General features: G+C 44.9%; 2 protein-coding genes across 2 annotated transcripts; both read right to left on the bottom strand.

Annotated features, from left to right (window-relative positions):
• Positions 1-52,425: 52,425 nt before the first annotated feature.
• Positions 52,426-52,605, bottom strand: TUNAR (transmembrane neural differentiation associated intracellular calcium regulator; the record flags this gene model as incomplete). Its single annotated transcript, XM_079699429.1, has 1 exon — positions 52,426-52,605. Exon 1 carries the CDS (start codon positions 52,570-52,572, stop codon positions 52,426-52,428), a length of 147 nt encoding a protein of 48 aa, XP_079555555.1. The 5' UTR covers positions 52,573-52,605.
• Positions 52,606-91,863: 39,258 nt separating this feature from the next.
• Positions 91,864-132,349, bottom strand: LOC307049693 (germ cell-less protein-like 1; the record flags this gene model as incomplete). The annotated part of the gene is given in 7 exon segments (XM_079699210.1): positions 91,864-92,046; positions 92,159-92,657; positions 127,869-127,885; positions 127,889-129,124; positions 129,128-129,214; positions 130,599-130,651; positions 132,292-132,349. Coding segments are annotated over 7 exon segments (2,133 nt in total).
• Between the last annotated feature and the right edge of the window lie 11,830 nt (positions 132,350-144,179).

Here is a 144,179-nt window from a genome sequence, read left to right as displayed (position 1 = left end):
TCTGTGGCCAGTGAAGGCCTGCTTTCTGGCTCATAGATAGGCTGCCTTATTACAGTGGAAAAGAGAGCAAGCTCTTTCTGGTGTCTCTTCTTATAAGGCTACTAATCCCATCATGAAGGCCTCACCCTTATGACCTAACTAACCCTAATTACTTTCCAAAGGATCCACCTCCAAATACCATTACATTGGGGTTTAGGACTTCAACATATGGATTTGGGGAGACACAACTTAATCCAAAGCAACTACATTATTTTGATGTTCACCTTGTCTCAGATTTGGTCATTAGGAGCCCCTCCCCTTCAGGTTAGTTCAAGTTGGTTTCTGTGTCCTTTTTACATGTTCTCATTTTTTTCTTTTTAGCACTTACTTACTTTTAAGATACAATTTGATACTATGGACCCATCTCATACTTTTTTGGGCCAGCTTGGGGACCAGACATTTTTCAAAGAAGCCTTGGTTTCCTTCATTGGGACTGATGTTTAAATCAAGACCTAGCAATTGTTGGGCTTTTGAACCTAAAGTGGGACAACACTGGAGACTCTGATGAACTTCTCTGGAGCTCAGAGATCTTGGGGAAACACTTGGTCTCTCGTATGTAAAATGCAGACAATTTCCAGTTGTTTTAACCATTTTATTTCTAGCATGGTACGTTGCTCAAAAAAAAAAAAAAAAACCCAATGGGTAAAACATTTGTAACAGGGTGACTGTTTGGGAAATCTTGGTGTCTGGCTTCTTTGGTTGCTGAGGACACTTTAGGAAGAGTGAAAAGGGATTTGTCTCCTCCCCTGTCCTGATATTCTTCCTTTATTGCTCATGCTTTTGGCGTCATATCTAAGAAACTATAGTCTAATCCAAGACCACAAAGATTTAGACCTGTGTCAATGTCATCTAGGTTATCTAATTTGTTAGCATACAATTGTTCATAGTATTCCCTCATAATTCTTTTTATTTCTCAGAGGTCAGCAGTAATGTTCCCTCTCTTTCCATTTCTGATTTTAATAATTCAAGTCTTCTTTTTTCTTGATAAGTTTAGCTAAAAGTTTGTCAACTTTGTGAATCTCATCAAAAAAAACCCTTTTGATTTCATTAATTTTCTCTATTGTTTTTCTATTCTTTATTTTATTAACTTCCACTCTAATTTTTATTCCTTTTTTTTTTTTTTTTTTTTTTGCTTTGGGTTTAGTTTGCTTTGCATCTAGGCATTTAGAGCTATAAATTTCCCTCTAGCACCATTTAGCTGCATCCTGCAAATCTTGGTATATTATGTTTCCATTTTCATTCATCTCAAAATAATTCTTAATTTCCCTTGTGATTTATTCTTTACTCCACTAATTATTTAGGAGCATGTTGTTTAACTTCCACATATATGAATTTCCCAAATTTCCATCTTTTATTGACTTTTAATTTCATTCCATTTTAGTCAGAGAAAATACTTTGTATGATTTCGATTCTTTTAAATTTGTCAAGATTTATTTTATGGCCTAAACTTATGATTTATTCTGAAAAATGTTACATGGAACATTTGTCTTTCTCAGGGACAGACCCAGTAGAGCTTATAGTATTATTCAAGTCTTCTATTTCCTTGTTGGTCTTCTGTATAGTTGTTCTATCTATTATTGAATGTTAGATATTGAAGTCTTCAGCTATTATTGCTGAATTATTTATTTCTGTCTTCAATTCTGTCATTTCTTGGTTTATGTATTTTGGGATTCTGTTCTTAGGTGCATATATGCTTATAATTTTTATGTCTCTTTAATGGATTGACCCTCTTACGTAATGTCCTTCTTTGTCTCAAGTTACAATTTCTTGTCTTAAAGTCTATTTTGTCTAGTATAGCCACTTCAGCTCTCTTTTGGTTACTCTTTGCATATTATATCATTTTCCGTCCTTTTATTTTTATCCTGTTTGTGTCTTTGAATCTAAAGTGTATTGTTTGTGGGTAGAATGTACTTGGACCATGTTTTTTATTCATTTTCCAATGTCTGCCTTTTGTTTGGAGTGTTTAATCCATTTACAATATAATTACTGATAGGGTAGAATTATGTCTGTCATTTTGGTATTGGTTTTCTATATGTCTTAGGTCTTTTTTATTCCTCCATTATTTTGTATCAAATAGATATTTTCTGTCCTGGAAATTATAACTAAAATCTTAATTTATAATAATCTAGTTCACATTAATATCAATTTAATTTTAATAGTGCACAAAATCTTTGCTCCTATTTGGCTTTGTTCATCCCCCACTTTTGTGCTATTATTATACAAATTACATCTTTACACATTTTATTACCATAAACACAGATTTATAATTTTGGTTCTTCTGCAGTTTCTTTAATCAGATAGAAGGGGAAAAAAGAGTTATTATAAAAAAATAAATTTATACCATCTTTTTAGTTACTATGCAGTTACCTATACCAGAGCTCTTTACTTCTTCATGTGGACTTGAATTACTGTCTAATGTCCTTTCCTTTCAGCTGGTGGGATTCCTTTTAGTATTCTCATAAGGAAGTGCTGCTAGTGACTGATTGTCCAAGTCTTTGTTTATCTGATAATATCTTAACTTTCATATCCATAGTTTTGGATTTTATAGCAAAATTATATCCATAGCTTTGCTGGACACAGAATCCTTGGTTGACAGTTTTTTGCTTTCATCACTTTGAGTATATCATCCCATTGCCTTTAGGGATCCATGATTTCTGATGAGGAATCAGCTGCTAATATTATTGAGAATTACCTGCACGTGATGTGTCACTTCTTTTTGCTGCTTTCAAGATTCTCTCTTTGTCTTTGGATGTTGAAAGTTGGATTGTAATGTGTCTAGGTGTGGAAAGTTTTGAGTTTATCCTATGTGGAGTTTGTTAAGTTTCTTGGATGGGCATATTAATGTTTTTCATCAAATTTTAGCAGCAAGTGTTAGTCCATTATGTCTTCAAATACACTTTCTGTCCTTTTCTTTCTTTTCTCTTCTTCTAATACCCCAGGATGTGCGTATTGGCACACACAGTCGATGACGTTTCAGAAGTCTCTGAAACTCTGTTCATTTACCTTAGTCTTTTTTAAAACTCTTTTTTCTTTCTGTTCCTCAGAATGGATAATGCCTATGAAACTATCTTGAAGTTTACTGCTTCTTCTGCCAGTTACTTGATACTTGACACTTGGTGGCAGGATCAACGACACAATTTGAAGGGTCCGGTGAAAAATAAAAATGTGGAGCACCCTGGTCAAAAACTATCAAAAATTGGGCTTCCCTGGTGGTGCAGTGGTTGAGAGTCCGCCTGCCGATGCAGGGGACACGGGTTCGTGCCCCGGTCTGGGAGGATCCCACATGCCGTGGAGCGGCTGGGCCCGTGGGCTGTGGGCGCTGAGCCTGCGCTTCCAGAGCCTGTGCTCTGCAACGGGAGAGGCCACAGCAGTGAGAGGCCCCCGTACCGCAAAACAGACAAACAAACAAACAAAAAACTATCAAAAATTTTAAGATGGCAACAGCAAAGTGTTAAACAAAGTGCAGGACACTCGGAGCATGGGCTCCCTGTGACTATACAGGTCACATGCCCATAAAGTCATCCCTGCCTCTGGTGGGGATTGGAGGGGCATTCGCTCTTGTTCTGACTAAGCCTCCGTTTTAGGCAAGACTCCGTCCCTTGGTATTGGAGATATGGCCTTCTCAGTCATCCCACCCACCTCCAACTGTAGGTCTGGTCAATGGACAGTCACCATGCACCTTCCCCAAAAGTAGAGGGCATTTTTTGGTCCCCTTCCCTTAGCGATGATGGGTTTTCACCAGTGCCCTGAGGGTGTCAGGGTTTATTGCCCTGTGGCAATAAATGGTCACCGTCTGACCTCAATCCTCTGAGGGCTCAAGAAAAGTTATGAATTTACAGATTGTCTTACGTTTTTTTGTTCTTGTTAAGGTGGAAGCAGCGCTCTTTCCCTTCTCCTACATCCTAAGTGGAGCCTGAGAGTTTATGAGTCTATAAGAAATGTTTAGCATGATAAATTGCAGTACAGTGAACCTCATCACCCAACTACAACAATTATCAACTCAAGACCCCTCTTGTTTCATCTCGTTTCCTTCCACTCCAGTGGATTATTTTGCAGCAAATCCTATAAATCATCAAATTTCAAATATAATATGTCAGTACAAGATACACTTTAAATCAATAAAAATACCACATCAGTGAAATAACAATTCAGTGTGAACTCATTTGTGTTCAGATAAATATCTCTATATTTTCAGATGCATGGACAGGATTCTGGAAAGGGACACAACAAACTGATATAAGCATTTATCCTTGAGAGAGGAGTGGGATTGGGTGGGAGTCAAGGGTGACATATGTTTTATCTTGAACATCTTTGTTAACAGTGAGAATGTCTTTTTGTATTATTTGTGTCATCTAGAAAGTGTAAAAAGGAGAAAGGAAAGAAAGGAAAGGAAAGAAAGGAAGGAAGGAAGGAAAGGAAAGGAAAGGAAAGGAAAGGAAGGAAGGAAAGGAAAGGAATAAAAACAGACTTTGGAATCCAACATGGGTTTGAAGCTCAACTCCCCTGCAGACCATATGTGTGACTTTAGACAAGTCACATCAGCCCTGAGGCTGAAGGGTGTGTAGGGATGTGGAGGGAATTGGGGGTTGAAGGCACAGATAAGAGTCCCTTACAGGATTAGTTGCCCTAGATGATTAACTGTAAGCTTTCTGGCACATAGTAGGCACGCAATAATGTGAGGGACCTAACTTCCTTCCATGTCTTTACCCGATGTAGAAGCATGAACAGCAGCAAACTGATTGAGGATTAAATCCTAATTCTAATGAGCTTCTTCTGCCCCTGTGTGGTGTCTTTAAGTTACTGCTAGGATTTTCCTAACTCGGAGGGAAATCAAAGTGAACATTATTTTCCCCTTAAATTGGAATTCTTCTCTTTTACCTCTTGATCTCCAAGACCCATTCTGAAGATCTTATTTAGGCTTCTATTATTATTAAGTGCTACAATATCTCTTTCCCCCACTAGCTTGTAAACCCCTTGAGGGCAGGAACTTCTTTAATTCTCTCTCTCTTTCTTTCTCTCTTTCTCTCTTCCCTGTCCCCATCCCTGCACTCTCTTTCTGTCTCTCAACTTCTTTATTTCCAAACAAAAAAAAATGGGATAACACAGTATCAAGCCTGCATGTCTGTTTTAATGATTAAATCACTTCAACTCTGTGAAAACGTTTTGTAAATACTAACTGCTTTCCAAATGTCTTCATGTGCCCATTCACAAACTTGTGTTAACAATGTCTGCACAACTTGGAGGGCACAGCTCATTCCTTTGAAGAATCTGTAGGCTTATAGATGGTGGGAAAGAACAGCTGTCAAAAACTGCAGAAAGACTGTGGTCAGCGTCGTACAATGTACCGCAGAAACCTAGAGAAGGAAGAGGAACTTTGTTGGGGACAGAGGGCGAGAGAACAGTTTACACAGAAAGAGGATCTGAGCTGCAGTCTGAGGTCTCAGTAGTTCACTGTGTAGAGAAAGAGGATATGAGAGGGAACCTCATCCACAATATGGAGGGTGGGAGACAGGGAGACACGTCTGGGACCATATCAGGGTCCTATGTGGCTGCACTTTATGGGGCATGGTGGGTGTGGCTGGAGAAAAGTCTAAAATGGTAGGCTCTGCGGGAGCATGGAAGGTCCTTGGTTGCTGTATAGAGGAATGTGGGCATAAAGCACCCAAACTTAGCCAGGTGCCTTCCAGATGGCAGAGACTCAGCAGTCACTTGTGAAATTGAATTAAATTGCTGTGACAACAGGAAGTGTCATTGTTTCTATCTGGAATTGTCTATTGTTCTTTCTCAGAGAGAGGTGATTTTCAAAGTTTTAACTTCACCAAGCCTATTTTAACAAGAGCGCTTCTCAAAACGCTTTTACTATACCAACATGTGAAATTTATATTCGTTATAAAGAAAAGTCTCATATCTTGACAATGTGATGATATTTTTTGCTCAGAAGGTAAGCCTTTAAAAAGAAAACCAAAACTTTTTTTTTTAAGAGGCTAGTACACACATACAATTTTGGGGGCTACAAAAATTTGATAATCAAATCTAGATTTTGGAATATCTGAAAGGAGCTAAGTGCCTTTTTGCTAGAAGGTAAATTTCTCTCAAAAGAACTTGATTATCATTTTAGCAGTTGACAGCCAGGATTCATCAAAGTTGTTGCCTTTGGGCTTTTAACAAAAAGGAAGAGAATAGGATCAAAAAGAAATACAGCTGGTTGGAATGGAGGGTAAGAATAAATGTGGATGTAAATTTTTTCTGTTCTTAAGAATACACTTAAAGCTTTACAACAAATGATGACGGAAGACGACATGCCTTCTTCCACTCATAGTTTGCTCTCACGTTACCTCTGTTGATTGGTTGTTCCACTTTATAGGGAAGCCAAATTTAGTAGAAAAAGAGCAAGGCATTTGACTCGGCATGTCACATCAGATGGGGAACATCAGTAAATATAGGAACAAAAAGGTGATGTAAATTAAAACACTCTTCAATTTCTTACCCATGAAACTGACAATGATTTAAAAATATCCATTGTTAATGTTGCCAAGGGTAGGATGAAATGGGCAAGTCAAATATTGGTGTATTGGATGCTGTAGTGTGCCACCCAGATTCCCAAGGCAGGATAGAGGCACTCATTTCCCCAGCTGCTAGGAGGGCTGCTGATGGATGGCTCACAGCTCTGTCCCACCTGGGAACCGACTCCCTAGGGCATCTCACATCCAATGACTGGTCCATATGGGAGCACAGAAGCCTGAGCCCTTTGCCTTGATTCAGGACAGCTGGAGGCTCTCTCCTAGCTCTAGAATTCCCTGTGTGGTCATCTCTGTTGCAGTTACACTGCAGTTCAACTTTTCTTTCTACCAGTCTTGCTTGTCTCACTCCTTCCCTGACAGGCGAGAGCCCTTCGCAATAAACCAAATCTCGGTCCTATGTCTGTTTCAATCCAAGACAACAGCCATGAGAAAATGAGCATAGTTCTCCTTGTCAAATCTATTAATATTTTCCTTTGTGAGATCTTATTTTGGTTCTGTATTTATAAAGCATTTTCCACCATGTATCAAATAATGTGCATATTTTCTCCTAGTTCTTTAGTAGACCATATTTTTATATGTCACTCTTTTCTTTCTATTTTATTTTTTATTTTTATTTATTTTTTTTACAACTTTATTGGAGTATAATTGCTTCACAGTGGTGTGTTAGTTTCTGCTTTATAACAAAGTGAATCAGTTATACATGGACATCTGTTCCCATATCCCTTCCCTCTTGCGTCTCCCTCCCTCCCACCTATATGTCACTCTTTAATTCATCTGGAATTCATGCCAGTGTAATGTGGAATCTAATTAAATCCTCTCCACCACTCCCCTCCATACTGTTCACCCTCAGCACTCATTATGGAATAAACCAGCTTCTGCTCCATGGATTTTGAATGGCGTGTGGTTTGATTTCACAAGTTAAAAGTCTGAACATCTTAAACTGGGAGCTTTCTAACTTAGAATGTTCAAGGACCAGCAAGATTCATATGTAGCCAGCAGGGAGCTCTAGTGCATAAGAAATGGGCCTCTGCTAACCAGCTAGATTTCCCCAATAAAGAGTTTGCTTTCGGTGAACAAAATGAACTCTGATGAAGAAGGAGCTAGACTCTTCCAGCTTCTGGCTGGGGCCCAGGGAAAGAGGCCTCTTTCTGCTGTCCGGGGTATAAAGACCAGGGCCTAAAGAGTCTGGTGGAGAAGGAGATGGAACTGCACTCCCAAGCATCCCTATACAGAAGAGTCTGTGTTAAATAGTGAGTTTCCTGTTACTGGAAGGGCTCAGACAGAGGTTCCAGAAATGTTTCCATTAGCGTTTCAGAGACCCGAAGTCCCACCATCAGTGTCACTCCAGGGTGCCTTTATATAAGCTACTGTACTTGAGTTTATAAAATGCAAAGCACTTAATGACATTCTTTGATGAAATTTTCTCAGCAGTGACCCAGTAATTCGACGCTTGGCAGAAGGACCTTATTGTAGCACCTGCCTTGACATCACCATGGATTTATTCTACTGGCTCCCAAGGGTGCTTTATTCAGTTAAAATGCTCTGCAGGAAGAACAGCAGGGGTTCCACCAGCTGACCAGTCCTGGGCCTTGAAGGTCAGCTTAGAGCTTAGAGCCAGAGATGACTTTTCTGCCATCACACTTTTGTAGATAAATGGCCGTGGCCATGGCAGTGTGGGCAGGGAAAGAGTGTGGATTCTAACCCCAGTTTTTCCCCTGGCAGACACAAGCTGCAACTGCAGGCAAGTGAAAGCGGGAAGCTGAAATGGGAAGGGGACACTGACCATCTTGGCCTTTATCTCACATTCAACTGAGACCATCTTTGGCAATTTGGATGGTGCAAATTTCAGGAAGTTCGTTCTCTTGCCCTTTGTCGCTCATGCCTTGGTTGTCCCAGATTTTTGATGGCACACAGTGCCTGGTACACAGTAGGCAGTGGGGTAATGGCTGAGTGAGTAGGGAAATTAGAATACTGTGGAGCCTCTTTAACAGGGAGGGGACAAAGCAGCAGGTGCAAAGCGAAACTGGAAATAGAAATGGCATAAGCTTTGGAATCCGACAAACCTGGGTTCAAATCCCAGCTCTGCTATTTGCTATGGATCTCAGGCCAGTCACTTAACCTCTTTGAGCTTCAGATTTCTCCTCCATAATCAGAGTTGGGGACCTCAACCATTGCTGGAATGATTGGAATATGTTTATGAAGTGCCTGGCACAGAGTAGGTGCTCAGTAAACTGTAGCCTTTAGTATGTGAAGAGCCTCCTTTGTCTGTGTGGATGTAAGGGAGATGGCCATAGCTCAGTATACATCCAAGCTCTGTTTTCATACTGGTTTTAGTAAGAGCCTTTTGGGGGAAAGATATTCTCATTGAAACGTGCCGAAGTGCAGGGTGGTGACATCCCACCTCGCAGCCATTGCTCCATCCCTGATAGCTTCCCTCTGATTAAGGTTCCCATATGGATGCCTTCACCCTTGAATATTGGAGCTTGCATAAGACCAAGCCCCTGCTCTTGAATTCCTGAGCTGAGACCACAAGAAATTCCAAAGATTTCATTGAATGTCGAGGGACAATGACAGGGAACAGCTCGAGTATAAATCTAGTTTGCCCACCATATTCAGATGTCTAAGCTTGGCAGAATTAGTGTCTTCCAGGGCCTGTCCTATTCCATGAGGATTTCCAAAGAGAGAGCTCATTCAGGAAATCCTTCCTTTTTAGTTCTTAGGTTTCTTTTCCCAGCCTTCTTTCTAGGCTCCCTTGTGAATGTTGAACCAGGCTTTCATACCCGGGATAAATCCCACTTGGTTGTGGAGTATTATTCTTGTTATATTGTAATAGATTCAACTTGTTAATATTTTGTTGAGGATTTTTGCATCCACATTCATGAGAGACATTAGTCTGTAGTTTTCTTACAATGTCTCTGTCTGGTTTGGGTAATAGGGTAATGCTGGTCTCATAGAATGAGTTAGGAAATATTTCCTCTGTTTCCATCCTCTGAAAGAGATTGTAGAACATGGGTACAATTTCTTCCTTGAATGTTTGGTAGAATTCACCAGTGAACCCATCTGGATCTGATGCTGTCTGTTTTGGAAGATTATTAATTATTGATTGAATTCCTATAATATATATATGGCTATTCAGATAGTCTATTTCTTCTTGTATGAATTCTGTCAGATTGTATATTTGAAGGAATTGGTCCATTTCATCTTGGTTATCAGAGTTCTTGGCATTGAGTTATTCATAGTATTCGTTTATTATCCTTTTAATATGTGTGGGATCTGTAGTGATGTCCCCTCTTCCATTTCAGGTATTAGTAACTTGTGTCTTCTCTCTGTCTCTGTTTTTTAGTTAGGCTGGCTAGAGGCTTATCAATTTTATTGATCTTTTCAAAGAACCAGCTCTCGGTTTCATTGATTTTCTCTGTTGATTTCCTGTTTTCAAATTCATTGATTTCTGCTCTAATTCTTATAATTTCTTTTCTTCCACTTACTTTGGACTTAATTTGCTCTTCTTTTTTTAGTTTCCTAAAGTGGAAACATAAATTATTGATTTTAGATCTTTCTTCTTTTTTTTTTTTTGCGGTATGCAGGCCTCTCACTGTTGTGGCCTCTCCTGTTGTGGAGCACAGGCTCCGGACGCGCAGGCTCAGCGGCCATGGCTCACGGGCCCAGCCGCTCCATGGCATGTGGGATCTTCCCGGACCGGGACATGAACCCACGTCCCCTGCATCGGCAGGCGGACTCTCAACCACTGTGCCACCAGGGAAGCCCTCTTTCTTCTTTTTTAACATTTGTATGCAATCTATAAATTTCTCTCTCAGTGCTGATTTTCCTGCATCCCATAAATTTGATAAGTTTAATTCAAAATATTTAAAAATAATGTTTTAATATTAATTTTAATATTAATATTTAATCCAAAATATTGAAAAATTTCTTTTGAGATTCATTTTTGACCTATGTTAGAAGTGTGCGGTTTAGGCTTCCTTACTTTTAAGGACAAGACTCCCTGAGAGCAAGGAATTGCAGCAGGGTGTGGTTGGTTGCCCAGACCTGAGGACCAGTGTAGCCCCAGCTGCCCACTTTGCATGGTCTCTCAACATACCAGGCATCTTCAAGTAAAAAGGGCTCTTCTTCCTAAATCCAAAGTCACACAAGCCAAGGCTCGTGAATAACTCAAAATGATATATATTCTGGTTCAGGGGATACAGAAACGATGAAACACAGATCTTGGGCTCAGAGAGCTCACAGCTGAGAAGGCAAGGCAGTACTTATGAGAAGCTGATGGACAGAAGTCTCCATTGGCTCAGGGTAGAGGTCGTCTATTCTACCTGGAAGCAAAGAGAAAGCCCCATTTGAAAAAATGGACTCGTGTGCATCAGGTGAGTTTGGGGGATGGAGAGGCAGGGAAGCAAGCACATGTCAAGAAAGGCATTCCAGATAGAGGAAATAGTGCAGCAAAAGTTTAGAAATGAGACAACCTGGTTTCACAGGAAACCTCAAACCTGACTGTAACCCAGTGTGGGAGTAGAGAGTGCAAAGAAAACTAGGTTGGGTTTGTCTTTGAAAATAGTACTATTTATAAATACATTTATAAATGTATTTATATGTAAACAAATATTGTTTATAATAAATAAAAAATATAAAACAAAGTAGACCTAAAAAATAAGGCTTACTTTATCCTAGAGCCCAGTCTGAGCCTCAGTTTCTCCATTAGTAAGTTGAAGGTCATTTAAATGAGATCAGTAATTTAATTGCTGAGCAGCTAAACTATATTTTCACCCCCGCCTCTAGAGAAACTTATGTGGTCCTCCATAATATAAAAGAGATCAAAATGAATCAGTTGTTTGAAATAATTAGAAGATGAGACTCCCAGCATACTTAGTACCTCATTACGGCTTTGAGGTCACTGAAACTCCTTCAGACACTCCCCTGTTTCATGGATAGTTGATCCCTAAGAGCATCTCTACTGCTGAAACACTATGATTCCAAGTTTAATGGATTGAAGTTGTGTACTTAATAATAAAGAAGGTCTAAACTGGCATCATTAAGAAAGTCTTTGGAGGACCTTATATATATTTAACAAAAAGCCTAAAATAGGAGGGTTTTTTTTCCTCTCTAGGTAAAACCTTTTAATCCCTAAGGAGCCCATGATAGGGCTTTAGGGAACCTTTGAACATCCCGAAACTAAAGGCAGGTTTACACGCAGGTTAAGAACTACTGGATAAGTTAGATGATTCTGTACTTTCAAAAGCCAAAGTTTATTCAGGGAGGAATGAGAAAGTCTTGTTTAAACCACATGCCAGTTGATGGCTGGCTTCAGGGGGAAACTGTCTTTCACAGAAATGGATAAGGATTCTCAATCCAGGTATGGCAGGTATCTGCAGAGCCTGGATCCTGACCTGGGCACTTTCTGGAGCTGAGCCTGGATCATTCCCCTGTACTTTCCACACTCCTAAATATCAGAGTTGGGAAGAAGAAATACCTTCAGGCTTTCATGTTTAAGGCTCTAAATCCTGAGATTCTTAATTTTAGGTAAAGAGATCCTTAGAATGGGGAACAGATGCTCCTCAAAGAGCTCTATGTCCCAGAAAGGTTCAGAGTCTCTTGGTCTAAATGCACTGGAACAAAGCTATAACAGTGTGGAGAGAAATGCCCTAAGAAGGCTGGCTCTGGGTGGGGCTGGGGACCCAAGGAGTGGGCTCTTTCCTAGACTGACTGTCTTCAGAAAGGGTAATGATCATTGTCTGGGAACCTGTCACTCTTTTCTGGTGAGACAAACAGTGGGAGAGGGGCCTTCACAGGGGAGTCTGGGCCACACAGTTTGTGGAAGGGCTGGAGTCAGAAAGAGGAGGGAGGGTATCAGTGAGTCCTCCAGCCCCCTCACTCCTCAGAAATAACAACAGAGAAAATGCATCCAACCAAACCTGTGGACTGGTTCAGAAGAGGTTCCAGAAGTCTAGGGACCAGCAGCATCAGATTTTGGAAATTTCTTAACTACTTAAATGCATTACCTTTTTATCTACTGTTACTGCTCAGTGACTTGAGGAAAATAGCACATTGTAGGAATATTAGTCAGGACAGCCTAGGCTCTGCTGCAGAAACAAATAAACCTAGGAATCTCTATGACTTAATACAATAAAGGTTTATTTATTTCTTGTGTGAAGTTCAATGTGCTTAGGGGGCCCTCTTGCACCTTGTAGCTATGTCATTTGGTGCATACTCCCCTGCAAGAAAGACACACATTACTTCTTTCACCAACCATTGGCCAGAACTAGTCACATGGCCCCAGTCTAACTGCAAAGAAAGCTGGGGAGTGTAGGAAAGCACACAGAACACTTGGTGAGCACTGTCTCTACTGAGTATGCTCTCTGGGCTCCAAATACCCCTTTGATCTCTTCCCCTCCTACACACAACCCACTTAACCCCTCCTCCAAAATCTCTTCCAGTTGCTACATCCAGTTTTAAGCCCAGGATTTCCTGAAAATGTTCAGCCATTTTCCCATCAGGTCTACATATTTCCTCCTGGTCCAGGGATCTCTGAACTGAAAAAACTAGTCACTTGCCAATCCCACACCCAGGATATCATGTTGGAACTGGGAAAATAGGACCTCAATAAGCACTTCCATCAGAAGACAAGGAGGATGGGAGGTACCCAGCAGTCTCTGTCCATCATGGCTCTGAAATCCCACTGGGAAGACCCATCAAAGCCCCTATTTTAATGACTCTGCTCTTTGGGAGATGCTCCCTTGTTCATTGTTCTCTATTAGTCCTAGAAGAACCTTCTAGGAGGCTCTTCTTTTCTTATGAGCCTTCTTGGTAACATGTGAAGTGGTCATTGAGAAATAAGCCCTCTCTGGGGACTGCTTGGCTCCTTGGCCCACTTGGTGTTTTGGAAGTTTTGGCATAAGGATTGTTTTAAGACTTGAACAGTGAAAGGCTTCCTCAGCCTGGCTGTGTGAGTTCTTTGGTAATATGATCCTCAAAGACAGTACATTACTGATATATTTGCTTCCAGTTGGGTCCATGAATCAGTAATTGCACCTAGAGCTTGTTTTGAAACTAGTTCCCAATCTGCATTATTCCTTTGCTCCCTTGCCCCATGCTACACCCAACTTAATAGAGGCCCCAGTGAGGTTATCTGGAGCAGCAGGTTGGCAGCCCACACCCTTACTCTGACCTTTGCTGTGGATTGACCTCTCCTGGGACGTTTGGCTGGACTTTGTACCTTAAAGTCTCTTTTGATCCCATCTCTTCCTGTTTTGGATCTAGAAAGAGTTGGCTTTTTCATCCCTGAAAGGCCCCAATTTTCTGGACTCTCTATTGCCCTCTTTTTGGCTGAGCTCATCTCTTCTTATAATATCTTGTCAAATCCAGTCAGTAGCAACCAACATGTATCACTAATGTTATTTTTCCAATCCTTGCCCTGAAGTTGCCATTTCAGTAAGCCCATGGTCTGCCTCCCAGGTAACTGCAAGCAACAGTTTGACCCTATGTTGTGCTGTTTTATAATACAATGAATTGATATATTTCCATCCTAAGCCTTAATTTTCCGCAATGCCCGTCACCCTACCACTAAGGAAGAGTCACACATTTTAGGTTTGTTGCTCCAGCAGAAGTCTACTTCCTGTCCCAGTTTCTGTTGTAGTTAGGATAATTAGTGCCCGTTGCCACAACAAACCAACCCTGAGGTTGCTCCACTTACATGACCATTATAAAGTCTTGGGCAGCAAAGACGAATGTCTTAGGTTGAGTTCCCTGGAAACAGGCTCTGAGAAGGAGTTGTATGTGAGGTTCCATGGGAGGATGTTTTGGGGAGATACTCCTGTAAGGAAGTGAGGAAGGAAGGGTCAGGTGGAGGGAGAAGTTAACTTGTAATGTGGTTACCTGGAGGCCTCAGCCTGTCCTATGGGGAGCTCTGGAGCTGGGATGGCCCTTCATTGTCCCAAACTGGAGCAAGAGAGTAGGGCCTATGTATCTAGGCACTGACCATCCGTTGGAGAGGACAAAAACTTGGGTATGGCTTTACCCAACTTGGAGGGAAGTTCCCAGTGAAGGACACAGCTGTAAGCCATCCGAATCCAGGGGATGTGTTTATCATCCTCGAAGAGGGGACATACGGGGGACACCATATTGTCCATCTGAGATGATATGAAGGTTCTGGCGTTACAGGGAAGGCACCATCCCTGACTCTAGCTGCTTGCAGCACTGGAGCAGGCTGACTCCAGTGGACACCTGAAGTGAAGAGCATTTGGTACTGATGATCCCAACTGTATCAAATAATAATGGATTCTTCTCTTTTCCCTTTCATTCTCAAGAGGGCCTCTGTTTTGCAGAAACTAAATAGGAATCATCTTGGAAGAGGATTTTGGGAGTATTGGTTGTGTGCATTTCCCCTGAGATGCAGTGGAGAAACCAGAAGAAGGTGTTGCCAAGCTGAAATAGACCACCTGATGGTGCAGAGGTGCTCCATAAATGGTCCAAGAAATAAATGACCCAAAAATTGGGAAAACCTCCACGCCCAAAGATATTAATCCTAGAATCATTTACAAAAGGGGAAATCTGAATGAACCCAAGCATCCAATATCAGGGAATATTTGAGTAAGTGTGGGCATGAAATTGTAAAATCAGGCTGCACTCTCCCGGGAAGCTGAGATGGACCTAGCATGGCGCCCACTTCTGACACTCTGAGTGTGGATACACGGTTCAATCAGCCCTCATGCCAGGGTATTTGTTGGTATTAGAAATAACACGCACCAAATAAACACAAGTGCTGATGTTAAATGGACATGATATCAGTGGAAAAGCAGAATTCAAACTCTTAAGCTCATGATAATTCAATAATTAAAGTATATATGCAGGTGAAACCATGCAGAAAGGGAAAAAATTTTTAAAGCCATTATAAAGGTGTGGGGGCTGTATTTGGAAGCTGAGGGGCTGGTGGAAGCAGAGAAAGAATTGGGGGAGGTGACATCTCAGAGGGAAGGAGTCTGAGGGGAAGTCAGGGGAGGCAGGGAGGTGACACCAGACACAAGCTTGTGAGGTGTAGGAACAGGGCAGGCTTCTCAACCCACATCAGCTCAAGGTCAGTCAAGTCGGCTTAGCTCAGGAAAGACGTTCACTGGGTGTAGGTGACTGTTTGCCTTCTTCGTGTAGCTGGTCATAAAGCCTTCTCTGTCTGCTTCTTCTCTGAGCCAAAATTTTCTTCAAAGACTTCCTGGGGAGTCGCAGCCAGTCAGGGGCAGAATTTGACTATCCCTTGGCTCTTTGGGTAAATATTGTCTAAATATCTTGCAAGAATGAGGCTCAGGTAGGTTAAACTACTCGCTATAATGTGATAGAACTGGGATGAGAACTCAGACGTGATCACATCAAGTTTGTATCCTTTCACGGCCCATCTTTGTCTCTGTCCAAACTGTGTATTATTAGAGCAGCATCCATGGGTACGTACACACTTCATCATCCCATCATTATCCCATCAATATCATGTCATCATCATCATCATTATCATCATCATCCTACCGCCACCAACATCATCATCCCATCACCACCATCATGCCATCATCTTCATTTCATCATCCCATCAATATCATCATCATATCTCATCATTATCATCATCATCATCCCAGCACCACCATCATGCCATCATCTTCATTTCATCATTCCATCAATATCATCATCATCATCATCATCATCCCACCAGCACCATCATGCCATCATCTTCATAATACCATTCGATCATTTGAGGGCCTTAAGAGTAAAACCAAAGTTTCCTGGAGAAGAAGAAATTCTGCTTTCAGACTGCAGCATCAACTCCTGCCTGAGTTTCTAGCTTGCGGGCCTGCCCTACAGATTTCAACTTCCACAACCATCTGAGTCAATTTCTTAAAATAAATCTCCTTATATATCAATATTGACACATATATATATAAAAGGTACATATAAAGATATAGATATATGGATATATGTATAGATAAAGATATATATATATACACATATGTAGATAGATATATAAAGATATATGTAAGAATATATATAAGGAGATATATATATATATATATAATTATACCTACCATATTGGGGTTACTGAATAAAAATCAAAATCTGTCTCTAAAATCTTTACCCTTAGAGTAAAAAGAATTTTTCTACAATAAGGTTATTATATTCATAATTCCCATACATTTTTTGAATTGTATTTTATTATTTTTTATACAGAAGGTTCTTATTAGTTATCCATTTTATACATATTAGTGTATACATGTCAATCCCAATCTCCCAATTCATGACACACACACACACGCCCTCCACTTTCCTCCCTTGGTGTCCATGCATTGGTTCTCTGCATCTGTGTCTCAATTTCTGCCCTGCAAATCAGTTCAACTGTACCATTTTTCCAGGTTCCACATATATGCATTAATATACGATATTTGTTTTTCTCTTTCTGACTTACTTCACTCTGTATGACAGTCTCTAGATCCATCCATGTCTCTACAAATGACCCAATTTCGTTCCTTTTTATGGCTGAGTAATATTCCACTGTATATATGTACCACATCTTCTTTATGCATTCATCTGTCGATGGGCATTTAGGTGGTATCCATGTCCTGGTTATTGTAAATAGTGCTGCAATGAACATTGGGGTGCATGTGTCTTTTTGAATTATGGTTTTCTCTTGGTATATGCCCAGGAGTGGGAGTGCTGGGTCATATGGTAATTCTATTTTTAGCTTTTTAAGGAAACTTCATACTGTTCTCCATAGTGGCTGTATCAATTTACGTTCCCACCAACAGTGCAAGAGGGTTCCCTTTTCTCCATACCCTCTCCAGCATTTGTTGTTTGTAGATTTTCTGATGATGCCCATTCTAACTGCTGTGAGGTGATACCTCATTGTAGTTTTGATTTGCATTTCTTTAATAATTAGTGATGTTGAGCAGCTTTTCATGTGCTTCTTGGCCATCTGTATGTCTTCTTTGGAGAGATGTCTACTCAGGTCTTCTGCCCATTATTTGATTGGGTTTTTTTTTTTTAATATTGAGCTGCATGAGCTGTTTATATACTTTGGAGATTAATCCATCGTCCATTGATTCGTTTGCAAATATATTCTCTCATTCTGAGGGTTGTCTTTTCATCTTGTTTGTAGTTTCCTTTGCTGTGCAAAGACTTCTAAATTTCATTAGGTCCCATTTGTTTATTTTTGTTTTTATTTCCATTACTCTAGGAGGTGGATCAAAAAAGATCTTGCTGTGATTTATATCAGAGAGTGTTCTTCCTATGTTTCCTCTAAGAGTTTTATAGTATCTGGTCTTACATTTAGGTCTCTAATCCATTTTTAGTTTATTTTTGTATATGGTGTTAGGGAGTGTTCTGATTTCATTCTTTTACATGTAGCTTTCCAGTTCTTCCAGCACCAGTTATTGAAGACACTGTCTTTTCTCCATTGTATATCCTTGCCTCCTTTGCCATAGATTAGTTGACCATAGGTGTGTGGGTTTACCTCTGGGCTTTCTGTCCTGTTCCATTGATCTATATTTCAGTTTTTGTGCAAGTACCATATTGTCTTGATTACTGTGGCTTTGTAATATAGTCTGAAGTCCGGGAGCCTGATTCCTCCAGCTATGTTTTTTTCCCTCAAGACTGCTTTGGCTATTCGGGGTCTTTTGTGTCTCCATACAAGTTTTAAGATTTTTTGTTCTAGTTCTGTAAAAAATGCCATTGGTAATTTGATAGGGATTACATTGAATCTGTAGATTGCTTTGTGTAGTATAGTCATTTTCACAATATTGATTCTTCCAATCCAAGAACATGGTATATCTCTCCATCTGTTTTTATCAGTTTTAATTTCTTTCATCAGTCTCTTATAATTTTCTGCATACAGGTCTTTTGTCTCCCTAGGTAGGTTTATTCCTATGTATTTTATTCTTTTTGTTGCAGTGGTAAATGGGAGTGTTTCCTTAATTTCTCTTGCAGATTTTCCTTCATTATTGTATAGGAATGCAAGAGATTTCTGTGCATTAATTTTGTATCCTGCAAGTTTACCAAATTCATTGATCAGCACTAGTAGTTTTCTGGTGGCATCGTTAAGATTCTCTATGTGTAGTATCATGTCATCTGCAAACAGTAATAGTTTTACTTTTTGTTTTCCAATTTGTATTCCTTTTATTCCTTTTTCTTCTCTGATTGCCATGGCTAGGACTTCCAAAACTATGTTGAATAATAGTGGTGAGAATGGACATCCTTGTTTTGTTCCTGATCTTAGAGGAAATGCTTTCAATTTTTCACCATTGAGAATGATGTTTGGTATGGGTTTGTCGTATATAGCCTTTATTATGTTGAGGTAGGTTCCCTCTATGCCCACTTTCTGGAGAGTTTTTATCATTAAATGAGTGTTGAATTTTGTCAAAAGCTTTTTCTGCATCTATTGAAATGATCATATGGTTTTTCTTCTTCAATTTGTTAATATGGTGTATCACATTGATTGATTTGCATATTGAAGAATCCTTGCATTGCTGGGATAAATCCCACTTGATCATGGTGTATGATCCTTTTAATGTGTTGTTGGATTCTGTTTGCTAGTATTTTGTTGAGGATTTTTGCATCTATATTCATCAGTGATATTGGTCTGTAATTTTCTTGTTTTGTAGTATCTTTGTCTGGTTTTGGTACCAGCGTGATGGTGGCCTCATAGAATGACTTTGGGATGTTCCTTCCTCTGCAATTTTTTTGGAAGAGTTTGAGAAGGATGGGTGTTAGCTCTTCTCTAAATGTTTGATATAATTCACCTGTGAAGCCATCTGGTCCTGGACTTCTGTTTCTTGGAAGATTTTAAATCACAGTTTCAATTTCATTACTTGTGATTTGTCTGTTCATATTTTCTATTTCTTCCTGGTTCAGTCTTGGAAGGTCATACCTTTCTAAGAATTTGTCCATTTCTTCCAGGTTGTCCATTTTATTGGCATAGAGTTGCTTGTGGTAGTCTCTTAGGATGCTTTGTATTTCTGCGGTGTCTGTTGTAATTTTTCCTTTTTCATTTCTAATTTTAATGATTTGAGTCCTCTCTCTCTTTCTCTTGATGAGTCTGGCTGATGGTTTATCAATTTTGTTTATCTTCTCAAAGAACCAGCTTTCAGGTTTTTTGATCTATTGTTTATTGATTTACTGATCTATTATTGATATATTGTTTTCTTTGTTTCTATTTCATTTATTTCTGCTCTGATCTTTATGATTTCTTTCCTTCTACTAACTTTGGGTTTTGTTTGTTCTTCTTTCTCTAGTTCTTTTAGGTGTAAAGTTATATTTTTTAATTGAGATATTTGTTGTTTCTTAAGGTAGGATTTTATTGCTATAAACTTCCCTCTTAGAACTGCTGTTGCTGCATCCCATAGGTTTTGGATCATCATGTTTTCATTGTCATTTGCCTCTAGGTATCTTTTGATTTCCTCTTTGATTTCTTCAGTGATCTCTTGGTTATTTAGTAATGTATTGTTTAGCCTCCATGTGTTTGTGTATTTTACATTTTTTTCCCCTGTAAGTGATTTCTAATCTCATAGCGTTGTGGTCAGAAAAGATGCTTGATATGATTTCAGTTTTCTTAAATTTACTGTGGTTTGATTTGTGACCCAAGATGTGATCAATCCTGGAGAATGTTCCATGTGCACTTGAGAAGAAAGTGTCATCTGCTGTTTTTGGATGGAATGTCCTATAAATATCAATTAAATCTATCTGGCCTATTATATCATTTAAAGTTTGCATTTCCTTATTAATTGTCTGTTTGGATGATCTGTCTATTGGTGTAAGTGAGGTGTTAAATTCCCCCACTATTATTGTGTTACTGTTCCTCTTTTATAGCTGTTAGCAGTTGCCTTATGTATGTTGGGTGCACATATATTTATAATTGTTATATCTTCTGCTTGGATTGATCCCTTGATCATTATGTAGTGTCCTTACTTGTCTCCTGTAACATTCTTTATTTTAAAGTCTATTTTATCTGATATGAGTATTGCAACTCCAGTTTTCTTTTCATTTCCATTTGTATGGAATATCTTTTTCCATTCCCTCACTTTTAGTTTGTAGGTCTGAAGTGGGTCTCTTGTAGGCAGCGTATATATGGGACTTGTTTTTGAATCCATTCAGCGAGCCTTTGTCCTTTGGTTGGAGCATTTAATGCATTCATGTTTAAGGTAATTATCGATATGTATGTTCCTATTACCATTTTCTTAATTGTTTTGGGTTTGTTTTTGTAGGTCCTTTTCCTCTCTTGTGTTTCTCACTTAGAGAAGTTCCTTTAGCATTTGTTGTAGAGCTGGTTTGGTGGTGCTGAATTCTCTTAGCTTTTGCTTGTCTGTAAAGCTTTTGATTTCTCCATCAAATCTGAATGAGATCTTTGCTGGGTAGAGTTATCTTGGTTGTAGGTTCTTCCCTTTCATCACTTTAAATATGTAATGCCACTCCCTTCTGGCTTGTAGAGTTTCTGCTGAGAAATCAGCTGTTAACCTTATGGGAGTTCCCTTGTATGTTATTTGTCATTTTTCCCTTGCTGCTTTCAATAATTTTTCTTTGCCTTTAATTTTTACCAATTTGATTACTATGTGTCTCAGTGTGTTTCTCCTTGGGTTTATCCTGTATGAGACTCTCCGCGCTTCTTGGACTTGGGTGGCTATTTCCTTTTCCATGTTAGGGAAGTTTTCGACTATAATCTCTTCAAATATTTTCTTGGGTCCTTTCTCTCTCTTTTCTCCTTCTGGGACCCCTATAATGCGAATGTTGTTGCTTTTAATGTTGTCCCAGAGGTCTCTTAGGCTGTCTTCATTTCTTTTCATTCTTTTTTCTTTATTCTGTTCCACAGCAGTGATTTCCACTTTTCTGTCTTCCAGGTCACTTATCCATTCTTCTGCCTCAGTTTTTCTGCTATTGATTCCTTCTAGTGTATTTTTCATTTCAGTTACTGTATTGTTCATCTCTGTTTGTTCTTTAATTCTTCTAGGTCTTTGTTAAACATTTCTTGCATCTTCTCCATCTTTGCCTCCATTCTTTTTCTGAGGTCTTGGATCATCTTCACTATCATTATTCTGAATTCCTTTTCTGGAAGGTTGCCTATCTCCACTTCATGTAGTTGTTTTTCTGGGGTTTTATCTTGTTCCTTCATCCGGTACATAGCCCTCTGCCTTTTCATCTTGTTTATCTTTCTGTGAATGTGGCTTTTGTTCCACAGGCTGCAGGACTGTAGTTTTTCTTGCTTCTGCTCTATATAAGGATATATTTATAAACATGTATACATATATAAAGATTCATGTATCTTATTGGTTCTGTTTCTCTGGAGAACCCTGACTGATACACCTGGTCTAATGCCTTCATTTGACAAGTGAGGAGAGACTAAGGGCCATTGGGGGGAAGTGACATGTCCAAGGTCACACTTTGAGTTGGCAGTTGGATCTCAGCAATCCAGACCCACAGTCCTGGGCACTGTTGTTCCCTAAATGAAACGTTTTCTGTGACCTGTAGTAGTGATAAAGCTGAGCCCCAGAAGGCCTGCACTACCTTCTGTCATTCCTTTCAAGTGCACCCTTTCATCCTGTGCAGAAGCGATGAGGTGCGTGTTAAAGTAGATTGGTTTTCATGTCTTAGAACTTCAGCCCCAGAGGGAAGGAGGGTGGTGCAAGGTGAGGGACATTTTCCCTGAGATTTTGAATAATTTTTGTCATTAACTTTGGGGAGCATTGTCAGACTGTTCAGTCCCCTGGGGGACAGTAATGATGTCTGTGGTGCATGAAATGCTGTTCCAGGTAGAAAACTCCAGGCAAAGAGGGCATGCGGCATTGGGAGCTGACCCAGTTTTTCAAAGAGCCTGAGAGGATTTGATGTGCTTAAAATCCTGCATTTCCATTGTCCCTTGCCAGGGAAATTTCCCCTTGTTTTCGCTTCTGCTGTCCTTGCCCTGGACAGCACATTACCTCCCAGGAAACTCCATGGCTTCTCTCCCACCCCACCTAAGGACAAAGAGCTGGGGACCTGTCCTTTGGTTGATGAGGAAGAAGCACCGGACTGGGAGTCAAGAAGCCTGGTGTTCCACCTCAGCTCTCTCCCAACTTAGCTGTGCAATTTCACTGGAGTTGCTTACCCTCTCTGGGCCTCCCCAACTTTCCCCTTTTCTCTTGGAGCTCTTATAGCCCATGGTTTATACTGTATAGTAGTTGTCACGTGGTTTGATCATTCATCTCTCTAAGAGATGCAGGGCGGCATGGTGGTAGAGAGCTCCCACTCTGGTCAGAGAGATTCAGTTTGAGTCCCACATGACACTTATCAGCCGTGTGATCTCTGACTTGTCACTAAGCCTCAATCTCCTTATCTATAAAGTGAGGATATCACAAGTATTACCCCAGAAGGCATTTGTGAGAATTAAGTAAGCTAATGCTCTGGTAGCTCCTGAGTTTTCCTCATCATAATCAGTATCCGGTGTCTCTCTCTCTCCCCTAGTAAATTGTGGGCCCTATAGCAGGGGCTTGCTAATCATGTTTTACCTTTGATGTCTAGCCTGGCACATAAAGGATCTTCAAAAAGTGCTGAATGATTAAATAAATGAAAATACCCACTCATGGATTATTAAATGAATGAGAATATGCATTAATGAACAAATGAAAGCTGAATAGGAATATTCTTAGGAATAATTTTGACCTCCAATGTTCAAACATGTGTTTAGCAGTGCCACCCTTTATTGAAACAAGATGGACTGCAGGAGTCCAACACATAGAAGAAGAAAGCATGGCTCCACCTCAAGTGGAGGTGGGGTTGCCTAGACTCTCCCAGCTCAGCCCATCTTTCGACCTCTCATTTTCTTGTATGCAGCAAGCATATCATCTATCAATTTCCCTGAGGGTCCCGCAAAGATGAAGTTTATAAAACACAGTTTTAACCCAACCTTTCCCATCACCCACCCAGTGACCATCCATTCATCCTTAAGACATATTCTAAAAACAGTAGACCCCCACTTCGCAAAAGTATTCTCTGTGCTGTTATATATGGTGGCAAAAATTTGCAAACTAAAAAGATACAGCAGTAGGGATATTTATACAACAAAGTAAATTAGGAAATCCCACCCTGTGGGATTAAACTCTGGATGATAACAAAAATAACTCTGAAAGTAATCTGCAAAGCAGGAAAGGACTGAGCAAGAAAGGATTGGAGCTTTGCCAAAATACTCTCCATCTGAGGAAGATATGCAGAGAAACATGGGGGAATTAAGACAAAGTGTTATGCTGGACTAGAGGGTTTCTGACCAAATGTTTCCCCTTCTTTCTCATTTCCTTTATTGCTAGCATAAAGCTGCTTGTGCAATATATACAAATCAGGAATTTTTTAAAAAGGCAATTTTTTAAGCGTTAACTGGGAAGTGCTTATTTTTTTTACTTCCATATTAAATCTGTTTCATAAAAGAGTCTAGCATACTTCACGTTGCAGAAGGTATTAAAATGTGTAGTGTGTGTGTGTTGTGTGTGTATATGTTCATATGTGTGTATGTATGTGTGCATGAGGATATGTGCATATGTGTGTGAATTCATGTGCATTTGTGTATGTATGCATGTATGTGCACGCATGTATGTATATGTGTGTATATGTGAGTGTGTGCCTGACCAGCACCTCTGAGAGGCAAGCCCAGATGATCCCCCGCCCAGCCTCAGCAAAGTGGCCACAGGCCTCTCTCTGCCTTCCTTGCCAGTCTCATCCCATTAGCCAAGGTGATGCTTCACCAGGCTGATGCTCTCGGCTCAGAGTGTTATTAAATACACAGATCATCCTTGGCCTATTCTTAGTTCTGACAGATTTCAGAGGAGGAAAATGAATTCTGTCTCTGCTCAGGAGCAGCAAGTTCATTCCAAGTAGCATCACCACAGGGAGAAACAAATGCTATAAAGCCTTACAAAGTAACCAGCAGTCCTGGACAGAGCATTTTTGGGTTTTTTTGGTTTGTTTGTTTAAGAAAAATTTTAAAAAGAAAGTCTGTGCTCAGCATGGTGTAGCACAAAGATCATGACCCTTGGAATAAGGGAGACCTTGGTTTCAATTTTGTCGCTGCCACTTCTAGCTGCTGAACTTTGAACAAAATATTTAATCTACTTGAATCTTTCATTCATAACTTTTCTCACTATAATGGTGTTATGGAATGAATCTTTGTGTACCCTTCCCCCCACCCCCCCAACTCACATGATGAAACCTTAACCCTAAATATAGTGATATTTGGAGGTAGGGCCTTTGGGAGATAATTTGATTTAGATGAGGTCATGAGAGTGGGGCCCCCATGATGGGATTAGTGCCTTTATAAGAAGAGGAAGAAACACCAGAGCTTCTTCCTGTCATGTGAGGACACAACAAGAAGATGACCATCTGTGAGCCAGGAAAAGAGTTCTCACCAGGAGCTGAATCAGCTGGCTCCTTGATCTCAGACTGTGCAGGCTCCAGAACTGTGAGAAATAAACATCTGGTGTTTAAACCATTCAGTCTGTAGTATTTCATTATAGCAGCTTGAGCTGACTGAGACAATTGGGGATGAATGTATTTAATTCTAAGTTTGATGGGAGCATGAAATGAGATAATGTACAAAAGCATTGATGTCTGCCTGTAGGCACATAGTAGGTGCTCAATAAATATTAGTCCCAAATTCCTTCACATCTTTTTAAAAAATTATTTATTAATTTTTAAATTTTTGGCTGTGTTGGGTCTTCATTGCTGTGCATGGGCTTTCTCTTGTTGAGGCAAGTGGGGGCTACTCTTCATTGCAGTGCAGAGGCTTCTCATTTCAGTGGCTTCTCTTGTTGTGGAGCACGGGCTCTAGGTGCACGGGCTTAGTTGCTCCGTGGCATGTAGGATCTTCCTGGACCAGAGCTCGAACCCCTGTCCCCTGCATTGGCAGGCAGATTCTTAAGCACTTCACCACCAGGGAAGTCCTCCTTCACATCTTGATGAATTGCCGAATGCTCCTCCCTTCTGCTAATATTTTTGTGCCATCCTCCCTCCTAATATTTAATACAAATAATGAAAAAGAGGTAGAATCAGGAAATATGTGACCTGACGGGGCCCTTCTCTCCCTTCTCCATTCTAGTTGCCTCACCTGTGGAGTCCAGAGACAGCTGAATTCCAATGGGGCCCCGGGCTTTGTGGCAATTACAAGTGTTATGCCTTGTAGGATCAAGCAAGGACGTAGAGATCACCTTATGGGAATTCCAGGGTGAGAACTGGACATTTTAAGATGCCCAGTGGGAAGAGCTTGGCCCTTTGAGACATGAGGACTCTGGGAGGATGAAGGAAAGGCCAACATTCACCTACTTGTATGGGCTTGGTCCCCTTGGCAAGCAAGTGCTGAAGAATTAATAGAACAATGGACTAACGCCCCTTGCCCTTGATGCTGGGACAGCATATGAAGGCTTGAGGTCAGGGAGGCTCCTCTATCCAGGAGCCTTACTTAGCAGGGGGCTGCTCATTGGTCTACTGCCAGCTCTACCTTCTCACCTGCAAAACTTCTGCTGCTTAGGACACATTAATAATCAAACTAAACAGAAGTTCTAAAGAGTGACAAAAAATAACCTATCTAGGGGACCCAGAGCCAGAGAGAGGGAGGTAAGTCATGATACATGGAGCAGATGCCTAGTGAAATGGAGGGTTGGCGGAGACAGATGACAACTTGAATCTTAAAACAAAAAGTAACATAATGAGATGTAGGTGATAATGTGACTAAGACTCTCTGGGACTGAAAAATGTGATCTTGAGGTTGAAAAACAAATAGGAGATGTTGATCAAGATTGAGACCCAAGTTAGAGGCTCAGAGGAGCAAGTGTTCAAAATATTTGTATTCTCAGAACAAAATTATAAAGACTTGGAAATCATGAGAGAAACGATAAAAGACTAGGAGGAGAGATGCAGAGAACTTAACACATGAACAGTAAGAACTTCAAAAAGTGACAAAGGGGTAGATGAGGAAAAGATAATCAATGAACAAATAACAGAAGACAACTTCTATGAGTCAAAAAAACTCTCCTGAGTCTGTGGATTGAAAGGGTTTGCCAAGTTCCAGTTCAGATTAATAAGAAAAAACACAGTCTTAAGCATATCCTGCTAAAGTTCTCCAACTCTAAAGATAAAGAGAACACTTACAAGCTTTGTGGCAGAAATACAAATTACCTATAAGGGAAAAAGAATCCAGCTGACATTGGACTTCTCCTCTGCATCAACTAGAAGATTGAATACAGTGGAGTACCATCTACAGACAGTTGAGAGCAAAGGATGGAAACACAAATCCTAGGTTCCACCAAAGACATCCTTCACCAGAAGTGTATACCCACATGATCCATCTGAAAAATGACACCCATTAAATAATAAACGAACTCAAAAAGAGACCTCGGGGTGGAGGAGATGAAGACAAAGGAAGCAATGGTGAGCAGTGATGTGTAATAAAATATATTATATATACAACTGTGTGTAGTTAAATATAAATAAATAAGTTTAAACTATCTGAGGTATGTAATATGTTTGTTGAATAAAGACTCCTGAAATAGAAAGGACAGGCTATGCCTGTATGTGTGTATGTTATGTATGTTACTCAGCTGAGAGTATATAAATGTATGTTACTCAACTGAGAGTATATAAAACCAACTCAGCAAAACCTAAGAGCTGGGAGTGGTGGGGTGAGCGGGAAGAGTGAAAGCACCCTCACAGTCTTATGTGAAGTGGAAAGAAAAATAGAAGAGGAAATTGAAAACATTTCCAGCACCCATTTCACTGTGTGAGGAGGAAGTATGGGTGACATAGAGCATCTTGGTGGGGACATTGTGCATCTTTGGTGGGAAGGAGACTAGTTAACATTTTAGTTCCAAATATTTGTAGCAAATAGATACATGGTGAAGAGAGCAGGCAAAGGATAAGTAGGCACTGATGGAAGGGAAAAGAATAAGAGAGCTTCCAAATTAACAATGGGAGAAATGAATAATAGCTTTTTATTCATGTGACTTAAAATAAGAAAATGGAAAAATGAAACAGGGTGAAACAAATAATAAGCATAAAATAAACTGTAAGGAATAGAATAAAGTCTATCAGCTGTTACACTAAGTTTGAATGGTTGGATTTTCACACTCGAAGACGAAGTCTTTCATATTGGGTTAAAAAAATAAAATCTAACCAGCAATAAATATTTAAAATAAAGTAGATGGCAAAGATGAAATGGTTACAAGATAAAAATACAAGAATCAGTAGGCTTTGTCTCTTCCAATAATCAGCATCTAGAGATGGAAATAAGAAGAAATATTTCATTTGCAAAAGTGATTAAAAAACCTCTAGATTTTTTTTTCTTTGTGGTACACTGGCCTCTCACTGTTGTGGCCTTTCCCATTACAGAGCACAGGCTCCGGACGCCCAGGCTTAGCAGTCATGGCTCGCGGGCCCAGCCACTCCGCGGCATGTGGGATCTTCCCGGACCGGGGCACGAACCCGTGTCCCCTGCATTGGCAGGCAGACTCTCAATCACTGCACCACCAGGGAAGCCCTAGAATATTTTGAAATAAATATAATAAGAAAGGACAGGATCTATATGAAGAACATTAGAAAATCTCATTGAGGGATATATAATAAAATCAAGATCTGATCAAATGAAAGAATATTGTGAGTTAGAAAAGGATGTTTTATCATAAAAATATCAGTTTGTCTAAAATAAATATGTAAATGAAATAAAATTTCAATTAGGATGTCAAAGTCTTTTTCCCTCCCTGGGGTACATTATTGAATAATATAATATATAAATTTTTGTGGAAAAATAAATGCCTAATAGTTGTCCCCACACATACAGAACGTGGATGTAGGCATGAAAAGAAGACCCACCAGATATATCAAAGGTATAGGTGAAGAATGAATGACTCACCCTACCTGAAGTCAGAATATCTACAAAGCCACTGTAACCAAATCAATCTGATATTGGGTTAGGATTACATCAATAGAAGAGCGGAACAGAATCTTGCATGCAAAAAATAGGTCCCACTTAGTATGAGACCTTAATATATAATAAAAACGGTGTCTCAGTATGGTGGAAAGAATGATTTTTCGAACAAATGATGTTGCCACAACTGGTTTTCCATTTAGAAGGAAACAAAATTGAATTGCTATTTTCGATCATACAAAACATTTTAGATCATACAAAACATTTTAACTTATCTTTTGAAACACAGTTACAGACTGTGTTTCAAAAGATAAGTTAAAAATTTGCAAGATAAACTCTAAGTATCACCTAGGGGTGGAAGAAACTTTCCGAACAAAGACCAGAAATCTGGATGCTGTAAAAGAAAAGGTAGATGTATTTAGGTACATAAAATTTTTAAACATATATGGTAAGAAAGCTCTCGTGAACAAAGTAAACATACAAATGGTAGATTTGAAAAAAATGTGTAGCGCAGGTGACAGTCAATATATATACAATATATACACAGTGCTTTAAAATTTTATAAGAACAAACAACACAGTTGAAAAAAAGAGCCACCTATATGTACAACAGCAACTCCAAATGGCCAAAAATTGTATGGAAATTCACCGGCAGTCAAGAACATGCAGATTAAAGTTACAGTGATATAGCACTTTATCCCCCAAAGCCTAGTAGAGTGATAATTGTTGCCAGAGGGCATTCAGGAAGAAAGGCTCTCTCATACATTGTGGGTGGAAGTGTGAGTTGTTACAGCCTTTCAGGAAAGCAATCTGCCAACATCTGTTAAAATTAAAAATTCATATGAACCTTAACCTTGCAACCCCATTCCGGGGAATATATTTCATAACGATGAAGCCACTAGCATGGCAGCTCATGTGGACAAAGATGTCTCTGGCAGCTTGATTCACGAGGAGGGATGGGCAAAACCAACTGGAATTAAGCAGACGCCTTCTCTTTTCTCTGTAATTAATCAGCTTCAAGGTCCTAATGCTCATAAAATCTGGTAACACTCTCCACTTGCATTAGCCTTGGTCCATGCTCCCTTTCTGGGGCATTTGCCCTTTAACAGGGTACCAGAGACCAGTGGAAATGGAACTGTCTTTGGGGCCAAAGGGTGGCCAGTTGTCCTCTCGGGAGAAGCTGCAGGGAGGTGGGTGTTAGCCTGCGGAGTCTCTGAGTCAGCAGGGCCTTGCATGCCAGGCTGAGGGTTGGACTCTGCTGCAGGCAGCAGGATCCTTACGGCCTTGTGATCAGAACTATGTCCACAGAAGGAGGGACTGGGCTCAGTGAGACCATCTACCCCGGCATTCTGTTCTCTGCTTTCTGAGGTCGTCTTAACTAGTCATCATGAATGGACTTCAGAAGGTCACATTCACAGCTTCCAAGTAGACATAGCTTTTGAGGGAGGGGACTACTATTCAACCCACTGCAACCCCCATCCCCTCTTGGGGCCTCAACTTCCACCAACTGTGCCATGGTGGCTGGACCAGGTGCTGATGCTGACAGATGCTGCAGAGTTGGGGTCAGGCCCTGGCTTTGCCTCCTGCAGGAAGAGAGCAGAGTGCATCCTGCAAATAATGTTTCTCACAGTGTTAGGGGTCCCTTGGGTGTGAGCAGCACAGAGCTCCCCAAAGTTTCTTTTTCAACCCATCTCATTTTCCCCTTAGGCTTTTATTTCCACCAGACCTAAGAGAGAAAATAAAATGTGAAAAATGAGCTGCTTCCATCCTTTCCTGAGTACCAAGAAGATTTTTTTTTTTTCGGTATGCGGGCCTCTCACTGCTGTGGCCTCTCCCGCTGCGGAGCACAGGCTCCGGACGCGCAGGCTCAGCGGCCATGGCTCACGGGCCCAGCCGCTCCGCGGCATGTGGGATCTTCCCGGACCGGGGCACGAACCCGTGTCCCCTGCATCAGCAGGCAGACTCTCAACCACTGCGCCACCAGGGAAGCCCCCAAGAAGATTTTTAAGTGTTTGGTAAATATTCCAAACATGGGTAAAAGTCTAGAACGAATGTGATGCAGCATCCACGCATAGCAAAGAGATTTGGAGATGCCTCTTTCAGAGAGGGATGGAGGGACGGCAGGCCTTGCATGGCTCCTTCTCCTCCAGTTCAGAGGGAACGATCTGGCACCCACAGCAGTTCTCTGCACCTGCCCAGGGTGATCCTCAGAAGCCCTAGGCAGTTGAGTTTTCAGGATGATTCCTAGTTTTTAAATTTTTATTTCATCCCATTTCAAGTTTTCTTCCTCCTTTATCCTCTATTCCCAGTCCACATTTTTCACTCTACTTTCTGGTTTAGAAATCGAGCCAACTCCTACGTAAATGTGTACAATACAAGTTCATTTCCATCCTTCAGTGATGGAGCCTGGGCTACTTTCAGCCCTTTGCCACTGTAAGCAACAGTGCAATGAACATCTTTGAATTTGCCTCCTTGAGTTTCTGTGGACAGTTCCTCTGGGATTTGAGCATGAAGGTGGACTTGCTGGGTCACTGAATAGAAACTCACGAGGATGAACATCTCCAGGCTTCTGCTCCACAGAAGGACTATTCCACATCCCACTCACATCAGCGCCTCATGAGGGCATCACTTTGCTCACATCCAGGCCTGCACTTATATCACCCAATGTTCTTGTTTTGCCAGTCTGAGGAGTGGAAGTGGTACTTCATTTAGATTTGCACTTCCTTGAGTACTGGACACTAGTTGTCTGGTCCAGAGCTGGTTACTTAGGCCTCAGTTTCCTCATCTTAGGAGGTGGTGAATATTCACTGAGTTAACTCATGTAAAGTGCTTATACTATGCTTGGCATATAGTAAATGCTCGATAAGCACAGTCAGTGGATGTTTTTCAGCTTGATTATGTCTAGTGACAGGGAGCTCATTACCAAGGCACAATTTACCCAAGGTCAGAGAGCAGTGGGTGGCAGAGCCAGGTTCAAATCCGAGGGTCCAGCCTTGGAAGGAAACTGCCCCGCCTTTAGTACAGGTTGAAGAGACAGAAGTTGGTGGGCTGGTTTATAACACATGACTCCCCTCACTACATGTCCGCCACAGATGAGCACAATCCCCCAGGAACTTCAGCCCCGGGTCAGTTGATGATGGGACTGGATCAGAAGGGCAGTGTGGATTGGGGACCTGGTGGTAATGGAGACGCTCAAGAGACAGAGGGAAAGAGACAGAAAGACAGATTGACAAAGAGGGAGACAGGCAGAAAGAGAAGAGAGGAGACAGAGAGACAGAGAGAGGAACAGATAGATAGAGATAGAGACAGATGGATAGAGAGATACAGGGAGAAGAGAGGAGAGAGAGAGGCAAAGAGAGACACAAAGACAGACACAGAGATAGAGACAGAGGGACAGATAAGGAGAGACAGACAGGTAGAAAAAGAGAGAAAACAAAGAGAGAGAAAAAAAGGGACATAGTGAGAACAGAAAAAAATGTAAAGAAGGTTCCTAGCTGCTCCCTTGAGGCTTGGTTCCCAAGAGTCCTCCTCTATCCCTACGCTAAAATTCCACTCTCTTTACTTCTGCTGACTTGAGTGAGTTTCAGTCCTTGCAAACAAATGCGTGATTGAAACCAATGGGTGGCAGGGACGCAGGATCCCTATTTTACATTCTATCCTCTGGCAGTCACCAAAAAAAAAAAAAGTACTGGCGGATTAACATCTTGAGTAGCTGTTCTATCAGTACTGGATTGTTCCAGTGACAAACCAGGGGCAGTCCATATGCCCAACAGCAGAGGCTGCAAAGTCAAGCTATTACAAGACATCAAAAATGATGATTATCATATTTATATGATAAATCACAGTGATTTCATTCACCTCCCTGTGAATGAAAGAGGTAAGTGAAAAAACTTAGGAAGCAGGAAGAGATATTGATTACAAAGACATAAAGGCATTAAAACAATGTTGACACTTGATAATGATCAACAGAGACTCTGGAGAAATAAGACTGGTTGTTTTGTTAAGATAATGGAGTTTTATTTTATTTTTTTTGTAACTCTGATGCACAAAGAAGAATACAAAATAATATTCTTTGGGCAAGTACTAAAATATACCTTTAAAAAATTTCCTGATAAAGAACCTCGAGTATGGAATACACAGTGTGTCCCAATAATGCCCTCCATGTGCTCCGGGCACCCAGGTGGGACCAAAGGTAGAAATAAGCCAGGCACTTGGAACCCATGGTGAGCACTAGCTCCACTGTTGAATCTGTGTGAGGACGTTGTTATTATCTGCCCTTGATCCATCCCAGCCTGGTGGTTGATGGACTCACTGCACTCAGCTGATTTATCTCCTCTTTCTCATTCATTCCTTTCCTTAAGCAGCAACAGAACTTGACCATGCGATGCTGACACTTCTGTTTTTGAGCAGTTACCATGCTTCCTGCAGGGTGCTGGGCACTGGGATACAAAGGTGACTACACTGGATCACTCAGGGATTTCAACTATGAGTGATGGACAACCCAACCCAGACTGGTTCACATAGTGAGGAAATGCATTGCTGGCAGAATTAGAAACCCATGTGTGGAAGATCAAGAGGTTTCACAGTGTCATGGAGGATGTGTTTTCTCCCATCTCTGCCTTCTGGCATCCATGAAGCTGCATACACGTTGAGGCTGGTTTTCCTCATGGTCAGGGAGCCATTGGGCCAATGCTTTTCCTCATTCATGGCCAATCTGAGTTGAGGAGAGAGGGAGAGGTAGGGATGGAGGCAGAGATGAAGAAGGAGGGGGAGAGGGAGAGGGAAGGGGAGAGAGAGAGATTCCCTGCCAACTCTACAGGTAAAGATCCTGTCTTCCTTCTTCTTGGGCAAGCTCTTGTGCTTGCCTCTGAACCAACAACCTTCTCCAGGGCAATGCCATGCCATGCACGGAGGTTAGCCCTGGGTTTACGACCAATCGTCACTAATGAGGATGAAGTTACCACAACAGCTTGGACTAATATATGCCCATCCCTGGACATGGAATCACTTTCTCAGATTTCATTCTGTTGTAAAACAGTGGGATAGGGGATGGTGGAGCTATTCGGCAATCAGCCAGTACACAGACCCTCTGTCCTCAGGATTCGCAACTTAATGGAGGCAGTGAGTAACTTCATCCAATCTAGGAAGTTATGGTGGGGGGACACATGAGGCTCACCTCTGGGGTGGGGAGTGATGTGTGACTCAGACTGGGGTCCTGAAAGATGCCTGAGAGTCCCCAGCTGACTAGGGAGTTGAAGGGGGCCAGGGAAGAGTAGAAAGGCATTCCTAGAAGGAAGAGCAGGGGCAAAGGTGTAGAGGTGTGAATGGCCATGCTGCGTATGCCTGAGAAGTTCGTTGAGCACAGAGCAAGGATATGGCTTAAGGTGGGTAGAGGGCAAGTCTAAAGTGGCAGGATGACTCAGACCTTGGTGCCTTGCTATTCTGGTTAAGCAGCCTGGGCTTGATTTGGTGAGCCAAGCAGAGCCATGTGGACTCCAACAGTAACCAAATACAGTCAGATCAGTGTTTTTACAAAACCACGCTTCCTTGTGGGAGCCTGAAGACCCTTATTTGACCCTCCAGGTGGGAGTCTCCTAAAGGTGGAAGAAGGCTCATCTCTCCTGATTTTGTCATCCTTCGGCTGGTCAACTCTGGCACGTGTCAACCAAATAGCTTATCTGCAGGAGAGGCCCAGGCACAAGGGCTGGGACTCACATGCGTGCTTCTGCAAACCTGATGTAAATCTTTCTGCTGTGAGGCTTTACTTAGTAGCATGTTCCTCCACTGCAGGCAAGTGACAACCAGTGACTAATGTGTGGACGCAATGGTGTTGCCCAGAGCGTACGCTGGAGAGAAGATTAATAGAATCAATACTTGTCTTGCGTGTGGGTTTGGGGGGAATTGATTTTAAGCCAACAGTGAATCATGATGTTTACTTTCTCCTCTTGATGAGGCTAAATAAAGAACAGTCTTAATTCTGACCTGTGAGCCCTACCTGCTCAAAGGGGTCCTCTTTTGCTTTGTGGGCCATTGAATAATTGTTGTGACTCAGTGATGCACAGTGTTCTGCTTATTTTCTGTTTAGTATCTTTGTCTCTCTAAGTCTCTGTCTTTCCAGCTGTCCCTCTGTCTCTCTCTCTGCAGCATTTCATGTGGATACCCTACAAATATCTGTGTCAAGCATTAATAAAGATTCAGAGGATATGAATTTATAACTTATAGTCTTTTTGCTGAGAATTTACATAGTTGGGAAGAAGCCACAATAACACACAGAAGGTTTGTCATGTGAAATAGTAAAGCCAACTCTAAGCACAGACACCATCTCAACCATGGCTGGGCCATAGCCCCAGGGAGGCATTCCTTGGCCTGGCCTATGGTGATGCTTCTGGGAGGATTTGGATCGACAGAGAAGTTAAAACTGTGTCCATTGAGCACCTCCTCTGTGACTGGCCTGTGCTGGATTCTGGAGATACAGATGAGGGGGCAGCCCCTGCCTTCAGGTAACCCAGAATCCAGGCAGAGGAACAGCCGAATGCTGCTTGCCCTGGGCAATTGGATTTAGCTTGATGCTGGAAAATCCCCTCTGCTTCTTGGGCCACAGAGTCCTCATGTGTAAAGGACTAGACTTCATGACCTTTCAGGTCATTACAGATCCAGTCCTTCGTTTTCCAGAACCAGAGCTGTCGCTCTCCATGGTGCTGACTCATAAAGAAGACAAATCAGAATGGGGGTTTCTGGGAATTTGAGAGTCCCAACATGTGTCTCAGAGGCTCTCTATTACTCCCCATACCAATCAACCGACCTATTCCAAGCTCAGCAGTTGCTCGGAGGGGCGAGCTGTGGAAGCTGAATGGCGAGTGCCACGCTGTGTCTCCCTTTGCCTATTGGAAGAGGACAGCAGCACCAGGACTTTGTTTTCCTCTTCTTGCAAGTAACCTGGGGTCCAGCATCCGAGGGACCTGAGGGATGGGTCAGGACACTTGGCTCAGGAAGATCCATGATGACTCAGTCAGACTCTCTGTGTCCCAGATTCCTTTCCTACACTCAGGGACAATGTGGCAATACCACGTTTAGAACCCAGATTTCCTGATGGAACTGAGTTAACTCTTTGCCTCACCCACTGTCACATGTCTGCCTCTTAACCACACATGGATATCCTACAGTGAAATGGCCCAGCTCAAAAATTCCATGTGGGCTGCTTTTTCTTGTGTTAGTGTACAAATCAGGGTAATATAAGAGATGGGAGCCTTGGGTTGGCAGGTCACATATGTGATGCCTTCTGGAATTTCTCAGCTTGCCTTCAACTCCCACAGAATTTGTACTTTAGGAATTTCAGTTTTGCTTCCATATTATGCAAGTATTACCTGAGGGAGCATGGAGATGTTACATGTAATTATGGTGAATCAGTTAGCAAACAATTAGGGATAGAGAACCTACAAGTCACTGTTTCCAAAACCCCTTCTTTAATCGCTTTGCACACCCCCAGAACCTGGAGCAAATATTAAGATAAATAATCACCTCCAGCCTGTCAGTCATAAGGACAATGTTCTCAGTTAATTACGCAGAGTGGATGTTCAGTCCAGGAGCAAACTGGAGTTTTGTTCAAGGTCACACTCTCAATTCTGGATCCCCTCTTTGTGAAGAGAGATTCAAATCAGTCCTGATGCTTCCTCCAGGATTATGTGTTCTGGGCTTGTCTGTCATCAGCAATGAATTCCACACAATCTAGCTACTTCATCAGAGCATCTTCTGTATGACCTTGCATGAACTTCCATGCTTGGAGGAGGAGGGAGAGACTTTCCAGTAATTTTTCAGAGGTCAGACTGTGGTACTTTGGTTATACAAGGGCCCCTTGGAAAATCAGACAAGTCTGGGAAATCCACTAATATTTGGAGGCAGAGGGAGATGGTGCCAGGTGGTAGAAGTGCCCTATCAGGGTCTGAGGCTGGCCTCAGAAAGCAGATGTCTTCTTGGTGGGGGAGTTTCGGAGAGCCGAGAGCTCAAGGGGAGATCCCCAGGCTGGTGTGATGTGCTGGGTACTCACTAGTACTCATGTGAGGTCTGGCACTTGGTGGAAGCTATTAAACATTAGTTTGGGTGGTTGGATGAATAAATGAATCAAAATTTATGCCTCAGTCCTTGCCACAGAGCAGGTGTAAGAATCAAACTCTTACTCCTGCTTCATACTTCAGTTTGCATTGAAAGCTCTCCTTGAGGAGCTTTCAATGACTCCCTCTGTGGCACTCAGGGCCCTCCGTGAACTTCCATAGCCCCCTTCACCTCCATCCCAGCTCAGACCACACTGCAGAAAGACTGCCTGTTTACCTGTCTGTCTCCCTGGGGCTGTGAGCTCCTATGCGCAGGGGCTCTCTTATTAACCTCTGCATCCCTGCTGTCCACCTAAGACTCAGCACGTAAGAGGTGTCCAGTAAGTTTGTTGAGCAAATAAAGGAAACTGGAAATCAGAAACAAGCAAATACAAAAAGGCCACTGTGTATATAGATCAGTGGTAGATGTATGTGTGTGCAAGCAGGAGACAGTCCCAGTGGAGCCGGAAAGACCCGGAAACATAGGCCAAATGGGATCTGTGAGTGTGTGGGGGGGAGCAGGGTAGAGGAGCTGATGCTGAGGAGGCAGTTAATCTTGGTATGTTCAGTGGTGCTGTGTTGAGGGCAGAGCTGAAGGAAGCTGCGGATGTGCAGGGACCCCTGCATGTTTGGGGTAGGATGGCTCATAGGACTGTCTGTACTGAATGCAGGGAATCAAGTAGTGGATTTCCTCCTTGACCATCCAAGTCATCATGGCCCCAGGCCATGGTTACTGGATTGGCTAGCAGAAGCCAAAAGCCTCAGCTCTAAGAGAATGAGCACACAGTGTCACATGATCTTCAGTGCTTATTTCCTTGAACTCCTGGACTCTGGACCTTGCTGGCTATGAGCCCTAGTCTGGCCATTTTGATCCTAGCTGGCCTGTCCTGGCTCATCCTCCATGGCATCTGCATCCTCCTGACCTTCCTTGTACCACCTATTTGCCCAAGACTCAACCTCCAGCTGTGTAATCTGAGAGGCAGTATGACCTCTGAGAGGAGTGAGCCTTAACTTGGGTTTGAATCCTAGCCTTGCCACTTCCTGCTGTGTGGTCTTGGGCCTCAGTTTCCTCATTTTTAATGTCACCTTTAATAGAAAAATGTATATTAAGTAATACATTTTAAAGCCCAGTAAAGGCTTGAAGTTAAAGAAGACAGATTGAACACATGTGTCTAGCTTTGCTGTCTTCTGAAATCCCATCAAAATGACAGTAAAGGGATTTTTAAGAAGGTTTAGACCATCAAGGCTAAAGGGAGACGAAGAGGAGGCAGCAGCAAATTGGGGATCTGGAATTGGAAGCTGGGAAACAAAGGGACAAAATGTCAGTGATGTAGCAAACCAGAGGCACTAAATCCTAAGTGCCATGGACCTGAGAAACAATGGGTGAACACTGCAGAAGTGCTGTATGGTACTTTTGGAAGTGGGGGGGATTGGGGGCTAGAAACAGGAGGAATGGTTGAAAGTTCAAGAAGCAATTCGACTTCCAGCTTCTTTCTGCCACTTATGTCACTGGACTTTCTGCTTTCCTACTCCAGCAGAAGATGAGAGCCTTATTCTCTGGAGACGGTAAAAAGAGATGCTCTGGACTTGGGATGTCGAGGGCGCCATGCTGGAAAACAGGAGGATTTGCTGGAGAACATTACTTGCTGGAGGTCAGCCAAGTACCAAGGGCAGGAGGTAGAAGAGTCAGTCTTGGGTACAGGCAACAAGGGCGTACCTTCTGGGTACGGAGCTTCACAAAAATTATAAAATTGATTATAAGTAAGTTTGTTGCTTCACATACATTAGGATGCCTAGTATTTAAAAAAAACAGAAAATAACATTGGGGAGGATGTAGAGAAATTGGAACCCTTGTGCATTGTTGGTGGGAATGTAAAATGGTTCAGCTGCTGTGGAAAATGGTATGGTGATCCCTCAAACAATGAAACAGCAATTTCACCTTATGATCCAGCAATTTCACTTCTTGGCGTATATCCAAAAGAAATAAAAGCAGGGACTCAAAGAGATATTTGTACAAGCACATTTACATTACAATAGGCAGAAAATGGAAGCAACCCAAGTGTCCATGGATGGATGAATGGATAAACAAAATGTAGTACATCTATAGAATGGAATATTATTCAGCCTTAAAAAGGAAGGGAATTCTGACAAGTGCACCAACACGGATGAACCTGGAAGACGTGCTAAGTGAAACAAGCCAGTCACAAGAGGACAAATACTGTAAGATTCTGCTTATATGAGATACTGAGAGTAGTCAACTTCATAGAGACAAAGTAGAATGATGATTGTCAGGAGAGGTTGGGTAATTGTTTTAATGGGTGCAGAGTTACTGTCTGGGAAGGTAACATTTTTGGAAATGGGTGGTGGAGATGGCTGCACAACGATGTGATAGATGTAAGCTTCAAAACAGCACATTTTTATTGTTCATCATTTAATACTTTTTTCTACATAGAAGTTAATTAAAAGAACCCTCAGCACAAGTGGATTCAGCAATGTGCATTGTCTGAGAGCAAGTTGATAACATTTCAGGTCTGTCCCAGATTCTTAGGGTGTGAAGTGGGTCTCCTGTCTGAATAGTCCATCATTTATAAAGGAAACTCAAAATCAACAATAAAAGCACAACTATAAACAAAACAAAACAGAACTTAAGTTATTTCATCCTTGTCATTCTATGTGACCACATGGAATTTTACTAATGCTTAAAATTTAAATCAATAAATTGGAGTGTGAATTGAATACTGTACATTTGATTGGTAAGTGCAGATTTCAGTTATTATTTGAAATGTTTAACTGAACTTGCATAATATCTTTGAAATTTATTCTTCTGATTTAACCATTAATAGTTTGCTTTAGGGCTTCCCTGGTGGCGCAGTGGTTGAGAGTCCGCCTGCCGATGCAGGGGACGTGGGTTCGTGCCCCGGTACAGGAGGATCCCACATGCCGCGGAGCGGCTGGGCCCGTGAGCCATGGCCGCTGAGCCTGCGCGTCCGGAGCCTGTGCTCCGCAACGGGAGAGGCCACAGCAGTGAGAGGCCCGCACACCACAAAAAAAAAAAAAAAAAAAAAAAGTTTGCTTTAAAACTAAAGAAGAAATTAAAAATGATTAATACTTATCCTTACATGATCATTACTGAAAATAACTTTTTCATATAAAAAAGGAAGTTGTATATATGACCTTTTCTGAAAGGAGGCTGAGTATGTTTCCACTAAAAGTTGAAAAATTCAATCATCTTCCTCCATTGCAGGATTGCCGGCTTCCTCAATAAAGCTATCTTTCCTTTTACCCAATACTTGTCTCTCAGTATTGGATTCTTGAGTGACGAACAGCAGAACCAGAGTTCTGTAACATGAAGGGATTCATCAAGGCCCAGGACAACAGAAGGAAGTAGACCCACCCACACTAAGGCACATAGCCATGAAATTTCAGAATGCTGTGGGCAAGGTGGAATCCCACATGCTTCCAGAGGGGAAAACAGTTTTCACAGGAAGGACCAAGAATCAGAATGGCTTGCAACTTCTGAACACCAACACTGTATGTGAGACGACAGTGGAGCACAACCTTCCAAATTCTGAAGGAAGATGATTTTCACCTACAAGTCCAGCCAGACTCTCATTAAAGTTCACAGACAGTTTTAGAATTTACATCCCTTGCACTTCTCCTTGGGGAGCTATTGGAGGACGTGCTACATCAAAATGAGGGGGTGAGTCATGGGAGAGAAAGGCATGTAAACCAGGAGATGGGGTACAACAGAAGACAGATGTGAGGGCCATCCCCTGGAAGGTGGTAGAGGAAGATCCCTGGAGGTCAGCTGCATGGCAGATGGAGGGAAGTCAGTCCAGATCGGGGCGAGTCTGAAGGTTCCAGAAGAGGTTTCTTCATGACAAAATTGATAGATCACCTGGTGTGTTTGGACACACTGGAAGGACACTTACATAACAGGAGAGACCAGGTTTGAATTAGAGATAAGCACATTAAAAAACTAAGCAGAGGACTTCCCTGGTGGCGCAGTGGTTGAGAGTCCGCCTGCCAATGCAGGGGACACGGGTTCGTGCCCTGGTCCGGGAAGATCCCACATGCCGCGGAGCGGCTGGGCCCGTGAGCCATGGTCGCTGAGCCTGCGCGTCTGGAGCCTGTGCTCCACAACGGGAGAGGCCACAACAGTGAGAGGCTCGCATACCACAAAAAACAAACAAACAAAAAAACAAAACAAAACTAAGCAGAGAGTGGGGGAGAAAAAATGAATGACAGGTTAGGTTGGATGAGAAGGACACCAAGATGGCATTAGTTGTTCAAAAGATTGATTGGGGGAATATCTGTGAACTGCAGAGGAGGCGGGGGCAGCAGAAGGCGGGACAGCCCTCAGAATGCATGCGGTGTGGCCCTGTGTGAAGAAGAGGAGGAAGGGAGGAAAGTCAGGTAGGAAGAATCTGGACTGTGGTGCAGTTTCCAGAAAGAAGTGGTCAGAATGATGGGGAGTTCTCCCGCCAAAGATGCCCATTGGAGGAGTTCTGCGTCTCGTGGGAATGGGCCTGTGCTCAGTCATTGAGCTGCAGGACTGAGGCCTTGGAGTGACCGTGGAGATGGAGTCATCAGAGAGGGGGAGCCGCTGAGGTCATTAGTCAGTTATGCTCCCTGAAGCAAGAGAGCTGAGTGGTGTGTTTTCATGGCCACCACACCAAGGCAAACGCATACACACTGCATGGCTCAGCTTGGTTTTGCCTTCACATTGTTATAATGATGCAAAACTGGCTGCTGATCTAAATAAAATGGCAAAATAACCCAGTTGGGAGGATGAAGGCAGGAAATGTGTATGTGCTGGATGTGGGAAGTGGTAAAGAGGAATGAATTCCATTGTGGAAAGTGAAGAGATGATGTTCCCAAGTCAAGCAATAGAAATATATTGCCCATAGCTATGGAGGGGAATATGGAAAGAATTAGCAAAATCAAATGCAAGTGCTTGTCCCTGAAGAGCAGGACAATGAGAGAAGGGAGAAGAGGGCAGAGAAGGGAGAAAGCATACAAATAAAAACGAGAATTAGGGAGCTTGGTCAAGTACCCAGCACGTAGGAGGCGCTCAGACAGTGGTGGTCATGGTGACGATGACGCTCGATCTGATGCACCCAGTGCCTGACACATAATAGGTCTTCATTTAGTATTTCCCTCCTTGAAGGGTGAGCAATTATCAATGGGCGCTCATTTTTAAGGATTCTTTATTAGGTGATCAGAGCCTTTTAGTATCTACTTGCCTCTCAAACTAGCCACCTTACGGGGATACAGAGCTGGTGTTTCATTCCAAGTTACTATTTACAGTGTGTGGATGCCCTCCCTCCTTCCCTCCCTTTCCTGAGCAGGTTGAGTCTGTGCTGCAGAGCAAACCTTTGAATGGTGCAGGAGAGGAGGACGGCCTGTGCGTTTTAATAAGCAAAAAAAAAAAAAAAAAAAAAAGCCAGGGGGAATAGCTACTGGCTCAGGTGACATCAGCCAGCGTGCACAGATGGGGCCGGCAGGCAGGAGGGACAGAGCTGTCTCGGCAGCCACAGTCGTTCCAGCTGTGCCCACGGGAAGGAGCCAGACAAGCTGGGGGCAGCAGAAGAGGTTCCACTCACACCTGGGCGTCTCCTGCAGTACACGGGGCTGCAGCAGGGGAAGGCCTGGCTTAGTTGGGCCAAAAGGACGTTCCTGAGGAGGTCTGGGTTCTGACCCTGCCAGCTGAAGCTAGAGCAGGGCAAAATCTCGGGGTCTCTGTCCAGTTCTGCTCATTACCTATGGATCCAAGGTTCCATTGCATTTAAAGACGGAAGGCTTGGGCCAGCGTGTGGCTGGTTGTTGGCAAAGGTTCATGTAAACAAAAGCAAGGACCCACCTGGGTTCTGAACACCAGGTTCTAAAACAGGCTCTGCTGCTGTCTGTAGAACCCGGGCCGTCTCCTCCCATTTCTGGGTCTCAGTTTCCCCATCTGCAAAATGAGGGACCCTCTTCATCTACTCTGACACCTGTAAATTTCTGTTTGCCTCAGTGCCCACACAGGGCAGGCCAGCCATAGACACTGATAGAGTCAATGAATGAATGCTATCACCCCCTTTGGGGACGGCTGTTTGGAAGAAATTGTCCTTTCTACCTCTTAATTGTTAGAGACAGAGAAAGCAGGAAGGATACGAAGGGCTGCCTGGGAAATTTAAGAACGAACAAGGGATTCCTAAACGTGGCTTTCTGGGACCTCCTAGGGCAGGGGAAAGACCAGCTACACACCCAGCATGGAGGGGCGGAGGCACAGCTGAAAGCAGCAGGCAGATACCTGTGGGTTACCATGGCAACAGCAGCTGGTGGGGAAGGCAACCAGAGGATGCTGAAAACGTTTTTTTTTCCCCCTTCTAGTTTTAAAGGACCAGCTTTCTTTCTGCAAGGGAGAGAGAAGCAGGAGTTAGTAGGGAAGAGGGGCCAAACAAAAGGGAGACTCAGGGTGAGGGCAAAACTCACCCTTGAAACTGTAAGAAGATCCATCACTTTTTAAAAACATCTTTATTGGAGTATAATTGCTTTACAATGGTGTGTTAGTTTCTGCTTTATAACAAAGTGAATCAACTATACATATACATATATCCCCATATCTCCGCCCTCTTGTGTCTCCCTCCCACCCTCCCTATCCCACCCCTCTAGGTGGTCACAAAGCACCAAGCTGACCTCCCTGTGCTATGCAGCTGCTTCCCACTAGCTATCTGTTTTACATTTGGTAGTGTATATATGTCCATGCCACTCTGTCACTTTGTCCCAGCTTACCCTTCCCCCTCCCTGTGTCCTTAAGTCCATTCTCTACATCTGCGTTTTTATTCCTGTCCTGCCCCTAGGTTCTTCATAACCATTTTTTTCCTTTAGATTCCATATATATGTGTTAACATACAGTATTTGTTTTTCTCTTTCTGACTTACTTCACTTTGTTTGACAGACTCTAGGTCTATCCACCTCACTACAAATAACTCAATTTCATTTCTTAACCGTCTGAGCATGATTTATGATTTGAGGGCAGCAGTGAATTTCAACAATTGCAGTAGTGACCCGGCAGCCTCTGTGTGGTGGGCTCCTTGCTCAGCCTTTGACACACATGATTAGTTTCATCCTCATTGTGGTTGCCATGAAGATAGAGGATCAGGCCCATTTTATAGATGGGGAGACTGAGCTTCAGATAGGGTAAGTGCCTGCACCCAGGGGTAACAAAGCAATAGAGTAGGATTGGCATCTAGGTCTGTCTGGCTCCAGAGCCTGTGATTTATTCCTTCTGACAAACTGTTGTGGTGTGACCTGGGGTAGGTAAGTGGGAAGCCACAATGATTGTTCTTCATTTTCCTTCTCAAGTGATCATTTCAGTGTGGGAGCCCTAGACTCATACCATGTAAAAATATTTGCTTCCTGTGGCTGGAATGCACTGAATGTTCTCTCCTCTTAGGGTTGATGTGGTCGCCTGTGGTGGAGAGGGGCAGAATCAATGGGGTGGGTAATGCACGGGCTCTGAAGGTCAAATCCTTAGCAGGTGTGTGACCTGGGGCTGTGCCTCAGTTCCTTCTCCTGTCCATGGAGATGGTCACAGACCTCTTCATAGGGCTGTAGCGATGACTAAATGCATAAATGCATGTAGAACTCAGTGGAGCACCTGACCCATGGCACGTGCTCAACAGACATTAGTCATTTATTTTATTTTATTCTATTTTTTTGCGGTACACGGGCCTCTCACTGTTGTGGCCTCTTCCGTTGCGGAGCACAGGCTCCGGACGCACAGGCTCAGCGGCCATGGCTCACAGGCCCAGCCGCTCCGCGGCATGTGGGATCCTCCCGGACCGGGGCACGAACCCATGTCCCCTGCATTGGCAGGCGGACTCTCAACCACTGCGCCACCAGGGAAGCCCCTATCCTTATTATTATTCCTTAGTGGAAAAAAAGATTTTAAACACACGCCTTTTAATTGCTCTTATTAATAGCTAATAGAAGCTTACATTCCTTACTTCCCAAAATGCTATTACATAAAAATGTAATCTACACACCTACACTGAGAGACCAGATTTATTAAATTCATGACATGAAAATGAAATATTCATTCAGAAATATTGAGGGCCTGGTCCAAGATCAATAGTCAATCGGTGGCAGAGTTGGGGCTTGAACACAGATTTTCTGACTTTGAGGCCCATCCCCATTTCTGGATGATATCCTGGTCCTCAAAAATAGCGAGACGGTGGTCCCTGGTGGGGAGCGAGTGATGGACTTTGTGCACACACTTACCCCCAGGCAATGGAATCACCCACCGACTTTTCTGGGGGAAAGTGTGGGAAGAAAGAACTACCGCCCAGTTCGGGTGGCCAAGCCAATATCAAACCAGAATATCGCACTGAAGCTGAGTTCACGTCTCTTTAATACAGAGGCAGAATCTTTAGAGATTTCGAACCCAAAGTTCTACAGCAGAGTCTTCAGAACTGAAAACACTAAAGTGGACTCTTTAGAACAGAAAACAAGGTACCAAGGAAAAAACATGGCCAACGTTGTCAGGTAATGACCTCAGAGGCTGGGACAACAGGGACTCAGCTGGCAAGAAGGTGATACAACCAGGGGAAGGACAAGCGCATTGGGGCATGTTGCCCAATTCCCATTCAGAATTATAAATACGAGTCTCTGGGAACTGAGCAAGGGGTTAGCTGAGCTAACATATATGGACACTTCAGTGGCACCTACAAGTTTATTCTGGAATATACAAGATTGTGAGGAAATGTCTGAAGTCCACCTTTCCTGGGCTGGGGGTCCCAGAGGTTCAGTGACCTATAGGCATCTCAGCAGCTTTGATTTGTGGCCACACCAGTGGATCATCAGTCTGTGCTTTTGGCTTTTCATGATAGAAGCATCTTCCTGATTAAGAGAAAGATGTCAGCTTACAGGTCAGGGAGATTCGAGGAGCAACCAATGGATCTTGGCAGAATTCAGGCTGGCTCACCTCTGCTTGATCTAACTTTGATTCTTTTAGTCCCAATGAGACAGATACTAGTGAAAAACATTGTCCTTTTATTGCTTACTAGCTACAGTGCTTAGAACTATTCAGCTGTTACTCTTTGGCTTCTTGCCCTTGGCTGGGGGTGTGACACTTTGACTCTCTGAACAGGATTTTGGGTTGTGCTATCCTGCAGTGATTAGGGGCAGGTGACAGAGTTGAACGTCTAGGCTTTGGAGCCAAGTCTCTGCATACCTGGCAGGCTGCTATCCCAGATAGGGAGAGGTGTGTTAATCCTTTATTACCTTGCTGTAGAGACATCCGATCATGACTGTTACCTCATTCTGCATTCCCCGTTATTGTCTAATAGAAATAGACAGAGTAAATAAGCACACCTCTTAACAAAGAATCTTGTAGTGAAAAATTATATATTATGTGATCTTATTTCTCCTGGCAGCATGTAGCCGTTCTGTGAAAAGTATACAGAGTTTCGTATAACTTGTTTACAAACAACAGAAAATATTAACAGTCTGTTCATTCCATCTGCTTCCCATGAGAGGAAAGAATCATTATGTAATGATGTCAGAGGGTATTCCAGCCCCCAAGGGGATCTTTCTGGAGGCATCTCATATAGAAGTCCTTCCTTTAGGGGATGGGGACCAGAGGGTCTTCTAGGAGAGTCTCTCAGAAGAAAAAGCAAGGATCTGGCCTCTGGAACTTTCTCTTCCTAATGTGTGTCATTATAATAGCCAGTCTGGGCTCCCAAAGCAGCTATTAGGAACGTGCTTAGATGGCCAATGAGATTGTTTCTATTAAAAACAGCGAAACGTGGAGATGGGTGGGCTTTCTGGTGTTCTTCAGGCCGTTGATGGAAAAAGAGAGCCACAAGTCTAAGCATGGGTGATGGCAACAGCGAGCAAAAGGAAGCAAGCTGGGGTTTAGAGGAGAGAGAGAGGGAGGGTGAGAGGGAAATGTGGGAGAGAAAGAGACAGATAGACAGACAAGAATTGTTCCTATATTAGATATACACAGTGGTTTGTTAGAAGGAATATGAAAGAAAGTTTTGGCCCAGCATTTCTTTAGTAAATGGTACTCATACGCAGTGTGTGATGCATGAAGTGAACTGTTGATAAGATCTATAACTTCAGTGTTTCTACAGGCTACGTTCCCCTGCACTGAGCGCAGAGTTCTAATAGCGAGCAGATGTGCCAGCCTATCCGTCCGTTATTTTGCCACCCAGTAATGTGCACGGCTTTCTGCTGGGAGCTGTATCTGCCTTCCCTCAGTTGACTTTCATAATGACCTGTGATGCATATGTTACGATCAGCTTTTTATAGATAAAGAAACACAGGTGAATAAAGACGAAGTGACCTGTACAAGACCAGCACAGCCACCAGAGTCCCAGGGGCTCAGAATCAGGTCCGAGCCCAGGTGGTCATCCTGGGTTCACATCTCCAAACATGCCTGATCATCTGGGAGACACATTAAAAAGACCGCAGGCCAGGTTCCACTCCAGAGCTATTAACCAGAGATCTGGGGGAGAGGCCTGAGAATATGCATTCTTAAAAAAGCATCCAGGTGATCCCCACCTTCATTTTAGCTTGGGAAACAATGACTTATGGGGACACCACCTCAGACCACTCTAAGGGGTGCTGGGGAAGGTAAGGGCAATGCTTGGGATTTTTTTTTTTTTCAAGTATAGGTGATTTCCAATGGTATGTTACTTTCTGCTCTACAGCAGAGTGAATCAGTTATACATATGCATGTACCCACTCTTTTTTAGACTATTTTCCCGTATAGGTCATTGCAGAGTATTGAGTAGAGTTCCCTGTGCTATACGGTAGGTCCTTATTAGTTATCTATTTTATATACAGTAGCGCATATATGTCAATCCCAATCTCCCGATTTATCCCTCCCATCCTGGTAAGCATAAGTTTGTTTTCTACATCTGTGACTCTATTTGTTTTGTAAATAAGTGCATTTGTACCACTTTTTTAGATTCCACATATAATGCTTTGGATATTTCAAAGAGCAAGGCTGAGTAGATTGTAGAAAACACTGACAACCACCTAAAAAGGCCCAACAGTGAGAGAATGGGGAAATACGTGATGGTACATCTAAACAACAGAATACCAAACGGCCCTTACAAGTGGTTTGTCTAAATAGATTGATGAATATAGGTGCATATTCACAATTGTTAATGAAAAAATATATGGGGGCAATGTTCGCAGCATGGCACCATTTGTGTGAATTGTAATATTTAACCTACTGTTGATAGGGAAATGTCTGGATGGCCATTGAGGATGGCCTTCTAGAATGTTTTTGGATCTAGCAAGTAACAGAAATGAGGGAAGCTGTCCACTGCCACAGGGAATGTGGGGACAGTGACCTAAAGAGTGGCCCTACCTAAAGGCAACAGAATTTCAAAACTTCAAGGAAAATGGTCTCACCAAACAGATATGCAGGCCACCTCGTCTATAATTTCTATGCTAAACACTAGCAGTGGTTGCCTCTAGGTGGTGGTATTTGGGGATTCTTAATTCTACAGAACTTAATTATTTTAATTCTGTAGAATTTTTTTTTTTTTTTTTTGCTGTATGTGGGCCTCTCACTGTTGTGGCCTCTCCCGTTGTGGAGCACAGGCTCCGGACGCGCAGGCTCAGCGGCCATGGCTCACAGGACTAGCCGCTCCGTGGCATGTGGGATTTTCCCGGACCGGGGCACGAACCCGTGTCCCCTGTATCCACAGGCGGACTCTCAACCACTGCGCCACCAGGGAAGCCCCTGTAGAATTTTTTTAACTGCATTTTTTTCAACTCTAACTATGCATGTGTGATTTATGAAAAAAGTAAGAAAGAAAGAGTAGTTCTGAGTTGCCTGTCCGTCAGTCCCCATTCGTTGTTGGCATAAAAGGCCTCTCTCCAGCCCCCTTGCAGGAGAGGGCACCTCAAAGCTGTGCTCTTTGGGGTTAGGTTGTCACATTTCTGAGGATGAGGCGGGGCAGAGCCCTGGATTCTCTGAGAGGCCAGTTGCTTTGCATAGAGATCCCCGAACAAGCAATGGGAAAGGTCTTGTGGTCCAACACCCAATAACCAGCAGCCCTTTTCATGAAAATAAATCTCTGTGCATTTTCCTTTCCCAGGCTACCTTTGAGACCCCTGGACTACAGAGCTATGTGACTTTGGGACTTGATCTTGTCTGGGCCTCAGTTGGTTATTGGTTACTAAAAAGAAAAAAAACACAGAAAAAGGGTCTCTCTGTCCTGTCCTCACCCCAACCTATAGAATCACAGGGGCCTCAAGCCCCTCTTCTGCCTTCCCACAGTCCGGGTCCCTCACACTGAGCTTCAAAGTCTTTGAGGCATCCTGTCCCCAGCCCCCTGAAACTTAGGCCCCCTGGAGATCTTTGTTTCAGGGTTTAAGTGTCATTCTTTGGCTGTCAAGGTTAAGGCAGCAACGTCTGGAGCCGCTGACGTCATGGTCCCCAGGCCTTTGCTAGGTCAACTCACCTTTCCAGGCCACGCTTTTTCCATCAGTTAAATGAGGTTAAAATACCTACCTGATGGGATTGGGGGCTATTAGCACTCCTCGTTGATAGATGAGGAAAACCGAGGCTCACAGAGCTGGTGTGAATTGCTTGCCATCACCTAGATCACATGAGGCAGAGATGGGATTCAAGCCCAGGCTGTTCCTGGCCGTCGGCAAGCACCCTGCAGCCCCAAACCACCAGGGCACACTGCCATGCGTGCCTGGCTCTCCCCTGCCAGAGCCTGGGCTTTCTGAGTCACTTTCTGGGGTAGAAGTTAAAGGCAACGATTCAGCCACACCGACCAGGCCAGCTGCCTTGGGACAAAGGAGAGGAAGGCGTGGTGGGAAGATGTGTGCTGTGACTGGACTAGCCAGACGGCTCCAGCAGGTCTCAGACCCGCAGTCTGGACCACACAAGGTACAGACGGCACACAGATGCGGAGCTAGGTCTAATTCTACTGGTTTCCAGGTGTGTGACCTTGGAAAAGTCAATTCGCTGTTTTGAGCCTTTATCTTGTAATCTGGGGATAGGCGTGCATACCTCACGGTGTTGATGTGAGGGTCCCGTAGGCTGGCTGGGAATTACACAGCCCTCGTGTCACTTAGGTCATTGCTATTGGTGCCAAGGCTGGGCTTGGCGTGCTTAGACACTCAAGATCCAGGGCCACGGGCTGCCTTCCGGTCACATCCCCTCAAGATGCCTTGGGATCCTGGGGGAAGCTGCGTCGCCCAGATGCGTGTTCTCGGGCTTTCCTAAATTAGAACAGAAATGAAGGCCTCTGTCTGCAAGAGAACAGTGCTGCTACTTTGGTTGGCAGTCACTGAACGGGCAGCTTTATTTCCAGGCTGTGGATTAGGACAATCTAGAAGAACCACCGGGGAGCTGTTGAGATGATTGGAAAGGCAGTTCTTCCCCTCAATAAATTTCAAATTAGTACACTTGAAAACTCACTAGGGCTTCTACAGTCCAAACGAAACAGTTTCAGTTGAACAGAGTCACGTTCAGTTTTGTGTGCTTTTTTTTTTTAATAAAACAAAAATATGTATAGGTAAAGGAATGACACGGAGTTTTAAAAATACCAGGACGCTGCAGGGGCAAGAAGGACGTCGGTAGTTTTTGTTTTTGTTTTTTTCCATTGCACCTTTATTGTTTACTCTGTTCACTGTTAAGAATTCTTACACAGTCTTTCTAGAACCACACAGAACCTGTGAGACGGCCCCCTCCCCTGATAGTCCATTATATTTCTAACCAGCCTCTTGGCCCTCGTCCTTACATGTAGGACATTCTGCCAGGGTGCAAGGAGTTCCCAGGGGTGGTTTATTTTTATGAGGGAGGGATGGAGGGGTGCAGAGCTGCCCTCAGCAAAGCCATCGGTTTGCATCTGACCCCCGAGGGCCCTTTCCTGGACCCTCCCCACCTCTCCATTCCCTCTTTTCCCAGCATTTGACCAACCTTCACTGGGCTAGGGAATCAGACAGATCGGGGGTTTGCATCCTGACTCACCACTAGAAGCCAGCTGACCTCAGGGAAGTTTCCCAATCTCTCTGAGACTTTCTTCTTCTACAATGTGGGATAAAGACTCCCTAGCTCACTTACTGGGAAGATTCAGTGACTTAAAGGAATATAGTGTCTGGCACAGTGCCTGGCACATGTATTCCCTGAATGCACATCAACTTTGTTTCTTCTGGTGGGGAAGAGAAGACACCTAATGAGAGCCGGGTGCTCAGGGCATTTGCTTTATAAAAGGGCCCGGTCTCTAGCAGGGTCCAAGAAATGACTCTCTAACGGTAGAATTTCAGATACCACAACAGAGGGATGGAGAGATCTGGCGGTGGAGATCTCCTGGGCATCATTCAAATCCAACCAGGCAGACTGCTGCTTCTTTTGCCCATGGGCAAGGCTGACACTAGCAGAAGGAATTCTAACCCTACTTTTTTAAGGCCGTGCCACTGCGGCCAGTGAAAGGCCCATTTCAGGGAGCAGAACAGGGCAAATTCACATTTATTCAACTGTTCCTGCCAGGGAGGAAGTAGCTTCATGTGGGTGTAAACCAGGAACTTTAAGAAATGCAGCAATCTTTTAGGGTGATCGTTGCATCCCCTTCTAGTGCCCTTGAAAAAGTCACCTGTCTCAGGGGTGTCCTCACAGCCTGAAACACCCAGGTGAGCTCCTACAGGGGGGAGTCCACGTGCCATTTACACCCCATCTACTTTGAAAAGGATCCCAGGCGGCTCATTAAGGAAGGAATTATGCACCTAAAGCTGAGCTTTCCCCCTTGTCCTTCCCATCTTTCATAGTATGTGGCCATTAAGATCAAATGTACTCAACAAATGGTCACAAGAATGAAATAATAATGCTGCCAATAAGAAGCTGGATACGCCATCCTATAGTCGATCTGCAGATGTAGCCGCACTCTTCCTCCACAGTAGTCCTTGTAAAAAAATTTTTAAAGCTGATCTATCACTCAGCCCTTGTTCATGCATAATTCTCAGTAAGGACATGGTGCATCCAAGGTCCACATGCCCACGATCGTTTTATATCTCCGATATAACAATAAAAAGCCGCTCAACAGACAATCTTAAAACATGCACCAACCAAGATCACGGCTGGTATTATGGAAGAACGTCCTCCAGACCGAGAAGAGCTAGAGGGAGAGAGAAGGTAAACAATACAAGATGAGAGAATTAGGACTAGAGTGATTACACAACAGAACATCTGCAGTCTAGGGGTTTAAGCAGGTAAAACCAAAGAAAGCTCTATGGATCCAGGAGCGCCTCTCCAAATATTTGGTTCATGCTAAAAAATAGAGCACATTTATTAAAAATATATATTTATAAACCTTGATATGAACAGATACACACGTCAAGCCAATGAAAAAAGAAAAATAAGTTATCTCCCCGGTATCAAATAGACACTTTTGATGAATGGGATGCTTGTCAAAGGATTGTCCCTGTGGTTTTTTGTACCAAACAGCTCATTGAGTTCGGAGGAATCGCGTGTCCTGGGAGACACACCATGAGCTGCGTCCGCCCTGTTCCTCTTTTTGACAGCCTTCAGCGACTTGGGATAATGAATCTCCGCACCCATCCGCTCCCAGATGGCGTCAAAGGCGCGTCTTCCAAGCGTTCTTTCGGGTCCCCTGCCAACGACGTTGAGTCCCTTGCTGTGTGAATGAGTTTCGTTGGATTCATTGTGCTTTAGTGTCTGATCCTCGCAGCAGGATCGGTTTATTTTGGTGACCCTTTATCAAGTTCGAAGGTACATTTGATTGAACGGTGTGTGTAGGTCAAAGCTGCTTGTTTGCGCGGTGTCCCGTCACTGATCTGCCGGCACACGGGACTCCCGTCTTTTGGCCATCCCAAGGCCTGAGGCCCCGCTGGGCCGTTCACAGAGTGGTGTATATGTATACAAATATGATGACGGCTAGGTTCAGAATGGTCCCGATAATCCCCAGCATCGCCAAGACACTCTCTTCTTTGCTCTCTTTTTCTTGGCCTCCTCTGTCTTCATCATTTCCACTTGTGATTACCATCTTGGTTGCAAATGTCTTTATCTTCCTCCCCAGGCTAACCTGTAATTGGAAAGAGGCAGCACAAAAGATGATAGTTTATAAGCATCCTCTCCATAGCCAGGCAGATTGGGCAGGGCAGTGATCTCCTGTCTGGGGACTGGATCTCAGGTGGGGGTGAAAAATCTCCCATGGAGCCCATCTTGGGACCCATTGCTCTTGGCCGTGGAGAAATGGCAGAACATGACTGATCAATTTCAAGGATGAATGTCCTGACACTGGCATAAAGAGATCAGCCCTGGAGTCCAGCCTGGGCGCCACCCACTCCACTGAGGTTTCGATTTAGCCCTTTTCCTTGAAGCAGACAGCTGCACAGTAGTCCGACTGAAACCTGTGGGCTCTCCCACAGCGACGGCAATTTGACACACGGCAATTTGAAATTGAATACAATTTCACGTATTGGATCCCACCCTAGATAAGTGCTGTCTGGCATATGCACGAAGTGTGTAGGAGGGCATCACAGTCACACCGTGCTCTAAGCACTGGCTGCCCTGTGAGCAGGGGTGACTGCACCTAGGGAAGGTGGTTAACTGAGACCAGACTGGATGGAAAGGAGGTGGGGAGGACATCATAAGGAACCTGCATCACCTCCAGCAGGAGCATAAATTGGTATAATCATTCTGGAAAGTTCCTTGGCATTACCTAGAGAAGCAAAGAGACATATATTCTACAACTGGGCTGAGCACCTGATCTACATGTCCACCCTAGAGAAATTCCTGCACTTGTGCACCTGGAGATGGGGACAGGAACACTTCTGTGGGCTTCATCTGTGACAGAAGAGGACTGGAAGTTACCCAAACAGGCACCAAGAGTTGAAGAGACCAACACATGGCCCATACGATGGACATGTCCACCAAAAAGAATATTATACGCACTGAGGCTACACGTCACGGCGTGGATGAGGCCCCAACACTTCAGGTAGTGTGAAAAAGCATCTTGCACAGAATACGCACAGCATATGTCAATTCATAAAGGCTCAAAACAGGCCAAACCAAACCTATATATTTAGAGACATATACTTTGACGTTTTTAAAAAGCAAGAGAATGATTAACACAAAATTCAGGAGAGTGGCTTCTTATAGGTGAGGACAGAGTAGAAAGCCATTGGCAGGAGCACCAAAGGCCTTCAATATACTGGTCATTTTCCATTTTTTAGGCTGGATGGGAAGGTACACGGGGGTTCATTTTTATCGTTATCAACTGTTTCAGAGATTCTCCGGAATGTATGATATATTTTGCAATAACTAAAATCTTTTCTTTTTATTCTTTAAAATAATAAATGTGGCCATCCAGGGGGCCTAGTGGGCAGCTGAAGCCTTCTTTTCCACTGATTACTAATCCAAACAATATGTAAGAAATGAACAATGTATGTGAGGTATCGACAGCTTGTCTGTTTGATGGAATGTGACATGGACCAGGCCAGGGCCTCTGGCTGCATCTCTTCCAGTAGAGAGCTGTGTCTTTAGAGCTGGAAGGCTATGCATGCTCTAGAGTTGTGACAGTTAATTTTATATGTCAACCTGACTGGGTCACGGGGTGTCAAGACATTTGCCAAACATGATTCTGGGTGTGTCTGTGAGGGTGTTTCTGGATGAGACTAACATTTGAATTGGTAGACTGAGTAAAGCAGATTGCCCTCCCCAGTGTGGGTGGGCCTCAGCTCATCAGTTGAAGGCCTGAAGAGCAGAAAAGGGCTGAGTAAGAGGGAACTCCTCCTGCCTGACTGCTTTTGAGGTGGGACATCAGCTTTTTCCTGCTTTCGAATCCAAACTGAAACCTAGGTTCTTCCCAGGTCTTGAGCCTGCAGGCCTTCAGACTGAAATGAAACCATCAGTTCTCCTGACTCTCCTGGTTGCTGACTCACCCTGCAGATCCTGAGACTTGCTGGCCTCCATAATGACATAAGCCAATTTCTTATAATAAACCCCTATCTATCTATCAATCAATCATCTATTATCTACCTATCAACTATCTATATATCCATCTAACATTCTTCTGTTATCTATGTATCTAGCTATTATCTAGCTATATATCCATCTATCATCCTTCTGTTATCTATCTACCTACCTCCCTATTATCTATCTACATATCTATCATCTTTCTGCTATCTATGTATCTATGTATCTCTTATTGGTTCTGTTTCTCTGGAGAACCCTGACTTATCAATGCAGGAGTCAGAAGATTATCTCAGGACAACTATGTGAGAAGAATCACGAAAAGGAGTCCGGGAAGGTGAGGAGTGTGGCTGCAAGATGAAATGTCTGTATGTCTCTTCCTCTGGGTACGGGAACCCCTGAAAGGGCCAGGTCATGCCTTGTGGATCAAGTCTGGATTCAGAACACAGCGTATGTGGATAGATGTCTGTGTGGAGGAGAGACAGACAATCAGTGAAGACTAGGGGAATTAATGCAACAGGAATGCATGAACAAATGAATGTCTTAATGGGAAGTTTCATTTCCTTCACAACTTTGGTTTACTTGGTAGGCTCAGAGGGGGTTCCTACCCCCCCTGAAGTGATTGGAGCCAGACTTCATCTTTTCAGAGCTGTCCACTCTGTCCTAGACAATGAAATGAAACTTCTTGGAATAACTCCTGTATGTAGGATGTAATTTCTAATTAAAATTGCTTTTAAAATAAAAAAAAAAAAGCTTTGGCTAGGCAAACTTTCTAACTGGAACTGTTTGGCTTTCTTTCTTTTTCTCCCTAGTACAGTTTTTAATGATGTATAATACACATAAAGAAAAGTGCACAGACTTTAAGTGTACAACCTGATAAGTGTTCATGTCTGTTAGCTGTCACCAAGATCAAGAAACAGAACGTTCCAGTACCCCAGGAGGCCCTATGGCCCCCTATTCCACTCACGATGTCTTTCTTCCTTCTTCTCAAAGCCATCATCCTGACTTCTAACATCCTAGGCTAGTTTTGCCTGTTTATGAATTTTATAGAAATAGAACCACACAGCATGTCCTCTTCTGACTCTCCCCCCAACCCCAATGTTATGTTGGTGAGATTCACCCATGTTGTGTGTAGCTGTGGCTCATTCTCAGTGTGAAAGTATCCCATTATATAAACAGACTTACATATTTCTGCATTTATTTTACTGCTGATGGGCATTTGCGTTGCTTTCAGTTTGAAGCCATTATGCTGCTATGAACTTTCTTGTACATTTCTGTTGGCAAACACACGTATGCATTTCCCCCAATGTTTTAAATTAAAATTTTCAACATATGGCAAAGTCTAAAAAAAATTTATAGTGAGCACCCATACATCAGCAACTAAATTTCACCATTAGCATGTTACTATACTTGCTTTATCAGATACCTATCCATGCACCTATCCGTTCATCTTTTGGGGGGTATATTTCAAGGTAGACTTCAAATATAATTACACTTCCCCTTAGATACTGCAACATGCATGTATTAACTAGAGTTCTATTTGTTTGCAATGCTTTCTTTCGATGTAAAATTTATGTGTGTGCAACTTCCTATTGGCTGCATACATCCAAGAGAAGAATTGTTGGGATATAGGGTATGCAGGTGAAAGTGCTTGTATCTGCTTGCTTGTTTGTGAGTGCTAGATTGGTCCCTTCTTTTATTTTGATGATTCCATGGCCTAGCCTTTGCATGAAGTCACAGGAGGCATAGGTACATCCACTCCCTTCTCTGCCCTGGGCAGACATCTACCCAAGCACCAGTTATCTGTTTCATGGGTCTCTTGTTTCTTGCAGTTTCCTTAGTTAGACTTCAGGCCCTGAGAGAGCAAGCTTTTGGATCTCCACCTCTAAGCACAGGGCTTGGCAGGGACCAGGCATTTGGGTAAAGCATGCTGAGTGGGTACTGAAGAGGGACCTGGCATCCCCCCTCCCATCTTTGCAGGTCAGGGAAAAGATCACCAAGGTCGGTCTAAAGAGACCCAATGAGTGCTGTCCTTAAAACCAAAGACCCATCATTGCAGTCACTCAAGCAAAACAAAGTGCCCATCATGGAGGCTGCTTGGTTTCAAGGCTGAATTTAGCCTCTTCCCTGAGTTAACCCGAAATAGCTCTGACTTAGGAGGAAGTGGAAGAGAATAATGAGGTGGACTGTGTTTACTTTCTGAGGTCTCTGCAGCAAACCAAGAGCCCAGAAGAGGTCTTCTCCAACTCACAAAAGAGTTGCATCCCCAGAGTTTGCTTCCAAGGTGCTTGAGTTATCAGCCTGAATTTCCCCAGAGAAACCGTGTTGGGAGTGCAGCTAGATTCCCAAGGGAGCTACAGGGGGCTTCCTAGCAAAGAAGTGGTCGGAACATTGCTTTCTTTGGGAAAAGTTATCTGGCCAGGGAGTGGAGGAGACTGAAAGAGGCTGGAGATTAGCTTGGAAACCAGACCAGTAATAGAGATGGGAGGGGAAAATAAAACCAAAATAAAACAGAAAGCAAAGGCTGGGGCCGGGCAATGTCTGACGTAAGGCCTGCTACACAGGTATAAATTCATCCATTCACTCACTCACTCATTCCTTCCTGCCAGGGGTTGCAGGGAGGGGGTAGTGGGAATTAACTGCTAACGGGAAAGGTGTTTCTTTTGGGGTGATAAAATTGTTCTAAACTTAGATTTTGGTGATGGTTGCCCAACTCTGTGAATATACTAAAACCACTGAATTGTACACTTTGAAAAGGTGAATTTTGTGGTTTGTGGATTATATCTCAATAAAATGTTTATTTTAAAAAGAGAGCAACTGCAATAATAGCTGAAATATAAATTATCTAGAAATAAATCTATCAATGTGTAAATGTGTAAAATCTTTATAAAGAAAATTAAGAGTAGTTTACAAACAGACATAAAGGTACATCTACCTAAAAAGATATATATACATCTTCAAGGAGTGTGAGATTCAATATCCAGAAAACATGAGTTCTTCCCAAGGTGATTCATATAGATTTACTGCAGTCAAAATTTCTACAGGGTCTTTGGTGCTCCTTGGCAGGCTGATTCTAAAATGTATATCAAAGTGCAAAGAGATAATAACAGCCAAATTATTTCCTAAAAAAGAATAAGGTAGGGGAACTTGCCTTATAAGACATCACAAATTACTATACAGCTTTAGTAGTTAACCTTTAGACAAATAAGCCAAAAGAACGGAAATGGAGCTACACATACATGGACACTGCTTATCACTGGGGGGAAATGGGCCTTTGGATAAACGGAGCTGGAATAATTGCGTATCCATATGGAAAAATAAATAAAATCAAACCAGTATTTCACCAATTCTAGTTGGATTATAGACAACCGTGAAAAGGAAAACTTAAGAACTTTTATAAGACAATATAATGAATATCTTTATGACCTTGGTGTAGAGAAGGATACCTTAACAAGACATAAAAGCTCCCCATGCAGAGCTTATTAGAGTTGTCTTATAAAAGTTCTTAAGTTTTCCTTTTCACGGTTGTCTATAATCCAACTGGAATTGGTGAAATACTGGTTTGATATTATTTATTTTTCCATATACTCAATTATTCCATCAGGGTATATGTATATGTATAGCTGATTCACTTTGTTGTAAAGCAGAAACTAACACACCATTGTAAAGCAATTATACTCCAATAGAGATGTTAAAAAAAAAAAAAAAGATCTATGCACATGCATATTTGCCATACTGATTTGTATAATAGATTGAAAAAAAAGAAACAATCATAATGCACAACAAGGATTGGCTAAATAAATGATGGTAATAAAAGAGGGAAAAAAAGACATAAAATCTAAAACTATAAAGGAAAATATTAATGAATTCAGTGACATTAAATTTAATACCTCTGTCTATCAAAAAATGTCATAAAAAATAGAGTTAACATGCAGCTCAATAACAAAAAAAAAACAACCCAATCCAAAAATGGGCAGAAGACCTAAATAGACATTTCTCCACAGAAGATATACAGACTGCCAACAAACACATGAAAGGATGCTCAACATCTTTACTCATTAGAGAAATGCAAATCAAAACTACAATGAGATATCATCTCACACCAGTCAGAATGGCCATCATCAAAAAATCTAGAAACAATAAATGCTGGAGAGGGTGTGGAGAAAAGGGAACCCTCTTGCACTGCTGGTGGGAATGTGAATTGGTACAGCCACTATGGAGAACGGTATGGAGGTTCCTTAAAAAACTACAAATAGAACTACCATATGACCCAGCAATCCCACTACTAGGCATATACCCTGAGAAAACCATAATTCAAAAAGAGACATGTACCAAAATGTTCATAGCAGCCCTATTTACAATAGCCCGGAGATGGAAACAACCTAAGTGTCCATCATCGGATGAATGGGTAAAGAAGATGTGGCACATATATACAATGGAATATTACTCAGCCATAAAAAGAAATGAAATTGAGCTATTTGTAATGAGGTGGATGGACCTAGAGTCTGTCATACAGAGTGAAGTAAGTCAGAAAGAGAAAGACAAATACTGTATGCTGACACATATATATGGAATTTAAGAAAAAAAAATGTCATGAAGAACATAGGGGTGAGACAGAAATAAAGACACAGACCTACTTGAGAATGGACTTGAGGATATGGGGAGGGGGAAGGGTAAGCTGTGACAAAGCGAAAGAGAGGCATGGACATATACACTACCAAACGTAAGGTAGATAGATAGTGGGAAGCAGCCGCAGAGCACAGGGAGATCAGCTGGGTGCTTTGTGACTGCCTGGAGGGGTGGGATGGGGAGGGTGGGAGGGAGGGAGATGCATGAGGGAAGGGATGTGGGAACAGATGTATATGTATGACTGATTCACTTTGTTATAAAGCAGAAACTAATAAAAAAAAAATAGAGTTAAGTGACAATATGGAATATATGTGTGTGTGTGTGTGTGTGTGTGTGTATGTACTATGTGTCTATCATATGTATGCTATATACACTATATATATCATACATATCATGTTAGTGTCAAGTCAGCAAGAAAATGATACACTTCCAGTAGAAAACTGGGCAAAAATCATGTCCAGGCACTTCTCAAAAGAATAAATAACCACAAAGAAGCTAAACTTCAGTAAGCAGAGGAACGCAAACTAAAACACGAGTTACCATCCAACAGCCATCAGATCGACAAGAGCTAAAAAATTCAAGATCACCACTCAATACTCACAAGGCTGTAAAGCAAAAGGGACTCTTATACACCAGCTGCAGGAGTACAACTTGGTCTCTGTCACTTTGGAAAACAGGATGCTTAGTTACAAGGAGCTCCAGAATTGAAGGAAATTATGGAACATTCTGTCCAATGTCCTCAGCCAGGGCTAGAGTCCTGAGGAGAAGGGCTCAGGCCCTGCAGGATTCCCAGACTGGGCTGCCCCTCGGCTCCGCTACCCCTCTGCAGACCCTCCCCGCCCTGCTTCTCAGTAGCAACCAGGACCCAGGGCTACCATCTCTCAGGGGCTGAGTCTCAGGGCCCTGGGTTCTGGTCACTTTATTTTAAAAAAAAAATTATTAATTAATTTTACCTGTTTATTTTTACTTTTATTATTATTATTTTATTGGCCGGATCACATGGCTTGTGGGATCTTAGTTCCCCGACCAAGGATTGAACCCAGGCCCTCAGCAGTGAAAGTGCTAAAAGCTTGGAGTCCTAACCACTGGGCCGCCAGGGAACTCCCCCGGTCACTTCAGATTCCACATTTGCGGGCTGAACCCAGGCCTGGCCAGCACACCCCTGCGCTGCACTTCTTAAGGGCAGGCCTCTGCCTGAGCACAGGCTCCCAGTTCCTGTCTGAGAAGCCCGCTTGGTGACCCCGGGCCTGGGCCACTGACTTTCGTGTCCGTCTCCATCCTCCAGGGAAAGAGTGTTTTGCTCTAGAACCTGCCTGGTGGCTGGAGCTCTGCTCCTGAGGCTGGGGGGTTGGGCTACCACCTTCCTGAGTCCTGCCTGTGCCCTCCTGCCCCTTGGCACTGCCCACCTTATGGCATGAGCCCCACTGCCCAGTGTCCCACAGACCCCCAATGTCAACTGCTTGCCAGGCCTCAGTGAATCTGCCAGATTGACTTTTCCCAGCTCCCCAAAGAGGCAGGTCCAGGCCTAAGCCAACCACCCAGGCCAAGCGGCCTGTCTCCAGGTGTGTCAGGCAGGGCCTCAGATCCATTCTCAGGGAACTCACAGAACCCATGTTACATGAAAATGAGCTGTCAAATGCGTTCACACCCCACATCGTCTGCCAAAGCCCTCTTCGCCAGCTGTGGTGAGTCACAGATGACACAAAGCCTCTGAGACTCTCTCCCCTGGACAGGCAGGCATCCTTGTCCCCTCCCCTGGGGTGACAGCACACAGTGGCAGTGACCCTGTGCCAGTTTCTGGGTCCGGCCTTAAGAGATGGACAGCTTCCACTTCCTGGCCTTTGGAACACTCCACTCTGGGGGAAGCCCGGTGCCCTGGGAGAAGTTCAACTACCCTAGGACTGCCTGCTGGGAAGAAGCGCAAGCCTGGTCCATGCAGAGGAAGGAGGAAAGAGAGGCCTAATGGTCCCAGCTGTGCCAGCCCAGGTACCAAATGTCTGAGCGGAGGAGCCTTCAAAGCCAAGTGATGCCAACACAAGAGTCCCCACGTGGGAACAGCCCAGCCAGGCCCACTCCACCCACAGAGCCTCGAGAGATAATAACAACTTTTGTTTCAAGCCACGAAGTTCAGGCTGGTTATTCAGCAACAGGTAACACTGGCTAAAAGAAGCTCTTGTTTGCAATCCTCCAGGAAAAGGAGGTTTTTCTTCTTCAAGCAACAGCAAGTGATTCCAGCAGAATTTGATAAACAGGCAGACAGAGCCTTCTGGGGGAAGAGCAAAGATCATGAACATCAATTTTCTCATCTGTAAAATGGGAGTCATAATTCCCTGGGGATTCGGATGGGAACCGTGTGAGCAGGATAATGGACCAAGCTGACTGCATCTGTGATTTGTGTCCAATGTGGGTCATTGGGTGTGTGAGGAGGGCGTTCATTCTGGAATCCGTGCACCTCAGTTCATCCAGAGACCCAGCAGGGTCTCTAGGGATCGAGTCTGGTTGCCCCTCACCTGGACAATCCTGCTTGGCTAAGCCATCATCTCTTACTTCCTGGTAGCTGAGGGACCTTGGACACACTAAGGGCAGTCAGCAGAGCCTGAGGTGACGGAGCCCTTCCTAGGGGCCAGGCAGTGTTCTGGGTACTTTACATCCACTGACAATTTTAACCCTCACAACCACCAAAGAGGAGGAGGTGCTATCATCATGTTTTATCAGTGAGCAAATTCGGGCCAGTGAGAGGAAGGGATGTCCCAAGGCAGGTCTCACGGCTGGCAGGTGTAAGAGAGCCGGACTTAACCCACACATCTGGCCCCAAGCCCACGCTCCCAAGTGCCCTGTCCTATCGCTTCCTAGCAAAGGGCCACAAGCCCCTCCCCTCCCTTCTTTCATCTCTGAGCCTCAGTTTCCTGGTGTACAAAATGCAATGGTAACACGTATCTGCTAAGTGTTACATGGATTAAATGAAAACTCATCCTCGGTGCCCAGCACACCTCTCTCCCTCTCCCCACCGCCACACTTTATGGGTGAAGGTTGCAAATAAAGGGTATTTACTGAGAAAATGTATGTTCCTTTTTCTCCCCCAAAGATCCCACCAGGGAAAGGACAATCCTTTTAAGGAAATCCAACTTGAAGATCTTGATCAGATGAGAAACAGAAGAAGCTGAAGTGGTTGCAGAGGAATATGGACCCCTCCCTGCAGACGATATGGAGGCATCAGTCTCTATTCTTTGCCCCAGGGTCCAAGCTCAGAAGTTTAACTAGACTATGAAAGGGATGTGGCCAGAAAGTCCTTTTAAGAAGTGGGCTCCCCACCCCGGCACTTGGGTGTCCTCATTTCTAAATGCCCCTGGGGAGATCCCACGGTTTCTGAAGGGCACAGCATAGAACGGCGCCTGTAATTGAGATTTCTTAGCGCTCAGGTCTTGCTGAGCAAACAGCTCTGCCGGCTAGCTGTGGGTCAACAGCCTATATTTCATCAATATTTTTCTTTGGAGGGCTGTACCTATCAACATTTCACTTTCTCAGGAGCATTTGTATTTTAATGTGATTTTTTCGACATGACCAGACAGCTGGGTGGGTTTTACCATTTACCGAGATACCAAAATCCCATCTCTGCATATGGATCTCTCCAATGGTGTTTGTGTCCTGGCTGGAAATAGCATCTGTCTGAATGATAGGTTTTTTGAAGAAACTGCTACTGACATGCAGAGAGAAGTCAGGGTCACACTTTTGATCCAGTCCTTGTCCAAAACTAATGGGGAAGTTTTTAAAAATAGATTTTGCTAGCAGGTGTCATCATCCCCAAAATATACATAATGCAGCTCCTGCCTACCTGTCCAAATTCCTCCCACTCTCCCTCTCAGTCATTCCTGTACCAACTACACTAGCACCCGCCACCTTTTTTGCAAATACCACCCCAGGGCCTTTGCACTTGCTGTTTCCCTCTATCAGAACACACTCTGCCGAAACTTTTGAGCTGACTTGCTCTCATAGTATTCAGGTTTTGCTCAGATATCGTGCCACCAGAGAAGTCTTCCTGGCCACCCTGTCTGTAAAGGTCCTCACTCTTCACTCTTTATTCACATGCCTACTTCATTTTCCTCAAGGTAATGATCACTACTTGAAAGAAAAGTATTTTTCATTTCTCCTCCTGCTCACTTTGAAGATTAGCCACGTGAGGGCAGTCTTGTCCTCCACTGGAGCCCCAGTGCCAAGAACAATTTCAAGTGTACTGAAGAGACTCAATAAGTTGTTTTAAACAAATGCATAAGTGCCCATTTTCCAGAAGAGGAAGTTGTGGCTCACTGGGGTTAAGTGATTTGTCCATGACTGCAGGAGCCAGAGGCATCAACCCTTACACTGTCGTGAGCCCAAAGCTATTGGATTAATTCCTACATTCTTCATTTGCATAATTTCTATTTCCTGACTCAGTCCAAGCACACCGACTCCCTTGACATCTCTGCTACCATCTACAGGGAGCTTGGTGCCCAGAAGACGCTCAGAAAACGTTTGTGGAAACAGGTCTGAATGCGTGAGCAGAACCCCCTTCCCCTGATTCACATGGGGTGGGGTGGGGGAATGGGAACATTAAGGTTCTTCCCGTCTGACCACTCGCTGAACACTCAGTCCCTCTTCTCTAATCATTTCCCCACATTTGCCCAGATTTGCCCAGATTTCTGTTGGAGCATCTCAGGGCTGCAGGAATCACTGCCTCCCATGAGCAATCGCTCTTGTCAGCGCCAGTCAGAAAGTTCTTCCGCCAGCCAGACAACAGATCACGCTCATTTGTCTGCTAAGCACATGCCTTCTGGAGCTATTCCTTGGATTGCTTCCTACTCATCTCAAACGTTATGTTAGAAAATAAAAGAGAGAATCAATAAATGATCACTGAACATAAAAGGCTGGGGAAGAAACGTTCTTAAAAAAAGAGATAGGGCTTCTCTTGTGGCGCAGTGGTTGGGAGTCCGCCTGCCGATGCAGGGGACACGGGTTCGTGCCCCGGTCCAGGAAGATCCCACATGCCGTGGAGCGGCTGGGCCCATGAGCCATGGCCGCTGAGCCTGCGTGTCCGGAGCCTGTGCTCCGCAACGGGAGAGGCCCCAACAATGAGAGGCCCGCGTACAGCAAAAAAAAAAAGAGAGAAAGAAGGCCAGAAAAAAAAGAAAAATAAGGAATTAAAGGTATTTGTAAATCATGTGCCCTCAGTCCTGTCTCATGGCACGTAAATGGGCCAGACTTCCCTGCACAAGCCTGTCTGTCCATAAAGTGGGGATGGGGGCCAGGTGGGTTTGCCCTTCTAAAGGCATGTGTTTCCCTTCTGCTGCTGCTATTTGTTAACGCTGACAGTACTTAGAAATCCAGCACCACTCGCCCTTCTGAAACTAGCACTGCCTGGGACCTCTAGCCACCTTGTCATGCGTGGTAACAGCTACCATGGATTAAGTGCTGACCGCGTCTGGGCCACCCGCTCACTCCCCAGCACAGCCCCGTGCACGCAGCAGCCACTGTGCCTTCATCCAACAAGCTTACGGCTACCAAAGGGGGAGGGGGAGGGGGAGGGATAAACCAGGAGTTAGGGATGAGCAGATGCAAACTACCATCTATAAAACAGATAAACAACAAGGTCCTACTGTATGATACAGGGAACTAGATTCAATAGCCTGTAATAAACCATAATGGAAAAGAATATGAAAAAGAATATACCTGTATGTGTATAACTGAATCGCTTTGCTGTACATCAGAAATTAACATGAAATTTTAAATCAACTATATTCCAATTAAAAAAAAAAAAAAAAGAAGAAAAGAAACCCAAGTCTCCAAGTGGCAAAGTCTTCCGCTGCCCTGGGCTCTGCCCGCTGGGGCCTGGCTACCCTGGAAGAGGCCTTGACCTTCTGTTCCTCTGGACCCCGGCTCTTGCTCTAACCTCAGCTATGTATGTCCTGCTGTCCTCACCTAATAAAAAAATTCAACTCACACTGGGCACAGAGGCTGAGACTCATGCTGAGGGCAAAGACTGTACCTTCCTCACCCCCTTGTAATTAGCATAGTTTTATGCTTACAGAAGGCTTTATATACATTTGCTGAATAAATGAAAACCACCAAGGAACAGCGAAAATCTCCCAGTAAGTGCTTCCATCTCGGATCCCGCGTGATTTGAGGACCTCCCTGAAGCTGAAGGACTGTTGTGAATTTCCTTTAAGTGATATTACTGTTTCCTTTCTGCAAGTCAGAACATTCAAAGGAGAAACTTCTCAATAGCAGAAGTGAGGGTAAATGAACTAAAATACATGTAGTTAATTTTATTCCACATTTTCCGAATTCTGCACCTTATCTGGAGTCATAAACCTCTTTGAATTCTTCCCTATGCAGGGAGAAAGCCCTGGGGGACCTAGGAGTCCCTCTAGGGGGCGCTGTTCCACAGGCTGGTACATGCGGGTCCCTACGTAGCATCCCCAATGGGAGGGTCTCCTGTCCTGAGAGGGAGGAGCCTGGGTATTTTCTAGAGGTTTGGGGGAGACTGGGAGTAGATTCTGCAGCCCTCACCTTTGGGCAAAGGACACTGGGCCAGGGAGAAGCAACCAGCCCAGGACTGATCTGCATGTTCCCTGACAACCACGGAACTTGGAAACTTGGAAGGAATTCAAGCAGGCCTCCTACTGGGACGACAAAGACAAGTGGATGGGAAATCTGACACCAGTCAAAGGAAATGAGAGAAAAGGAGAAAAAAACGAGGGTTTACACCTGTGTGGGGTGTGAGAAGAGTGTTGACTGTGCACCGGGTCTGTCACTGGCCAGCCGTGTGACTTCAAGCAGGCCACTCCCCCTCTGCAGGTCTCACTGTCCCCATCTTTAAATTAGGTGGGGTGGGCAAGATACCAGACAATCTCCAGGGTTGCTTCCAGCTCCTACATCCCATTATTCAATAGTCTTAAGTCGAGAAATATATGAGAGAGTAGATTGAGATCAGAAAGCCAGGCATCTACTGAAGCTACCAGGATCTGCCAGCAGAAATAACTCTTCCTCCTTTGCAAAGAAGCTGGGCCAATTGCTTTCCCTGGTATTGCACAGAGCACGCTGCATCTCACTGATGCTCCTTGACTACCCTCAGCCTCGTCTGCTACACTTTGCAGAATGAGAATCGTGTCTTACTCCTTTCTGGATTGCCAGCACCTAGCACAGTGCTTGGCACGCTGTGAGCAAGCAATAACGCTTGCCAGACAGATGGCTGGGGCTCTGGCAGATCTCTCCAGGATGGCTCACCACACCCTCTCTGGGGGAGACTGCTAACTGTCTCACCAAATCCATGTTCCACTTTTCCCTGGCACACAGCCAGGCTTCATTTCCCATCTGCCTTGCAGGTAGGTGTGGTCACGTGATGGAGGTCTTGCCAAAGGGATATGAGCAAAGTGATGTATGCCAGGGCTTTGGGAGGCCGAGCAGCCGAGCTGCTCTCTTTGTCATTCCTCCAGCCTGGATGGCGACAAGATCCTAGAGGATGGCGGAGACCCAAGATGGGGAAGCTGGGTCCCTGCATCACTGCATGGAGGAGAGTTGTCCACCCACCAGGCACACCCACCAGGCTATGTATGCACGAGAAACAAACTTCTATCGTGTCTGAACCAGTACATTTTGGGGTCATTTGTTACAGTCCTTCTACTTGCCCTAACTAATATTATCTTTGCCCTTTTAAAAATGGAAAAGAAAACTGTTGAATTGCAAAAGGGGAAGGTGACAGAAAAGCTGAGGTATTTGCATTTTTCTTTGGAACTGGTGTTTCTAGGGCTTTGAGGATCAAAGCTCCTGTCCTCTTACTGACACACCGATGCCACCCTTCTCCCATAACCGACTATTAGTAGAAAATTCCAGTGCTCCAATGGTCAGCAAAGTGAATGAGTCTGGGCCTAAAATCTACCTAAAATCAATCGAGTTTTTTGGAAAACAGGTACTGAAGGCCTAGTCGGTATAAAGCACTGGGATGGATGCCCTAAATTTGCTGTCTATTTTTCCAAACCCTAAATCAGCCTGCGTGATCTGAGAAGCACAAATTCAATCAGCACAGTCAGAGGCAGCAGAAGAGAATAACTGACATTGAGAGAGTCCCAGAACGTCCAAGATGTATGGAAGCCAGAGGGCACGGTATCCAGACATGAGAGATCTAGGCCTTTTTACGGGGTGGGGTGGATAGCCATGTATGAAAAGAAAGTAACACCCAGCTACTGAGAAGCAGCATTTCAGAGAAAAGCAGATCAGAAATCAGAAGGTTGGGATGTACCAGCTGTGCCCTTCCTCCCTGTGTGACCTTGGCCAGTTATTCAATCTTTCTGAGTCTGATCACTTATTAGCCAAGGAAGACACTCACAACAGCTGCTAGACTTTTCTCAACTCCGGATAAATAGGCACATAAGCAAATGAGCAACACGAGAGAAAGATCCAGATAAACAAACACAAAAAACTGACCTTAGAGGAGACAGAAATAACTCACAGATTAAAGCAAATAAACAAACAAAAAGCTCTAATGACTATCCCACCGCTCAGTATATTAATGGCTATAAAACAAAAACCAATTTCCTACTAGGAAAAGGAGCAATCAGAGAATAAGTAAAAAGCTCTTAAGAATTAAAAATATCAGGGCCAAAATGTTTTTTAGAAATAATTTTTTAAAAAGATGGACAGGAAAATGAAGTCAACAAAATCTAGAATAAATTTGTAGGAGAAAGGCAAAGAAATAAGAAAATATGAGAAAAAAAAGGTAAAAGTATCTAGACCCATTCTGGAAGGTTTAAAAGCCAACAAATAAGAGGTTCAGAAATGCGGAATGGAAACCAACTGACTTTTAAAAAATCAAATATATTAGGATCTCCCAGAGCTAAAGGACCAACTCTTCAGATTATAGGCATCTGTTAACTGTCCAGAAGAATGAATGAATGAAGGGTATCCTCATGTAATGCATAAATGCCAAAGATGAAGAAAAAGTCCTAAAATCTGCCAGGAAAGAAAAACAGGAAAATAAAGAAACTACAAGGAACCTAGAATCAGACTTCTCATGGGCAACATGGAAAGCTCTCAAATCTTCAAGATTCTTTAGGAAAATCATTTTGAACCTGGAAGTCTGCCCTCAGTGTGAGTATAAGATACAGACATTTTCAGACAGTTTACTTTCCATGTATCTTTTTTTAGGGGGTTCCAACCCAAAAAAGCAGCAAAGGGGAGCCCAGAAAGATCTCTAGGGAGGTGTGCAGAGGAAGCAGCACCGTTTGGTTCAGGAACAGAGAGGGTCCTGAGAGGACAGAAAGGAAAACAGGGCTTCCCTGGTGGCGCAGTGGTTGAGAGTCCGCCTGCCGATGCAGGGGACGCGGGTTCATGCCCCGGTCTGGGAAGATCCCACATGCCGTGGAGCGGCTGGGCCCGTGAGCCATGGCCACTGAGCCTGCGCGTCCGGAGCCTGTGCTCCGCAAGGGGAGAGGCCGCAACAGTGAGAGGCCCGCGTACCGCAAAAAAAAAAAAAAAAAAGAAAACAAAAAACTGGGAGGGGCTCAACAGAACAGGTGGTATGAAAAAAGGGAGAGTGTGAAAAAAACGAAGATATGACAAAGGCAGATAAAAGCAAGAAGGAAAAAAGAAAGGCAACTAGAAATTCCAGGGGGGAGGAAAAAACAAAAAACAAAACCCTTCATAATAAGGTCACGATCCAAACATGAAGCAGACGAAAATATGGCATGATTTTAAGCAACGGATGGAGTACAAGCAAAGAGAATCCATTTGAATCTGTTATGGGACATTCTGCCTTGAGTGATCCAGGGGCTGTGACGTGATCTCCGGAGGGAGAAATGTTATCCCAGCACATGGTTTAACCCAGCATCAGATACTTCTGATAGAGCAAAAATTCTATCAGTGTTGCCTGCTGTTTCTGATTTTTAAAGTCAATCTACAGACAAAGCATATGGCAGAGAATACAGGACAGGATGTAAATATAAACACCCCAATGTAATATCAACCCTATAAGGTGCGTGATTCTGAACCTGAGAGGGAAGGCAGGAAAAATGCCAAGACACTGATAACCTCATCTTCCAAAATGCAGAGGCAGAGGCACTGTGAAAGGATGATGGGCAAAGACATTTAAAAGATGAAAAAGTAACTGATTAAAGCACTTTAATAAAAATAGGTTAAGAATGGTCAGAGGAGGAGTCAAACCTCCTTTTTCACTTTAGCTGTGACGTCCACAGTTATGGCCTAAAGGTGATGAACCCACTGCCTGGATGTGAATCCTGGCTCACGCAGAAATGGGAACGGTCGAGGTGAGGATTAAATGAGTTTATATAAGTAGCATCCCCAGAACAGCGCTTGCCACAAAATAAGCACGCAAAATATATCAGGTATTTTATTGTACCCCTGCCTACACAATTTGATTTGTTACAATGTACGTGTATTGATTTTTTAAAATTTCAAATGTTAAATTAAAAGATATGCCAAGCAGAGCTATTTGAAGGAACACACGCAAAAGTGAACTCGAATCAGGGCGTGAAGTGTAAAGTACTATTTTAGAGGCTGCTTAATAAGCAGGGCAAGGCAGCTCCTGCTGGGAGCTAATGGGTGGCCCGGAAAATATGGGAGGGGGGCTTTGGTGAGGAAGGCTCCCCAGAGAGAAGCCTGGGAGGAGATTCTGTTCTTTGCGCTCCTAAACTGTTTGCAAACTGTAGAGCTCTCTACTGCCGCATTAGATGGACGTAAAGTAGTAGTATTTTTTTTTCAAATAATACAGACACAAAACAAGTCTGTACACCTTTGGGGGGGGGCTGGGGACTTTCAAGAACTATTTGCAAGTGGGATTCAAACAGCTGCTCTGGTGCTTACATTATTTGCAGAGCTAGGCAAATGCTGCAGAGGTCTTTCTGTTTTCATGCAAAGAGAAACAGCGGAGGCTCGAATGGCCTGCGGAGTTCAGGTGGGCGTAATGCAAGCCCTGGCTTGACTCTAGCCTGCCCCAGCCCCCTCTCAAAAGTCCCGGCTTTATTATGAACCAAACAGGGCAGCGGGTACCTCGTCCCAAAAGATGTGGCTGGAATGAACCTTGTTGCCCAAGCCAGTCTCCAGTGGGCTCAGAGTGAGGTCCGTACACTTCCCTGAATTAGATGGATCAGTCCAATCTGTGTTTCTCAGTTCTGCCTGAGTCCCCCATGAAACCCAAATACTTAGGCCCTGACACTCCGCCTGGCTCATGCCAGTTCCGTCCTTTCATGAGCCTGGACTCTGAGTTAGGGAAGCAGAGGCTGGGTGGTGCAGGGGGACCTGCACACGTGTGGAGCCAAAGAGAAGACCGGCTTTGAATGCCATGACTGGCATGTGAATGCCTCACTGGCAGCATGACCTTGAGAACATTTCTTAATCTCACTGAGCTTTTGCTTTCTCAACGATTCATGACTTTATTTAACAGACAGTTTACTAAGCACCTACCTGGGGCCAGGGACCATGCTAGGTGCACAAGGCACGATGTATGCATGCAAGGATTAGCAAGTAGAGGACACTTGGGGGTGGATGTTGTGATGGGAAAGCCCTGTGCACTAGAGGAGCCAGTGATGTGGGACCACAGGCTGAGGTGGGAGCGGCCAAGGTCAGGGAGGCGGGGCTGCCCGAGGTGGAACCTAGCCAAGATCGAAAGGAGCGGCAAAAGCAAGAAAGGGCTCCAGGGCTTCCCTGGTGGCGCAGTGGCTGAGGGTCCGCCTGCCGATGCAGGGGACATGGGTTCATGCCCCGGTCCGGGAGGATCCCACATGCCGCGGAGCGGCTGGGCCCGTGAGCCATGGCCGCTGAGCCTGCGCGTCCGGAGCCTGTGCTCCGCAACAGGAGAGGCCACAACAGTGAGAGGCCCGCGTACCGCAAAGAAAAAAAAAAAAAGTGCTCCAGAGGACAAAAGAGCAGGCGTAAGAGCTCAAAGGAAGGAAAAATGGACGTGAAAGAAGTTCTGAAGGTTTAGCACACAGAGTGGTAATGGTGAGGGAAGATTCCAGAAAACTCTGCCAGGAAGAGCAGAGGCTGAGTCCCTGAGGGTGCCTTGTAAGGATTCGAGATCACTGCTAACATGCGATGATAATTCCCACTTTGTGGAAATGTTGGGAGGTTTAGCGAACTGTGACCCTGGGGTGAGGGTTGACCCCTGGGACCTCGTGTGAGCCTGTATTGGGAGCCACCCAGTAAAGCACAGTTGACTGGTTGACTTGACCATCCCACTGCCTGGATTTTGCTTGCCTCTTCCTGCAGCAGCTCTCCACTCCCCTGACCCCCCCACACACATGAACACACATGCACCGAATACAGGTCCACTCGCGTGCGCTGCTGGAACCCAGCTCTGTGGACACCGAGCCAGGCTGGGGTCCCAGCACTTCTCCCAGCAGGTCAAACCTGCATGCACATCTGTCTTTCCCGCCCCAGGTCTGGCGTCCCGCCCCTCCCACTGGCCCATGCGGGTCCCCGCATGCTTTGCCTAGAGCTCTCCCCTCCCCGGTTCTTCCTGCCTGGACTGCCCTCCTTCACGTGGCTGATTGCTACTCCCCCTCTAAGACACAGCTCAGAGGTTCCCCTCCCCAGGAAGCCTCTCTGATGAGCCCCTTCTGGCTTCAATGCTGGTCCGCACTCCCCGCTCTTACCTGGCCGACAGCACTTGTCACATCCTCTAGACACACCACTGTCTGACCTGACTCCTAGAGCGGTGAGTCTGCCTGATCCGTCGCCGGCCTCAGCTCCAACCCAGCACCAGCAGAGGGGAGCTACTGGGCAGAGGTTACGCGTGGATGAATGGTCCACCCGATGGGGATGCCACAGAGCGCCCCAGCGACTCCAACAGAGCCCTCGGAATGAGGACACCTCGGGCGCCTGGATCCTCCCATCCTGCCCATAACTACGTCTGGACCTTGGCTGTATACCCTTGCAGTCCCATCAGCGGCTTGCTGGGGGGGCCGGCAGGCAGGAACCTCTTTTTAGACCTCTTGAAGCTCCACAGGCAGAGAGAAGCAGGTCAACTGGTGGAAAAGCTTGTTCTTTCAGGCACAGCACGGCCTTAGGGATTTTTAAAAAAATGTAAAAACCTAACCATCTATCTAGACCCACAGCTCAGCACCCGCAGAAGGTCATGGGCCTGATTCCAAACCTCCTTCCTCTGTCGACTGGGAACAGTTTATACCAAGAAAAAAAAAATGTTTCGATGAGCACAAAAGCCACCAGAGGCCCCGCAAGCCCTGTCCCTCTCCAGCCTCGAGCCCGATCGTCTCGAAGCAGAATGGCCTCTCTCCCTCCTTCTGCTTTCCGGCTGCCCGGAGTTAGACGGGGCCGGGGGTCGGGGGAGCCCAGAGTCCGCTGGGTTACAACAGGCATGACTGTCTCATTTGTCCAATTCATTTAAGGGTCCCCAACCCTTTGCACAGATGCGGCACATAGCATGTGTTCAAGGACAGCTCATTAGCAGGAACTGTATTGTCTTGTCCCCAAGGAGAGGAGCTCTGACAAAATGGCATTTGTTTCACCCCAAAAGGACACCAAGTCCAAGGAGACGCGCTCTTTTCCCTGAAACACTCTCCCATCCCACTGGCCCTTTCTCCAGTGCCCACGGCCCCTGACCCAGCTTGGGACCACCCGGCACTGGCCGCCCCTCTTCCCTCTTCCAGAAACCTGCTGTTTCCCTTGAGCAGAGTTTGCCCAGACTGTGCGTGGCAAAATCGGCTCTCTGCTTGGAATCAGCAGGAGCCAGGATGTCTGTGGACCAGGCACTGTGCTAGTCCCACCACAAGCACCATGTCTGCAAGGCTGGGCCTTGGGCTGAACAATGAGTCAGGCCCAGCAGGGCAGGGCCCGGGCCCAGTCGTGGAGCCACGACCCGTCCAGGTCTCGCATCTCAGCCCTGGAGGCAGGGTCTGTGGAAGCTTTCAAAAGTACCGCTGCCCAGGCCACACCTCAGACTAGCTGAATCCCAATGCAAAGTGAGGGAGCCCAGGCATTTCCAAATGCTCCCTGGGAAAAATATCCTCAAAGGCAGCGGGGGTTGGGGACTCAGCACTTGGCACGTTGCCTCAGGCAACGGGTCTCCTCAACTGCGCCCCTGTGGACTAGGCATCTGGCACTCTGCCGACTGCTGGAGGGGGCTGTGGTCTTTCAGAAGCATCCCCTGCCCTCAGGGAGCATTCAAGCAACTTGAGGGATCAGGAGAACAGATCCAAACCATCAGAGCCATAAGGAGTTGGTAGGGCATCGCCCTTGCCCTGCTGGTCCTGGGCCACTCGGATTCTTCTCTGCAGCAAACTTTTTTCCTTAAACGGCCAGGCAGCCTATATTTTCAGGTGTGCCAACCCCACGCCCACCCAGGTTGCCCCAGACTCCCGTTTCCTAAGACCCTGAATTCCCATCCTACAAACCTAAACGTCCCAGGCTGCCTTCTGTGCTACCAATAGGACAGACTGCTCCTGCCCAGACTCCCGTGCCGCCCTCACCCGTCCGCCCTCTCCTCTTGGGTCTCCTCTAGCTCTCGGCAGAAGGCCTCTTACAGAATTCTCTAAAGGGTCCCTGCTTATGCTCCTCTCTCTGGTCCCCTCTAGTGACATAATGTTCCCACCTCATGGACCACAGCTGCTGCAGACTTGACAGCTCGAGAGCATAACTCATCTGCATGTTTCCACCTGCAAATGCAAGAAGTTTCTACAGGGAACCAAACCCACCGTCCTTCCCTATGATCTGTTCCCACCGGGGCCACGTTACCACCCATCCCTGCAAGGAGCCACCTGTGACTACGCTCTGCTCTTCAGTCAAGTCCTGCCACCTCCTCCTTAAACATCCCCTGGATTATAACCAGAGCTGACATTTTTCGAGTGTGTGGTTTTAATGAACATACGCGAGCTCATCGAATGCCGCAGCAGCCCTGCAGTGCACGTGGAGTGAAGAGATTCGCCCTGGAGTATCTCGGGGGCCCCAAGTGTCTGCCACAGGGTGACTGCATTTGTAAATACATGGCAGCTCCCATGCATCCAAAGCTGTGCTGAAGGGAAAACAGAGATGGCCAGACGTCCCTGCCCTGGAGATGTCTGTTAGCTGGTAGGGGGAAAGAACCAGACTAGCTCGAATGTCTAAGCTCTGTGCCACCTCCACAAACACAGCTGTCCCTTGGCCGTCCTGAAGTCAGAATGATACCCAGACCAAGCAAGGCGCCAGGTGCTGTCTAGAGCCCCAAGGAAGGATGCTACAGCCAGCCGGGGGCGACCATGCTCCCCCAAACACGCAACGTGCCTATGCTGCCACCCAGTCACTGCGTCCAGGGTTTGGCAGCATCCCAAACAGATGCCAAAGCGGCACAACCCATCCCCATGAGCGCTAAGCTGGCAGCAGCTGAGTTTTCGCACAGGGGCCAGAGGGATCCAGGGGCTCCCTGGGGGTATGTGCTGAGTCAACCTGAGAAGGGGACAGGTAAGGCCCCCCCACGGGCCGGAGAGAAGTGACTACTCATAGAACCTTCTGGTTGAGGACATGACATGGTCCACTAGAGACCCCGCCACCCAGGCAGTCTCTCAATGGAATGGGTTGAACCGTGTCCCCCAAAATATAGGTTCAAGTCCTAACCACTGGTACCCGTGACCTTATTTGGGTCCCTGCAGATGTAAGCAAGTTAAGATGAGGCCATACTGGATCAGGGTGGGTCCTAAGGGACATTTGGATACAGAGAAACAGGACACACAGGGAGAATGTCATGTGAAAATGTAGGCAGAGATTGGAATGATGCAGCTATAAGCCATTTGAACACCAAGGATTGCCAGCAACCACGAGAAGCCTGGAAGAGGCAAGGTTTTCCCCTAGAACCTTCAGAAGGAGCGTAGCCATGCTGACACCTTGATTTCGGACTTCTGGCCTCCAGATTACACTTCTGTTGTTTTGAGCCACCCAGCTTGTGTTATTGTTACTGCAGCCCAGGAAACTAAGCACTCAGCAAGGACACATGACAAAGGAAAGCCCTGATCAGAAAAACCCTCCCACTTGCAGGTGGACTGCATAATCACAGGGCTATGAACTTGGTAAGAAGTCATCCATCGGGGTGAGACTTGGCAGTACAGAGACCCTGGTCCACATTCCCTCTCTACCCGTGTGACCCTAGGCACGCTCCCAAGGTAGTCTGAGCCTTTTTCCTCATCTGTCATTTCGGGACATTAAGCCCCGCCCACCCACAGAGCTGCTAAATTCGACTGTGCCTGTGATGGGCTTTATAAACAAAATCATTGTATGAATTACAACAAGACCCTCAGGGAAGAGGGTGGAAGTTGTTCTAAAAGGCAGTGGTTTTCTCCAAGAAGGGAATTAACATTCAAAGTCGAGGTCACTCTCAAGGCTGCCCCCCAGGGAGGCGAAACCTTGGTGTAGCTTTTACACCAGAATGCATTTTCAGTAATCAGTCCATTTGCGTCTCTCTGCATACGCCACACATTTGCTTTATTTAAAAGTGTTTTCCAGCACAGATTTCTAATTTGCAAATGTTGATTCAACCTCCACGTTACCAACAGGCTGTCTTTTTAAATCACAGACTGGCTGGTGTCGCTTCCCTGCACCCCAAGCTCGGCTGGCTCTGACTGCACAGTCTGGCCAGGGCTCTCCACACTCTCCCAGACCTGCATCCACACTCCTGTGTCCATTCCCTGCCTGGGGTGCCTCCTTCCCTCCTCTGGCCAATGCTTCCTTCTTGTTCTTTAAGGCCTAAGCAAACACTTCTTTGGGGAAGTTTCCAGAGTCGCTCTGTTAGTCTCTGAGCAGTTCGTTCATTCTGCTAGTTCACCCATATCACAGGCTTGCCTCTGTTATAGATGGGACCCCATCCATCCCCCTCACCTGAAAGGACCCTTTTTTAAGAGTCAACAACCTGGAATCAAATCCTGCTCCTTTTCTTGCTGTCTGTGCCACTCTGGACAAGGCCCTGAGCTTCATTTTCTCCATCTCACGAGGTGAAGGCAGTGGGAGGCTGGGGATAGTGCACAGCAGGCTCTGAGCCCAGTGCCAGCACATACCAGTGTTTTGTTACCATGGTTAAGTGACCTCTGTGGGCTTCTTAATGCCCTCGGGTCCCCAACGTGGGTCCACAGACCAGATCAGGTCTATGACCAAGATCTTAGTTCTCTTAGGCAAAATGAAAACAAACCAAGAACAATGCATGGTGATTGGTTAACTAATTAGACTTAAATAAATGAATTAATGAAAAATAATTACTCTTTGAAAATTCCAGAAGTAGGGTTTTCCTGTTTTTTCTTAATATTTATCATATGATGGTGCTAACAGAGGGCAGATTGGAATTTGGCAATCTCATGCCAATTCCTCAATTAAACAAATTTCCCCACCTGTGTATACCAGAAGGCTGGCAACTGCAACCCTAAACCATGAAATGGGGTAGTGAAACGCCACCCCTGCACGCCCGTCCTCGGGAACCTTCCCAATTACAGGTGAGGAGAGTCAGCTCTCCCCACGTGACCCCACCCACCCAGCCACAGCTGCTTAGAACAGAAGACCCCACCCAAGCCAGGTCACTTAGCTTTTCTCCTGGGAATCTAGGAGTGAGTTGTGAGGTCACGCAGACATAGGGCTGAGGCTGTCATTTTGGGGTGACCATTACTGAGCCGTGTGCTCAGAGGAGTAGGAAAGGAAAGCCAGAGCAGAGAGACGGGGGGAGGAGGGAGGGACCAGATGGTGAGACCTTGGGCTCCAGACAGCGGGCAAGGGAGACGTCCTGACAGCTGATGATGATTTTTCTGTGACCGTTTCTCCTTTGTGAAGCCAGACTTCACTTCTGGCTTTAGTTTTCATGAAATGCTGATGCCTTATCCACAGTCTCCTAGTGATTATAATAATTCATGTGTTGGTTTTTCTGTCTTTCTGTCCCTCTGGGTCCCACGAGGACAGACACCAGGTAGGACCTGTTGGCACACAGCAGCTACGCAATGAAGAGTCTCTGGATGGATGGAAGGATGATTATAAGCCTGCTGGGGGGGGGGTGTTGATTCTTGCCACCCCATGTGCCAATCAAGATGCAGGACCTCCAGGGCTTCCCTGGTGGCACAGTGGTTAAGAATCTGCCTGCCGGAGGACCTAAATAGACACTTCTCCAAAGAAGATATACAGATGGCCAACAAACACATGAAAGGATGCTCAACATCACTAATCATTAGAGAAATGCAAATCAAAACTACAATGAGGTATCACCTCACACCAGTCAGAATGGCCATCATAAAAAATCTACAAACAATAAATGCTGGAGAGGGTGGGGAGAAAAGGGAACACTCTTGCACTGTTGGTGGGAATGTAAATTGATACAGCCACTATGGAGAACAGCATGGAGGTTCCTTAATAAACTAAAAATAGAACTACCATACAACCCAGCAATCCCACTACTGGGCATATACCCTGAGAAAACCATAATTCAAAAAGAGTCATGTACCACAATGTTCACTGCAGCACTATTTACAATAGCCAGGACATGGAAGCAACCTAAGTGTCCATTGACAGATGAATGGATAAAGAAGATGCAGCACATATATACAATGGAATATGACTCAGCCATAAAAAGGAACAACACTGAGTTATTTGTAGTGAGGTGGATGGACCTAGAGTCTGTCATACAGAGCGAAGTAAGTCAGAAAGAGAAAAACAAATACCGTATGCTAACACATATATATGATATCTAAAAATAATGGTTCTGAAGAACCTAGGTGCAGGACAGGAATAAAGATGCAGATGTAGAGAATGGACTTGAGGACACGGGGAGGGGGAAGGGTAAGCTGGGACAAAGTGAGAGAGTGGCATGGACATATATACACTACCAAATGTAAAATAGATAGCTAGTGAGAAGCAGCCGCATAGCACAGGGAGATCAGCTTGGTGCTTTGCGACCACCTAGAGGGGTAAGATAGGGAGGGTGGGAGGGAGACGGAAGAGGGAGGAGATATGGGGATATATGTATATGTATAGCTGATTCACTTTGTTACACAGCAGAAACTAACACACCATTGTAAAGCAATTATACTCCAATAAAGATGTAAAAAAAAAAAAAAAAAAAAGAATCCACCTGCCAATGCAAGGGACACGAGTCTGAGCCCTGGTCCGGGAAGATCCCACATGCCGCGGAGCAACTAAGCCCGTGCGCCACAACTACTGAAGCCTGCGTTCTAGAGCCCGTGCTCTGAAATTAGAGAAGCCACAACAATGAGAAGCCTGCACACTACAATGAAGAGTAGCCCCCGCTCACCGCAACTAAAGAAAGCCTGTGCGCAGCAATGAAGACCAAACGCAGCCAAAAATAAATTAAAAAATAAATAAATGTATTAAAAAAAAAGATGCAGGACCTCCGGCAACAACCCCGAGAGAAGTCACCTCTCTGTGCTGCTATCTCTTTAAAGCTTTCAAGGAAACAAGAAGTGAGAAAGGAGAAACCAGAACCAGACAGGGGTGACTGCTCGTGGGCTTATGGGGAAGAAGCCCCTGCTTAAGTCCCTTCTCACAAGGAAGGTCCATCCCCAGTGAAGGGCCAGTGGAAAGAAGCGGCCCAGAGTAAGGGGGAACATTCTGTTCCCAGTTCTGGTTCTAGCCCAGGGGATACAGACAAGAACCTAGAGGTTCATAGTCCAGAAGAGGAGAACGGCCTGCAGAGTGGGGACTGGAATCAGGAGTGAAGTAGTCCCAGAGAAAACCATAATTCAAAAGACACATACCCCAATGTTCACTTCAGCACTATTTACAATAACCAGGTCATGGAAGCAACCTAAATGCCCATCAACAGACGAATGAATAAAGAAGATGTGGTGCATATATACAACGGAATATTACTCAGCCATAAAAAGGAACAAAATTGGGTCATTTGTAGACACGTGGATGGACCTAGAGTCTGTCATACAGAGTGAAGTAAGTCAGAAAGAGAAAAACAAAGATTTTATATTAATGCATATATATGGAATCTAGAAAAATGGTACAGAAGAACTGCTTTTCAAGGCAGAAATAGAGACACAGATGTAGAGAACAAATGTATGGTCACCAAGGGTGGAAAGCGGTGGGGGGAGGGTGGGGGGATGAATTGGGAGACTGGAATTGACATGTATACACTGATGTGTATAAAATAGATAACTAATTTGAAAAAAAAAAAAGAGTGTGCGGCTTCCCTGGTGGCGCAGTAGTTAGGAATCGGCCGGCCAATGCAGGGGACATGGGTTCCAGCCCTGGTGCAGGAAGATCCCACATGCTGCGGAGCAACTAAGCCCACGCACCACAACTACTGAAGCCCACGCGCCTAGAGCCCGTGCTCCGCAACACGAGAAGCCACCGCAATGAGAAGCCCGCGCACCGCAACGAAGAGCAGTACCTGCTCGCCACAACTAGAGAAAGCCTGTGCGCAGCGACAAAGACCCAACGCAGCCAAAAATAAATAAATAAAACAAATAACTTTTTAAAAAGAAGGTGCATTAAAAACAAAAGAGAGAGAGAGAAGTAGTGCCGGTGGAGGGAGGAGAGGGAAGGAGAGGAGGGGGAGGGAGTGAGGGCAGGGAGGGTAGGTGCAGGCAGGCCTGACTTTTCCATCAGATGCAGGCGGCCCAGGGCTCAGGACTCACAGAAACGTTTCCACTTCTTTTAAAATCAGAAGGAAAAAAAATGAACTTTTACTTAGAAGAAAATGCTTTAATATAGAACATTAAGATATTCATCTTGATATCCACTCAGTCATGAGATACAACTTTTAATACTGGTTGATGCAGAAATGTTCACGGAAGCAAAAGTGCCGAAGGGTCCAAGAAAGAGAGCAGAGGTCAGGGTGCAGGGGAGGGAGACAAGGGGACGAAAGGGGGGGCGAGGCGGGGCATACACAGGGTCTGCACCAGCACCTCTTTGAACCGAACAGCAGACATCGGGTTCTTAGCAGCTTTGTTTGCTTCTTCGGGGAGCACACCTGAAAGGTGGACAGGACGGTGCCGGGGTTTAGGGAGCTCCGGTTTCCCGCAGAGCAAGGTGGTCAGTGTTTATAAATGTCAGGGGGGTGGCCGGATGTGCTCAGGATCCAATCCCCTGGGTCACACCCTACTCTGCCACCTACCAAAGTCCACCCCCTGTACAAGCCACCTATGCTCTCCATGGTGGCTGAAAACATGCCCCCAATTCTGCAACGCCCTTCCCATCAATGCGGGCTCCAATGTGGGCAGCCGTAGTAATTTGTTTCTAAGGGACAGAATATGCCGGAAGTGATGCTGTGTGATTTCCAAGGCTTGGCCATAAAAGGCGATACAGACGGCCCTCCCACACCTCCCTCCCCCTTGGGACATGCGCACTGGAGCCCTGAGCCACGATGTAGGAAATCCAGCTGGCCTGGCCCACCTTGCTGGAGAGACCACGTGGAGAGGCTGCACAGAGATCCGAGGAGCCGCAGCTGTACAGCACTCCACACCCCCAGGCTGTGTGTGTCCTCCTGGGCCAGGTACCAGGCATGGAAGTGAGGAAGCGTCTGGATGATTCCAGCCACAGCCACAACCTGACTGCGATCTCACAGGCCTTCAGCAAGAACCACCGAGCTGTGCCCAGGCGGCCCCTGGACTTAAAGGATGACTAGTGTTTGAAGCCACTATTTGGAGGTGTTTTATATGCAGCAATAAATACTCTCTAAGCCTTAGTTTCCCCATCTGTAAAATGGGAATAAGAAAAGTAACTGCTTTATTGAGCTGTTGCTCAGATTAAATATAATAGTCCATGTACTTATTTAGCACAAAGTCTCCACCCAGAGTAAGTACCTAGTATATAAAAGCTATGATTATCACTAATTGTCATTATTACGGCCATTGTACAGAGAGAAAACAAGGTCCAAAGAGGCTAAAGCAAATTGCCCAAGAATCGCACAGTGAGTTAGATGCTCCGTGGTTTGACTCTGAAAACAGGTTCAACTAAAACACGCATGCCCCCCGGAAGAGGCTGTGACAGTAATCAAAATCTCATTGAAGAACTGCCATTCCCATCTGGAAGGGGCTAGGTCCTTGACCAGAAAAACAGAGGGACTGAGGTCAGACACTCAGAACGTCTTCAGAACCATCACCCTGCCTACCTGCGTGGCACCCGTACACTTTCTAAACCATTTAGCCTCCCTCCACGTGAGGATAGTAGTGTTTAGCTCTGCTCTAGTCTTCCATTAAAAATAAGTGTAAATAAGGTGGTGAAACCTATGACACCTGCCAGCAGGTAGATTACCTCTGTCCCAAACTGCCATAACATATGGGCCTCCCAAGATTATTTATCTAAAACATACATTGACCAAGTGTGGCGGTAATAACCTGGGAAAGTGTGCAAACAATTCCTTCATGTTCCTGAGGGCACTTCATGAACGGGAACTGTACTTATATATCTGCCTAATAAAGCCTTGAAGGTTTTACTGTTTTGAAGTCAGCCGGCAGGACTGACATCAATCAGCTTCTCACGCATTTGGGAGAACCTCCTTGATAAGGCGAAACACAGCCAGGAGAGCCAGGGTGCTCCAGAAGCTCAAACAGATCCCTTTCCACATAGCACCCCTCACTCAGCCACTAAGAGGCCTGGAGCCACTCCTACCACTAAGCGAGCTCTGCCCCTGGTGCTGGGGATGCAGGAACAGACAGTTGGGAGGAGACAGGGACACCGATGAGGATGCCAGTGGCGGTCTGGGCTAGACTCGGGTACATCCAAGGAGCTTGGAGAGTCTGGGTGGCAGCCTTTCCTGGATAACTGGTGGGGCTTTTCATGATACCCTGAGCTCCAAACGGACCTCAGCCTCAGTTTTTCCCATGCCCAGATGCTGAGAAGCATTCTGATTTGCTCTGATACTGTTCTCTCCTTGCATCAAACATCCACACAAGCTTCACAAATGAACAAGTGAAGAAAGGGCCAGAGATCTAGGGGTATTCCCAGCCTCCTCCAATTCTGGTTGCCCAGGACCCTGGCTCTGGGCCTGGCTTCCAAGAGGAAGGGCAAAGGAACAAGGAGAAAGCCACATCCTCTCCGACTGGTTGGGGACAAAGCGGTGTGAGTACAAACTGTCCATTTCCACGTGGACTTCCGCCAACACTGGGCACTGGCCAGCTTCAAAGATCATGACCAACTCCAGAACAACTTGATGTCCTGCTGGGTTCCAATCCCACTGTGTGACCTTGGGCCAGTTGCTTTGCCTCCCTGGGCCTCAATTTTTTGACCTATAAATGGGGCCATTGGGAGGGTGGAGCTGCATCCCTCTCCCGACCCCACATTCTGGGGTGATGAGCTCTCCAGCAGGCTGCAGCTCTTCAAACTGCCCGGGATGCTTTGCCCTTGGCATGATTTTGCAGTCAGCCTGTCGTAAAGAAGGCTATTTTCCAGGGCCAAACTCCCCAGCAACAGCTAAGAATTTGCCCCCTGGACTATGCAACACGCCTTTTCTCTCCCTCTCCTTCTCTTAGCAATGAGAAGGTAGAGGACCCCTGGGACCCTCTTCCTTGTGTCTGCCCCACTGGCTCTGCAGAAGTCACCCATCCCACCGAGCCGTTTGATTTCAAAGTTAAGGATCAGAATGGCATGGGCTTTGGTTCCTGAAACTGACCCCTTTCCCCCCCATCGAGCCCGTTGCTGGGGAAAGCTCAGGGAAGCTGGCCGGCGAACGCATGCCCTGGATTCTCTCAGCTGTGTTTGTAGGTCTGGGAGCATTGTTTTTAGGCCAGGAGCAGCCTGAATGCGTTTGCAGAGGTGCAGGGAGACCCATGGCTCAGTGAATCAGGCTGGGACACTGCCTGCTCCATTTCCCGTTGGCCAGAGTCCACGACGGCTGGGCAGCAAGTGCTACAGCCAGTGGCCACCTCGCTTCCCCTCCGAGTCCGGCAGGGTCAGTGGAGCTGGGGTCTGGGCAGCGGGGCCTGGAGGATCACTCAACAGATACAGAGCAGTAGACACAGGGCAATCAGAGAAACAGGGCCTGGAGGTCACACCCCAATCACACTCATCCTGCACAGATGATGCCTTCTTTTTATACACCTTTTAATACATTTATACCTTTTACACACCTTCACCATAACACAGACGTCACAAGGGAGCAGGAAGCAGGACCACCAGCCGTCTTGTTAAAGCCCACACCCTCACGCAAGCACTTCCCATGGCTCCCCATCACCTGTGAGACGTGGCACACTCCTTAACCCAGCACTCCAGGCCCACTCCCACTGGGACAGGACTGACGCACCTGTGCTCCAGCAGCCCGACGCTACAGCCCTGCACCACCTGCTCACCTACCCGACGGTCCAGCCTCTGCACATCTGCTCACTCTCCCTCCTGCCTGGAATGCCTTTCGCCCTCATCTCTGCTTGACAAATTCCTACTCATCTCTCAAGGCTCATGCTTCCACCCTCCCCCATCCAAAGCCATGGTTCCCACCTTTGCCTTCTCGGGGCACGTCAACCACTCTAATTAGCTACAGGGTAGTTACACGTTTCCCCGACTGTCTCTGGGTCCATTGAAGACAGAGAGCATCTTTTTTTTCCCCTTATCCCCACACCATCCTGCCTGATGGCTTCTTAGTGACGGCCTGGTCCATGTGTCCACTGCAGGAACCTGTGAGCTGGATGCTAAGAGTGAAAATGGTTCTTTCCACGAGATTCAAGGAGAAGCACCTACCATGCGCAGGACCCAGCAGGGTCTGAGGTTTTCATGCGATACACTGCCGGGAAGGCTGGCTTCAAGGGACCCTGAACTAGTGCCACGTGCTGACTTGTCTAAGACACTCTTTTATGTCTTAAATCTCTGTACCAGGTTATGCGGTCAGGTCTCCTTGGAGGCGAATCTTACGAGATGGTCCATCTCTCCCTCCTACTCAGCATGCACTCAGTATTTCTGAGATCGGTTTGCTTCAGCCGGGCCCCAGGAGAGCCACTCCTGAAACACAGGCCAGAGCTCCTCTTCCCCGGTGGGAGAAGACAGAGGCCAGAGGACTGTGGTCCAGGCCTCCCTGTTCCATCTGTATGAAAGCAAGAACCAGAGTTGGAGACGAAACCAAGCAGACCCCAGAGCCGCTGCGTCTCCCGTGTACGGCCGGCCTGCAATGATGCCTGGACATAGCTGCTGCTCTGGGAATGTTTGTGGAAGGAAGAGGAGGGATGGCAGGGCCCCCGGGGTTAACTATGGCTGAAGAAACATCCAGCCTAAGGGAGGGGATCAGGGTCTTTCTAGAAGATTTCTCTGAAAGAGAACTCCAGGCCCACTTCAATGATCCCGTCCAGTGATGACTCACCCCATAATATGGTGCTCTGAATTAAAGGGCTGCTCCTAAAACAGCATGTATGGTGGAGGGCCTGGAAGCTGAGACTGGCCCCAGTGAGCCTGAGAGCATCCGTCCGTACAGAGTTTCAAAGCAGTGGGGGGGGGACAGAGAACAGCACCTCCTCGGGGCTGTTCCCCACCTGCCGAGCCCCCTTCCTTGTCAGTCCCCAGGTCCCATGGGCTCATGGAGAGTGACAGGGCTCTCGGGCAGCTGTGTGGGTTTCAGGCATGGCACGAAGCCAGTGGGGCTAGAAGGGGAGAAGCAAGGGGAGATGACAGGAGTGGAGGTCGGACCCAGGGCCAGATTGTGCGGGGCCCTGGAGGCCTTCCCAAAGTCGCTGGCCATTGCTCTCAGGGACACTGGCGAGCTCTGAGCAGAAAAGGTCATGGTCCTTTAGAAGGCTCCCTCTGGGGGCCACTGGAAAGCAAACTGTAGAGGGCAGCAGGGAAGCAGAAAGAGCAGGAGAGAAGAGAATGGCTTGGGTGGAGGCGGGGAGAGTGGCCAGCAGGGGAGGGGGCGCCATATTCTGAGTATTTTGGAGCAAGAAGTGGGATGAGTGACTAACTACCTAGAAGCATCGGTGGTTCTCGCATTTTTATTGCTCCCGAGACAAGAATTCCTGGGAGGGTGCTAAAAATACAGATTCTGGGCCCCCACCCTCTGAGGTTCTGACTCAATAGGTCTGCCACAAGGCCCAGGAATCTGTATTTTAGCAAGCTCCCCGGATGCTTCCATGGAAGTGGTACCTGGATCCCTCTTGGAAAAAACCCTGCATGGCTCGGTCCTTGCACTTCACAGCCAAGGGAAGCCAGTGGAGGGCCAGAGTGGGGCAGAGGCTTGTCCCCAGGTGCCCAGGTGAGACAGGGCTGACAAGCAGGCCCCCTCACTCCCAGGCTGGGCTCTCCTCACTGGCCTCCTTGCTCCGCTGCAGATTTGGAATGGGCCCTAAAGGGCAGTGGTGCCGTCCCAGGCCTACAGGAACAGGAGCCATGTGTGGATACACTGCAGCTGTCTGTGGTCCACCACTGCAGCCCCAATGCCCTGCAGTGCCCGGAACAGAGCTGGTGTTCACTGGATCTTTGTTCTGCTGTTGACAATCCACACGTGTCCGATGGAAGAATGACCCCAGTAATCACCACAGTGATCAGGCAGGACCAGAGAGGCACACGCAGTGGAGGAGACGGTACCATGTCCGGAGAGATGGACAGACAGCTCTCCAACTCCCCAGGGATACCTGGAGCAGGCTTATGACAACTTCAGCACCTATACGAAATGTTCGGACCGATGTTGATCTTGTTGGTAAAACTGAGAAAAGTCTCAACATTCCCTTTTAGAGAACAAGTGTATTCTTCTACTCCTGCTTTCTGGGTGGAGAACACGGGCTTCCATTTCTACCTTTAATGCTTAACACTGCAAAGCCGGGTTTACTTTTTCAGAAGTTTTCAATAAAGCCCTCTCAGCAAGTGAAATGGGACTACATGCACTCATACATCATTTTCAGCTTATGCATGATGCTGTCAAGGCACATTCACTTTATTTAAAAACAGAAGACTTGTCAATATTGATCATTAAAACGTGATTGCCATTATCATCCATCTTCTGAATGAAAAGGAATCAAGAATCTTTTGGGGGGCAGGCCAATGTAACTTGAGTGGTTTATCTGTGGCAGAACGAAATGGTCTTGGTCAGGATCCCAGACTATATTAGCAGACATAGACTCAAAACCTGGGATGATGGAAAAACAGGAGGCCCTGGGCATTCCTTATGTGTGCTTCTGCTTGGGGATGCTAAATGAGGCATATAGGGTGGCTCATCACAGTCTGTTGAGAAACTGAAGTGAGAATACACAGAGCCTCCCCAACACCCCACCTGACCTGTGATTCTGGTTTCAATGATGTTGAGTGCAGAAGCATCCAGCCTAGCAAATACTAAGGCAAGCCCTCGAAGTCTGCCAGAAGGGCTTGTGAAGGTGTAGGCTTTTAAACCCATGTAGAGTCTCATTTACACTTGTCACAAGCCACATACGAAGACAGCAAGAAACATAAAAAATTCTTTAGTAAATTGAGTATAATTCTGTGCTTCTCAATGCTGGAAGTGGGTGTTAAATCATTTCTACTTACTAGGCCCCAAATAAGTGTTCACAGGAATCACAGGAATCACAAATCAGAGGCCAGGGACTTCACTGCCTTCTGGCCTAACCACTGATGCCTCTGTACGGCCACTTTTGCATTCTCTGCCATTGACTAGCCAAAGGTACTAAAAATCTGGCCCAGAACTGAAGCTACCAGGAATCTGTTCTCTCAAGGCTTGGGGGCAAAGGGTACAAACTCTATGGGTCTCACTAGGGACATGCAATGTAATTTCTCATTCACCAAATCGAAAAATTGTGCTGGCTGCTAAGATGTTTTGGTATTTTACAGATGACAGGTGAATCACAATTGAGTTTTCCAACTCAGTCTGTCTGCTTTTTCTCATTAATCACCTTTCATGAAACTTGAAGCTCTTGGCACAGAAGCCATTCAGGAATCCAGAAGAGGTGGAGGGAAGGTCCTTTTTGTTAAGGCATCACTCCTATGACATGGGCAAGGCCAGCATCAGAGATGGAAGGAATTTAAACTGCTGGTGAAGACAGCCAGCTTAAGTATCATTACTAGAATGTAAGGAAGGGTGATTTCAATGACTTCCCTTTACCCTCTGTAAATTGTGTGTTGCAGACAGGATTCTGGAATCTCCTGTCCTGGGTATGGATGATACTCATCCAGATTCATAGAGCTATCAGCAAAGACGGCAGCAGCTATACTAACGTGGGTGGACTTCCGCAGGCTCCACGAAATATCTGCTGTGATGGCATCTCTTATCTGGGGGCTTGAAAAGTTCTTGAAACTGACAATTCCTCCTCTAAGTCCTGGAAATTCTTAAGAGCTGTAGGTGAACCTTTAAGTTCCTGTATATGCTCCTCCTACTTCTTTCTCTAGTTTGCTGTCTGCGGGAGGATTAACCCGTGGCATGCTGGAAGAGGAGTCACGCTCTTTCCGAAAGCTTCTGTTACATAACTTTTATTCTGTGTCCCTTTTCACGAGGTGCAGGCTGGCAACGCCTTCCAAAATATCCCACATGCCAGCTTGTGATCACTTCCCGTAGAACTCAGGGTGACATGGCACCTAAGGAGTTATTTTAGCTTCCCCCGAAGAACTACCAACGCTAACCCTTGTAGGGTAACACTTGGCTTATTTTTGAGTATCTTTCAAATCTAATACATTCGACATAGAGTTCAAGGAAATCCAACATTTTGGATTCAGAAGTCTCTCAAAAGCCAAATCACCCCCATATGTTATATACATCAAATTTTCGGCATGCCCTCTCTGTGCCATAGTGTTATTTAAAAATTCGGGAAGAAGGACACCATTTGATTTCCAGACACACTGCAGCATCAGTGGACATGAAGTGTGGCAGGTAAGGGAAGGATGCTTTCAACCCCAGCAGAATGCACTTGAAATCGTGCTTGTTTCTGCCATTCAACAACCGTGCGACTTTGAGACACGCTTCAGGTCTCCAAGCTCAGGCTCCGAATCTAGAACAAGGCTTCGTAAGATCTACTTTGCAGAGTCGGCGGGACAAAATGTTTAAGGACTGGTGGTTCCTTTCTCCCACCCTCTTTATCTGACGATGACTGCAGCTTCGCTAGGAAACCTGACCTCTGACCACAGACTATTTAAAGTGTGACAAGCAAGCCTGCCCAGAGAACCCGGCAAAAACACCACTGCCAAATCTACGAACTTCTCACCATTTTTCAGCTTCAGCTGAATTCAAGGCTCTAATTAAAGTACTTTCCATTTTCAAAACAACTGCAAACAGTAATTACACACTTCCCCTCCTACCTTCCAGGAACAGCCTAAGACTACGGAGAAACCTCCATGTCCCCTGGACCTCAAGCTATAAAGCTAGATGTGACATTTCTCCTACCCCGTTGACCCAAATTACACAGTGGCTCCTGTGGCTCCTGCCGCATGGACCCTAGAGAGGGTCCTGGCTCAGCCCTCTCCGTTGTGTGCCAAGATGCCACCCGCAAGGTGCCATGATGGGAAAGCTGGCATTATTGCCTTTAAGACGAAAAGTTCTTTCATCATACAGGGTAGAGTCCCTGCTTAGGATAATCAAAACTCTTTTTTATAACGACCAGTTCTTTACTGTTTATACAGATGTTTAATTGAAAATGTTATGTAACAAAGTACAGGGCACTCTGGAGCTATTAATAACCAGCTACATCCAGATTCCGAGGACTCTTCGGGCTTAGAGTTGGAGGGGGTCTCCTGGCACTAATGTACACACATGCACATGAACACAGGGACACATACAAACATACACACTCATTGCACAGATGTAAATGAAGATCCCAAGAGTGGAGATGACTTATCCAAGGTCACAAAGCCAATTCACAGCAGAGTCGAGAATAAATCCCAGGTCTCCTGGCCTCTGGAGGATGTTCCTTTTAGAGAAAAGGAACACACCCCATAGGTACCTGTGTATATCCTTAACATTGCACAAATGCTGCAGTATCCAAAGTGGGTTCTCACAATGTGGGGCTTGTCAGCTCTGATCAAGAGTTCCTGGTCTAGACTCCTGAGTTAGAAATGGAATGCCCACCAGGGAAACGTCTCATTGTTGTCATTCATTTGTGATACATACCCCTCCTGCTCTCCCAAGAGAAACACGAGGCTATTATATATGGTGTGGAAGAGGTCAGCTTTAGCGATCTTCCAGAAAAGAAGTGGGTTTAAGACAAAACAGAATCGAAAAGGGAGACTTTTTTTCTCAATTGCACACTTTCATGCCAGGAGGGTAAAAAAGAGCAAAAAATAAGAGAGAACTGATGAATTAAAAACTGAATATGAGTAACAAGAGTAATATTTTTCTGTGTAATCAGGCTCTGGGTAGCAATAGTATGATATGTGACATAAAAACTGTTCTCTCATAATTACATTATCATTTTCAAAAGTAACTTCATGAAGATTGTTTCTCTGCATTCATTTTTATTCAAAACCTCACCCGTTAGCCATGCGGAGCTAAAACACACAATGCTGGTAGATTAATATGTCCACACAAGACATATTGCCATTCACAGACCCCATGAGCTTGTCAAAAATGAAAGCTTTGCTTTGGTTCTGTAAATATCAAACAGTCATAAAACCCGCTGGGAGCATAGTTTCTGGGAAAAGAAGGTGGGACGTGCCCGTTTCATTTGAGATTCAGTAACGCTTTAAAAGGTTCATTGATCCGCATCTTTAAAAGACCTATAACAACCCCATTAAGTGCCCACAGGTCAAGTTGATGAATTCAGCTGTAATTACAGGCAAAGACTAAGTCAGGGTCTAAACATCCTAGTGGCCCCCCTTTCTTGTGACAGTCCCTCTATTCCTGCTGAGACAGGCTCCACCCTTCCCTAATATAATCAGCAAACAATGGAGAGAGGAGAGTCTACAAATCACTTTATTTACTTGCTTTAATTGTTTAGGCTGAGAAGGTTTTACCTATGCAACTATGACAGATTCTTTCTGAAAGGAACAGGCAGGCTCACCAGCTGGTCACTTTCGAGCCAGCTGGACATATAGTTGATGCGTTGTATTTCATCAGTTCTTAGGGGTCAATGTCATCTCTCCAAATGAAATGCCTAACCTGTCCCATGAACCCAAGCTGGCACGTTGGGACATTTTATAGCCACTATGCTTTAGCCCAATAAATAATCCACTAAAGCACTGCCCGGGCTTCACCTCCTTTGGGTGGAACCTGAATTTTGCAGCTCCCTCGGGCACCATATCCTTCTCTTGGAAATCAACAACCTATTCGATCAACAAGCTATCTGTCTAAATGTGTGGGTCTGATCAGCTCACACCCCCTAGCTCCAGCCTGTAACCCCCTCTCTGTCACTCGAAGAATCATTTCACTGGAAGGGACCTGAAGAGTTCAACCAGTGTGACCCGTCATTTCACTGACAGAGAAACCGATGGCCTTTCCCTGCACTGACACCAACACTGTCCGGGTCCTGCAGACCACCAAGCTCAACACTTGGTGACTCAGCCGAGTAAACAAGCCACTCAGACCAGGACCAAATGATTCTGCGTGGCTTTCCCTTTCAGGGTCGACCTAAATGCACTTAAGCAAACAGTTAAGAGCTACAAAACCAGAGAGTTGGGGGCAGGCTAAGGCCTCCTGTCTACATTAACCTCCCCCCTCCTTTTCTTCTGGATTGAGATGTGGGAAGTTCTGCTGACATGGAGGGTTGGCAAATGTGAGGCAAGATAAAATTTCGGGCAGGGCTGGTTCCTACACAGTGGCCATCCGGCATCAGCCTGTTAAGTAACCATCTCTAAGGCTTACACAACCAGGGGCAGGGCCTTTGGTTAGTCCTCACCCCACAGAAAGATCTATGACATGGTTCTGAGGCCGAGCATGTGCTGGGCACACACAGCATAGAGGAGTCACACGGGAGGATCTGAACTCTGCCCTTTCCAACCTTTAAGAGGCCTGGGAGAAACAGAATCCCAGGAAAGAGAGCACCCAGGGGACCATATCATCCTCCTACCTGCATAGAAGTGGCCATGCACGTAAGGGTGAGCAGCTATGTGATGGAGGGATGGACCAAAAAAAAAAAAAAAAAAAAAATACGTGCTACCAGCAATCTATTTCATCCAAGCAGATACTCATCAGCACAAGTATTTTCACACACACGCGGTAACTCCAGACGGAAGCAGTTAGTAGAAGAAATGGGACAGGTGTGTTTGTTACAAAAGGATCAGCTCGAGGGAGAGGTGGAAACAGCACCCTGGCTTCCGATCCTGGTCTCCCTGGCTTGCGCTTCCTGGCCCTGTGACCTTGATTAAGTCATTCAGCCTCCCTGGGCCTCAGTTTCCTCATCTGAGCCAGAGAAGAAGGGGAACGCACTTCCTCTGGTGGTCTGGAGACATACTACCCAGCACAGCCTGGACACCAGTTTCGAGGTCACTATATATGAGTCGTCTCCCTCCACCAGTGAAGAGTCTGAACCCAGGTTGCATATAGCATTATCGAGACCAAACAGGTCTCCTCCTGCCTGCGTGTCAAGCCCGCATCTACCTTCCTGATGGCCCAGGAAAGCACCAGGTCTCGAAGGCGCCCGGGCACTTCGGCCTCTAGGCAGGATCTGGGGAACGGGGGAATCCAGGGATTCAGTAAGAAACCCCGCAGGCTCTGGGTGGGGGCCGAGCAGGGGGCTCAGAGGCAGCCTCCGGGGCCGTGCGAAGGGGCTTTGTTTCCGCGGCGGAGGGCCTGGCTTACCAAGCAGCGCATCCGGAGGCGGGCGGGGGGCGCGCGGGGCACGCAGCAGAGCCACAGCCTGGCCCGGGCCCGGGGTGCCTGAGCCGGAGGAAGGCGAAGAGGAGGAGAAAGAGAAGGCTGCCGCCGGCTCCTGCCTCATTCTCCCGGGCAGCGCCGATCCGCTGGCCGCCGCCAGCTGGGGCTGGCCGCCGGGCGCCGGACCCCGCGCGCGCGGCTCATGTCCTGGTCCGCCGCTCTCGAGGTGTGCGCGCAGCTGGGTAGTCTCCGGGCGGCGCCCCGGGGCTCCTCATGCCCCGCGCCGGGGCTCGGTAGGAGGACCTCGGGGAGGCAGCGCGGAGGAGAAGAGAGGAAAAGAGAGCGTGAGAGCGCGCAGAGCTGCGCCCCGCGGGTCCAGGGGTGGCAGGCACCCAGCAGGACCGCGCCGCCCCACCCACCGCGCCGCTGAGCCCCGCGCCGCGCGCCCGCCCGGTGGGGCGCGGAGCCCCGGAAACTTTAGCACATGGCCGGTCCGGCGGCCGTGGTGGCGGGAGCTGCCCCGGTCTTCCCGCTCCCCCTCCTCCCGCCCCAGCCCCGGCCCCCGAGAGCAGCTTACCGGCGGCGACGGCGACCGCGACAGTGGGGCGCCCACCCTGCCGCGCGCAGAGCTGTGCGCACCGGCCGGGAAGGAGGAAGGGACTGGCTGCGTCGGGGTCCCTGCAAGGGAGCGGCAGCTCGGCGGCGGCGAAACGCTTGGGTTAAGGCGTCCTGGGAGGAGGGGGCGGGCCAGCCTGGGTCCGCAGGCCCGGACGGGGTAGGTTCCGTGCGCCTCCCGCCCCGCAGCGCAGCTGCTGACGACGTGCCCGGGCTTCCCCGGCCCCGGGTCTGCGGAGCCCGCCCTGTTACCTAGCGACTTGCTCTGGGGAGCCCACGCTGACTCGCGACAAGAGAGGCTGCGGCAGCCGAGGGAAGGGGAGGGGAGGGAGGGGAGGGGGAGCTCTGGAGGTGGGGGAGGGCGGGTGGCTGCAGCCGGAGCTCCTCCTTCCGCCTCCCCCTCTGCGTTGGGGAGGGCCCGGGGGAGACGTCCTACACACGGCCCCGGAGTATGGGGGTGGCGGGAAGGCCCGCACCGAGGTAGAGGGCGGGTGGGGGAGGCGCGGAGATGCGCCTTACCCTTCGCTAAGGATGCAGCAGCAGGTGGCGGCGACGTGGCCCGTGGAGGCCCGGCGCCTACAGGCGCGCGTATATGGGCCCGGCCGGGGCAGGAGCGCGAGGAATGTGGCAGTGGGCGCGTGGGTGTGTGTGACAAGCTCCCACCCACGTGGCGTACTTGGGGACCCGAGGACGCGGGTGGCAGAGGAGCCTCCTTCCTCTGGTCTCTCTCACTCCTTCCTGGACATTTTGCTCCTGCGCTGTCTCTTCATCATGGAAGCCCAGGTCGCTCAGCTCCCCTTTCTGAGCTCCTCCTTCCTTCCCCAGAACAGAAGGGTGGCCCAGGATGTCGGGGGCAGTTTCGTTGTGATCAAACCAACCCCAGTGTTGGCACCTCCCCGCCCTACCCCACCCTACCCCACCCCTGTATCCAGTTGCTCACATTGGGGGCGGACCCTGTAATCTGGCTCGGGATGCCTTCCTGTTTTGGGATTTGGGGCCCCTCCAATTTCCCACGATATGTATATAGAATGTGCCCTAACTTACTTCACATCTTCCGTAAAATAGAGTGTTCATCCCCAAAGCCTGTAGCTAAATGCTAGCGCCTAAGGTGCCCCACAAATGTGAACATGTATTAGTTGTAAAGCTACAGCCTGTCGCCTGATCCTCTAGGACCTCCCCCAAATACACCCCAAAGCCCAGGAAAGTGGGGCAAGGGTGTGTGAAAGTCCTCATCGCAGGCAGGGACCACTTTTCTGGATGAGGGAGAGGACTTGCCCAGGTCCACTGGGAGCCTCAAAGCAAGCAGAGCCCAGGCCTCCTGATTTCCAAGCTCCCAAACGCCACCACTGCCCCTCTTCAGCAGCTGGGTGCAGAGAGCCTCACTTCCCCACTCCTGGGAAGACCGCTCATTCCTGCCACCTCACCCCCTGGACCAAGCCCACAGCCCTTCCTCACCCTACTGTCCTCTCTTCCTCTCTGGTGTGGATATGGGGAGAAAGAGGCAGAAGATGACCCCACAGAGGAGAAGGGGGACCTCTTTGCACAAGAAAGTTCCCACATCCTAGCAGTGGGTCTCACCAGGGCAGATCCCGTCCCTGAGGGGCTTTGGGAAATACCAGGACCCGAGTGGGTTTTGTTATCCCCTTGACAGGATTCTTCCTCCAATGATGATGATGATGATGATAATGATGATGGTGATGATTATTACCATAATTATTATTCAGATGTCAGTAACTCTTGTTGAAAAACCCTGCAAACCCATCCAAACAGAAACCTGTATCTTAAGAAACAGAGGCCCAGAGGCAGCGGCACTTTTCTGAGAAAACCACTTTGCATCCCAGCCCATGTGCCAGTTGAGATCCAACATTTTCTAGTGAAATTGGGAGCAACACTTTTGCCCAACCAGTTTTTATGGGTGGCGGCAGCCAGGCAGCTGGTCCACAGAAACTCCAGAAGGACTGTTTCCTGGTGCCATATTGGCAGCCGGCTCTTTCTTCAGCCCAGATTTCCCAATATGCAGGTATAATTGGACATCTGATTTGGTCAGGGAACCCAGTGCTCACAATAAATAAAATATCAGAGCTTGTATTCCATGCAGAACCAGTATCTGGGCCCCACTATTTCAGGAAACAAGGCAGCCTGTGGGGAAATGCGATTTGACAGTACAAACATCTCATTCACTGTGCACGAAGATTTGAAAAATATTGGCTTGCGTCAAAGCCAAAGCCAGCATGTTCATCCTTTACAGTGTGTGTATGGGGGCGGGGCAAGAGGGCAACAGGTGGGACTTCCTCTGCATCATATTGTTATTCCTCATGCTTTTCTTAATAGAGGTGGGGAATGTATGAGCACGTTAAGATTAAGGAAACCCGTGAATCCCCAGGGCCACATCTTTCCAGGATGTCCATCTGCATGGCGGTGGAGGAACATCTCCCCAAATTTGTAAGGAGCGTTCACTGGAAGTTGGGCAGAATACTAGTCACTAGGGGGGCAAAGATGAATTAGATAAATGCTCTGTCCTCTGAATCCTCCTCGAGACATTTATAGAGGGCTTAACTCATGCCAGGTATTCTAGGTACTGAGGGCTTTATCTACAAGTGCTAATTTTAACTTCATTAACCCTTCTCTGCAGGATGCTCAAAAAGGTTATATATAGGTTCCCTAAAGTCGCGTAGCTGGCAAATGAATGGACTTGCAACCTGGTCTCCAATCCCAAAGGCCATGTTCCTAACCATTTCCCTATTTTGTCTGCCAGGCCAAAGAAACATGGAGACAACACTAATATAGAAAATGTCTGCCTGACATTTAGGATTACAAATGAGATGTGTGTATAAAGTCACCAGGATTTGTTCCTGGAGGAGTCAACTCTCAATAAAAGCTACCTATTGTTATCATCGTTAGACCCTCAATTTTATTTTTGAATTCATAAGCTCTGTCTTATTGGGATGACCAAGTACTATTCTTGGAGGCATAGACAGAAGTGATAAAAGTGCAGACATCTGTCTGCAGGACTACAGCTGGCTGCACAGAGGAGGTGGCATTTGAGTTGGGTCTCCAGGCATGAGTAGGTGTTGGGTATGTGGAGAGGACATGAGCAGGAATGGACTGATCAAGAGGAATGTATAGGGGAAATTCACAGAGCTATGAATAAGCAGCTCATGTGGGCAGGAGTTAAGACCCAAGACAGGGAAGCAAGAAGATGGACAGGAGCTGTGGAGACCACAGTTTCTGAGTGCTGGTCCCCTCCCTGAAGGCACAAACAAGGACATCTTTTGAGCTGGGGCTGTGGGGTGGTGAGTGGGGAGGGACAATGCGGCAGAGAGCCCGAGAGAGGACCCAGCCTCCAGGCAGCCACCAGGCAAAGGTTTACTGGCCGTGCTTGACAGGGGCACCTCCCATCACTCATAGGGGAAATGGGGCCACTCATAGGGCCACCGTGAGGGTCAGAGCCCACTGCATGGGTCACTAAGTGCGAGAGCGGGCTTGGCAACGTGTAGTGGGTACATTGTATGCACAGGAGGCCTGACTTGTTCACCCATTCTCAGGATTTTTCTTACTACTCATTCATTCATTTGTGTGTTCATTCATTGAATATTATAATATTACATTTAATATTATGTTTATTGAGCATTTACTCTGTGCCCAGCACTCTGTTGGTTCTAGGCATTCAGCAGTGAACACACCGTGGTCCCTGCCCTCATTTTACTCACAGTCTAGTGGGGAGACAGACCAGTCAGCAGGGTGGGGTGGCAAGACTGGGGCTCAGTGCTGTGGTGCCTGCAGGCCATGTAGTCGCACAGAAGAGGGGCTCTTCCCTGGATTCAGGGGATTGAGGAAGGTTTCCTTGGTGGGATGATCCTTCAGCCTCAAAGCTGATACCTGGCAGACCTCATGACTGGAAACTGGGGCTTCTGCCTGGGTGGTCTGGTCCTGATGATTGCAGCCTCGGGGATAAGCAACGTTGGTGCTAACAGGGCGGCTGAGATAAAGGATAGGGCCTGTGGAGTGGGGCGAGGGTGTCTTAAAGGACAGGTAAAATGAAACACTGTTTTTGCCTAGAAAAAAAGCCTTTAGGTCTGAATCTTTCGTTTCCAACACCCATGTTAACATGGTTATCAAAATAAAATAACTCAGCCAACCACACTTAGGAAGAAGTGAGAGGGGCTTCCCTGGTGGCGCAGTGGTTGAGAGTCCGCCTGCCGATGCAGGGGACACGGGTTCGTGCCCTGGTCCGGGAAGATCCCACATGCTGCGGAGCGGCTGGGCCCGTGAGCCATGGCCGCTGGGCCTGCGCGTCTGGAGCCTGTGCTCCGCAACGGGAGAGGCCACAGCAGTGAGAGGCCAGCGTACCACAAAAAAAAAAAAAAAGAAGAGGTGAGAGACTTGGAATTAGGACAACTGAGGAGAGATGGGATCATGGGAGAAAAGGAAAAAGATAACTTGGCAAGAGGGTATCATCACCTTAAAGAGATGAAGGACTTTCTTATAGGAGAGGGTTGCATTAGCTCCTACGTGTGGCCACCGGGGAGATGGTGTTTTCAGGACAAGGAAGGATAACACCTAGATCAATACCTGGCCCTCGGACTACTTTTGTAAACAAAGTTTTATTGGAACATAGCCTGCCCATTCATTCATGTATCGTCTATGGTGCTTTCACGCTACAAGAGCAGACTCGAGTGTTTGCCAGAGAGATTGTATGGCCCACTAAGCCTAAATAATTTAGTATCTGGCTCTTTGCAGAACAGTTTGCCAACCCCCTGAATCAGAGCAACCCAGATATCAAGTGAGGTGCTTTGGGAGGGAGTGAGTTCCCCATCACCGGGGGTATTCAGCAAAAGCTGAAGTCCTATTAAGCAGTGATGTGGCTAAGAGATTGAGTGAACTTTGAGATCATAAGGATCCAGCAGTTAATGACAATTATTCAAATTTCTGCAGTGCCTGCTGGTCACATAGTCACAACTATTGAAAAATAAATCCATCTTCAGAGCAGCCTCGGTCAGGTCTACAGTGTTTCATCACTGGACCTGAAGTCCATCAAAAGAGCAATGGCTTGCTCTGCCTGTGTAATATAAGGTAGATGATGGACAGATTCAGGCAATCTCAAGGGTGAACATCTGGAGGAAATCTTTTTACACCCAAGCCTCTCTTACAAGGAAGACGCACTCACATGTAAGCTCATGGATGAAAGACAGCGTGGATCATTGCTGGGCCACCAATGTACCCACGAGGCTAAGATGTTCCTCTGTGTTTCAAAAGGATTCGCTATGGAATAAGCTAATTTAGCTTTGTTAGGCTTCTGTTGGGGTCCCTGGGGACGTCATTCAGCAAACTTGGTGCCAGACCTTGAACTGGACAGAGCACCTGCCCTTGAAGAGCTGGTAGCCTGGGCCCCAGCTAGCTCGGCCAGAATGTGATGAGTATCTGATAGATCCCAAAGGCAGGGGGAGACTTACTCGGCCAGGTGCATTTATCCAGCAAAGCAACATTGCTGCACAGCACTATTAACAGAAATTTGTTTTCTTTCCAAGTGGAATTGCAAAGAAAAGCAAAATGTTCTCTTTAGAGGGAAAAAACGTCTGTGGCCATTTCACTTATCTTGTCCTCAGCTAGGTTGGATATAAACAGAGTCAATTTCCCCACCTCAGCTGTCTTGCAAAACCGTGATGGACACAAGAAAACATTTTCTCATGCAGTAATCCACAGCCTGTGTGCAGAAGCAAAGATTTTCCAACCAGAACAGGAGAAATGCGCTTTATTACAATCCCCTTATGAAGCGCATTGGCAAAGGTGAAATTGATTAAATACTGTTCCTAGTGTCCACATGAAGGACTGCTTCCCTGATCCTTACTGGCCCGGTCCAGTTTACACCACGGTGAATTCCAGGTACTGATTTTCCTAAAGCCTTCCTTCCTCTGGGTCTCAAAGTAAAACAACAGCAGCAACAAGCTCATTTCACGTTTTTACATTTCGCATTTTCTTACTGCTGCTTTTGTTTTCGGGTGACAGTTTTAGATAATCAAGATATCTAGCTGTAGGTTGCCTTTGGCAGGATTTTCAGCTGAGAGACAGACACCCCTAAGAGCTTTCTCCTGAGAAGAATTCAGATGTTATTCAAGCTCTGACACATCCATTCTCAGACACTTAATCATACTCAAAACCCATTTGAACCGAAGTTCCCCTAGCTCTCCAGCTAGGGGGAATCTTAGTGTTTACAGAGAATTTTAAAAGACCACAGAGAATGCTGAGGCCTTCCACCTGTCAATAAACAAAAGAAGTGCCATGGGGGCTTCCCTGGTGGCACAGTGGTTGGGGGTCCGCCTGCCGATGCAGGGGACGCGGGTTCGTGCCCCGGTCCGGGAAGATCCCACGTGCCGCAGAGCGGCTGGGCCCGTGAGCCATGGCCGCTGAGCCTGCGCGTCCGGAGCCTGTGCCCTGCAATGGGAAAGGCCACAACAGTGAGAGGCCCGCGTACCGCAAAAAAAAAAAAGAAGTGCCACGGAAAAGGCTCTCAGCGTTCCATGCCTTCACGGGCATCCCTAAGCTGGCTACTCCTTTGTCTTGTCTTCCCCATCCGTTGTCTGTGACATGGATTGTCTAATCTCAATGCTGAGGCCTCATGTCCAACCTCACCTCTGTTCCAGGCCCCAGAGCCCATGATCCTCAACTTTACCCTGTTTTTACCATCTCCCTTAGCCATAGCTTGAATGGCATTGAATTCCTGAGTGAGGGTTGATTGATTGTGTGTGTGTGTGTGTGTGTGTGTGTGTGTTTACGACAACTTGCAATGCAGGGAATGAGGTAATAATAGCCTGGTCCCCAGTTAATTACAAATAAAATGATTCCTAGATATTTTATTGATAGTTACCTGGTGTCAGCATTCTTGGTTGCAGCTCCCAAGGTAAAATTGGAAAGTACTGTTAAATTAATCTCTCCGTGTACATTCAAGCACACATTACCTTATTCCAAGGATTACTATTAATGTAGTAATTTAGTTCTGCTGGGGAGATCTTCCCATAAAAGAGACATTTCCATAAGATTACTAAAAAGGTGAAGGTTGTTTAAGTCATTCTTTCTTCCCTAGTCTCAGCTATCCATAATGTTAATTGCTCTGAAAGCTTACAAGTATCCTCCAATGGACCATGGGAAGCCATGGTCATTAAAAGATAACATGCCACAGAGCTGATCCATGATCAGAGACATTGAACCTGCCCCGCTCCACCACACACACCCGGTTAGCCATGTCATCTGCTAACGTTAAATACACCATCACAACGTCACCTCAGTCACGTGCAAGGAAGGAATCTCTTGCCTACAAAGAAGGCAGAAGGTTTCCCACCTTGTCTTTCCTATCAAGATCCTTGCTCAGACTTTTTATTTGTTCCAACAAATTGGCCAGAGGCTGACTTGGCCTCTTTGAGACTCTGCATAAAACCAAGTCTTGTTCAAGGAAGCTGGTTTCCTTGCAATAGGGTACCTCTAAATGAATAAAGAGGGAGGGGCTTTCGATTGCTTATGAAAAGGTATCTCATAACACACACACATGCCGAATTGCTAGGGTGATTACACGAATAACCTGTTCAGGAAAGTGTCCAAAGATGTTTCATTGATTTAAGAAACCTTTCAAAAGGAATAATCAGGATACATAAATCTCTGCTGAAGTTTCTTCATCATGTTTACAAACACCACTACCACCACCACCACCATCATCATCATTATCATCATTACCAGCATTTACCAAACCTCTATACTATGCCAGGCACCTTCACATACATTATTTCAACCTAAAATTCACAGAAATGCTGCAACTACATCTCATTATCCCCATTTAACAGATGAAGAAACAATGGTCCCAAGATTTTTAATCTTTACAAATGTAAACTTAGCTGATGAATATTTCAAATTTTTAGAAGTTTTTAATTTAATGGTAACAGTATATTTACATCTGACCAGCCAAAGCCTATAGCTAATAAAATGCAATGTGTTCTGTCACAGCAATGAACATAAATGCAGAACTCTCAGGTAACAATTTCTCCCTTTTCTGAGAAACAAAACAAGCAGTGGCTGAAAGACTTACCTCTCTGCCTTCTAAATGGCTAGTATTTTAAACTACCGTTATTTTCAGAGTTTACCCACTCCAAACACTTAATCCCTGTACCTGCTTTTGAACCAAGAAAAGATGTCCTTTCATCTCTTATCTGTTGTTTTCTAAACTGTTAAGGTTTAAGTATCAATAACCTTGTTAAAACATCATTGTAATCCATTACATTTTTAGAAATCATTGAATATACAAGTCCAGAGGGTACCTCTCTGCTCGATTCCAACCCACTCCAGTCTTCTGAGGTCCTTTCAAAGATCACTCACTAACTGTGTTTCATAGCAGCTTTTACATTAAAAGAGCAAGTCCTGCGGTTGGCTTGAGTAGGATGGAAAAGGTAGATGAAAGTGTAATCGGTAAAAATGAAAATGCGTTTATGATTTCTCCAATAATCAAATTGCTGCCATTTTAGAGGTGAATGCCATCCTCTATTTGTGTGTGTGTGTGTGTGTGTGTGAGTGTGTATGTGCCTCATCAAATGGCTGGAGAAGTTATAAAGGAGGAGAGATGCAAATGATGGTACAGAAAGCAGCAGGCAGCGATGGGTCTCTCGTGATGACTTTGAGTTAATACTCCTCTGGGGAAGATGGAACAAAAAAAGAAAAAAGATAAAGAAAGCACAAATACAGCAACATCTGTCCTACAGAGTTAAAATCTGTTGGATCAGCCAAGTTTTTCTGGCAAAGCAGTACAGAATATATGTTTACCCTGTTCATTTTAAATATTACAACTGGATAGTGACTAATATCCAAAGGTTACAGTGTGCATTGGGGTTTAAGTGTGATGGAAGAGTGATAAAGAAAATGCAAATTTTTTTTCCACAGTAACCTGGGAAAACACTGCTTTGAAAAACTAGCACAATATTGCCCTTGTTCCCCCTGACATAAAGTAAACTAATTAATATGTATCACAAATCCAACCACAGGACTGGACCCAGGAATTTCTTTGGTGCAGCATTATCGAGAAGCATGTATAGTCAGGGCCAACCTGAGGAACTGAGAGGCTTAAGGCATCTAGAGGGTTGTTTTTTTTTTTTTTTTTTGCCCTTACCCTGGAGATGAATTTCTGGGAGCAGTTCATGGGGCCACATTGATTCTTTCACTAGGTTGCAAACATGAACAGCTTGTAAACCTTTCTCGAGGGTTACTTTCCTTCTTGTGTGGTTGGTGGTGGTTGAGGTGGCAGCCGTGACCACCACTGATGGAACACCTACCTCTAGACTTGTTGGATGCTGGCACTCCACTCGTTTTATTTAATCCTTCTACCAAATCTGAGAGGTGGTTCATGTATTACCTTCCATCGTAGAGAAGAAAGCCAAAGATCAGAGGTACGAAAAACATGCCTAAAGCCACTGCATTAGTTATCCATTGCTGTGTGAAAAATGACCACAACACTCCATGACTTAAAACACACATTTATTATTTAACAGTTATGGTAGGTCACAAATATGGGCATGGCTGACGTGGGTCCTCTGCTTCATGGTGTCTCACAAAACTGCAACAATGTATCCACCAGGTCTGGGGTCTCATCTGAAGGCTCAACTGGGGAAATATCCACTCCAGGCTTTTTTTCCATATTGTTTGTGGCAGAACTTATTTCTTTATTTATTTATGGTTACTTTCCATTTACAGTTACTACAAAATATTGGCTATATTCCCCATGTTGTACAGTACAACCTTGAGCCTGTCTTCCACTCAATAGCTTGTGCCTCCCACTCCCACCTCCCCCTTCCCACCCCCACTGGTAACCACTAGTTTGTTCTCTATTTCCATGAGTCTGCTTCTTCTTTGTTATATTCACTAGTCTGTTGTATTTTTTAGATTCCACATATAAGTGATATCATACAGTATTTGTCTTTCTCTGTCTTATTTCACTTAGCATAATGTCCCCCAAGTCCATCCATGTTGTTGCAAATCGCAAAATTTTGTTCTTTTTTATGGCTGAGTAGTGTTCCATTGTATACATATACCACATCTTCTTTATCCATTCATCTGTTGATGGACACTCAGGTTGCTTCCGTATCTTGGCAATTGTAAATAACGCTGCTATGAACATTGGGGTCCACGTATCTTTTAGAATTAGTGTTTTTGGCTTTCTCAGATAAATACCCAGGAATGGAATCGCTAGGTCAAAGGGTAATTCTATTCTTAGTTTTTTGAGAAACCTCCATACTGTTTTTCACAGTGGCTGCACCAATTTACATCCCCACCAACAATGTAGGAGGGTTCCCTTTTCTCCACATCCTCACCAACATTTGTTATTTGTGTTCTTTTTGATGATAGTCATTCTGACTGGTATACGTGATACTCCATTGTGGGTTTGATTTGCATTTCCCTGATGATTAGTGATGTTGAGCCTGTTAGCCATCTGCATTTTCTTTTTCAAAAAATGTCTATTCAGTTCTTCTGCCCATTTTTAACCAGGTTGTTTGTTTTTTTGATGTTGAGTTATACGAGCTGTTTATATGTGTTGGATATTAATCCCTTTTACTGGTCATATCATTTGCATATATTTTCTCCCATTCAGTAGGTTTGTTTTGTTGATGGTTTCCTTTGCTGTGAAGAAGCTTTTAAATGTAATTAGGTCCCATTTGTTTATCTTTGCTTTTATTTCCTTTACTTTAGGAGATGGATCCCAACAAATATTGCTGCGATTTATGTCAAAAATGTTCTGTTGTTGGCAGAACTTAGGTTCCTGAGGGAAGCTGGACTGAGGGCCTCACCTCCTAGCCACCCATTGGCCAAAGGCTACCCTCATTCCTTGCCACATGGGCCCCTCCAACATTTCAACTGGCTTCCTCAACACTTGCAGGTGGAGAAGGCAATAGAAAGAGTCTGCTAGAGAGATGGAGACCACGATCTTCTGTAACCTAATCACAGAGGTGCCATCCCACTCCCTTTGCTGTAGTCTGTTGGTTAAAAGCAAGTCACAGGCCCTGCCCTCACTCAAGAAGAGGGATTATTCAACGATGTGAGTACCAGGAGGTGGGGCTGCTGGAGACATCCTGGAGTTTGCTCACCATGCCTACCCATATAGTTCCAGTTGCCTTGATGGCATCTAGTCTCCAGGCTTCTTCTCCTGCTGCTTCTTTCTCCTCACTAGATCTTTCTTACCCTTGGAGGCTCTGCTCCAGTCACACCTCCCTCCAAGAAAACATCTCTGGAAACTCCAGCCTTCCTTTTCCTCTTTTTTCCTGGTGAATTCCTCTAGCATTGATAGCAACAGACGTAGTGACTTTTAACTAGTTCTGTTGCAGACCATTTTTCACGTAAACTGTTTGGTGGACTCCTCAGGCACGCTTTCAAGGGGAACATACCCTTAAACCATGCACCTTGTAACCCCAGGGTTCTGCAGAGCTTCCTCAGGGCTGATGTTTTGGGGATACATGGAAGGCAAAATTCTGAACCAAAAGCCCTATGTATAACTAAAAATCCACTTCCCATATTTTGTATTAGATTGCATTTGAAGAAAGATTCCATGCTAAATAGATATCTGGAAGCCATCTGTCGAAGAAGTAATGTTACAAATGATAAGTTCCCAGATAGACCACCACTTATAATATTGTTTCTTTGGGAAAACACATTTAACCATCCAAATATGATCCTACGTAAAGGAGAGGATCCTCAAGAGTTGCTAAGGTGGAGGAAGAAGGAAGGGCAGGGTAATTTATTATTTTAATCTATGTAAGAGAAAGCATTTTTAAAAATTATTATTAGTTTCTGCTTTATAACAAAGTGAATCAGTCATACATATACATCTGTTCCCACATCCCTTCCCTCTTGCGTCTCCCTCCCTCCCACCCTCCCTATCCCACCCCTCCAGGCGGTCACAAAACACCGAGCTGATCTCCCTGGAGAAAGCACTTTTTAATATACCTTCTAGGATCCACCCAGCAATGTCCTCTCCATTACTGTCATACCAACTTTATTTCAGGCACTCAGACTTCCTCACCTGAATGATTGCAACAGGTTCCCACCTGGCCTTTTTGCTTCCAACTCATCCTCCATGCTGTAGGCAGAGGGAACCTCCTAAACTAGAATAGTAACCATGTCACTCCCTTACTTAAACCCCTTCAATGACATCCCCCAGGACAATGGCAAAACTCTTTGTTTGGTCACAAGGTCCACTGTGAACAGCTATCGTTCATGTGAGTCTAATACCTTTTGGAAAACCTGTCTACACTTTGACAGTTCCCACACACGAGGCCCACATGGATGAATGAAAAACAACATCAACAGCAGCTAGGATGCAAACATGCAACCTGGGTTCTTCCAGTCACATTTGCCCATGAGAACTGGATGTGGAAGTATTACATGCGGCATCAGGCTCCATCATAACCCAGGAGATGGTGTCTATCAGGCACGATGGAGCAGAATCTGATTCCTCTGGGGCAGCTTCTGGTATCCAGCCTGGGAAGACTGGTGCTGAGTGGTGTGTATTTGCAATCATGACGTTGGCTGGTGTGCTCAGTATTAGTCATGGCTACGTGGTTTCTGACTGCATGGTGTCTTAATCCTGTGAGATAATGAAGGGAGTGGAGTCTATGACTTGCTGGTAAGAACCCTGACCAATACAAGGCCTTTATTTTCCAGCCCTGACAGATTTTTTCAGCCTCCCTCTTGGCCCTTTCCGCACAAACTTCGTGCTGTGATCTGACTGCATTTAGAATATTTGGAGTCACCAAACACTTCATTCCTTCTCTGGCTCCTGGGCTTTTTCACATGATAGTCCCTGTGTCTGAGACATTCTTACCTGCCCCTTACTTACATGGATTACTCCTATTCAGTTTTCAGGTTCTATGTTGGTATCATTTTCCCTGGAAATTCTTTCCTGACTCTCAAGTCTGTGTGAAAGGTCCCTCTTTGACCTGTACTTCCTCAACTGCAGCACATAAACGATTGCATTTTCATAGGCTATTAACTCATCTACATTTACCTTTAAGTTATGGGAAAATAACATGTTTATATTATTCACCCTTTGCAGTGGACAGCTACTGTTCTGCCTGTCCACACTTGCTCTTATTCTGGAAAATATTTTATCTAATTCAGTTAGTAAGAATGGGACTATCTTCTTACTGATTCCAACCTCCCTGCTAATTAGTAGGGTGGAAACCTGATGCAAGCTGGGCTATTCATAGTCCTCCATTAGTATTTGTGAACAAGGAAGGTGAAAAACTGGTCTTCAGATCTATTCAGTTTCCAAATTTTGAGATGTGGGTCTGGGGATTTTAGGGGCCATGCCCCTTGTGTTATTTATCTATCGCACAACAAAATACTACAAACCCAAACACATTAAAAGAGCACACATTTATTATTTCAGAGTTCCTGTGGTTCATGAATCTGGGCACAAATTTTCTGGGTCTCATCTGACAGCTATAATCAAGGTGTCTGTCAGTGCCCTAGTCTCATCTCTAGTTCAAATGGGGCAGAATCCCTTTCCAAGTCTGTATGGTTGTTGCAGAACTTGGGTCATTGTAGCCTATAGGATTGGGGTCTTAGTTTGTTGGCTGTTGTTGGCCAGAGGCCACCTTCTCTTCCTCCCTGGTTGTTGGCTGAGGCTGCCCTCAATTCCTTGACACATGAGCCTTTCCAACATGTCCCCTGACTTCATCCAAGCCAGCAAGGGAAAATATGCTAACAAGAAAGATGTTACCATCCTATGTAATATAATCTCAGACGTGACATCCCACCACCTTTGCCATATTCTGATATTTATTTATTTATTTATTTATTTTTTATTTTTATTTTTTTTGTGGTATGCGGGCCTCTCACTGTTGTGGCCTCTCCCGTTGCGGAGCACAGGCTCCGGATGCGCAGGCTCAGCAGCCATGGCTCACGGGCCCAGCCGCTCCGCGGCATATGGGATCCTACCAGACCGGGGCACGAACCCGTATCCCCTGCATCGGCAGGCGGACTCTCAACCACTGCGCCACCAGGGAGGCCCCATATTCTGATATTTAGAAGCAGGTCACAAGTCCTGCCCACATTCAAGGGGAGATTATACAAGGTTATGAGTGTTCAGAGGTTGGTATAATTGAGAAAGAATCATCTTAAATTCTGTCTGCCGCACACATTCTGAGTCGAAGAACTCATTTGGAATAGAGCAGAAAGAAGAAAGAAAGAAGACCTGAGGTTTTACAAGTCCTCATTCCAATTTTACCTTAGTCCCAGCTGTAATCCTACAAGTTACCGCATTATGATTACCATTTTCCCACATAACCAAGTGTGTTGTTGTCTGTTTTAAATGAAAAGGTTCTAACTAAAATATCGTTGTATTTTTAGAGCTTAGCACAGTACATGGAATATGAAACATGACCCTTAATAATGTTATATTGAGTTAAATTGCGAACCCTGCCACCTGTTCATTATTTTGACAATTTTAAGCCACCAAAACATAGGATGTTGGAGCTTAGAGCCCTCTTGTTCAACTTGTTCATTTTACATTCTGAATAAATCAAGGTTGAGAGAGAACAAGTGAGTAATCTGTCCCTTATCACATAATTAGTCATATAGTGATAGAGCCAGAGCAGGTTTCTAAATCCCAACTCTGAGTCTGGCGTTACCAGAGGGAGGAGAAAACCAGACTCTAAGGTGAAATGATGGGTAATTCAGGACCACAGACAGTGGCTCACACATGCTGTTCCCTCTAAGCAGTTTAGCCTTGATTGGCCAATGGTTTCCTGAATCCATGCAGTAAGGACTGAAATAAAAATATCTGATATACCAAGTAAGAATTTAGATACGTGAAATTATTAGTTTTGATGTGATTTACAGTTTCTCTGTGTATGAGAATCATAGAGCACATCTCACTTATGGCTATGAGTACATAATTTTCCTTAAGGCTTGTCAGACAAGGAATTTAGATTAGCTGCTATTTTTTCACATAGTTTCAGTAACTCTTGATAATCAATTTGTTTCAGAAAGAAATCAGCATTCCTGCAGTTCAATGATCTAAAAATATGCTCTAGGAAAAAAATTATTTTATAGCCTAATGCAGAATGCATGTCTTTTTTGCTGAATAATGTTCTTTGCTTCTGCAGAGGCATGTGCATTCCCCACTGGTTTGGTTCACATAGTTAAAATAGTTGAAATGTTTTGCTTGCTCTTTTTAATACTTGAAGGGTGTCAGCATGCATTTTGGCATAGCTGGAAATAGCCCACAAGGGGTTCTCTTTACAATATTTGAGAAAGGTGATCTCTCAAATTTGCTAGTTGTAGAAAATTGAACATAAATACTTTCAACTGAAAAATACTGCCTGACTTAAACATCTCTGATTCTGTGGTTTTAAGGCACACTGAGCAGGAAAGTGTTTTGTAAACCTTAAAGCACTATACAAATGCTAGCTGCCCTTGTTAGAAATAATAGTATTATTGTGGTGGAATTTGTTATTAAGAGATGTAGAGTGATACCTTTTCTATTTCACACACACAGAAAGGGTAGCTGCAAACAGGGTAAAATTTTGGACTTCAGTAGAAGAACTTAGGAGAGGACTGTTACAGAACTCACTGGGGGAGGCTCACATTTGAGTTAGCAACGGTTGGGTCCATCTTCCCCAGCAGATGTTGAACTCCTTGAAGTCAAGAGCTGTGCTATTCATCTTTCTGTCAGCCCTTTCCCCATGCCAAGTACCAGAATCTCAACAAATGTTCCTTGTTTTGCAGTGAATGCCTTTCCAAGCCGAGTCACCCAAACTAATTAGTTCTGTATGTTGTGAAAGGACCGAATTTGCTTTCTTCACCAAATTACATCTTGTAGCTTTCTTTCCTTTTTCTTTTGGTTTTCTGCATGATATCCGAAGTTGTAAAACTCCAAAAGGATGCTAATTAGAAGTGAGTGTAACTCACGGAGAAAGCTCTTTAAAATGGCAGACGTGAAGATGAAACACAATAAAAGCATTTGCAAAATGGGTACTTATTTTACTATGTCATGTGGCATTAAATTAAATGCTTTTAATAGAACCACATCTTTCAAAAGCAGCTAGCCACTGCTAGCTGTTTTCATTGTACCTAAGTAAATTGAAATTATTGGCCTATATTGCTGTTATCTGATATGACAGGTTCAACCGCACTTATTTTGAAGGGGAGAAATGATCTGCCTATATCCTGAGTTTTTATTCTTTCTCTTTCTCATCCAGTTGTCAGCTCTGTAGAAAGGAATCTCAAGAAGACCATGAGATTTGTTGGCTGTATCTTTTACTAGCAGTGTAAACTTGGGCAAGAGATTTATCTAAGTTTCAGTTTGTTCATCTGTAAAATGGGGGTAATAGGCTTGCCTCAGAAGCTTCCTAAGAGAATTAAATAAATCTATGGGGAACACTTTGCAGTATAGCAAGGACCTACCTCTCTTCCTCCTCCCCTCCCTTCCTTCCTTCCTTCTTCCCTCCCTTCCATTCTTCCTGCTCTACCTTAAAATCATTTTCAATGTTTCAGCAAGATATACTCTCCTTGAAGGTGGAAGAAAGAATAAAAGAGGAGAAAAGAGAGAGAGAGAGAGAAAAGCAAGATGGAAGTAAACCCATAACTTTGCAGACCTCCCTAGTTTGCTTTTATTGGCAATAGAGTAGGTTGGGGAAGAGTCAGAGAAGAGGACACAGGTGGACTTCAACGGTGGTGTTGAGGGGAGACCAACTGGATTGCAGCCTTGGCTCAGCCCTGACTGTCCATGAGACTTTGGACAAGTCACTTCCCCTCTTTGAGCCTTGGTTTCCTCACCTGTGAAATGGGGATAATAACTGCTGTCTCACAGAACATGTGAGAATGTGTATGAAAGTCTTATATAAACCATAAGACTCTACAAAAGTACCAGTTACTATTTTATTGTTAGTTAATAATGAATCTAAAAGCATTTGGAAAATCTAAATCCTATGCTCAAAAGGGGATATTCTCAACTTAATCCTTTCATTGTAAAGGTGCAGAGCCATGGAATACCAGTGCATTGGCTAAGAGGTCTATTTTATATTCAGGTAATTGGGAAGGGCTGTCATTGAATTTCATCATTAATGAAACTGATGATTAGGAATGTAAGTTTCACTTTTATTTCTTCAAACTGTATTTATTGTGCATCTACTGTTGGCTGGATTTGGGACTGGGCCCTAGAGATGGAGTCAGGCCTCTGTCCCCTTATCCATCCTCCCCCAAATGGGTGGAAGAATATTTCCTGTAGAGGAAGGGCTAGGGATCAGTCGAAGTAGGGGGCTTCTAGGGGATCTGTAGGTAACAGGGTAGATTATGGTTAGGACATTACTTGTAAGTGAACTCATTCTATGTTGAATCTAGTAGGTTTCTTTTTCATATTATTTTCACTATCTTTGCTGTTGATTGTTGACTATTTGGGGAAAAAAACCTACTACTCACCATTTTACTGGAAAAGTTCCCTTTTCGTTATTAACCTCCGAGTCCTTCATGTCTTTCTAAATGAGCTCTATAGACAGTAACTCATAGAACTTCAGAACTGGGAAACGGCTTTAGAGTAAATATATTATGGTATCCTCATTTTACAGAGAGGTGAGCCAAGACCCAGAGAGACTAGGTGACTCATTCAAGGTCACACAGTAAATTAGTAATGGGGTTGGGAATACAATCCAGGTTCATCTCTAGGACTCTTCCCATGGCTCCCAACTGCTCCCAGATCTAAAATGTGTTCCTATCTTCCATACTGCTGACAGCCTTCCTCTCAAGTCACCATTGCCTGCTTTCTTTCCTTTTTTTTTTCTTTTCTTCTTTTAAGAAATATATATTTTGTCTTTTAAAAAATTCTTTTATTCTTTTATTATCTTTTAAATTTTAGTCTTTATTTTAAAAAATTCTTTCATTACTTTTAAAAATAACTTTCAGGAGTACAACATAGTGATTCAATATTTATATAGGTTATACTGTATTTAAAGTTATTATAAAAGATTAACTGTATTCCCTGTGCTGTACAATATATCCTTATAGCTTATGTATTTTATACGTAGGAGTTCATACCTCTTAATCCGCTACCCCTATCTTAACCCCCCTTCTCTCTCCCCACTGGTAACCACTAGCTTGTTCTCTGCATCTGTGAGTCTGTTTCTGTTTTGTTATATTCCATTCAATTGTTTTATTTTTTAGATTCCACATATAAGTGATAACATACAGTATTTATCTTTGTCTGTCTGACTTATTTCACTAAGCATGATACCCTCCAGGTCCACCCATGTTGTTGCAAATCATTGCCTGTTTTCTGAACTAATGATTCAGGATCCAAGGTTAAACTAATGATGCTCTGAGTACCTTTCTTCCAGAAAAGAAATCAGGTGAGAGATTGAGTTTGGCATCACAGGTAAACACATTCTGGTTTGGTTATTTGGGGAGGACTCCTTGCTTGGTCTACTTTGTGGCACTCCAGAGCCCTGGAAAAAAATCTAAAACTAGCAAAAATTCCAGCTTCTTTTCCCCAGTGGGACATGTTAGAAAGAACAGACAGCTGGAAGCCTGAACACCAGGACCTGGCTCCAGCTATTTTCCCTAATTCTCCATATGACCATGGGCATAGGCCACTATGCTTTTTCATTCTTTGATTTGGTCAGACAGTTACTCAGTTCATTTAGTCACTAAAGGTTAGGACCTCATGCTACGTACTGGGGATACACTCACATATAAAACGTGGGCTCTGTCCTTGGGTAGGACAGTCTCGTGCGGGAGTAGCAGACACACAGAATATACACACTGTGCTGCAGTACATGGGCTCACAGGAGGCTTGATGAAATTGCACCAAACTTAGACTGGGGGGTGAGATCCAGGAGAGACGTCTCAAAAGAGGAGAGGTTGAAGGTAAGGAAGCCCTGAAGGATTATTAGGTAACAGGTGGATTCCAGAGGTAGAAAACAGCATCCATCCATCCGTCCATCCATCCATTCACCTCTTCATTCATTTTATTAACAGGTGTTAAGCATCTCCTACAGATCAAGGAATAAGGAGATGATAAGACATGTTCTCTGTCCCCAAGGAGCTCCCATGACCTTGAGCAAAGACTCCGGGACCACAGAAGAGCATCTGGCTTCAGGGAACAACAAGTAACTTGCTCTGGCTGGAGCAGAAGCCCCTGTAAAGAAGCAGCAGGGGGCTTCCCTGGTGGCACAGTGGTTGAGAGTCCGCCTGCCGATGCAGGGGACGCGGGTTCGTGCCCCGGTGCGGGAAGATCCCACATGCCGTGGAGCGGCTGGGCCCGTGAGCCATGGCCGCTGAGCCTGCGCGTCCGGAGCCTGTGCTCCACAACGGGAGAGACCACAACAGTGAGAGGCCCGTGTACCGCAAAAAAAAAAAAAGAAGTAGCAGGAAGAGAAACTGGAGAAGTGGGCAGGGCCTTGTACACCATGAAAGGCCTTAGGAACCATCAGAGGAGGTTTGTGATGTACCTGAAGGACCAGGAGGGCGGCTCACGGGAAGGTCAGTGCGGGAGGAGGGGAAGGGCGGAGAGTACATCACCCAACCTGAGATTTTGGAAGATCTCTCTGGCTGAAGAATTAAGAATGAACGGCACTGGGGAAGGAGAGGGCGGAGCAAAGGGGACAAATTAGGAGACTGTTGCTGATATCAGGGGGACTGTCATAGTGACATGGACAAGGGCAAGGACAGACGAGATAGAGAGGATATCGCTGAGCAGGAATCAGAAGATCTCATTTTACACGCCCGCATCACAAAAGAGAAAGTTAAAAGGTAACAAGTCTCACCCATGGTCATGACCCTGAATTACCAGAATTATCCTAACAACCCAGGAAACTCAATCTCAGGAGATCCGGATGTGCAGCAGCTCCGCTACCGGCCAGAGTCACGTGCTCCCTCCTGCTGGGTGCATTTCTTTTTTTTTTTTTTTTTTTTTTTTGCGATACGTGGGCCTCTCACTGTTGTGGCCTTTCCCGTTGCGGAGCACAGGCTCCGGACGCGCAGGCTCAGCGGCCATGGCTCACGGGCCCAGCCGCTCCGCGGCATGTGGGATCCCCCCGGATCGGGGCACGAACCCACGTCCCCTGCATCGGCAGGCGGACTCTCAACCACTGCGCCACCAGGGAAGCCCATGGGTGCATTTCTTCATCCGTCACGCCTGAGACTTGAGCTGGACAGAATTAGGTGTACATTCTCCTGTGCTTTCCAGGCCTTTATTCACACCTGTGCTTGGCGTTCATCACAGTCTCATCATGGAACCTTGTGTGTAGTTACAGGTCTGTCTCCCCCACTAGGCTATGAGCACCCTGATACTAGGAAGTGGCTTCAGCTCTGTGACTGTCTATGCTCTGCGTGCTGACAGCTGGCTCCCGCAGCATCTGCTTTTTCCAAGGATGTTTAGGGTCTTATGATGGGAGCAATTTTAATAGTCTGGCCCTCTAGGGAGACAGAGGGCCATTGGAGAAAACTGACAAGTGCTGGAGTAATCAGAGAAGCCCTCTGAGGATGGGTGGGGTCCAGCAATGAGGAAGGGATCTCACTAGGAAAAAGAGAAGCCACTGCGTGGGGTCAGAGCAAGACGGCAGGGTGGCCCTGGCAGGACGGCCCTGGCAGGACGGCCCTGGCTGCCTATGGCCAACTGCTACCCTGATTGGTCACAGCATCCCAGGCGGGCTGGCGAGCTGGTGAATAGCACCGCCCAGTGTAAGCCATTAAGGTGGCAACCTACCTTGCTACGATGTATTCTGTGAGAGGAGAGAAAGGACAGAGGAGAAGTTAGAGAGAGAAGGAAGAGGTCACACTGCAGGCATGGATGGAACTTGATCATGGGGGCCTTGAAAGCCAAAGTTCAGGCAGGAGCTCAAGGCTCTCCATCCCACCACCTCCCTGATCCCCAAACCATCGTGCAGACGATCCAGTTCAGAGCTTGAGGGTGCCAGCTCCCTCTCCAATCCCAGGTGTAGCGCAAACCTTAGATAAGTTACTCAACTTCTCTGTGCCTTGGTTTACTCATCTGTAATATGGGTCAGGAATAATAGTTCCATCATGTCCTGCTCTGTTGAGATGATGAAAGGAAATAAAGCGTTTAAGACCCTAACCTAGTGCCTGGTGTGCCGTAAGTGCTCAGAGCAGGTTGGCTGTTAATACTGTTTCAGGCCTGCCGTGTCCTTGGTTTTCTGACCTGCCCGGTCTGTTTCTTTTTGAATATCTTTGCATGATTTCTTCACCCTCATCCACTATTGGTCTCGTCAGAAGCCTGAGCTACTCCACAACCAGCAATGTGATTCTTGTCTCCTAAAAGACTCCTGTCAGTTTCATACACTTTGCATGATCCTCTCCCTGGGAAAGTGGCTTTTCAACAATAAATGCTATTTAGAATAGCATACTTTCCCCCTGCCACGTTTCTGTGAGCCCTGTACGGCTGGGAGAAGGATTTGCTAGGGGTTTGCAGTGAGTATGCTTGGCTGTGGAAATCCTTGGACTATAAATAGTGTGTGTGTTTTTTTTAATATGATGGACTCTTTCTCTGATCATAAAATCCATGGCTTCTATCTATAGCCACAGTGTTGCTCTGCTAGTACTGTGGGATTTTAAAAATAAGCTTCAGGAAATAAGATGTGCTCAGCCAATTCTCTCAGTATGGAGGCAGCAGAAGGGGCCTGGAGATTTAGGGCCCTGGCATTAACCCTATGCTGTCTCGAAGTCATCCTCCATTCCAGGTTGCCTCGGGCCTTGTGCCTTCAACTTGCATTACATTTGCTCCAGTGAAGAGGTTCATTCATTCATTCATTCATGGGGAATCTGCTCTGGGCTAGCCATGATTTCAGGAAATAAATTGTCCCTAATAACAAGGTGCTCATAGCCTAGTGGGGGAGACAGACTTGTAAATACAGACAGGATTCCATGATGAGACTGTGATAAATGCCAAGCGCAGGTGTGAATAAAGGCCTGGGAAGCACAGAAAAGGGTACACTTAATTCTGCCCAGGGCAGCAGAAGAGACCCCTCTGGTAGGTTGGATAATGGCCCCCAAAGATATCCAGGTCCTGATCCCCAGTACGTGTGAATGTTACCTCTATGGCAAAAGAGATTTTGCACATGTGATTAAGCTAAGGATCTTGAGATGGGGAGATGATCCTGGTTTGAGGGTGGGCCCAATGTCATTACAAGGGTCCTCATAAGAGGGAGGTGAGAGGGTCAGATAAAAGAAAGAGAGAGAGGAGAAGGAGGGATCGCCGCAGGAGCTGGGAGAGATCTGAAGACGCTGTGCTGCTGGCTTTGAAGATGCAGGAAGAGGCCATGAGCCAAGGAATGCAGCTCTAGAAGCTGGAAAATGCAAGGAAAAGGATTCTCCCTGGGAGTCTGCAGGGAAGTGGAGCCCAGCCAGTACCCTGGTTTCTGTCCAGTGAAACTGACTTCAGACCTGTGGCCTCCAGGACAGTAAGAGAATTAATTTGTATTGTTTCAAGCCATCAAGGTTGTGGTGATTTGATTTAGTGGCCATCGTAAACTAGTATGCCACCCAAGGGAACACTTCAGCTGAATGGTTGCAACAAACAATTGATGTTTAGGGGCACTCAGTATCCATTGCCTTCTGTTGGTACCTGCGCCCAGTTTTTGCTTAATGACCCCTTCCTTAGCACAGCCCCGTGCTGCAGTGAGGCAGGCTCAGGTCCAGCCCCAGGGCCGCCCAAGGCTTAAGTCAAACTTATTAGCATAATACATCCCCCAGGCCATATAATTGCCTCCGGACTGAGCATATGACGTGTGTTGATTCAATTAGATGTTAAAAGAGTTGCCTTCCTGCCACACTCCAGCTCTGGGTGAACAAGGAAGCATGTAGCCCGAGAAAGAGCCTCTTGGAGCCATGTAGAAAGAATCATCCTGAGAAGGGTGCAAACTCCAAGCAAGTGGAATCTGAAGATGCTGAGCGATATAGAGTCCTGGTTGTCTCCCCTGAGCTGCTAGACTTTTAAGATGCACAAGCCAATTACATTTCTGCAATGGTTAATTTATGTGTCAAGCTGACTGGGCATCAGGGTGCCCAGATATTTGGTTAAACATGATTTCTGGGTATGTCTGTAAAGGTGCTTCCTGAAGAGATGAGCATTTGAATTGGTGAACTGAGCAAAGCAGATGGCCCTCCCTGCTACGTGTCAGCATCATCCAATCCACTGGAGGCCTAAATAGAAGAAAAAGCCTGAGTAAGGGATAATTTGGTCCCTCCGTCTGGTTGTCTTCGAGCTGGGACATGGATATTCAAGCTGGGTCATCAGTCTCCTCCTGCCTTTGGACTTGGACTCAGACTGGAACTTACACCACTGGCTTTCCTGGGACTCCAGCTTGCCAACCGGAGATCTTAGACTTCTCAGCCTCCTAAGCATGTGAGCCAATTCCTTACAGTAAATTTCTTGATATTTATCTCCTATTGGTTCGATTTCTCTAGAGAACCCAGACTAGTACAATTTTATTATTAAAAATGGTTTGCATGGGAGTTTTTGCTACCCGCCCCTCAAGTATCAGATAAAGCATGGAGAGGTTCTGCTGTGAGCAGAGAAAAGGGAGAAGACTGAACATGAAGTCAGAAACAGGTATTATGACTGCAACGTGTGGATGGGGGAGAGGGAAATGGAAACCCAGAGACTTGAAGGCCAAGATCCCAATGCCCAGTGAGCGCCAGCTAAGGATTAGATCACGGCGCTGAGTGTCAGAGCTGAAAGGAGCTTGGCCAGTGTTGATTCCCTTTGTTTTACAGATAAGAGATAAGGATACTGATACAGATAAGGATACAGATAAGAAGACTGAGGCACAAAGAGAGGAGAGGCTTGCTCCAGGCCACCTTGTAAGTTATGGCCGACACAGAAGGAGAAGTCTCTTCTCTCTAGTTTCCCTGCCTGTTCCCCCAGGCTCTGCTCTGTCCCAGCTCTGCTGTTGTGTGAGTGAGTGCTCAGCCTAGGGCCAGGTCAGCCACATATATACAGGTGTCCAGAACCCCCAGCTAGGCAGGCTACACTCGGGGGTTCCAGGTGGTCCAGGCTCCAAGGAGAAATCCTTGGTATGCTTTCTCTCTGTATGTGGCTCAATGAGGAAACAGAGAGGGCTACCCGGGACCGTACACGATTTTCTGTAACTGCAGGCAGTCTGGTGCAGAGGATAGAGCAGGAGAGTTGGAGCCCCACAGTTGGGTCCAGCCAAACTCTGCCTCTTAAAACTCTGTGCCCAAAGAACGTGGTTTAACCAACAGCCCTGCTGTTAGCCATGTGATCTTTCTACCTTTCAAGGGTAACAAATAAGTAGAGATATTGGAGGCAAGGTGCTTTTGGAATCGTAAAATACTGGGCATCCGCTTAGACAGTCATCACTCAGATTCTGCCTTCTCTGAGGGATGCTCTGTAGAGGTTGATGGCCTTTACAACAGGTCCATATGGCACTCCAGGGATTGGGGCTAGGTCCCAGGGCCAGGCTGTAGTTCAATGCTTTGATCTAGAAATAAGCCGTCTAAGAATCTGCCTCAACCTGAGCACGGAGGAGTGTGCCAGGGACCGTGGAAATACTCATTCGAGTCTCATTGTGCTTCTCAGTGCAAAAAGAACGTGAGCTGGGATGGAGAGTGGGGCAGATGTCTTTAAAAAGAAGAGAAATTTCCCTCCCGGTAGCTCAATATAGGAATGTGCATCTTTCATGCAACAAAAGTGGAAGGTCAGCAAGTGGCATCAAAATATAAACCATAGGGCTTCCCTGGTGGTGCAGTTGTTGAGAATCTGCCTGTCAATGCAGGGGACACAGGTTCAAGCCCCGGTCTGGGAAGATCCCACATGCCGCAGAGCAACTAGGCCCGTGATCCACAACTACTGAGCCTGCGCACCCTGAGCCTGTGCTCCGCAATGGGAGAGGCCGCGACAGTGAGAGGCCCGCGCACCGTGATGAAGAGTGGCTCCCGGCTCACCGCAACTGGAGAAAGCCCTCGCACAGAAACGAAGACCCAACACAGCCAAAAATAAATAAATAAAATTTAAAAATATATATATATAAACCATAAAATGTAAAATGTTGTAGCAATGGAAGGGACTTTATAAATGACCTAACCACACTCATTTTACAAATTAAGAAACTGAGGCTCCCAAGAGGAAAACATCTTGCCCAAGACTGTGCAGCAAATTCACAGCATTGCCAGGGATGGAACCCAGCTTTTCTGACTCCTAGCTGTGTGCTTTTCACATAATACCACATTGATGCCCACAATCAGGTCTTAGAGCTAGAATATGCCAGCCTTTCTTAGTTGGGTATTTGTATTGACCACAAAACACATGCTATTAGTGTGTTAAATAGGATGATATTTATTTGTTATGCTTTGGAGACATATGAAAATCTTTGCATGAGATTTTAGAGCATTCAAGAGATTTCCTTCTAGACAACGGTGTGAATTTGTTGCTAAGGGATGCATTTCAACAACTGCAGACTTCTAATTTTCAAGCCACCATTATTTCCAGCTTTAGGTCCACGTTGAACATCTCCATTTCTTCTGTAACAACCACAACACTCTACAGGTCAACATCTAGCCCACTAAAATGCAGGCTGCGCTATCCTGGGTTCAGTCAAACATGGCTTTGGAGTCAAATCTGGATTCAAATGCTAGATATCACTTTGTAACCTTGGCCAAGGGACGACTTCTTTTTACTCTGGGGATCAGCTTCCTCTCTAACCTTCACTGCTTCTCCAGTTTGATGGAGAATTAGATGCAAAGTATGCAAGATACCTAGTTTATGGCTCTGTCCATGGTGATTGTTATTCCATTGGCATTGCCATACTAACCGCCGTGATGGGCAGAAATGACAGACACTGGGAGATGGAGAGAAGAGAGGCTTTTGACAGCCCTCAGCATAGATAAGGACCTACTTCACAAGAGGAGTTCATTTTATTCAACTGATATTACTGAGGAATCACAAGTTGCCTGTGGAAGGGATGCTGGGATGAAAGAACCAAAATCTTGGCTCTCAAGCAGCCCACAGTCCAGTGGGGATGCAGACATGTGTGAATTATCACACAGGGCACAGAGAAATCCTGACACATAGGCAAAAGAGCCCATATGAGGAAACGATGAATCCCAACAGTGGGATCATACCAGTGTAAACCTGATGAAAATGTTAATGATTAAATGGTACAATTTCAATGTTTGACGGAGTAGCCAATTCAATCCTAGGTGTAGCCAAATTGGGAGGGCTGCAGGATAGATTCCTCAAGTGTCACAACCAGGAAGGATATTTGATAATGCAACCTAGGAAGGATTTTTCAATCATTGATTTCTGTGCAGTAAGGATGACTCTTTTTTTAGCTAATAAGGAGCACTTTTAAAGTTGTGCTTTTCCTGCCATACCCAGGGGTACATGAACTTTGCTTCCATGACATCAGAGTGTACTGTGCAGAAAAGGCTCCATGTTGGGGAAACAAACTAACTTGTGCTTTTCTCATTGAATGAATCTGCTCAGTCTCAGACTAGGAACGGGGCCAGACAGAGCTGTGGACCACACATAGGGAAGACGCTATCCTAAATTGTGACCTTCATTGAGCAATTACAGATAAAAAGAAGAAAACATTCTCTGTTCTGTCATAGGAACGTCCTATGACACTATGGTTGCCTACTGATATCCTCTTTCCCTGACTTCTTTGTTTAAAAAATATATGATTTATGGAATATAACAAGGAACCCAGCTTTAAAATATGCCTGCAATTCCCAGCCTTTTGTACTCTTCCAGCCTATGAGAAGTAAATAAAAGTTTTGCGGTTGTGTTCCCAGGAATGCTCCTCAAAGGGAGAAAATTCTTCTCCCATATGTCTTTTTTCTTCTTCCATGCTCCTGCCTGGAGCACAGATCTGGTGGCTGGAACTGTTGCACCCACACTGCAACCATGTAAAAAAAGGCTAAGAATAACATAGTGTCACTGGCCCTGAACGAATACAAGCCACCCCCTACTTTTGAACTTAAATTTTTGTGAGAACAATAAACCTATATTGTTTATGTCACTGTTATTTGAGTTTTCCACGACATCATCCAAATGCAAATCCCTAAGTGGTAAACACTGATAATAGAAAGTGGTATGAACTGTGTATCAGCATGGGATTCTGATGAGTATAGATGTAAAATGAAGAACCAAAGTAATCAAGAAGAGGATCTGGATAGGGCCAGAAATTCTCAGCTATCCTAGGCCAAGAACTGCACCAGTTCCCAACTAGGAGAGGTTGGTATTTTCAAGTGTAATCAAACAGACTTGTATTCCCCTTAATTTGATTTTTATTTGTTTGTTTTATCAGCTTTATTGATGTATAAATGACATATAAAATTGTGTACTTTTAACATATAAAACTTGATGAATTTGGACATATGCACACACTCTGATACCATCACCACAATCAAGGTAATAAACATCCATCATCTCCAAAAGTTCCTCATGTGCCCTTTTTAAAATTTCTTGTGGCAAGACCTTATTAACAAATTTTTAAGTGCACAATACATATTTTTAACTGCGGTATGATGTTGTACAGCAGATCCCTAGAACTTACTCATCTTGTATAAGCTCAGCTTTATACCCATTGAACAATGTGGTTGTTTCCCCTCCTCCCATCCCCTGGCAACCACCATTCTAGTTTCTGCTTCTATGAGTTTCAAAAATTATTAAATATCCACAAATGCAGTTAACAGCTTTGTTTTAGAAGAAAAAAAAAGTAGCTTTACGTTAAATGTGAATGAAAGAAAACCTAGAAGACCATCTACTCATTTATACCACTTTCTTCTTCAGTTTCACAGTTTAAGTTTAAGCTGAGAGCTCTTACCATAGTCAGAGTCTGAAGTTTCACTCACCTTGGTCCATTGGCATTGATTGTAGAGTACCATGGAGGCATGCCGTTTTCTATAACTTCTCTGGCTTTTTAGTGTCCTAAGAATGACAGCATAGTTCAAGGCTTATTGAAGAACACTGATGCTGTCTGAATTTCCTATTTGGTTTAGCTCAACATTTTGGCTTTTTTCTTTAATTGAATTCCTGTTGGTGGAAGGTAGAAAGCTTCTTGTGGAAGTCAGCTCATGACTCCTAAGTCACCCTCCTGTGTTAGTGCGGATCAGTCACACTAATCCAGCTTTCATGTTTGCTAATCTGTTCTAAGGGATTGGTCAGTTAACACAGTTAACTCTGTTGCCTGACTTATGCCATCATTTTACGTGTCTCACAACAAGACAAAAACTTCTTATCTACAGACATTTCTGAAAAGGACACATATGAATGGCCAAAAGGTATATGAGAATCTGCTCAACATCACTAATCATCAGGGAAATGTAAATCAAAACCACAATGAGACAGTAAGTGACACCTGTTAGAATGGCTGTTATCAAAAAAAAAAAAAGATAAGCACTAGTGGTGACGTGGAGAAATTGGAAGCCTTGTACACTGTTGCTAGAAATGTAAAATGGTGGGGAAGTGGTGGACAACAGTATAGAGGTTCCTCAAAAAATTAAAAATGAACTACCACGTGATTCAGCAATCCCACTCCTGGGTATATATCCAAAAGAATGGAAATCAAGATCTTGAAAAGCTATCTGTGCTCTCATGTTCATTTTGGAATTATTCACAATAGCCATGATATAGAAACAACCCAAATGTCCATCAACAGATAAACGGATAAAGAAAATGTGGCACATCCTTACCATGGAGTATTATTCAGCCTTTAAGAAGAAGGAAATTCTTTTGCCACAGCATGCGTGAAATTGGAAGACGTTATGTTAAGTGAAATTAGCCAGTCACAGAAGGACAAATAGTGTGCATGGGGTACCAAAATAGTCAGACTCATAGAAGCAGAGACTAGAATGGTACTTGCCTGGGGATGGGAAGAGGGGAAAGTGGGGAGTTGTTCAGTGGGTATAAAGTTGCAGATATATGTAACATGAGGAAGTTCTAGAGACCTGCTGTGCAACAGAGTGCCCACAGCTAACAATATGTATTGTGCACCTAAAAATGTGTTAAGAGGGTAGATCTCAGTTTACCGCACACATACAAAAGGAAAGGGACACAAAGAAACTTTTAGAGGTGATAGATATGTTTATAACCTTGATTGTGGTGATGGTATCAGGGTGTATGCATATGTCCAAACTCATCAAATTGTAGACATTAAATATGAGCTGTGATTTTGTATATCATTTATGCCTCAACAAAACTTTTTTTTTTTGGCCACACCATGCAGTTTCTGGGATTTTAGTTTTCCCACCGGGAAAACTAACCCAATTGAACCTGAGCCCTCAGCAGTGAGAGCATGGAGTCCTAACCACCGGACCGTCAGGGAATTCCCAACAAAGCTGGAAAAAAGAAAATAAATACAAAATTATGTACACACACACTGTAGCCAGTTAGGTTGTAGATTTGCATTCTCCCTCCCAGATCCTGTAAACACTTGATTGTTGCTTTCAAGACAATGAGGCAGTGTGGGACCTCCAGCCACAAATATTTACTTCACTCTCAGTAAATTTACCACTTGGAGCTCTACGCTCAGGCTTTTCTGCCCATAATAACTTTTGTTTTAACATTGCACCAGAAGGTAATCTTTTGGAAGACATTGCAAGTGACAATTAGGGATTCAATTTAAGATAAAATCCAACTCTACATGGTACTGCCAAGTCAAATAACTCACATTAGGTAACAGCACCAGACAGGCAGAGACAACATTTTCACAAAAGGCAAGTTCTTTTCAAAGTCACTTGTAAGCTGCAGCCTGATTTCAGGTCCATCAACATTTGAAAAGACCCGATCTTGAAGCTGAGAAAATACGATGTAATAACTGTAATATGGAATTTACTAAAGTTATTTTTTCAGTAAACACAGTGTTAAATACATTTCAAAGTACAGGTGCAGCTCAAATCAATGATTTTCTTACTGCCTCTTTCTAACACTCAGAGGTCAAAGAATGCTTTCAGGTATCATAAGAGCCCATTCAGCCTCGGGAGACTTCCTGCTCCATCAGGCAGAGACGGGGGTGAGCTCTGGGGTCAATGCATTACCAGCACTGAGACTGTCACATAACTGGGCCTCAGTCACAGCAGATGGTTGTCAAACGGCCACCCCGGACTATCATCATCAGGATTCTAATCAGTAAGAGAACAGCTTTTGCCTAAAACAACAGCATTTGAACATGGCCTTCCTTGAAAGATGGGCGAGATGGTGTATTAGTCAGATGTGGCTGCTATAACAAAATTCCATAGACTGGGTGGCTTCTAAACAACAGAAACTCATTTCTCACAGTTCTGGAGGCTGGAAGTCTAGATTGGGGTGCCAATGTGGCCAGGTTCTGGGGAGAGCCTCTTCCAGTTGTCAACTGCCCACTTTTTGTTGTACCTTCACGTGGTGGAAAGAGGGAGAGAGAGCCCTCTTCTGTCTCCTCTTATAAGGGCACTGACCCCATCATGAGGGCTCCACCCTCATGACTTAATGACCGTCCAACAGCCTCACCTCCCAAACCCATTGCATTGAGGTTAGAGCTTCAACACATGGATTTGGAGCGACACAAACATTCAATCCATTGCAGTCAGGGAGTGGAGGTTGATCAGTGGAGGAAGGAACATATGGGGAGAGGATAGAATTCTAGGAAAAAGAGCAAGAACAAAGCACAAAGATGGGGACGCATCTAAGAAGCACGAACAATGAGGGCTGTCTTGCTGTGACAGAAGTAGGAGGTGAGAGGTAAGGAGCCTTGACTCAGGAGGTTGAAGGGGGGCTGGCTAGAGTCCCCTGGACCTTTGCTGTCATGCTATGAAATTACAAATTTTTCCAACTCCATTTGGCAGAAGTTAGAGAGTTATGAGGTATCTGACCTTTATCTTATGCCATTTAAAAATGCTTTTAAATAATCAGGTCAACATTAGCACTTGGGCCAAAATGATGAACCCTTTTTTTATTTCAAACTAGCCAACTAGGATATCACTTCAAACCTTATGTACAAATATGACATTTCCTGCTAAACAAACTCCAAGTCACAGTGTAAGTACTCCGTGGCTGCCCTTGCCAGCATTCACACTTGTTGTGTACCTAGACAGTCCCACTTCCAGATTTTTGAAAGCCTCCCATTCTCCAATTCTGACACTTCCTAAGCATGTTTTGTTATAAGAGGAGACATAACACAAAGATAAAATGGCTGGGCTACTTGGCAGACTACAACTCTTCTGTTGTAATAAAACTTCTTCCAATGCCTTCAATTAAGAATGGTGTGGGTTGAGTTCTAGCCCCCAGAAGACACGTGCAAGTCCTAAACCTTGGTACCTGCAAATGTGACCTTATTTGAGATAGGGTCTTTTTTTTTTTCAGATCAAATAAAATTAATGACAGAGACATTACAAATGATAAAAAGGGTCAATCCAGCAGTAAGACATAGAAAGCTTAAATGTATATGCACCAAGAAACAGAACTGCAAATTGTGTGAAACAAAAACTTACAGAACTAAAAGAAGAGATAGACAAATACAGAACTGTAGTTTGAGATTTTAGCACCCCTCTCTCAACAACTAATAGAATAACTAGACCAAAAATTAACAAAGGCGTAGAAGAATTCAATGACAGGGTCTAATTGACATTTATAGAACATTGCATACAATAACAGCAGAATACACATTCTAAATACATATTCTTTTCAAGATCCCACAGAACATTCTCCAAACCAGACCACATCCTGGGCCACAAATCAAACCTTAACAAATCCTAAAGAATTGAAATCATTTAGAGTATGCTCACTGACCACAATGAAATCAAACTAGAAAATTAACAGGAAATTTTTCAAACACATGGAAACTGAAGAGCACACTTCTAAATAACCCATGAGTCAAAGAAGAAGCTTCAAGGGAAATTTAAAAATACATTAAACTGAATGAAATGGAAACATATATATCCAGATCTGTGGGACATAGCTAAAGCAATTCTGAGAGGAGAATTCACAGCACTAAATGCTTATATTTGCCAAGAGGCAAAGTCTCAAATTAATAATATAAGTCCTACTTCAAGAACCTAGTAAAACAATAGCAAAATAAACGCAAAGGAAGCAGAAGGAAGGAAATAATAAACATAAAAGCAGAAATCAATACAATTTAAAAAAGATAGAGAAAAATCAATGAAACAAAGACCTGGTTCTTAGAAAAGATCAACAAAATCGACAAACCTCCAGCAAGACTGACAAAGAAAACAGAGATAAAACACAACTTACCATTATAAGGAATGAAACAGGGAATATTGCTGTAGATGCTGCAGGCATCAAAGGGATAATAAGAGAATGCTACAAATAACTCTACAGGCTTAGAAGAAACAGATTATTCCTTAAAAAATATAAATTACCGCAACTAGCTAAATATTAAATTGATACTTTAAATAGCCTTATAAACTATTAAATAAATGTAATTCCTAGTTTTAAGCTCTCAAAAAGGAATCTCCAGACCCAAATTGTTTCACTGGAGAATTCTACCAAACACTAAGAATTAATTCCAATTCTACACAATCTCTTGCAGAAAACAGAGGCTAGTATTACAAAGCTATTGTTACCTCAATACCAAAACCAGACAAAGACAGTACAAAAAGGAAAACTAAAAATATTCCTCGTGAATATAGATGAACAATCCTCAACAAAATGTTAAGAATAGAATTCAGCAATATATAATGAGAATTATACCCCATAAACAACTGGGATTTATTACAGGGATGCAAGGCTGGTTCATATTAGAAAATCAATCAGTGTAGTCTACCATATTAATAGGCTAAAGAAGAAAAACCGCAGGACCATATCAATCCACGCAGAAAAAGAATTTGACCAACTTCAACATTCGTTCATGATAATATCTCTCTGAAAAATAGGAATGAAAGGGAACTTCCTCAAAATAAAGAGCATGTAAAGAAAAGAAAAAAAAGAAAACAAAACGTAGAGCTAATTTTATACTGAATGGTGAAAGAATGACTGCTTTCCCCCTAAGATCAAGACAAGGATGTGCATTCTCACTGCTTTTATTAAACATAATGCTAGAAGTTCTAACAAGTGCAATAAAGCCAGAAAGGATATAAATGGCATATGGATTAGACGAAATAAAACTTTTCCTTTTTGAAGATGACACGATGGTCTACATAAAAATTCCCAAGGAGTCTACAAAAAATATCTTAGAACTAATAAGCAAGTTCAGCAAGATCACTGGATACAAGACAAACATACTAAAATAAATTATTAGAGTTTCTATATATTAGCAATGAACCTGAGGTCACCAAAATTAAAAATGCAACACCTTTTACAATTGCTCAAAAATGAAATATTTAGGTGTAAATCTAACAAATATATATAGAACTTGTATACTGAAAGCTACAAAAAGCTGATGAAAGAATTCAAAGAAGATCCAAATAAATGGAGAGGCATGGTTTGTTCATGGACTGAAAGAGTCAACACAGTAAAGATGTCAATTCTCCCCAAATTAATATGCAGGTCTAATTTAATTCCTCTTAAAATTCTAGCAAGATTTCTTGTAGATAGAGACAAGATTATTCTAAATTTTATTTGAAGAAATAATAGAACTAGAACAGCTAAAGCAATGTTGGAAAATAAGAATAAAGTGGGAGGAATCACTTTACCCAATCTCAAGACTTACTATTAGCTACAGTAATAAAGATGGTGATATGGAAAGAGTGATAGAATGATGAAACATAGAATGATGGAACAGAATTGAGAACCCAGAAATAGACCCACAGAGACATGCCCAACTGCTTATTGACAAAGATGCAAAATCAATTCAATGGAAGAAGGATCCTGTTCAACAAACGGTATTGGAGCAAGTAGACATCCATAGAAAAAAGTCATAATAAAGAACCTGGACCTAAGTCTTATGTCTCATACAAAAATTAACTCTAAATGGTTCATGGACTTAAATGTACCCTGCAAAACTACAAAACTATTTAGGAAAACACACAGAAGAAAATCTTCAGGATCTAGGGCTTGGCAAAGAGTTTGTAGACATGACACTAAAAGCACAACTCAGAAAAGAAAATTAATAAATTGGGCCTACTCTGAGAAAGACCCTGTGAAGACGGTGAAAGGACAAGTCACTGCCTGGCAGAAAATGTTTGCAAACCAAATATCGAACAAAGGACTCATATGTAGAACATATATCAAATTCTCTAAACTCAACAGTAAACAAATAAATAAATAATCCAATTGGAAGACTGGCAAAAAAATAACACATGAAGAAACATTTAACTGAAGAGGATATGCTGATAGGATATAAGCACATGAAAAGATGTTCAACATCATTAGTCATGAGGAACATGCAAATCGAAACCGCAGTAAGACATCAACCACAAACCCACAATAATGTCTAAAACAGAAAATAATGACAACACCAAATGTTGGTAAGGATGCAGACAAACTGGACCACCCACACACTGCTGCTGTAAAGTGGCACAGCCACTTGGAAAACAGTCCGGCAATTTCTCAAAAACTAAACATGCAACTACTATGCAACCCAGCAATCATGTCCTTGGGCTTCTACCCCTGAGAAATGAAAACTTATATTCATACAAATTCTGTACAAAAATGTTCATCACAGATCCATTTGCAACAGCCCAAAACGGGAAACAACCCAGATGCCCCTCACTGAGGTGAATGGATAAACAAACTGTAGCACATCCCTGCCATGGAATACTATTCATCAATAAAAAAAGAGAACAAACTAGTGATACATGCAACAACCTGGATGAGCCTCCAGAGAACTACACTGAGTGAAAAAAAGCAAATCCCAAAAGGTTACATACTGTAAGGTGCCATTTACATAGTCCTGAAATGGCAAAATTATATGAATGGAGATTTTTGGTTGCCAGGAGTTACGGAAGGGGGGACAGGAGGGAATTGGGTGAGGCAATAAACGGGCAATATAAGAAACCCTAGTAGTGATAGATATACCTTGCATCTTGCCTGTATCAACATCAATATCCTGCAATACTGTACTATAGTGTTGCAAGATATTACCATTAAGGAAAACTGGATAAAATGTACTTTGGATCACTCTGTAGTATTTCTTTTTTTTAAATTACTTTAACATGCATTTAATCAAACTAAAGGAAACACATATATTAAGAGAGTTTCACTAAGAGTAGTACAGTGGGTAGGCTCACAGTTTCTCTCTAAAGTCAATAGGTCGTTGTCTTCACAGAAATGATGGGCAGGGCGGGGGGTGGTGTCGATGGATCCTAAACCAGGAGGACAGGTTGCCACATTAACAGCCCAAATGAGTTCTCGAGGAGTATGGGGGGCTTCAAAATTTGTCCTCTTCATATGCTCACGTAAACAATCTCAAGTATTATGAGGAACAGTTCAACAAAGCCTCTGACAGAATTGGTTACCAGAGATGGGCAAGCCTGATTGGTCCCACAGAAGGAGCTGGCATCTGGACCCAGCTGGTTGTCCCTGACCCCAGGAAAGAGCTGTTCAGTTCTCTGAGCATTTTTGCAGGGGTCCTCACTCTGGGCAACACCCCTCTCAGTGGAGGTACAGGAAGTTACAGGCCACACGGATGGGGAAAACCACGTATTGGTTTTCCAGGTTCATTACCTCTAGCTCTTGATCCTCTCTCAGGGAAAGCATGTGGTATCCTGTGTCCTTCCTGAAAACGGCTCTCCCATCCCTCTCCAAGGAGGACAGGCGCAGACGGAACGCGACCTTTCTCTGCTCGAGTAGGCTGACCCCGAGGCTGTAGGAGTTGTTTGGCGCGCTGTACCAGAAAATGATGTGCTGGTTGGCGTAGCACACCACCAGGTCCCAGCTGAAGTTGAAGCCTTCCCACCGCCAGCTGCACTGCTTGTGCCTGTGGAGCTGGCCCCTGCACTGCATGCTGTTCCCCTGGGGCTCGGACACGTAGACGTCCACGGGCCAGAGCTCTCTGGTCTGCTCAGCCTGGAGGGGGCCAAGAAAACACTCTTTGTACACTGGACACAACCAAGCGGCAGGGATCAGCGCATCCTGGTGGATGACACGTACTGACGTCGGGTCGCAGATTATGTAGGCAAACCGCAGCTGCTGGAACACTGGCACGAAGGCTCTGCCCTGCTCGGTCTCCACGAAAGGGGTGCCCTCCAAATCCCTCCTGGACCTGGCAAACCATGAGTCGGTGTCAGGCAATAGGGCCCTGCGCGGGCCCCTCCATGTCGGCTGCAGCTGCAAGAACATCCACTTTTTCAGCATGGTGTACACGTCCATCTCCACCCCCAACACCAAGAGCTCTGAAGAGGCAATGACCTCTTTCATGAGATCCAGGCTGACTTCTCGCAATAGCTTCTCACTACACTGGGTCATCATGTTGTCCAGCAGCCACTGAAGACACATGGTCCTGACGGTCTGGAGTCCGTAGCTTTCAGCAGAGTAGTAGTACCTGCACACGGTCTGGGCACGGACAGTCACCTTCATGACCTCCCCGCACTGCCGAATCACCTCGTCCAGCTGCAGCATGCTGGCTGTGGCCAGGGTGGTGACGACTCGACTAGGTGGGATGAAAATGGACTCTCGGTACAGGGCACCGAAAGCCTCGTGCAGTGCCTCGCGATCAGTGTTCTCGTCAGGCATCTGCAACTCGATAGTATCCATGTTTGTCTCCCGCCAAGCGCCCCTGAGCATGCTAGCAAAGTACCTTGACTGGCACAAGTAGACCCTATGCACGTTCCACTCCTCCCCCAGTGCGCGGATCCGCACGTCGCTCTGTTCTCCTCTCAGAAAGATTGGCTCCTAAACGGACCCTGAACGATCTTGAGCACGTTTCCGGCGGGGCTTTTTTGTGAGCGGCCCCCCTGGGCCTCTCTTCCGCTTGCGGCTCCCCTGACGGGCGGCGGGTCTGGCCTCTTCACTCTCCTTCCGTTCCTTTCTCTCTGCCACTACTGCCTCCTCAGCCTCCTCCTCCCCACCAGTGGCACCTGGCTTCTCTGGGGCACGCCCCCACCAGTGCCATGGCATCCGACTGCTTCGTGCTCCCATGGCCTATACCTCAGTGGTGCAGTGGACAAGCTTCCTCTCCAGGCGCCGTTGGCCCGGGCACGAGCTCAGCCCAGAGTGCTGCTGAGTACTAGGACGTTTGCTCTAACGGTCTCGCGAGAGGACGCCACGCTAAGCCACCCGAGATAGGGTCTTTGTGGATATAATCAATTAAGATGAGGTCGAACTGGATTAGGTGAGTGTCCTCCTAAGAAGAGGGAAATTTGCACAGGGAGACCCGGAAACAGGGAAGAAAGCATGTGAAGGCAGAGACTGAAGCGTTGTGCCTACAAGTCCAGAAACACCCAGGATTGCAGGCAACACCAACAAAGTGAAGAAAAAGGCAGAGAATAGGTTCTCCCCGGAGCCGTCACAAGGAACCAACCCTGTAGGCATCTTGATTTTGGGCTTCTGGCCTCCTGAACTGGGACGAAGTATACTTCTCTTGTTTGGAGTCACCCATTTGTTATGGCAGCCACAGGAAACTAGTACATGGGGACACTGAGAGGAGGGGACCTGCCTCAGATCTTGGAGCTGGTTTGTCACAGTGCCCATCTTAGATGCCTTCTCTGATGCCCGGGTCCCTAATCCAGCTTAAAGGTAAGCACTTGTTCACCTCTTAGGCTGCATTTTACTAAGCTTTGTACCAAAGGAATGAGCAGGAGAGAGTGAGTTATTGAGGTTGGTGCCCAGTTTTCTAGAAAGAAACACCATTCTTCCCTATCAAATCACTGTGCTCTTCTTATGTACCTAATGAATTTCTGTCACATACTAAGGATATTCCCCCAAATGTAAACTCTCCTGTGCCTCCTGAGCCCAAACACAGATTGGTGCATCCTACTTGCCTTCATCTGCCCAGTCCCTGTTCAGCTAGAGTTACTAAAGAATAATAAGTTGAAACTAATTGTGCACTTTAGTTCTGTTTTTTAAAGAAATGAATGAATAAATAAGGTGAAATCCTGTCATACATTGATCTCCCTATAGATCTGTTATCTGACGTCTTGGTCCATAATTCAAAATCTCTTTAATGAGGGAATTTTTTCAGCTACAGGATTATATTTAGTATTTCAAGGACTTCTCTGAATAGTAATATTTAGGATAAGCTCCGTTGATCAAATTTCCCCGGGATTTTTCAGAAGATTCACAACACCTCCCCCAGCGGACACCAATATAAAGAGTAAAACCCAAGCCATGTTTCTGAATTCCCAGACTCTGATCCTGGACCCTTTACATCATCCTGTGGGAACGTAAGTGGCAGGGGCATCAGGAAGGAGAGGCAGAGCCCTGGAGGAGAAGAGGGTGAGATTCAGAGTCAGAGATCTGTACACTCGGATCCTGGTTTTGCTGTGTATCACGTGGGACTCTGGTAATTGAATTAAGCTCTCTCATTTTTCCCCTTTACACCTTGCAAAGTGAGTGTTGGTTCAGTGAAACAATACACCGTTTTGGGTAGTTCTGAGCGGGAAAGAAACCTACTGAACCGGAAGAGAGAAATACATTTAGTTCGAATGGGTTCAGTTAGTCAAAAAGGTGGAAAATCACGTGACGCGTAACATGTCTGTTCGGAAACACTTTGTGTGTGATGGCAGCAGGAAGATCAAGTGCTGAGTTGGGGGTGAGGTGATGTCGTGGTCAGTAAGATGTAAGGGAACTTAGGCAAGAAAGGAAGACGAGGAGGCTCAAATCCCTGTGGCCTCCAGGGGATGTCAACCAAGGTACTCAAGGGTCTGCTTAAGACCAGGTGTGTGGGTAACCCCCCTGGTGTGGGGTCCATCCTCATGCGAAGAAGTAAACAGTGACAGAGACAGAGAGGAACACACGGTCTTAGGAGATCCCCCTTGGAAGGGGCATTGGAGCCGAGCTTGAGCGGCATTTGATAGAAGATGAAAAAGGACATTGTTTGGGGAAGGGAGATCCTTGAGAGATAAACAGATTGGTACACACATGCACTCAGAGTGAGAGAGAGTTGGACTGCATGTCTGAGAGCATTGTGAACTTGCCTGTTCATTTTCCTGTGGGATGGTTTCAAACTGGAAAAAAAAAAAAAGAAAAGCTACATGCTCCTACACTTGCATTGTCTCCTGTGCCCTGCTTATCCTGTCCCCGCAGTGGGTCTTGGGCTGGGGCAGGCAGAGTTCATGGTCTCCATGGCTTATGAGCTTGTGTGGTTGCTGTGGTTTGGGGCAGTTGCAGTGTTTTGCTGGCTCAACTACTCTCATCCCCCTTGCAGTAACCAAGAAAGCTTGAGCCCATCCAAAGGAGGCAGAAGAGGGGAAAAGGCCGTCAACACATATAAAGTATCTTTCTTATAATAGGCACTCCATAAATGTCAACTTTATCCACTCCTAGGGTTTCACCAAAAAAAGGTAAAAATTGCTCATCATGAGTACGCACAGAAATTTTAGATCCTCAGCACCAAGTACGTAAAAATTAGAGTTGCATGTTTTGTTTGTTTGTTTGTTTTCTTTTTTCAATACATCTTTATTGGAGTATAATTGCTTCACAGTGCTGTGCTAGTTTCCGTTGTACAACAAAGTGAATCAGCCCTATGCATACATATATCCCCATATGTCTTGCCTCACGCGTCTCCCTCCCTCCCACCCTCCCTATCCCACCCCTCTAGGTGGTCACAAAGCACCGAGCTGATCTCCCTGTGCTATGCGGCTGCTTCCCACTAGCTATCTATTTTACATTTGGTAGTGTATATATGTCCAGAGTTGGATGTTTTCTAAACAGTGGTTAAAACAACTCTGGGATGTACTGCCCTGATACTTTAAGTAACATAAGATGTGGACCTAACTATTCCAGTCAGAAAGTGGAAAGGAACTTGGGCGAAGATGCAGAAGGCCCAGACCCTGGTTCTGACTGCAGGTGCCCTGACTCGGTGTCACCAAAGGATGCCAGGTCCTCCCCCTCCTGCCTACCGATCAGCCATGAGGACGAAATCCCTGTTCGCCCGTTGTCCTGAGTTTGGCGGATCATCGTACAATCTGCTCTGTCCTTTGTGGAGGGACCTGATGGACAGAAAGCAAAAGTCCTTGATAAGTAAAACAGAAGCAAAAATATTATGCTTTCTTAAATTAGAAAAAAACCTCAAACATTTAAAATATTACTATTTTTCTTCCCTAAACTTGCCAAGAATTAAAAACAGATTTATAAAGGCTACTAGACAAAAAAAAAAAATCATTAGAAGAGTATCAAAGGATACAGGGAGTCCAGAAATAAATATATGAATTTAATACGAGAATGTTTCATCTCAGTGGAGGAAAAAAGGAATATTTAATGAATAAGATGGATAATTGGCAAAACATCTTTAAAAAGTTCCCAGTGTTCTTCCTTATATCAAAATAAATTCCAGATGGAAAAAGATGGACATATAAGAGATAGAATCACAAGATGACTACTGTGATAGTATCAATAAAAATAAAACAACACTAGCTCATCCCTGCATTGGGTACAGTGTCTGGTGTATTTGAGGCATCCAATAAACATTTGTAGAATCGATATGCAATGTGCCAGGTTCTCCATAAAGTGTTCTGTATGTCTTATCTCATTTAATCCTTCTGTCAGGACTACGAGATAGGGAATAATAGTTTCCATATTTTGCTGATGAGAAACAGAGCCACAAAGAGTTTAGATAAGTCCCCAAGGGCCATCCAGGTAATCAGTGTGAAAATGATGTTTAAACACCAAAATTCTGACTCCAGAGTCCTTGCTTGCTTTTTTCCCCGTGTGTGTGTGTGTGTGTGTGTATGTGCATGCACATGTGTGTTTTTCTGATAGATAACATTTTTAAACGTTTTATTATGGGAAAAGCTTACATGAATACAGAAGTAGAAAGAATAGTACAGAGTCTCCAAGGATGTACCACCCACTCGAAAGAGTCGTCATAAACAATCCCACTTCATTTGTAGCCCCACCCATTTCTGTTCTCCTTGGGTGACTTTGAAACAGATCCCAGACTGCACATCACTTCAGGTGAAAGTATTTCTGCCTCTGGTTCTAAAAGACAGAAACATTTTTCTTCAAACATAACCACAGTTCCATCATCACCCTAAAAAAATAATTTCTTCAGAGCAAATATTCAATGCGTTTTCAAACTTCCCTGTTTGTCCCACTTTTGGGGAGGGGTCCATTTATTGAGGTTGTTTGACCGTGCTCTCAAGTCTCTTCTAACCCACTAGTTCCCCACCTTCAACTCTTTTTTCTCCATCCTTGCAATTTCTCTGATGAAGAGTCAGGGTCTCTGGTCCTGCAGTTTCCCACAGTCTGGATTCGGCCAGCTACATCCCCTGGTGTCGTTGAACATGTCCCTCCATCCACTGTGTTTCCTGCAAACTGGCAGTTCAGTTCAGTTGAGTCTGTATGGCTTAGTCTATACTGATGAGTGAGTATTTTTTAAATGTGTGGGGTGGAGAGAAAAGCCTTCCAAGAATGCCCCAAAAAAAGAAAGAAAAGAAAGAAAAACATAACCCAAAAGCTGTTTAGAAAATGGTTAGATTTTTCCATCTAAATATTTAGAACTGGGCTTCCCTGATGGCGCAGTGGTTGAGAGTCCGCCTGCCGATGCAGGGGACACGGGTTCGTGCCCCGGTCTGGGAAGATCCCACATGCCGCGGAGCAGCTGGGCCCGTGAGCCATGGCTGCTGAGCGTGCGCGTCCGGAGCCTGTGCTCCGCAACGGAAGAGGCCACAATAGTGAGAAGCCCGTGTACCGCAAAATAATGAATGAATGAATGAATTAATAAATAAATAGTAAATAAATAAATAAGTAAATAAATAGATAGATAGATAGATAGAACTTCCTTCCTTTATGACAGTCTTCCCTTCTCTCTCCCAAGAGATCATAAGACATTCAATAAATGGGGGGAAATATCTGCAATGTTCACAAGGGTTAATATACATAATATACAAATTATTAAGAATAAAATAAACAGCCTGTGGCAGCCATACGACTGTGTACTCGGCTCTCCTGCTGGTGGGAGGAGTGGTGTAACTGATAGACAGCCCTGGCTGTGCTCTGAATTCACCACTTCATCTGTCCCCAGGCCGCACTTCCCAGGGCTTCTTGCCTACCCATGAGTTTAGCTGGCAGAGGTGCTAGTGCAGCCCCTTCCAGTATGAAGGAAACTCCTCTGAGGGCGACTTTGGCTTGACGACCCCACCGGCCTGGCTGAAACTTTCTAAACACTTTCTTGAATCTTAGACTCCGCCTCCCAGCCCTGCTTTCTTCTTCTATCCTTCATGGAGTCAGCCCCGAGTGGGCATCTGACGGCTCCTCCGCATTCCCCCCACAAGAACTCTCTTGAATGTCTAATCCCATCTTGACATCTGCTTCTTGGAGGACCCAAACTGACACACACCCCACGTTTCCACTATCAGATGGGAACGATGAAAATAAGAGAGAATTGGTACTGAGGGTGTGTTGAAGTTGGCACGCCCCTCTATTACCCTGGGGTTGGAGCAGATAAACAGAAGAAACTTTTGCGAAGGACAGTTTAGCCAAATGTCTCAACATTGTAAACGTTTAACCTCTTTTTTTTTTAATATATATATATTTTTTATTAGTCTCTGCTTTACAACGAAGTGAATCAGTCATACATATACATCTGTTCCCACATCCCCTCCCTCCTGCGTCTCCCTCCCTCCCACCCTCCCCATCCCACCCCTCCAGGCGGCCACAAAGCACTGAGCCGATCCCCCCACGCCACGCGGCCACCCCCCACCATCCATCCACCCCACGCCCGGCAGTGTATACACGTCCATGCCTCTCTTCTGCCCCATCACAGCCCCACCCCCATATCCCCAAGCCCACCCCCAGTAGGTCTGTGTCTCTATTCCTGTTTTACCCCTAAGTTCTTCATGACATTTCTTTTTCTTAAATTCCATATATATGTGTTAGCATACGGTATTTGTCTTTCTCTTTCTGACTTACTTCACTCTGTACGACAGACTCTAGGTCTATCCACCTCATTACAAATAGCTCTGTTTCGTTTCTTTTTATGGCTGAGTAATATTCCATTGTATATATTTGTCACATCTTCTTTATCCATTCATCCGATGATGGACACTTGGGTTGTTTCCATCTCCAGGCTATTGTGAATAGAGCTGCAATGAACATTTTGGTACATGTCTCTTTTTGAATTATGGTTTTCTCAGGGTATATGCCTAGTAGTGGGATTGCTGGGTCATATGGTAGTTCTATTTGTAGTTTTTTAAGGAACCTCCATACTGTTCTCCATAGTGGCTGTACCAATTCACATTCCCACCAGCAGTGCAAGAGTGTTTCCTTTTCTCCACACTCTCTCCAGCATTTATTGTTTCTAGATTTCTTGATGATGGCCATTCTGACTGGTGTGAGATGATATCTCATTGTAGTTTTGATTTGCATTTCTCTAATGATTAATGATGTTGAGCATTCTTTCATGTGTTTGTTGGCAGTCTGTATATCTTCTTTGGAGAAATTCCTATTTAAGTCTTCTGCCCATTTTTGGATTGGGTTGTTTGTTTCTTTGCTATTGAGCTGCATGAGCTGCTTATAAATTTTGGAGATTACTCCTTTGTCAGTTGCTTCATTTGCAAATATTTTCTCCCATTCTGAGGGTTGTCTTTTGTCTTGTTTATGTTTTCCTTTGCTGTGCAAAAGCTTTTAAGTTTCATTAGGTCCCATGTGTTTATTTTTGTCTTTATTTCCATTTCTCTAGGAGGTGGGTCCAAAAGGATCTTGCTGTGATTTATGTCAGAGTATTCTGCCTATGTTTTCCTCTAAGAGTTTGATAGTTTCTGGCCTTACATTTAGGTCTTTAATCCATTTTGAGCTTATTTTTGTGTATGGTGTTAGGGAATGATCTAATCTCATACTTTTACATGTCCCTGTCCAGTTTTCCCAGCACCACTTATTGAAGAGGCTGTCCTTTCTCCACTGTACCTTCCTGCCTCCTTTATCAAAGATAAGTTGGCCATATGTGTGTGGGTTTATCTCTGGGTTTTCTATCCTATTCCATTGATCTATCTTTCTCTTTTTGTGCCAGTACCACACTGTCTTGATTACTGTAGCTTTGTAGTATAGTCTGAAGTCAGGGAGCCTGATTCCTCCTGCTCGATTTTTCATTCTCAAGATTGCTTTGGCTATTCGGGGTCTTTTGTTTTTCCAAACAAATTTTGAAATTTTTTGTTCTAGTTCTGTGAAAAATGCCAGTGGTAGTTTGATACGGATTGCATTGAATCTGTAGATTGCTTTGGGTAGTAGAGTCATTTTCACAATATTGATTCTTCCAATCCAGGAGCATGGTATATCTCTCCATCTATTTGTATCATCTTTAATTTCTTTCATCAGTGTCTTATAATTTTCTGCATACAGGTCTTTTGTCTCCTTAGGTAGGTTTATTCCTAGATATTTTATTCTTTTTGTTGCAATGGTAAATGGGAGTGTTTTCTTGATTTCACTTTCAGATTTTTCATCATTAGTGTATAGGAATGCCAGAGATTTCTGTGCATTAATTTTGTATCCTGCTACTTTACCAAATTCATTGATTAGCTCTAGTAGTTTTCTGGTAGCATCTTTAGGATTCTCTATGTATAGCGTTTAACTTCTTTAACCCAATGATTCTGTGTCTAAAATTTAGTTTAAAAAGTTAAAGGAGAAAATATATATCCAACTCAATAAGATGAGAAAAAGCATTCTATAAAGTTTTATTGCTATTTATGATTTTTAAAAACTCTTAGCAAAACAGAAATAGAAAAGGATTTCCTTAGGACTTCCCTGGCAGGCCTGTGGTTAAGACTCCAAGTTTCCAATGCAAGGGGCTCGGGTTTAGTCCCTAGCTGGGGAACTAAGATCCCACATGCCATGCAGCCAAAAACTAAAAAAAAAAAATTATTAAAAAAACAATGAGGGGCTTCCCTGGTGGCACAGTTGTTGGGAGTCCACCTGCCGATGCAGGGGACACGGGTTCATGACCCGGTCCTTGAGGATCCCGCGTGCCGCGGAGCGGCTGGGCCCGTGAGCCATGGCCGCTGGGTTTGTGCGTCTGGAGCCTATGCTCCGCAACGGGAGAGGCTGCAACAGTGAGAGGCCCGCGTACCGCAAAAAAAAAAAAAAAGAAAAGAAAAGGATTTTCTTAGCATGAAGAAGAGGTTTCTTTTTAAAAAAGTGCCTGGGGACAAGGACTGTATCTGTCATCTGCATGAACCTGGTCCTAGACCATATGCTACCTGGCACATGGTCAGTATTTGAAAAATATATATTGAGTGAATGAATGAATGGAAGAATGAAAGAATGAATAAATGAATAAATAAATAAATAAACAAATACTGAATGGACGAAGTACCCCCAACTCTGTTTTCAACCCCATCTTCCTATTCTCGGTGCCACACCACCTACTTCAGCCAAACAGAATGACTTTTGGTCGCTGCTGCTGACATATGGTTGCACTTGATGGAACATCTGCCAGCTGAGCTGGGAGTTTGACTCACATCCTTTGTGATTATTACCACAACCCAGAAGGGAGAGGAGAATTCCCCATTTTACAGATGAGAAAAATGAGGCTCACAGAGGCCAATAACTTGCCTGTGGATGTGCAGTCAGTGAGAATCAGCATTTCGATTTAAACCCACATGTCTGTCTTGAAGGCCTGTATTCCTTCGTCCTTCTCACACACAGCCTTTCTGTGGCAGCACTAGGATGTCTGAAGACCCTGTACTTAAACCTAAAGTCCCTGACACCTGGCCACTTGTTCTGAAAAATGACAGTGTCCAGCCCGCTTCTCCCTGGACCTAAACGTGCATTATACTTCCATGTGCTTAGTGTCTGCTGGGAATTCCATTGGCCACATCACGTCTGCCCTGTGCGAGATGCTCCAGCCACCCTTGCAATTCTAACCAGTGTGAGCACCACCCATTGGAGCTGGGGGACAAGGATGTGGGGACATCATGTGACAGTGAGCATGTGTGACTTCAGCAGACTCATCCAAGGACATGGCCTCGGGGCCTCTTTTCCCCACAGCCACCTGGAAATGCTTTAATTGGGGCCCAAGCCACAGACGACATCTTCTTTACAGGCCCACAAATAAGATGCCAGGTCCTCGGAGAACAGGCTGCCCAGAGCACGGTTTGTCCTCTGCTGAGGTTGAATTCAGCCATTAAACTTCAGTCACTTTAATAGTCCTGATACTATCTTTGGGAGAAAAAAAAATCTAATTTGCAGAATTGTAGAAGTTAGAGAGCACTTCTGGATTTGTTAGTCATATCCTAACCCAATCCCCCTCTTTTTTTTTTTTTTTTTTTTTTTCGGTACGCGGGCCTCTCACTGTTGTGGCCTCTCCCGTTGCGGAGCACAGGCTCCGGACGTGCAGGCTCAGCAGCCATGGCTCACGGGGCCAGCCGCTCCACGGCATGTGGGATCTTCCTGGACCGGGGCACGAACCCGTGTCCCCTGCATGGGCAGGTGGACTGTCAACCACTGTGCCACCAGGGAAGCCCTTGGACCATTTTGGTGACTACTCTTACCAGCCAAGGGCCTGGGCCAGGCAAGTGGCTCCCTTGCACTAGGTGCAAAAGATGAAGGGGTGCTAGAAAAAAGTCTTAATCAAGATAAATATCATTTTAATACAATATTTTAAAAAATCCAAAATAATGCAAAACCCCAAGATGAACAAAATATTAAAAACTTTAAATGAAGACAGTATCTCACACGACCAGCCCCACTCACCTCACCCTAATTCCACTCCTGCATTGGCCTTATCAGCACCTTGTCCTCCTCCCTGCCCCAGATCCCCCATATGCGATCAGTTACAATTCCCATCCGTTTTGCCTTTGTCATCCCTCTGACATGTGTTGTGTGTCCGTCCTGTGTCCTTGGATCCCAGGAAGACTGCAGCAGGCTCCCAGCTGGCCCCTTAATTGCACTCCCGCCCCTACCTGAATTCTCTTTTAATGTGACTGCCACCCCTCACTGTAAAAGCTTTCACCAGCCACCACCATGTGCCTGGCCAGGGGTAGATTTCGTACATAAGCACTTGATTATAATGTGACTTCCACTGGGCAGGGACTTGGCTATCTTAGTCACCATAGGTCTTTCATTTTTAGAACATCTCTGGAACAAAGCAGGTGCTCAACTGATGTTTGTAAAATGAATGAATAAAAAAATAAAGTCCTTAGCACAGTGCTCTAATGGATAAAGTTGTGTCCCACAGGGGTACAGCTTAGAATTTCTGCAACTCCCACGCAGGTACACTGGAATTGAACAATTAAAGAAACCAATGGCAGATGGTAAGAGGCAGATTTCTGACTGTTGGAGACAGAAGTTAGAGGTAAACAAGGGGAGAAATCTTAGAATGACCCATGTGGAATGGATTAGAGTTGGAACCATCAGAATGAACTCATATTTATAGATATGTGTATATACACAGGTTAGTATACACACGTCTATTTCCTTTATCTGTCAGCTAAGAGGATCTTGAAGCAGCAGATAATCCAACAGCACACAGTAGCCAGATCTTGGTTTCTCATACCGTTCTCCAGTAAAAGTAACCAGGGCTCCTTGGAGAAATGGCTGATGCTAGGACTAGGGCTGGACATATGTAAGATGAGCCTGGAGCATCTTATAGTGACAGAAAGTAAGGATGTGCTCACAAAGCTCATGACGATGGGGGTATGCCAAAGGGACACAGGAGCCAAGCGAAAGAGGCAAAGCTGGAACAATCTGAACAACAAAATAAATACTGAGTGTTGGATTATAACCCAAAGTATAAAATCAATATCCATGGGTCCATACTGATATAAATACATGACTGAATAAATCAATGGGAGAGGATAGTGAAGTCTTCCATGCAGAAAAATGCAAATAATTTATGTAGATCCTCCACCTCTTAAAGGCAGGCTGTGCATAGTAACTTCCTTCCAAAGATGACAGTATGGAAGTGCTGGGGGGAAGGAGAGTAACTTTACAGTGGAGGAACCTGATAAGCATGACCTCAGCCTGGCGATCAAGGTCAACATCAACAGTGATATCATATCGAGAGCATGAAACACTTATAAATGTGATGAGAATGGCAGTTTATCACTGTGGTAGTCTTTCCCCAAACTAATAATCCCAGTTAACTATGAGAAAAACATGAGAAAAACACAAAATGAGAGATATTCTATGGAATACCTAGCCAGTACTCCTCAAACGAACAAGGTCATCAAAAACAAGGAAAGTGGACTTCCCTGGAGGCACAGTGGTTAAGAATCCACCCGTCAATGCAGGGGACATGTGTTCGAGCCCTGGTCCGGGGAGATCCCACATGCCACAGAGCAACTAAGCCCGCGCACCACAACTACTGAGCCTGAGCTCTAGAGCCCACAAGCCACAACTACTGAAGCCCGTGTCCCTAGACACCGTGCTCCACAGCAAGAAAAGCCATCACAGTGAGAAGCCCGCGCACTGTAACAAAGAGTAGCTCTCACTCACCGCAACTAGAGAAAGCCGGCACACAGCAAAAAACACCAAATGCAGCCAAAAATAAAAATTAATTAATTAATTACTTTTAAAAAGAACAAGGAAAGTCTGGGGACCTGTCACAGACGAGAGGAACTTAAGGAGACATGATGACAAAATGTAATGCAGTGTCCTGGATGGGCTCAGGACATTAGGAAAAAACTAAGCAGATGAAGGACAGTCAGTACCTGGCTTACGATAGCGCCACCTATGATTGTTTGACTTTACACTGGTGTGAAAGCAATATGCCTTCAGTAGAAGCCATACTTCAAATTTTGAACTTTGATTTTTTTTCCAGGCTTGTGATACGCAGTGCAATCCTCTTTCATGATGCTGGGTAGCGGCAGTGAACACAGTTCCCAGTCAGCCACGTGATCACGAGGGTAAGCGACTGATACACTGACAACCATTCTGTACCCAAACATTCTGTTTTTCACTTCCAGTGCAGTATTTGATAAATTACATGAGATAGTCAACACTTTATTATAAACTAGGCTTTGTGTTAGATGATTCTGCCCAACTGTAGGCTAATGTGAGTGTTCTGGGCATGTTAAGGTAGGCTGGGCTAAACTATGGTGTTCAGTAGATTAGTGTATGAAATGCATCTTTGACCTATGATATTTCCAACTTATGATATTTTCAATTTACATCATTTTATCAGGACTAACGCTATTGTAAGTTGAGGAAGATCTGTATAGGCTTGAGTTTATATTAAAGTATCAAGACTGGTTATTTGTGAACAACATATCATAGTTATGTAAGATGCTAATAAAAAGGGAAGCTGGGCAAGGGGTATATAGAAACTCTCTGTATTATTGTAACTTTATCGTAAATCTAAAACTATTCTAAAATAAAAATGCTATTCTGAAAAGGTAGGAACTTATTAAAAACAATAGTACAGCTTTGCACATGCTAAATTGTCAAGAAGTACATAAATACTACAATAAGTATGTCATTTTACTTTGAATAACATTTCTCTGCATTATGGTTGCTTATAGGTAATGTTGGTGACAGTTGAGACGGACATATAAACAGCTCATTTAAGACAATTTAGTAATTGACTGTGACAAGGGAAGGGCCTTCATCCCTCAACTATTGCTGTTAAAGAAAACATGATTCTGACACTTGTGAAATGATAGGGGAGATTTTATTCACAATATTGCCATGGGGGAGAGAGATCAGGCTCAACTCCAGACACAGCAAGACAAGGGGGGATTTTACAGCCAATGAGCGGAGTGAGGGGGGTCAGTGGATGGGAAAATACCAAAAGGAAACATCAAGGGTAGGGGGATTCTTACTAAACTACTAAACCAACTTAGTGAGATTCTTGCTGAAAACAGGCCAGAGTGATTAATTATCAAGGATGGGAGATTCTCTCTATACTGACCTAGCAGGATTCCTGCTAAATCTAGACTTGGCAAGGACAGACCCAAGAGACCCAGGTCGAGGCTATGTCCAGAAGAGGAGTCAGAGCAGCCCAGCTAATGTTTGCTCAAGGAGAGGGTCTCTGTCATTGCCTAGCTTGGCCTCATGCAGGGTAGGCTGTCCCAGGTAGAGTTTGCTTGGTTACAATAAGAAGCAGTCAACCAGCCCCAATGACGGGCCACTGAATGTACTCAGCGCCTTCCATATTTATCGGACAGAGCTGCAGGCAGCACAGCGGGTCCTCTGGCTTCCTCCAGCTCCTTCTCCCTGGGGCCTCATGGTCCCCCAGCTTGGCTTCTCTCTCAGCCCGTCTCTCCTCTCCTCTCTTCTCCACAGACCATCTTCTGTCACTCATGATCTCTGCCCAGCTGGGTGAAAGGCCAACTCCAACTGGGCAAGATGTCAACACACTAGACCCCCCCATACCTTCTTGGTGAATGGCCACCACATCGGATTTCTGTGACATAGTTCCTCTTAGCAGGGTCTAATTGGCTCAGCCCAGCCAACCAATGAGCCATCCTTTTTGGGTTTTCTTAAACTTATTTTTATTGGAGTATAGTTGATGAGCCATCCTTGAGTCATTTCCATGATTGGTCCAATCAGCTGTTGTGGGGTCAGGGTCACGTGACTTCTTTTTTGCAAACAAAATGAGCAAAGCCAGTTAGGTCAGAAGGGAAAGTTGGAAATGGGATGTAAAGTGATTGGCCTTCTGATAGACAGCCCCTTGACCTATGTTCCCTTCAGGAACATTCCTGTGAATGCTGGGAAGAAAGACTGGAGTGTTCTTGGGGTTGACTTTTGCTTCTCTGAGTCAGGAGTCTATGGCTGCATTTCTTCTGTCTATTACTTTCTTGTGCTGAAATGCCAAGACGTCAGGGTAGGTGTGAGGATTATGATTCTGATCCTTGGGCAGCCTCTGGTGTAATGCTACATGCTAGGAGCTTGAAGACCTCCTGCTGTCCCTGCTCTGACATCCCAGCTGTGTGGACCCTGGCCCGGTCACTTACTCACCTGACTGAACTGTATTCCAATAGGCTGAATTGAGTTAGGACAGCTTTTGGAGACACCAGTTGATCCAGTCCACAGTCAATCAACGGTCAATGAACATTTACCCCCTGCCTGCTGTGTGATAAGGAAGGCTCTCTCCCCCCAGCACTTGGCTATCAGGTACAGAGAGTAAAAGGAGGGGCTGGCACTACCTGATCTCTTAGGCTCCTCCCATGACTCACATGAACTGTTTTACAGCTATCAAGGCCCAAGATTAGGGCTACTGTGAAAAAGAGAGCTAGAGAACAAGAGAGTGTGTTCAAGAGAACGTACATGACAAGGCTGCCTTCAAGGAGGAAAATGGAAAAGCCAAGATTGTGGTTGTCACTAGACAGGGACAGGAGCCAGTCTGTGAGGGGTGGGGGCATAAATCTCTCCCACTTAGAAGCTCCTTCCAGAGTTCTCTCTAGTGGGAAAAGACTGAAGGGCTGGAGAGAGAGGTTTTGGGAAAAGAGTTGACAGAGCCCCATCTCCAAATGGACCTGTGCTCTCTTGGCTGGAGCCAGACACACCAAGTTCAAGGCTGGCTCTATAACCCAAGGCAGGTTGCTTAGACTGTTCTAAGTCTTAGCTTCCTTAGCTGCAAAATGGGAGATAAAATACCTTTCTCCCAGGGCCACTGTGAAAAGCATATGATAGTAGACAGTCCCTGATACAGGATGTGCATTCTCACTGCTTTTATTAAACATAATGCTAGAAGTTGTAACAAGTGCAGTAAAGCCAGAAAGGATATAAATGGCATATGGATTAGACGAAATAAAACTTTTCCTTTTTGAAGATGACATGATGGTCTACATAAAAATTCGCAAGGAGTCTACAAAAACTATCCTAGAACTAACTAATAAGCAAGTTCAGCAAGATC

Source organism: Hyperoodon ampullatus (assembly GCF_949752795.1).
Source record: "Hyperoodon ampullatus genome assembly, chromosome: 3".
NCBI classification, from domain to species: domain Eukaryota; kingdom Metazoa; phylum Chordata; class Mammalia; order Artiodactyla; family Ziphiidae; genus Hyperoodon; species Hyperoodon ampullatus.
Note: the sequence above shows the minus strand (reverse complement) of the source record. Positions and strands in the feature narration are given on the sequence as shown.